General features: G+C 53.6%; 2 protein-coding genes and 1 long non-coding RNA gene across 6 annotated transcripts in view; 1 reads left to right on the top strand and 2 right to left on the bottom strand.

The window, feature by feature from the left end:
• The first annotated feature begins 23526 nt into the window (after window positions 1-23526).
• On the top strand, window positions 23527-37837 carry FAM98A (family with sequence similarity 98 member A). The gene is made up of 8 exons (XM_055122420.1): window positions 23527-23690; window positions 25832-25980; window positions 27599-27733; window positions 30470-30654; window positions 32044-32124; window positions 33211-33327; window positions 35824-35991; window positions 36072-37837. Exons 1-8 carry the CDS (start codon window positions 23638-23640, stop codon window positions 36741-36743), a joined length of 1560 nt encoding a protein of 519 aa, XP_054978395.1. The 5' UTR covers window positions 23527-23637; the 3' UTR covers window positions 36744-37837.
• Window positions 37838-45773: 7936 nt separating this feature from the next.
• On the bottom strand, window positions 45774-127390 carry RASGRP3 (RAS guanyl releasing protein 3). Of its 3 annotated transcripts, none has more exons than XM_055121705.1 (17): window positions 127250-127390; window positions 77265-77456; window positions 75825-75927; window positions 73216-73278; window positions 72316-72447; window positions 70660-70807; window positions 68847-69020; window positions 67814-67930; window positions 65294-65569; window positions 58505-58582; window positions 55693-55806; window positions 52094-52209; window positions 50824-50971; window positions 49998-50034; window positions 48556-48681; window positions 47914-48278; window positions 45775-47299 (listed from the first exon to the last, which is right to left on the bottom strand). In XM_055121705.1, exons 2-17 carry the CDS (start codon window positions 77332-77334, stop codon window positions 47291-47293), a joined length of 2076 nt encoding a protein of 691 aa, XP_054977680.1. In that variant the 5' UTR covers window positions 77335-77456; window positions 127250-127390; the 3' UTR covers window positions 45775-47290. The 3 variants fall into 3 exon arrangements, with proteins under 3 accessions (XP_054977682.1, XP_054977680.1, XP_054977681.1); XM_055121706.1 differs by lacking the exon at window positions 127250-127390 and adding an exon at window positions 103599-103780; XM_055121707.1 differs by lacking the exon at window positions 72316-72447 and having other exon boundaries at window positions 45774-47299.
• Window positions 127391-135331: 7941 nt separating this feature from the next.
• Window positions 135332-141281, bottom strand: part of LOC129400136 (uncharacterized) — a 6374-nt gene continuing 424 nt past the window's right edge. The window contains exons 1-3 of one of the 2 annotated variants that reach the window (XR_008627456.1): window positions 141061-141189; window positions 136700-137041; window positions 135332-135727 (exon numbers count right to left, since the gene is read on the bottom strand). This is a non-coding gene — a long non-coding RNA (uncharacterized LOC129400136). Of the gene's footprint in view, window positions 135728-136699; window positions 137042-141060; window positions 141190-141281 lie in introns of those variants that run through there. The other variant, XR_008627457.1, reaches the window with a different exon arrangement.

The raw sequence follows: 141281 nt of genomic DNA, 5'->3' as shown, positions 1-141281 counted from the left end.
GGTCACACCCGGCGATGCACAGGGGTTACTCCTGGCTCTGCACTCAGGAATTACCCCTGGCGGTGCTCAGGGGACCATATGGGATGCTGGAAATCGAACCCGGGTCAGCCACGTGCAAGGCAAACGCCCTACCCGCTGTGCTATTGCTCCAGCCCCAGGGCCTGTCTTTTTTTAATGTAGTATTAGGACCTAGGAACTAGCATGAGGGTGATGCCAGGCTCTGCCATGCGGGCTAGATACTCTTGGTAGCTTGTTGGGCTCTCCGACAGGGACAGAGGAATCCAAACAGGGTCAGCCGCATGCAAGGCAAATGCCCTACCCACTGTGCTATCACTCCAGCAATATAACATAAAATAATATAAATAACATAAAATTATAAAAATAATTATAAAAATTTAAAATAGAATAAAATTTAAATGACCAAGATAAAAAATTGTTTATTTTGCAAGGAGACTACCATAAATCTTTTTTTTAAAATTGGATCACCATGAGATACAGTTACAAAGCTTTCATGTTTGAGTGTCAGCCATACAACGATGGAACACCCATCCCTCCACCAGCGCACATTCCCCACCACCAAAGTCCCCAGTATCCCCCATCCCATCCCACCCCTCCCCTTACCTCTATGGCAGACAACTTCTCCCATACTCTCTCTCTATTTTGCCTGCCCTAAATCTTCGCCTGTATCACCTGTATCACCTGTCATCCCGTTGATCTCCGATTTGCTCGTGCGGGCACCAATAACATCTCCATTCGTCCCTGTCGCGTGCTAGTGTAGCCCGATGATATGTGCTCGATCCAGGAAAACAAAGAGCCTCAAACCCGTCCATTCAGGGTTTCGATGAAGAAGAAGTCTGACCATCTCATAGGTGGGCGGCCACGCGGTCTTTTGATGTCCCGTGGAATCCAGTCAGTAATGGCTCGAGTCCAGCGGTCATCTCCAAATTGCATTACATTTCCAGCCCATCTGATTTTTGATGCCTTGGCAAACGAGACAGCGTCCCTGATTCTTGACCGTCAACGGAGGTCCGGATTCCTTCTCTCACTTGAGCGAAACGTGATACTCTGATTCCTCTTTGGGAGACCCGAATAGCATTCTCATCCTGTTTGCATAGGGCCCAGGTCTCTGAGGTATATGTTAGTGCAGGAAGAACGGTGGAGTCCAAAAGATGTGCCTGGAGCCGGAGGTTCTTTGTCCTCTTAACCACTTCCTCGACACTCTCGAAGGCGCTCCACGCTGCTCTCTCCCTCCTGCGCGGTTCTGGAGCCAAGTCGTTGCTCATGTTGGGTTCTCGACCCAGCTGCTGCGTTCGGAGATGTTCGTTCCGTTGAGAGCAAATGGTAGGCAGGTGCGTGTTTGTCAGCGTGCCACAAATCTTAATGGTGACAATTTGCTTCCTCAATCTTGCCCAAGTTACATTACTCATCAAACTGGCTTCGTTTGAGCAGAAAAAGAAAATATTTCAGGGAGCTGTTACTGCAGAAGAGAATGTCAACCAGTCCTTGTAAGAATGATTCTTTGTGTAATAGCGCCACCTACTGGCCCCTTGCCCATCACACAGAAAACTGATAATTCTATGTTCTTTTGATTCCGGGAAAATAAGTTTCTTTCTGGAAAAAGACTGATATAAGGCCCAAGAGTCAACTCAATGGAACAAAGGCCTGAGTTCAACCCCCAACATCACCTGATCCCCTGAATACTGCAGGGAGAAAAATCCCAGACAAAGTCAGGAGTTAGCCCCTGAGCATTGCCATATGTGACTCATAATTTTTTTTTATTTTAAAAATAAAAGTTAGTTGAGGGCCAGAGAGATAATACACCAGACTAAGGTTAAGGCACTCATACATAGCTAACTATTGATCCCTGTAACAACCTATAATCTTTCAAGCACAGCCGGAAGTGATCCCTGAGTTAAAAGCCAGAAATAAGTCCAGAGTACTGCTGTATGCGACCCCAAAGCAAACCAACAAACCATCACATATAATACAGTACTTACGGTGACTAAGCACTGTATTCAGTTAGGTTTAACCTGCACTTGCACAAATAAATAGGAAATTTGGAGGAATGGGCTTGCCTTAACATAGTCCTAGAAGGGATTGTATATGTAGGAACCAATTTGAGAAACTTGAGCTGTGAATTTGAGCTATGAATCTATAACTCTGTGGTCCACAAAGTAACCTCTGAGCTAAAGCCGGTCCAATGGAGACGTTACCGGTGCCCGCTTGAGCAAATTGATGAGCAACGGGATGACAGTGACTGTGATACAGTGATGAATCTATAGACAAAATGCGTGAAATTCACAATGGAAAAATAGGAAGTAAAACTTCTGCTTTACAATATAAAGACATGGAAAACTCTAAAGATATTACTAAAATAATGATTAGAAATAATGAGTTCTGGGGCTGGAGCGATAGTACAATGGGGAAGGCGTTTACCTTGCACATGGCTGACCCGGGTTTGATCCCCAACATCCCATATGGTCCCCCGAGCACCACCAGGAATAATTCCTGAGTGCAAAGCCAGGAGTAAGCCCTGAGCATCGCCAGGTGTGACCCAAAAATTAAAAAAAGGAAAGAATGAGTTCTGTAAAGTGGAAGGATACAAAATCAATAGATGTAAGTCTTCACATTTCTCTAGTCAAAGAATGAGTTGGAGGAAATGAAGAGCTAAAATAATACCTTACAAGCAACCACCAACAGAAAAGAGAAAATGCCCAGGAGCAAACAACACGGCGGGAGAAAGACGTATACTGAAAACTGTAAGACACTGTTAAGGGAAACAGAAGACGTAAGAAGGAAGAGACACAAACACACCCCATATCTGTGTTGGAAAAGTGAATATCCTGAACACAGCCCCGAGACCAGTCTACTGATGCAGCTCCCACCGGTCACCCCCACCCAGTGAGACCAACTCATGCGGGCGACATGTTAATGAAACATATAAACATCAGCCCTTGTGGAAATGGTTCGTTTGTTTATAAGAGTGTTGAAACTTATGGTCTTAAAGTCACCCCAGCCCCAATGCAACCCAAAATGTCCACAACCTCTACCACTGTTCCTACATCACTTCTAGCCTGAAACAATCTGAGGACTTGGAGGATTTGTTTGTTTGTTTGTTTGTTTGTTTGGGGGTCACCCCCAGGAGGGCTCCACTGCCAGTGAGGTTTCTGGGGTCACTCCCTGCACACCCCATTGGGAGACGTGCTGCTGGGGGTGGAAACAGGGTCTCCTGGAGGCCACGCACAGGTGCTCAACCCACTGAACTCTCTTTCTGGCCCTTGTTTTCAAAGCCCTTATGTTACCTGCCAGTCCCACCAAGGAGACACTATCTCTACATGGGCCCAAGACTAAAAATGTCTATGGGAAAAAAAAATATCAAAACATGTTTTCTGCAGTTCCGTGATTTGCTACTAATTTCTCGATCGCTGTATTTAACATTCAAATGTAGATTTTTGCTTCAAAATTGTAAAGCCTCATTAAAAACATGAACAACAAAATATAAAAATGCACATCATTCAGAAAGTAGTCTTTCTGTATACAGTCATTAGCTGAAAGTAGCTGCTTACAGTGAAATCACTTTTTCTGCAGAACCAAGCATACTCAGACCTTGATTTAACAACAACAAATGTGAAACAAATGGACCCGGGGCTAAGATCTCCAAGCCTGCTTGGATCAGGACTGGGCCTCTTCCGCCCAGATACCCCATTTTTCAGTAGCGAGGCAGTCACACCCACAAACTGGCCCCAGTGCCGTGTAATCCCATCAACGGCCAAGATCCAGAGACTATAAAACCAAGCTCTCGGAAGCTTAGTTCTAATAGCCTAGTTCTCCCTCTCGGAGAACCTGGCAAGCTACCGAGAGCTTCCTGCCCTCACAGGAGGGCCTGGCAAGCTCCCTGTGGCGTATTCATATGCCAAAACCAGTAACAATGATGGGTCTCATTCTCTTGACCCTGAAAGAGCCTCTAATGCAGCACAGTTGGGAAGGACAAGTAAAGAGAGGCTTCTAAAATCTCAGGGCTAGGACGAATGGAGACGTTACTGGGTCCACTCGAGCAAATCAACAATCAATGGGATGATAGTGATAGTGAAATGTGAAACAGAAGCCAGAGAGATAACCCAGCAGGTAGGGTGTTTGCCTTGCATATATCTAACCCTGGTTTGATCACCAATATTATATATAATCCCCTGGACGCCACAAGGAGTGATCCCTGAACACAGAACCAGGAGGAATGCCTGAGCACTGCCAGGTGTAGCCCAAACACACACACACACACACACACACACACACACACACACACACACACACACACACACGGGGAGGGGGAGAAAAAGAATGCCCGCTGTGACTCCTGGGGCAGGAGGGATGAACAGCAGCCGGGTCCCGCTGGGGGAGCCAGGAGGTTCTTCCCAAGCAGACAGCCAGCATATGTGGGCATCTTGGAAGCCTCTCTGCTGGGTTCGAGGGGAATGTGCTGGATGGCTTTAGACTCCAAGCATGGGGGGCAAGATCAGGACCCCAGGCACTGGGGAGGGAAGCAAACTAGCGACTCCAATCCATCTGTTTAGGGGCCGGGGAGCAGCGGGCGGGGGGCGCGGAGAGGCAATGGGGAGACAGAGAAAGGTGGGCTGCAGAGAGACTCCCCAGGGCTCTCCAGAGACACTCCACCACTGATGGTGCAGTGACATCTGGGGTTTCACACAGCCTAACGCGTCTGCTCTGGCAAGAAGCCGTCAAGACATGAGCCTTGATTAGCCAGTGACCACATGCTCGGCCTCAGGAAAGCTGGTGGGAAATGAATGACCCAGCAGATGTCCCTACAACCAATCATCATCAGACCCATGGCATCGTGTCCCCAGGGATCCCTGCCCCTCTGTCCTTCCTGGCGCTCTCTGGGGAGGGAGTGGGGAGCAGGGACAAATGAAGGGGCTGGAGAGACAGGACAGTGGGCGGGGCGCTTGCCTTGTGAGCCGACAATCCCGTTCCATCTCCTACATTCCCAGAGCCCCACTTAGGTGACCCCTGAGCACAGAGCCAGGAGGAAGCCCTGAGCACCGCCAGATGTGGCCCCGAGACAGAAGAAACAGAAAATTCCCAGAGAGTGGGTCCCGCCACTCCCACAGGGTCTCAGCCCACGACTGGCTCGGAACAGGCAAGCTTTGTTATGGAACCGAACAGAAGCATGTGTGGGCTGCTCTGTGGAGCAGAGCTGGACCGGCCTTGGCCCCAGCAGAGAGCGCAGCCACCGGCCAGGCCAGGGCTGGGTCCATAGAGAGGACGCGGACAGGAGGGGGCGTGCGCCTCGTGTGACTTGGACTCAGCTTTGATCCCCGCACCCCACATGGCCCTCCCCGCTCCACCTGCATCGCTGGAAAGGTCTCTCCTCCCTCACTCACTCTTCCCCTCTCCTTCTCCTACTATTTATTCGCACGTCTGTCATACACTTTACCCAGGTGTAAACACGTATTTGAAGACATGTTTATATATCGTGTGTGACCACGAAAAGCAAACAGAATGCACAAGCATCCCAGAGATCAGAGTTAAGGACAAACAGAGATGCTGCAAACAACGGAACTTGGGAAGGTGCGTGATGACACTTCACGGAGGGGCAAACCACAGGTGGGAAGCAGGGAAACCCGCTCCCACGGGACAGTGGCTGAACACACACCGCGCAGAGAACTGAAAAACTAAGACATTCCTGTTACGTTCCAATCTGGGGGCGGGGGGGGGCAGGGGGCAGGACTTAGCTCAGCAGCCAAGTACTTGCAGGTCCTGGCAATCCCCAGTACCTGGAGGGGTGGGGGAATAAAAAGGCTGGTCTGGTTTGTGCTTCCAGGGGTGAAGCCCACCCATGCAAGACAAGGGCTCCAGCACAAAGCCAAAGGCTGGCCTGGGGTCGCTCTCTTTGTTTTGTTTTGTTTCTCTTTGGGGACCACCCCAGTGGTGCTCAGGGGTTACTCCTGGCTCTGGGCTCAGGGGTCACTGGCAGCACATATGGAGTGCTGGAGATTGAACCCGGATTGGCTGTGTGCGACGCTATGTTACTTGCTGCACCATTCTGGCCCACTCTGGGGTCTCCTTCGAGGGCACCAATCCCACACCCAAGGGCCTTAGCCTTAGGACCTCACTGTGTCCCAAGGGCCCTATGTCTCCTACCACAACTGGGGCTAGAATTTCAACACCTGAGTGTTGAATGTACACGTTCCGCTCCTAGCTGTCCATGTAAGACAGGGATTCAGCTACAAATAGTCCTCTCTTAAGTCCAGCCATGCCCTTGCCAACTGCTCTCAGCTCAGAGATGAATTTGGGATGATTCACTCACGCAGTTTATATCATCTTTTCTCCTCTGATTTCTCCAGTGCAGTGAAGTGACTTCATAAGAAGCTGTGAATGTCCACTTCAGAGATAAAATCCCCAGGGCCAGAGAGCCAGAGTGATAGTACAGCAGAGAGGGCATTTGCCTTGCACGTGGCTGATTTGTTCAATCCCCGGCATCCCATTTGGTTCCCCAAGCACCTCCAGGAGTAATTCCCGAGTGCAGAGCCAAGAGTAACTCCTGAACATCGCCAGGTGTGACCCAAACAGAAAAAATATTTTTTTTTATTTTACTATCTCCAGGGCCAGAGAGATAGTACAACAGGTAGGGTGCTTGCCTTGCACATAGCGGACCCATATTCTATCCTCGGCAAACCATATGGTCTCATGAACACTGCCTGGAGTAATTAATTCCTGAGCATCCTGGGTGTGGCCACAAATCACTATCACTGTCACTATCATCCCGTTGATCCTCAATTTGCTGGAGCGGGCCCAGTAACATCTCCATGTGTGCTAGCCCCGAGGCTTTTAGCAGGATCTTTACTCGTCCTTCCCAACAGTGCTACATTAGAGGCTCTTTCAAGGTCAGGAGAATGAGACCCACCATTGCTACTGTATTTGGCATATGAATATGCCATGGGGAGCTTGCCAGGCTCTCCCATGCGGGCAGGAAAAGTACCAGTAGCTTGCCGTGTCCTCCGAGAGGGAGAACAAGGCTATAAGATATCCGGGAGCTTGGTTTTATAATCTTTAGATGTACAGTGGCCACAAAACTGAAAAACAATTACATTTTTTACAACGCAGTTAGCCAAGTGCTGGGGAGGACGACTTCAGCGGGCCCTGGGCCTCCTCTGTCTCGGGGCGGGCCATCTGGGCGCCTGAGCTGTCGGTCACTGGAGTGTGGCCCCAGGCAGGAATGACGGAAGCACCCTCTGGGACTGGATAATGCCCTTCACCAAGACCCCTTTCGGGGCAGCGCCCAGGAGAGGCTGCTTGGCGGCAGCAGGGCCCTGGAGGAGAGAAGCTCCCAAAGGTGCAGAGAGCTCAGGAAAGGACAATGGCCAGCGCAGGGGAAGGACGCCAGGGGCCTCCTAGTGGAACAGGAAGCCAGGCTGGCACTTAAGGCTCAACTGAACAGCAAAGAGTGGGCCAGGGACCTTGGCACTGACCCAGAGAACCTTGAGTGTTCTGGGTGCCCTCAACACCACAGCAGAGGAGACAGCTGAGTCCGTGGGCATCCACTAGGAGCCCCAGAGCCCCCTCTAGCCTCGGCCTCTGCAGGAGGGTCCCACGGCAGGGACAGGCCAGTGTCAGAGCCCAGTGCCCACACTGCCAGCCTGTATACGCTGGATGAAACCTCAGTCCCACAGCTCCCAGACAGCCGGGGAAAGTGGGAAAACCTCGTGGGAAAAGCCTCCCTTCCTAACTTCCAGTGCTCATGAGGACAAAGACCACCCAGAGAAGCTCCCCCACCCCCAAGTCAGCGAAACTTCCCAGAGCATGGAGCCTCGGTTTTTAATAACGGTCACGGCCGCTCCCTGCAGTGAAACTGCTGCTGATTTTCAAATGCTGGGAACCAGCCATCCCGCCCGACCTCCAGCTGCTGCAGGCAGGGAGGCAGATAGCAAGGGGCCCTGTGGCAGTGCGATTACTGGAAAATAATAAAACCCATGGCCCCGGAGCTGTAAAAACTCGCCTGTGAGCACAGGAACTAAGGCCTGGTAGAACCTTTACCTGGAGCCAGAGAAGGCCGGACCCCCTCCCCGAGAGAAGCTCCGGCAGGAACGAAGGCAGGAAAGAGATTTCAAAGAGGACCATCATCACTCCCAACCTTACCCCTTGGCAGCTACCTAGCAAGGGACTTTTACCTGGGTAGAAGCCCCCCCTGGGGCAGGTCCGGAAAGACCTATAAAAGCCGCCTTGAACAGAAGAAGCGTGCTCATATGCTGCCTGAGCCCACAGCTGCTTGAGGCAAAAAAGAAGGCCATCAGAAGGACGTTTCTCTCTGGGGGTTCTTATCAGAGCACCAAACAGTATTTTTTGTTTGAGTTGGAAGCCACATCTGGAAGGGCTCAGGGCTTACTCCAGCTCTGTGCTCAAGAATCACTCCGGGCAGAGCTCAGGGGACCCTGTGCAGTGCTGGGGAGCAAACCAGGCTCGGCTGCATGTAAGGCGAGCGTCTCAACTCCGGGAGTCCCTCTCCAGCCCCGGAACATTACTTTTAGGGTGTTTAGGATCTTACACGGTTGTCTTGTTTTAACTTTGCTTTGAAGGGGAGATTTATAGTGCTAAGACACACATTTTCTTTTTCTTTTTTAATTTATTATTTTATTGAATCACCATGTGGAAAGTTACAAAGCTTTCAGGTTTAAGTCTCAGTTATACAATGCTCGAACACCCATCCCTTCACCAGTGCACATATTCCACCGCCAAGAATCACAGTATACCTCCCCCCTACCCCCCCCGCCTCCCCAGCCCCCCACCCCGCCTGTGTAACTGGTAAATTTCACTTTACTTTCCCTTTACTTTGATTACATTCAATATATCAACAAAATGACACACATTTTCAACAGCCATGAATATTCACAGGAATCCGGGGTTGCACAGAACAGCAGGACGGGGTGTCTGAAGAATGTTTCCAGCACTTCATCAAAATAGAGTCTTGGGCCACCTTACTCCCTGCCTCAGAAGCACAGGGCAGGAAGAACCTCGCCCCTTCCTGCCTCCTTTCCACAGAAAGGCCTGCATTCACCACCGCGGTCAGCAAAAGGCGAGCTGGAGCCATCATCCAGCTGGTGGCAGAACCGTGGACGGCGCCAGGCAGGACAGAGGTGACTGTGTGAGATAAAGAGAGCCGTATCCGTCCCGCGTCACCTGAGGCTGGGAGTTCGGGGGCTGTATTGAGAGGTCGAGAAGCAAAGGTGGCGCCATGACAGGCTCATAAAGGAGCCAGAAGAAGCTGGGCTTACATTTCAGTTCCAGAATTCCTGGAATTGAGCACAGATACCTGGAATTGAGTCATGATTTCCCCAAAGTGAGATAGCCAGGGTGAGGTGAACTAAGGGTGACCAATCAGATGCAGGTAGGGAAGCCCCCCTTATATAGCCCTTATGCCACCCTTATGTAACTCCAACTTATAACCAATCGGCTAAGAAAAGTAGTGTAAAGCCCCTCAGACTGTGGTCAAAAGGGTGGTCCTTGGAAAGTCCCTCTTACACAATGTTATGGTATCAAAGCCCCTCGCTTTTGAGACTCGGTGCTGCTCATTCCGAGAAGGCTGCCACTGGGTCGGTGAGCCAGATGAGGGCCCTAGTGCGAGCTGGACAATAAAGACCCTTTGCTTATTGCATCGCCACTTGTCTTCGTGTGGTTCCTCCGGGGAGATCTGGCCCGGTTTAACAGTGCTGCTTTCCTGGCGGCCTGCGGGGTGCACGCCTGGTCTTGGCAGCCACATTGGGCAGTGCTGGTGCTCCATCTGGACACTGGGACTGAGCCCAGCTTGCTTTGAGCATACTCAGCCCCTGAGCACTCTCCCCAGAGGTTTGGTTTTTGAGCCACACTGGGTGGGATCACTCCCAGCAGTGCTCTGGGGCCTCATGCGGTGCTGGGATCAACTTGGGCTCCGAAGCACACAACCTTGCCCGGTGCTGTCTTGCCCGTCCACCTCACCAGCCTGGGAATTTAAGGTAACTTGAGAAGACATAATGTTAATAACTCAAAAATCTATGTACGGGTCCTTAAAATATCTTAAGAGAGGGAACGGAGTGATAGTACAGTGGGTAGGGCATTTGCCTTGCACACAGCCGACCCAGGTTCGATCCCCAGCATCCCATATGATCCCCCGAGCACTGCCAGGAGTGATTCCTGAGTGCAAAGCCAGGAGCAACCCCTGAGCATCACCGGGTGTGACCCAAAAAGCAAAAAAACAAAGTAAAATAAAAAATATCTTAAGGGGGCTGGGAGAGCACACAGTGTGTGGGCACCCTGGGTTCTTTTGGGAGTCACTGGGTGGGCAGTGAGGCCGGCAGTGGCCCTTGGTTAGTCCCGCACATTGGGTGCTTGTAGGCTCCCGCTCCTGGTAGGTGGCCTCCCCGTCACTGTCCCTCACTGCTGTTCCCGAGGCCACTCGACTAGGCCCGGGGCAGACGCAGGGAGATCTTTCCTCGGCATCCCGGGGCCTCGCACACAGCCACGGGCAATGTGGGGGAGGGGGCATGGGGGTCCTTTAGGGGCTATTTGGTGCCCGCAGAGCCAACTTCGCTGGATGGCAGGTGAGGAGTATGGGGTGACCATAAAATCACCTTCTGTGTACACGGGAGCCCCGAGCTTGGCACCACATGTAAAGATGCAGGTGACACCACCTTCGAGGCCACTCTTTGCAACAGCAACGTGAAGGCCAAAATCACACAAAACCCAAAGTGCAGAAGGCAAATGCAAGGCGATTCCAGCACATTTTGAAAATGCTGGTCACTCCAAACATGATGACCTCTTAGTACCTGTACTGCAAACCGTAACACCCCAGAGGAGAGAGAGAGTAAAGGGGAATGTGTCTGCCACAGAGGCAGGGGGCAGGGGGATGGGGTGGGGGTGAGGGGAGGGATACTGGAACACTGGTGATGGAGAACGGGCACTGGTGGACGATGGGTACTCGATTGTATGAAACGTAATCGCGGAAGTTTGTAAGTCTGTAGCTGTATCTCACGGTGATTCAGTAATGAAAAAATAAGAAAATATTGGTCACTTCAAAAAGAGATGGCTTCAAAGCTGGTAGCTAACATGATCATGGGACAAAGAGCCCCCAAGGGATTTATTGGGATTTTTTTCCTTTATTTATTTTTAATTAGTGAATCACCGTGAGGGTACAGTTACAGATTTACTCATCTTTGTGCTCTTGTTTCCCTCATACAAAGTTCGAGAACCCATCCCTTCACCAGTGCCCATTCTCCACCACCAGTAAACCCAACATCCCTCCTACCCTCCCCAATCCCATCTCCCCACACCCCGCCCCGCCACTGTGGCAAGGTATTCCCTTTTGTTCTCTCTCTCTAATTAGGTGTTGTGGTTCGCAATAAAGGTGTTGAATGGCCACTGTGTTCAGTCTCTAGCCCACATTCAGCCCGCATGGCCTCCAACCGCATTATACTTGGTGATCCCTTCTCTGAGTTGCCCTCTCCCCAGAATCTGAGACCAGCCTCCAAGCCATGGAGTCAGCCTCCTGGTACTTATTTCTACTATTCTTGCGTGTTAGTCTCCTACTCTGTTATTCTATATTCCACAGATGAGTGCAATCTTTCTATGTCTGTCTCTCTCTTTCTGACTCATTTCACTTAGCATGATACTTTCCATGCCTATCCACTTATATGCAAAATTCATGACCTCCTTTTTTCTAACAGCTGCATAGTATTCCATTGTATAGCTGTACCAAAGTTTCTTCAACCAGTCATCTGTTCTAGGGCACTCAGGTTTTTTCCAGATTCTGGCTATTGTAAACAGTGCTGCGATGAACATATAAGTGCAGATGTCATTTCAACTATACTTTTTTGCTTCTCTGGGATATATTTCCAGCAGTGGTATTGCTGGGTCAAATGGGAGCTCAATTTCTAAGCCTCTTTAACAAATGGTGCTGGCACAACTGGACAACCACATGCAAAAGAATGGGCTTAGACCTTGACCTGACACCATGCACAAAAGTCAGATCAAAATGGATTAAAGACCTCAACATCAGACCACAAACCATAAGGTACATTGAAGACAAGGTCGGCAAAACCCTTCATGATATTGAAGATAAAAGTATCTTCAAAGATGACATGCAACTGACCAACCAAGTGGAAACAGAGATCAACAAATGGGACTACATTAAACTAAAAAGCTTCTGCACCGCAAAAGATACAGTGACCAGAATACAAAGACTATCTACAGAATGGGAAAGGATATTTACACAATACCCATCAGATAAGGGATTAATATCAATGGTATATAAAGCACTGGTTGAACTCTATAAGAAGAAAACATCCAACCCCATCAGAAAATGGGGTGAGGAAATGAACAGAAACTTTCCCAAGGAAGAGATACGAATGGCCAAAAGGCACATGAAAAAGTGCTCTACATCACTAATCATCAGGAAGATGCAGATCAAAACAACCATGAGATACCACCTCACACCACAGAGACTAGCACACATCCAAAAGAACAAAAGCAACCACTGTTGGAGAAGATGTGGGAGAAAGGGACCCTTCTACACTGCTGGTGGGAATGCCGACTGGTTCAGCCCTTTTGGGAAACAATATGGACTCTTCTCAAAAAATATTGGGATTTTTTTTAACTCTCATGCACCAAACACTCCCCAAAGATATTGACTGATATTGACCGTAAATAAACCAAACCTTCTAATGCCCCGTGACCCAGAAATATCCCTCTAAACTCTCTCACCCCGATGCAAAATTTAAAAAAAGGACCCACAAGATTCACATACGAGGGACTGGAGCGATAGTACAGTGGGTAGGGCGTTTGCCTGCACGCATTTGACCCAGGTTTGATTCCCAGCATCTCATATGGTCGTCCAAGCACCACCAGGAGTAATTCCTGAGTGCATGAGCCAGGAGGGACCCCTGTGTATCACCGGGTGTGACCCAAAAAGAAAAAAAAATTCAGATATGAATATTTAGAGCCCAGCATCATGCCTGAATCGTAAACACAGAGAGGTAACTCATAAGGCAGCAATGCAAACAACACTGAAAGCGAGAGAGAGAACCAGCGTCCTGGAAGACGGCAAACACTCTTGGAAGTCGTGTTTTTCATTCCCAGCCCCAGCCGCCACCTCTTTACCTTCAGAGACAGATGACTGACAGGGGGCGAGAGAGGTGGACCAGCAGGGGACACGTGTCTCGCCTGCGTGAGGCTCCGGGTTCAAGCCCAGCACTGCACATCTCCACCCCAGCCTCGCTGCTAGTGGCCCACAACAAATTTGGGGAGGGAGAGGAACGGGCTTCTTGAGTGAGAGCTGGGGAGTCTCTCTGGCGATTCTCGGCCACCCAGGCCGATGGGCAACGCAGGGGCCTGAGGACGAGATGCTGCTCAGGTCCCTGAGGTTAGGGGCCCCTGGGCAGCCACGGCAGTTCGGGGGGCCTCCAGGGACACGCCCAGAGATGCTCCAGGGACTATGTGGTCCTAGGGGTGCCAGGCACAATCCTAAACACTGCACTATCTCCCAATACCACTGTAGCACTGTAGCACTGTCATCCTGTTGTTCATCGATTTGTTTGAGCGGGACCAGTAACGTCTCCATCGTGAGACTTGTTGCTACTGTCTTTGGCATATTGGATACACCATAGGTAGCTTGCCAGGCTCTGCCATGCGGGCAGGATACTCTTGGTAGCTTGCTGGGCTCTCTGAGAGGGACGGAGGAATCGAACCCGGGTCTGCCGTGTGCAAGGCAAATGCCCTACCCGCTGTGCTATCGCTCCAGTCCTCCGCAACACCACTACGACAGAAGAAAATAACCTTTTTGTTTTTTGGGTCACACGCAGAGGTATTCAGAGGTCACTCCAGGCTCTGCACTCAGGAATTACTCCTGCCGGGGCTGGCGGGGGGAGGGGTGCCTGGGACATGTGGGATGCCAGGTTTTGAGCCCAGGTTGGCCATGTGCAAGGTAAATGCCCTTTATGCTGTACTATCATTCTGGACCCTGAGGGAAAAAAAATTAAGCAAAAAAATGTGAAAATCAAAGATAATGGATTCGTTTTGCCTTTTTTAATTTTCCATAACTGGACTCATGCTGTGTGTCTTTTGTGCCTTGATTGTGTTACTCAGCTTTACCTAGGGAGACCCAGAGAAGCCCCACATCCTAGATGCATGAAAGGAGTAAATGCAAATTTTGTTCTATTTTAATGTGAAAAGGAAATTCCTGAGCATGTCATGTGGGTTTTGCTTTCCCCCAACTGCAGTGAGTGATTGATTGCTGTTATTGTCGTTATTGAGGGTTGGGTCACACCTGCGATGCTCAGGGCTTAGCCTGGCTCTGTGCTCAGGCATCATTCCTGGGGTGGGGGAGGGGCTCCCAGGCCATCTGTGGTCACCGTGTGCCAGACAGGTGCTCAGCCCCTGCCCCATCTCTCCGGCCCAAGAATCAGTTACTGTGTTGATTGTACCGCTTCTAAGAAGCATCTCTGCACCTGGCCGAGTCTGCAGGACGACGAGGCAAGCACTGCACGGGGTCCCCATCACTGCAACCTCCTGGCCGCACACAGGAGAGAGGCAACTCCCAGACGCTGGCCCCGCGGGCCTGGGGAAACCCAGAGGCGGCAGCATCCAGGGCTCTGGGTTCCCGGAACCAGGGCTGGCCCAGGCCCTAGGAAGGTCACACGGCGAGCCCAAGCCCCGTCCCAGAAGCCAGAACTCACCCGGACTCCGTGGCAACACCATCCTCGCACTGGGCTCCCCCGGGGCCACCTGACTCCCTCGGAGGCCTGGCCACCGTCCTCCAGCCCCTGGAGGCAGGCCCAGGGCCACGGGCCAGTCCACCTGGGAGGGCCGAAGTGCATCTACCAACTGGTCGGGGGAACAGGCAGGGACGCCAGGCAGCCAGGCCCACTGATAAAGACTGAGAGATGAAAGAAGGGCGCATTTGCCGTCTGTGTTTTGGGCTATCAAGGTCAGATCATTCAAATCAGGACTCTGCTTCCTAAATAAACCCACCGGCCAGGGGCAAGCTGTCCTGCCGGACAAGGTCACAGACATGGTTTCTCCAGTCCACACAGTCCCGGGTAACGATCTGCTGGGATCTGGGGCCCGAGCTGTCCCCACGCTGACCGTTTTCCCATCCGAAGCCACGATAATGAGGCGGGCAGAGAAAAATCTCCTCCAGTCTTCATGCCACTGCAAAGGCCTCTTGCTTCTCCGGAGGTCAGACACACCCCTACAAATGATTTTACCCTTAAAAGCTTTCCTGACAGTGCTCCTGGTCTCTTCCTGCACTGGGAACTGGACTCGGTTTCCTTTCAGCCGAGATAGAAGCCCTCTGCAGTACGGTTCCTCTACCGTCAGCTCTGACCGTTCCTTCCGCAGGCCACGTGGCTCTGACCGCGGCTGAACGCACGATACTCCTCATGCACCCCAGCAAGTTCCTGGATTCGGTTCTCCACGACTTGTCCTCAGCTGCAGGTGTTTGCCCTTTGGGTCTCAGACATTTGCCCGTGAGTGGCCTCCGTGTCTGAGTCCTGGCTGGCCGGCCACTCTTCCTAGCCACGTGCTTGGAGCCCTGTGTACTTAGCAATTAAATGAGGAGACCTGGGCCCTAAGGTCAAGTTCTGAAGCCAAAAGAGACAAGAGACTTCCTGGCTCACAACCGACTTTAACCTGGATTGCAAATGAGTGGCTCCCAACTGGCATTTTTAAATAATAAATAAAACAGGATAGGGGGCCACCAGAGAGGAGGAGAGAGAGAGTGAGAGAGAGAGAGAGAGAGAGAGAGAGAGAGAGAGAGAGAGAGAGAGAGAGAGAGAGAGAGAGAGAATACGCCACGGGGAGCTTGCCAGGCTCTGCCGTGCGGGCAAGATACTCCTGGTAGCTTGCCGAGCTCTCCAGAGAGGCACGGAGGAATCGAACCCGGGTCGGCCATGTGCAAGGTGAATGCCCTACCCGATGCATTATCAGCCCAGCCCCCCAACTTCCATACCCCCAAATAAATAGGTTTTTTTTTTAAGTTCAGGTAAATCTAAAACACACAATTTTGAAAACCACTGCACGGTAATTCAACTCAGTAAATTCAGCCTTTGTCAATCACAGGAGAAGTTCTGCTCTAAAGAAAATTATTTCATTTAGGTTTTTCTCACTTCTCTCCCATATGTCACACAGAGAGCTGGCGTGGCTTCTGAGTCGCGCAGAGGGAGAGATTCCAGACCGTGAATGACGAGAGTCTTCGACTTGATTCTCTCCTACAAGTGGTTGAGAAAGTCTCATCTACAAGGATTGCCCTTTGAACTCAAATTTTTGTGTTTTGTTTTACCCAAGTGCTCCAAATCATAACGATACTCCACACAGGATTTTAATCAAACTGTTTCTGCTTCAGACATATTTTCTTTCTTATCTCTTCTGTGTCAACAAACAATGATTCTATTGTGATGCCAAAGAAATAATGTCTGTAACTGCTACTGGGAGTTGGGGATGGAGATTTGCAGAAGGTACTCCAGGTCAGGCTCAAGTACACTTAGCTCATCTGCGTGGTCACGGTCACAAGCTCTCCCCGGAAGGTGACAGATGGCCTCTCCTCTGTGTCAACCCTGGCCTGTTCGCAGCGCGGGCACAACGGCTGTGTTCTTATCGGGACTTGTGATGGGCAGAGAGCTGCTGAGGGCTGGAGAACTGGACGTCAAGGATTCTAGAACCTGGCCCTCCCCCACGCGTAGGGGGTCACACAGGCAGATAAATGACAACGTTGCTAAGAACAATCTGAGCTCAGAACAGATCCGCCCTCCTGAATAGCCAGTTTGAAACAGGCTTTGATGGAGCCCCGGGATGATCCACGAGCTCAGCCCAATGCCTCGTTGCGGACTTATTTATTCCCTGAGACAAATCACTCTATTCTTTCAGAAGAAAGCAACATTTGGTCCTGAGAAAGGGGAAATTTTCTTGTCAATCAAGGAACAATATTTCTATACCTATTGTGCTCATCAGTACTAAGCAAATGAGTGGGCTGTGCCCAGTTTTATAACCACGGAATGGAAAAGACTGGGATGCATGAAGGAAGCCACATAAAAATGCAGCTTGCTGAAACCTTAAATGATGAAGGACTATGGAACTGTCTGAGGCGCTTTTAAGATAGATGGATTCCAATGCGATGCAGTGCTTGGGCTTTGCTTTTTTATATTTTTATTGAATCACAGTGATATGCACAAGTAAAAGGTTGTTCGTTATTGGATTTCAGTCATATAGTGTTTCAACACCCGTCCCGTCACCAGTGTACATTTCCCACCACCAATGTTCCCAGTTTCCCTCCTCTCTCTCTCTGTCTCTCTCTCTGTCTCTCTCTCTCTGTGTCTCTGTATCTCTCTGTCTCTCTCTCTGTCTCTGTCTCTGTCTCTCTCTCTCTCTCTCTCTCTCTCTCTCTCTCTCTCTCTCTCTCTCTCTCTCTCTCTCTCTCTCTCTCTCTCTCTCTCTCTCTCTCCCCTTTTGGCCCTTATGGCTTGCAATACAGATACCGAAAGTTTATCATGTATATCCCTCTACCTAAGTTTCAACCCTCAGTTCCTGTCCAAAATGATCATTTCCAACTATTATTGCCATGTTGGTCCCTTCTCTATCCTAACTTCCCTTTGCCCCCCACAAACCTTGTGGCAGGGGATTTGCATCGAACTCTTCCAGATAACTGTGTCAGCTGAGTTAGATACCACAATTTAAGAAGTCCAGAAGAGGCAAATTAATCTTTTTTTTTTTAATTTTTGTGTCCTACCCAGAGATACTCAGGGGTTACACTGGCTCTGTACTCAGGAATCACTCTTGACAGTGATTGGGGGACAATATGGGATGCTGGGGTTCGAACCTGGGTTGGGTGCATGCAAGGCAAACACCCTACCTGCTGTACTATCGCTTCAGCCTGGAAAATTCATCTTACTACGTGCATTTAGAGAACACTTTTGTGGGGTCGTGTATCTGAGTTAAGCCTTGAGGACGGGCTAGATTAGAAGCACATTGGGGGGTGGGGGTGGGGGCTCTGGGCTCTGGGCTCTGGTCTGGACCAAGAACGCTGTGTGGGACAGTGTCCAACTTGGGGCGGGACAAAGCTGCCACCGTGCCTGCAGCCACACTGCCCCACTAAATAACCTGTTATCTCCAAACTCTCCGACACGGACATCCCAGTCGCAACGCGCCAGATTGGATGGGGTGTAACACAGAAGCCGAGCAATCTCAACCCACACACCCAAGCAGCCAGAAGGCTTCACTCGTGACAGCAGCTTAGTGACCCCTCAGACAAGGCCTTCATGTCCCCAGGGTGAGATATGACAATTTTCACAAATTTCCTTCTACGGAAATATTTTGTGGTCATTCCATGAGCCATTTAGTGGCAGCAAGCAATATAAAATAAATGATTGGGGCTGGAGCAATAGTACAGCGGGGAGGGCGTTTGCCTTGCACGCGGCTGGCCCAGGTTCGATTCCCAGCATCCCGTATGGTCCCCCGAGCACCACCAGGAGTTGATTCCTGAGTGCATGAATTATCGTGGGTCTGCTACGGAGGCAGGCCTGAGGGGTGGCGGGGAAAATGGAGACAAGGGTGGAGGGATGGTGTCATGGTGGTGGGGTTGGTGCCTGTATCAAATCATCAGTAACAACTCTGTAAACCCTGTTTAAATAAAGTGGGGAGGGGCCAGAGTGGTAACCCAGCAGGGAGGACACAGGCCGTGTGCTCAGCTGATCCTGTTTGATCCCATGTGGGGCCCCGAGCATTGCCAGGGGTAATTCCTGAGCGCAGAGCTAGGAGTAACCACTGAGCATCGCTGGCAAAAAGCCTAAATAAATGAATAAATCAGGTGGGGGTGGGAAATTTTCAGAATGATAAAACAAGAATACAATTTAAAAAATTGTATTTCTTAAAACAGTGTCTGTCAGGAAGTCAGATAATTGAGGCTTTGAGAGAGCAGAAGGAATCAGTCAGACACAGAATGGGGGCAGAAGACCAGCAGAGGAGTTATACAGGGTGACTCTGCTCGGACCCGTGCTCACAGCCCTTGTTCGAGTCTTTGCAATGTTCTCTTTTCCTCAGATAGACACTTGGACCCAGCAGGGTGTTTTTCTCCTTTATCTTCGTAAGTGAAAGCTTTCTTTAACTATTAAAAGACCGGAGCCAGAGACAACTTACACAGAGAATAAGGATATAAGCATGCCTGTGTTTCATCCCTGGGACCAAGTCTGGAGTACTGGAGTACTGCCATCCCGTTGCTCATCAACTTGCTCGAGCGGGCACCAGTAACATCTCCATTGTGAGACTTGTTACTGTTTTTGGCATATCAAATACACTATGGGGAGCTTGCCAGGCTCTGCCATAAGGGCGGGATACTCTCGGTGCTTGCTGGGCTCTCCGAGAGGGATAGAGGAATAGAACCCAGGTCGGCCACGTGCAAGGCAAACACCCTACCCGCTGTGCTATTGCTCCATTCCAAGTATATAATTATGTGAGTATATAAGTATAACTTACACGGGGCATAGGGTGGAGGGTGGCTGAGGTGACTCAGCGAAAGTCTAGTGGCACCAAGAAGCTGGCACTGAAATGGGAGCTCACTAACACCTCCCCATCAAGCATCTGTGCTCTTCCACTCACCTCCTCTCCTCCTCACCTTCTCACAAGCTACCCCCAGACCTCAAGCCCAATCTTCCTTCTGCCTTTCGTCCTATCACTTCTCTGTTCAATCACTTAAATCTTTGTTAAGACGGTGCAAAAACTCAAGTCAAGAGCCTGAGTCATAACACAGTGGGTAGGACTTTTGTCTTGCATGCGACCACCTCTGATTCTACACCTGCCATTCCATATGGTCCCCTGACCTCACCAGGACTGACCCTGAGTGTAGAACCAGGAGGAACCCCTGAGCACGGCCGGGTCTGGACCAACAACCAAAACCAAAGCAAAGCAAAACAGAAAACCACTGGGGTCAACATCTCCTCTAGGGTCTTATTTTTCCCTGTAGACCTTCTCCATGAACACTAAACAAGAAGTCAATCCAAACATGTAGGCCTCTTCAAAAGCCGGATAGTCTGTTTGCATCCGTTTAATTCACAGGTTCCACACAGAGACCTAGGCGGAAAGAACAGGCAGAAAAGAAAAGCGGAAACATCGCTGAGGTAGGGGAGACACGCTCTGTGTTATTAGAAGTTAGAAAATAGGGGCTAGCGGGGCCCAAGAGACAGCACAGCAGTTAAGGCACTTGCCTTGCATGCTGCTGACCCAGGTTCGATCCCCGAGACCCCATATGGTCCCTGATCCCTAAGCACAGAGTCAGATGTAAACCCTGAGCATAACCAGGAGTGGCCCAAAAATCAAAGGGAAAAAACAGACAAACAGAAAAACCTCAAAACCCAAACAATAGAGACTGGAGAGCTAGTGCGGGAGGTGAGGTACTTGCCTTGCATGCAGCCACTCCGGCCTGGTTCAACCCTAATCCTGGTTTGATCCACAGCATATGGTCCCCCGAGCACTGTCACGTGGAGCCCTGACACCTAAAACAACCAGAAAAGTTATGCCATATTTATAAGTGACAACATTCAAAAACTATAGACAGCCGGCAGACTCATGCTCCACCTAGAACCTTTTCAACCCAAGCTAATTATTGTCTTAATTACATGCAAGTCTAGAAGGGTTGCCCAATTTTTAGAATTTGTTTTCTAAAAGAATCAGAAAGCCACATTTTAAGATGACATTTCCAAGATTTTCCATGTGGATTAAAAAATTTGTTGAAAGTAGTGGGCCAAACAACATCTGCCCCTGGCTTGATAAGGAGAGTTGTTTGTCATTTCTGCATCTCTACAGAATAAACTCTTCAAGCATCCAATTTAGAACAGCATCTCTCTAGTTCACCACATGCCTGGTTCATGTACTGAACAAGTGCTTACAATGAGGCTGAAGAATTCAGAGAGACAACAAGACAAATCTGGAAATTTTATTCTGGAGAAGTCTAGGATATGTATGTTTCTGTATCTATATACCTATAATCATCTATACCTATGTCTACATCTTCCTCAATATAAACATGAGCAATATCGTCTTCTCAAACTTGTTAACATTCCTTAAACCTGGCAAGGGCTCAGCAAATACATGCATATAGCCAGAATTGTGGTTTGGAATAAAGCCTTCTTTGGTAATATAAGAAAATTTGAGACCCTATATGATTATTTCCACATGCTACTATTTAGAAAAGAAGAAAGGACTGTTTCACTCTCTAAGGCAAAGAGCATTTTTTTAGTACCATATACCAACCCATGTCATAAGCAGCATGCATTCTGTGGTCCTGTTTTTTCCTAGCTGGAGGGAGTTCAAGAGCAAATTTACTGAAACTAGGAAATGTTCCTTCTCATTTGACAAATAAAATATACTTATCAGTTAAATCACCTGTGAGAAACCATTTAATGACAACAAAATTTATGTTCAAGTTTATAGTTGCTTCAGTAAAATTATAAAAATTACCCTCATATGGAGGCTAGAAGTGACTGAAATAATTTCAGTTGCACAAATTTCCAAATACTATAGAATTCAAAAGATTCTATGTAATCATCTTTGGCATAAAAAGACAATCCTCTGAAAATTGACTTCAGTTTCCAGTTTTCAACTACACATTTTCTCCCAAATAAAAACAAAAACAAGAAACTTTTTTCACTCTTTTCAATAAAATCTAAAAAGGTTAGCCTTTAAGATATGGTCCAAGATCAAGTCTTCCACTCTATAGGAAAGGTGGAATAATAGATGCCCCGCTTTCCACTGGGAAAGGCATTTTACAGGTGTGGTTAAGGATCTATCCTTAACGATCTGGGTCAGCCCAGTGTAATCCCAAGGAAACTCCTAAATGAAAGAAGTCGAAGAACAGGATGGAGAACATCTTACGACAAAGGAGACGTGACACAAGGCAACAGAGCTGGTTGGGGCTTTGAAGAAGAAGCCAAAAGCCAGAGGTGAAGGCAGCCTCAAGATGCTGAGTGAGAAAAGAAAAGAATCCAGATTCTTCCTTAGAAATTACAGGAGAGGGGCCTGAGCAACAGTACAGCTGACAGGAAGCTTTCCTTGCATGCAGCCCTCCTGGGTTCGACCCCCAGCACCACACATAGTCCCCTGAGTCCTCCAGGTGTGGTCCCTGATCGAGGAGCCAGGAGTTGAGCCCTAAGCACCACTGGGTGTAAGCCAAAAGCGAACAAATTAGAGAAGAGCTAACTCCATCAACAAAGTTGTAACATACTCCAGTCCTTTCGGCCCTCTCCTATTAGTAAAATGAAAAAGAGCTATGAATTCAGATATACATGTTTCAAATTCTAGCTTTTCTTTTTTTTTTTCATAGCTGACATACAACAAATGTTAACTCTTTATCTACTGCAGAGAACAGGGAACATTTTGCCATTAGACCGGCTAAACAATAAAATGAACTGGCACCAATCTGTAAATTCAACAAATGCCGCCACAACTTAGGGTTAAATCTAGCTTTTAAGAGCGTGGTCAATTTAAAAAACTATTTTCAATTTCCCTGTTTTCTCATTTCAGTAATTTCTAAGCACAGGTGCGAGCAAGGACTGCCCAGATATACACTGCAACCCATCAAGAACTAAACGTCACACCTAACCAAATAATGCCACTATCAAGGGCATTACTGTCTGTGAAATTTTAAATTTTTTAATGTTATTTGAAAAAATTTTCAGAGGGGGAAAAGTGCGGTCTAAATTGGATGTACATATGGTCCACGGCATTGGATAAGGAAAATCACCCTCCACCCCTACACTTTAAAATAAGATTGCTCTCATGAGGGGGAGAGGAGTGTCGTGGAAGGTGTGGTGTTGACAGTATTGGGATTGCCAGCCCTGTAAATCAAGGCGTCTGAAATAAATAAATAATATTCACAGTATCTAAGACGAGTTTCAGCAGCCCAAGCAAAGGGGACGCGTTTTGGCTGGGCTGGTGTTAACAGCCGCGACCCCCATACAAAGGCACGTGGCCTCTTCTCCAAGACAAATGACTGCAAACGAAGCTGCCAGGAGGTCCGGCGGCGCCGGCCCGGGGCGGGCGAGGGACACAGGAAGAACTTTTCCTTCCAGCTGGACGGACACTTGAGGCCAGCGAGACAGCGCACGCGGCGCCTGCACGCGGGGAACCGGCCACGCCGCGCCGCAGAGCCGCTGTCCAGCAAGTCTGCAGTCGCTCCTCCCCGACTCCTCCCCCTCCCCGCCCTCCTCGACCCCCAGCGCGCCCGGGCGTGCATCCAGCTAACAGGGTGAGGGGAGAGGTGGAGGACGAGGAGGAGGAGGGGGAGGGGGAGGGGGAGGGGGAGGAGCGTCCCCTCCCCCCATCCCGGGCCCCGCACCCCGTCTCCACGCCCAGCTGCCACGCAGCCGGGCTCCCTGCCCTTCTCCGGGCGCGCGGCTTCAGGCGGCAGGCATGCGCACGCGCGCGCGCGCGCCGGCGCCGAGGGGCGGGGCGGTGGGCGGGCCCGCGCGCGTGCGCAGGCTCGGAGCGTGCGCAGTGCGCGCGCCGGGGCGCCAGCTGTCCGTGTGCGAGTTCCGGGACGGCGGCGCCTGCGCGGGGGAGCGCGCTGCCGGCGGACACGGAGCTGACGCCTCGGAAATTTGAATAGCGCACGGCATGGAGTGTGACCTCATGGAGACTGACATCTTGGAGTCGCTGGAGGACCTGGGGTGAGCCCGCCGGGCCGCGGGACCCCGCCGCCGGGCCCCCGGGGACGCCTCCCGCGCCCGCCGCCCCGGCACCTGCCGCCCGGCGCCGCCCGCCGGGGCCGCGGGACCCCCGGGCCGCGCCCCCCGGCCCGGTTCCGGCCGGCCGCCCCGCGCGGCCCCTCAGGGCCTCCCCGCAGCCCCCCGCCGACCCCCGGGGCCTCGCCGCAGCCCCCCGCGGCCTCCTCACAGCCCCCCGCGGCCTCCTCACAGCCCCCCGCCGTCCCTCAGGACCTCCCGCAGCCCCCCGCGGACCCCCACGGCGTCCCCGCAGCCCCCCGCGGGTCCGCCCGCCGCGCGTGTCATTGTCTGGGCGCTAGGTCCCCTCGCGGCCGGCGCCCGCCGCACTCGCGCGTGTCCCCCCGCGCCCCTCGGCCCCGAGGCCAGCCCTGCCCGGGCTCCTGGGCCCGAGCCTCCCCGCGGCCGCCCCCCACGCCCCAGGCCCCGAGCCGCGGGGACCCCCCCCCGGGAGCGCCCCCCCACCCCACCCCGGGCCGGACCGAGCCCCTCATCTTTGTTCAGAGCTTCCAGGCGTTTCTGCGGGGGGTGGGGGGGGGTGGGTGGGGTGCAGGGGCAGCCCCCGGGGCCTCCTCGGGTGCGACCCGTGTGGGTGTGGGGGCAGCCCCTGTGCCCTTGCCTGCAGGGTCGCGCCCGGGTGGGGTGCGGGCGCCGTGCAGTGCTCGCCGAGCAGCCCCGGGCCGGCCGTGACGCGGGGCGGACGCCGAGCCCGGGGCCCGGTGACTCACCCTCACCGGCCCGCGGTGCCGCCGGCCTGGGGGTCAGAGCCTGCCCGTGAGTCGGATCTGGGTCTTGGTACTTGGGGGGGGTTGCGGGTTGGGCCCCACCCGGCGGGGCCGGGGATCGAACCTGGGTCGGCGGGTGCAAGGCAGGCGCGTCCCCGCTGTACCACCGCTCTGGGCGACAGATGTGGGGGGTTGGCTCCGGGGGTCACCCCCGGCAGTGCCCAGGAATTGCTCCGGGCCGTGCCCCAGGGACCATATGGGATGTCCAGGACCGACGCAGTAGCTCGAACCCGGGTTGGCCGCGTGGAAGGCGAGCGCCCTCCCCGCCGCACCCCTACTGCAGGGGTTTCAAAAGGACCGAGTACCCGGGCGTCAGGCCTGTGTGCCTAACCATTGAACCGCCTTAGTGTAGTCCATGGATCATTTTTAATCAGAAGGAAGCTAAAATAACCTGTTAAAGAAAGAAGATTATTTCTTGGGGAAATCACTTAATTTCTTATTACGTGGGGAGAATGGAATTGGACGTTAGTGGTGAGTTTAATGTGGTACTTACGCTGGTGTTCACCTGAAGTCCGTATAATGTTATAGTACTGTTATAATGTTATACAGCTCATTCCAATAAAATGTTTTTAAAGACATTTAAAGTTACTTGGAGAATGACACCTTCTCTAATTCAAGCTGTATTCTAGATCACGGTATGTTATTACTGTTGTTCTCCATGAATGTCAAGACAATAATTTTCCTAATTACATGAATCACAGAGGATTAGGATTCAGTTGTACTGACATCAACTAGCAATGATTAATCTTGATTTTTCTCTCTATAACCTGGTATGTGTTACCGGCCTTCACTGTCATCAAATATAGAAAAAAATGATTAATTGGGAGACGAAATATTAAAAGGGAAAATTATTAAATGATTAATTTTGCTTTGGAAGAAAGTCGCTAAAAACTCAAATATAGTTGCTTTCTGGAAAACTTTTAGGGAAAAAGAAATCATCTATTGAAAACAGTAAGGAATAGTACAGTTAGCAATCACTTGTTAATCTGGCTTTAGTTCTCTATTCATTTAAACCAGAACATAAACGTCAGCTTTCTGTAAATGCACGGAAGTTAACATAGGTTAGCATACAAGTGACATACACGTAGATTTTCTAAAGGTTGAAATGCAGTTGCCATTTCGCTTAGTTTTCCGTTCTCGTGGTTTAGTATGGTTCTAAATCCTATGTTGTACTTCCAAGTTTAGGAATTGGCCTGACTACTTTATTAAACTGTAATCACGCACGATCCAGTGTAGATCTGCGTTATCTGTAGAGCCCGTCAAGTGATTTCATCTTCTGTGTGTGCGGTTTCTTGCTCGCAGTTACAAGGGGCCATTGTTGGACGATGCAGCTCTGTCCCAGGCCGTCTCCGCCGGGGCCACTTCCCCCGAGTTTACAAAACTTTGTGCTTGGCTGGTGTCTGAGTTAAGAGGACTTTGTAAACTAGAGGAAAATGTGCAAGCAACTAACAGTAAGTAACTCTTCTGTCTGAGAAGCAAAATATAAAAATCAGGGTATTGTCAGGGAACAGTGTGGGTTTCGAGTTCATTATAAGTACATGTGAAGTGTAAAGAAACCAGATATTTCTTTTCCTGCATTATTGTTAAAAAGAAAAGATAAGGTGGCTCTGAAGTTGGAAGACAGAGACTGTAGCCTTGCAACAATGAAAAATCTGTAGAAGTTGAAAGACCCTAATGACGATGGTTACAGCGTGAGCCACCTCGATTGGTGGCAGAACTAGAAGTTGGGGTGGTTTTCTGTTGGGACCACCAGGTCCTGGGAGCCCCCGAGCTGTGCAGAGCAAAGAGGGCCAGGGCCGCTTGGTCTAGAAGCGTCCAGACCGCCCACTCTATCTCGGCATTATTTCGGTCAGGCCCGGCACTCCCGGGTGCGCGGGGGGCGTTGGTTTCTGCCAGGGCTTTCCGCACTAGTGTGTGGATTCTGCACGAGAGACAGAAGCTTGGAACCTGACACTCTGCCCCCGGCCTGCTGCGCAGGTGAGCCTCTGCCGGGAGGCAGGCAGATGCCCCCCAGTGCCCACCCTTACGGAAAACTGGACACAGCCACAGAATTCCGTTTTTGTGTGTTGGGTGGCGCTGGCTGCGCTGCCACGCTTACTCCCGCCTCTGTGCCCGAGCTTGAACCCGGGGCGGCCTCTTGGGAGGGAGCAGCCGCTTTCCCGCCGCACCACCTCTCGGGCCCCTCACCAGACTCCGTTTTTGTGGTTGGGTCCTCACCCCTGGCCCTGCCTTGGGGATCACTCCTGCTGGGGCCGGACCCGTGTCTCCCGCCCCAGGCTCGTCTTGAAGAGCGCCCGGAGCCGGTTCCCTGGGTCCTGAGAGACGGGCCCGGCCACTGCAGGGCCTGCCTGGGCCGCTGGACTCACTCCCGGCCAAACCAGCCCCGTGCGGTTTCTTTACTAATCTAAATTTCAGGGCTTCCCCAGAGAGGCAGGTTTTGTTGCTCTTTTACATAGCAAGTGAGGCAGCTTGAACATCTCACCCGAGGCCATGCAGGCGCTGGGCTTCAGCCCCTCGGGGCCCTCCGACCTCTGCACTTGCGGCAGGTGGCCTCAGTCTTTGGAAGCCTCCCCTCAATCTAGTTGTTCCCAAGTCTCTTTGTTCGAAGGGAGGCCTCAACTAGAACCGGAAAAGCAAGGCCCATCCCGGCAGAGTTGAGGGACAGTGGGTTCCGGGGGGGTTCCCGGGTGCAGAGAACGTTGAGACACTGTTTCCAGATGAGCGCAGGGACTCCGGTCCAGTGCCCAGCGTGCTGGTGGGGGAGGAGCCTCAGACGGAGGACAGAGCGCTCTAGCCCCAGCGTCCTTGCCCTCCGCGGAGTCCGCCGACAGGACTGCCCGCGCGCAGCTTAGAGTGGTGGGGAACCCAAGTGCTCTGCTCAGATGTGAGCTGGGGGTGCTGAGGTGGGGACACCGCGGGGTGGCGCCTGGGCCAGCCCGAGGGCGCAGAGGCACTGCCTGCCCCAGCTGATGACCACGTGGGAATCGCCGCAGGCTGCAGGGGTGGGGGGTAGTTTGCTGGGTGTAAAGCTCCATTCTTACTAAATAAGATGAATTTCATTCTCCCAAGGCCCGGGGGAGGCCGAAGGATTCCAGCTTGAGGTGAGCGGGCTCCTGGGGGAGATGAACTGTCCCTACGTCGCCCTGACATCCGGGGACGTGACCAAGCGCCTTCTCGTCCAGAAGAACTGCCTCCTCTTGCTCAGTAAGTGCCTGCTCCTCAAGTAGCAAGTCCCGCTCTCTCCCGAGACGATAACCAGCTGATGCCACTGTGTTTGACCATGGACTCTGCGGAACATCCCTTAGTTTCAGGCGAGCTTCAGCTTCCGGTGTAGAAACCAGTGTTCTGTCATCAGTCAGGCCGTGGGCTGAGCGTGAGAGAGGAGAAGGTCATTTTAACAGACTGGGAGGACAGTGTGAGAATCATGAAGGGGGTTCCTGGGGTTCTTGAGCCACACCCAGCAGTGCTCAGGGATCACGACAGGCTTGGGGATCATATGTGGTGCCGGGGGTCGGTCCCAGGTCAGCCGTGTGCAAGGTGAGTGCCCCCGCCCCTGGGAGGTTTTCCTCTCCTCCTATGCTGCGGGTTCTGGGAATGACGCGGCTCCAGTGTTGAAAGTTCAGTTTTCCAGAGTGTTTCCGTGGCCGTGACAGCTGGGCAGTGGCTCGCTTCCTCTGGCGGGTGCTTGCTGCTGGGACACCGTGTGCCTCGTGGAGTGCCCTGGCGGAGGCTCCTGCTCTGAGCCTTCACTGTCCATCACGTACCCTTCCGGCACCTCGTGGGCACTGGCGGTGTGTTACTTACAGCGGTGGGAGCTTAGACATGACCCTGGGTGCCCAATGCTTCCTCACTCAGGGTGTGGCCTTTTTATTGCCAGTATTGGGGGTGGGGGGATATGATTACAAATTCACACCGTCAAGTCTCTTCTTGATTTGGGGGGTGTCGAACTCAGGGACTCACACATATCACGCAGGTGCCCTGGTGCTGAGTCATACTCTTGGCCGATGTCTTTCCCCTTTTTTAGGATATTCGGGGTCATAAGTACAAGCTTCATTTTATTTTTTATTATTAGGGGTTTTTTGGGGGGTGAAGGGTCACACCTGGCTCTGCACTCAGGAATCAGTCCTGGTGGTGCTCGGGGGATCATCTGGGGTGCCGGGGGTGAAACCTGGTCGGGCACATGCCGGGCTCACACCTTAGCCCCCCTACAAGCTTTATTTTCAGTGTGCTATTGCTTCCCGAGCTTGTGCGGAATTACAAAATGACTAAATCAGAAGCTGTGTATTCTTCATGCACATGCACATGCTCCTCACTCCCTCCCTCTGCCCTGCTCCTGCCGCGTGTCTGACGCTCTCCTGGCTTCGATCCTGCCCTTTGCGCAGTTCACATGTTTGCAGTGTCCTGCACTGCACCAGTGTCTCATCTTTCCCGGTATCAGTTGACATCGTGTTGCTGTTGTTTTGCCTACTTCTTTCGGCTCTCTTAGCTTTCTACTTGGAATCCCTTAATTGTGTTCTGAGGGAGTAGAAACAGTAAGCCACCGCCATCTCCGAGTGATTAGTGACATAGAACGGTCTTTGAAAGTCTTGGCTGTGACGCCTAACTGGGAGGCCGTTGCGTGTCAGAGCCATTTGGGCTCCTCACTGGTCTCCGTGGTTCCCTGGGCAGTGTCAGAGTGGGGCATCTCTCGTGCCCCCTTTACCCTGCAGGGAGAACCCGGGTGTCCTATCTCCCGCCTTCCCAGAAACTAGCAGCGCTTACTTGTCAATGGGTGTTGATGCTAATTGTATTGTTGAACTAATTCTGTGAATATCTGAACTGCTTTGTCCCACTGTGAGAACCCATTTATTAAGTCCTGTAACGTGTCATTTTCTAGAACAAGAGTTGGCAACCTTCTAGGGGCAGATAGTAAATATTCTTGGCTTCGTGGGCTTGAGATCTCTGTCACAATTACCTCTGCTGTTAAGGCATAAAAGCAGCCTCAGACTACGACTATAGCATTGTTAGACTAACGATTTGCAAAATAAAAGCACTGATTATTTTCCGTGATGGTGGGCTTTACTGTCTGTTTGGACTGTGTCAACAGTATTGTCCAGCACATTTACAAAGCCCTTCCTGGGCACTTGGCTGAGCCCAGTGCCCTGGCCCCGGTTAGCTGAAATTGTGGGCCCTCTACTTGCAGCATTACGCCAGGCGGTTGTAGGGAATCATTCTTTTGACTTCTAAACAGGATTGAAGAAGCTAGGGAAGGCCTTTTCCGAAACTCCCCAGATGGGTCGTGCTTTGTCACATACCTGAAACCCTGCAACTCAGTGATTATTATTCATCTCTTTCAAAGTTGCAGTATCCTTGGGGAGTGTAGTAATAGACTAGATCAGGCCTCACCTGGCTGAACTCTGCGTGCGTGGATGGTACTGGCTGAAGAAATCTGCTGAGAAGCAATGCGTTAGGGAGCTCGTGTCTCTTCCTTTTGAAGAGGGCTAGGGAATTTTGAGAATCTAGGTTTTCTCTGCATTAGGATTTCACAGACCCTAGAAAAGGAATTCAAGGGTGCTGGTGCCCTTCCTACTAAGTAAACTCGGCCCAGCTGCCTAAAGGTGCAGTTTCATGCCAGTTCCCAGTGACCTGCCCAGTATTGGGAGGCAAGAGGGGGAGGCCACGCCCTCCTGGTGGGGGTTCAAATCCCAAGTTTCCTATGTGATCTTCCTTGTTTGCTTTCAAGAAAGTATTTCTTTTTAGGTAAACCATTAGCCATGTGTTGGATTAAATAACTGAGCCAGTTTAAATGCCGGATTACTTGCAGGTAGAAATGGTTTTCCTTTCTCGTTCATATCTATTCCTACAGCTTAAAAATGCGTCTCCCATGGAGGTGCCCGAGCGCTGTGACTCGGGTCCTCTGTTCGTCGCTGTATCTCATTGAGATCCTCTCGTTCTCTCCAGCGTACCTCATCTCAGAACTGGAAGCTGCCAGGATGCTGTGTGTGAATGCGCCTCCAAAGAAAGCTCAGGAAGGAGGTGGGAGTGAGGTCTTCCAGGAGTTGAAAGGCATATGCATTGCTCTCGGAATGTCCAAGCCTCCAGCCAACATAACTATGTTCCAGTTCTTCAGCGGAATTGAAAAAAAAGTAAGACCTTCCATTCCTACGAAATTGTAGTCATGTACCTAAGACCTCGTTCTCGGTTTCTCTAAAATGAAGTGAGTTGATGCAGGTTAGCCTAATGTGCATATTGTTAACTTACTGAATGAATTTGGGGTTTTAAATCTTAGGTACATTCCAGAAAAACTCATGTTTCATTGTGTAGGACATATTATCATACTTTTCAAATAAAAATCAGTTTCATTTTGAAGTTGGAATAAGCTGGGAGTAACGCATAAAGGATTAAGATTTAATTCATTTTAGAAGTTCTGAGATTTGGTGCAGTTGATCTGTAACATGGGGGGGCCCACCCAGAAGTGCTCGGGGCTGCTCCTGGCGTTTCGCTCGGGAGTTGCTTCTGGTGGCGCTCAGGGGGTCTTACATGTGCCAGGCACGCAATCTGGGTTGGTCACATGCAAGGCAAACACCCTACCCTCTGCATCTCTCTCCGGCCCCTCGTCTTTAATTTCTTAAAGATTTAAGGACTTTTATCATCAGATGTCGCCACCACCCCCCTCCATTGTCTGTCGAAGGATGCAGTATATACCTGTTTGGGTGGTTTCCTTTTGTGAGGGGCCTATCCCAGTTCTGCTAAGGGTCCCTCGGGGGCCTGGGGAGGATGTCCTCCTGGGTGGTGCCCAGTATTTCTGGTTTAAGTCCAGTCACTCTGAGCCTCAGCTGTGTCTGTTGGCAAACTAGATGTGTTAGTTGCTGATATGATCTAGCATGCACAGACAATTTGGAATCATTTTTGTACCACACATGCCCAGTAGTTGGAGGGGTGTTTCTGTATGATTGAGCAGGCCTGTGCAGCACTGATCAGGAGCAAGAGTGATGAGTGTCACAGCAGCACTGCCCTCTGCCCGCGTTCCCACTGTCCTCGTGAAAAGGCCTGCGATTGTGTTAACGCGGGAGATGGCACCTTGACGCTCAAATTTAACTGCCCTGCATTTCGGCTTGTCCAGAGTTTGTGTGTTTATCTGCTCCACAGCTCTGCTAGTGCCTGCCGCTCTCGGGCACCATGTGGCCACAGGGAGGCATCCCGCACCCACACACCCCTCGCCCGAGTCTGGGGCCTGCAGGGATGCATCCCACACCCACACACCCCTCACCCAAGTCTGGGGCCTGCAGGGATGCATCCCACACCCACACACCCCTCGCCCAAGTCTGGGGCCTGCAGGGATGCATCCCGTACCCACACACCCCTCGCCCAAGTCTGGCGCCTGCAGGTGTCTGTTGCCATGTGGTTCTTGTATGTGCCGCAACTGCTTCCTCCCTTGCTCTCCGCAGTCCTTGGCGGCCAGAGGGACGGGAATTGGGGAGAGAAGAGTCCATTTTGTATGTGTGTGTGTTCACTTGTTTATGTTTTTGTGCCAGTTAAAGGAAACGTTAGCGAAAGTGCCGCCTAATCACGTGGGAAAGCCTTTATTGAAGAAGCCGATGGGCCCCGCCCACTGGGTGAGTAGTGGTCAGCTGACACTCCCAGTAAGGAGCCTGTGGGATTCGAGGTTTTTATGCTGCCGGGGGGCGGGGGTTAGAGTCACAACGGGGTCCTCGGAGAGCCATACATGGTGCTGGGGATCAGACGGGGCTTGCCAGGTGCTTTGCCCTCTGTGCCATCTCGCCCCAGCTTTGTACATTTTACTTAAATTTCTTTTCCGTTTTTGGGCCACTCTTGGTGTTCAGAGGACCCTCGGGGTGCGGGGGGATAGAGCGCGGCTCTGTCGAGTGCCAGGCAAACGCCCTAGTCACTGTGCTGTCGCTCCAGCCTCCTAAATCTTCTGTTTTCTTGGTGGACATCGTTAGACACATTTTAGAAATCTTAAGGTTTATGCAGAGTGATTTTTATTTGCTCATGATTAGGAACACTTTTCTTAAAATTGCAAATAGTTCACACCGCAGATGAATATAAATTGCTATTCACTATGCTGCTGTTTGTAATGGCCAACCAGGTCATGTTCACACCAGAACTTGCTTTGGTCTGTGAAACTGAAATAAGGAGTAAGGAGTTTCTTCTCTACATACTATTGTTTCAAAATACATCAATAGATTTATTTGGTTTGGGGCCACACCCAGCAGTGCTTTCTCCGGGCTCCTGGCAGGCCCTGGCCTGTAGGGTTGCCGGGGACTGAACCCAGACCCGCCATGTGCAAGGCAGACGCTTGACCTGATGTGCTCTCCTCCGGTCCCTGTTTATCTTTAGGGAAGCAAGCTAGTTTTCATGGACCAGAACTTGTTTGAAATGGGAGGGGAGAGAAAAAGAGGAAATTCGGTTTTCTTGGGTGGAAAAGGCAAGCAAGCAGTGATGCATGGAAGCAGGCACTGTGCTTACAGGGGCGCAGAGAACCTCGGGTGGCTCTTGAGACAATATGATTTGGCCTGTCATTTCATTAACTTAATGTCCTTTGACATTTACTACTAGATAATTTGCTTTGTAGTAAGTGGATGAAACATGCAGTTTCTTTCCTTAGGGTGAATGAAACACGCAGTTTCTTTCTTGGGAATAATTTTCCGTTCTAACTGGTCTTTCTAACTTCATTTCAGGAAAAGATAGAAGCAATTAACCAAGCCATAGCCAATGAGTATGAAGTTCGGAGGAAGCTGCTGATAAAACGTTTGGATGTCACCGTCCAGTCCTTTGGCTGGTCTGACAGAGCTAAGGTACACATTCAGTGATTTCAGAGCCGAGTATTATAGGCCCGACCCTTTAGACATTCCTTGTTTAGATAACAGTGGAGACAGAGAGGTACCAGGAGGCCCGTTGGAATTTCTCTTGGCTGAGTTGTGGAGGAACTTTCAGCTCTTCAGCAGAAAACATTGATTTTTCAAACCTTGAGATCTCTCAACAAAGATCTCACACTACTAGAAGTGTCTCACACTACTAGAAGTTCTTATTTTATGAGAGAACTGGAGAGTGTGTCTGAAAATTACATAATAAATTGATTATTCATTTACTATCCTTGTAAAATTTTAATGTGCTAATTAAAACTAGAAATGCTAGAACTATTCAGACTAAATAGTATAATCTATAGTAGAGAGTCCGAACACCTGATGAGACAAATGTTTCCTTTCTGCTGAGTAAAAGGATCCGGGCCGTGTCTGGACACCGCTGGGCTTTCAGCTGGACCCTGAGAGAGGCCTCAGCTCCCGTTCCTCGCTCACTTTTACAGTTTTTAAAATGCCCTCTCACTCTCCGTGGTACCTAGTTCTTTGTAACTGTAATAGAACGTGATAGGTAAATATATTGATGATATGGAGAGACTATACAAACTGCTTAACTGCTGTTTTGTTTTGTCTTGTTTAGTGAAATTCTCGCTGTGTTATCACACTTAAGGATTTCATTTTAAATCACTGCAAGTGCTTTGATCTGCACAAAGTGAACTTCCATTTTACATAATGACATTTATGCTTAGTTTAGATTGTAAAATTTTAAATTGCTTTTGAAATATGAAACCATTTCATCAGAGGTGTGTGATTTCTGGTAATAAATAAGCACCAGTTGAGGCTGTAAGAGAACATACTTGGGAGCCGCTGGTATGACAACCTCTAAGTGGGTTCTGCTCTTGATATATTTGGGGGGAGGTTTGTCTTGAGGGATTTTAAGCTTGGTTTTTGTTTGTGATGGTCTCCCCAGCAGTGCTCAGGAGGCCCCAGGACTCCTCCAGTGATGCTTGGTCAGCTGGGCCTGCCGTTCAGTGCAAGGTCCCAGGACATAGTGCCACTCAGTCTCGGGGTCACTCGGGGCTACGCAGGCCACGTGCTGCCTGAGCCAGTGGAGCCAAGAATGGGGGCAGGGCCTGCCAGACATGCGCCCGGACCCTTGCATTGTCTCCTGCCCCCGGGTATTTGCTTGGGCCTGGGGCCTCACCCAGCAGTGGGGAGGCCTGTGGTGTTGAGGGTCCGGACCAGCCCCCAGAGCACAGGGGGAGTTGCGTTCTCCCCGGCCGGGACACAGAGTGGAGACAGAGAGGCGCTGGTGACGCTGCCGTCCTGAGCACGGGTCTGTTTCCATCGTGACTAGTCTCCTTTACGTGTGTAAGCACCGGCTGTACATGTCATCCTAATAGGCGTGTGTTTGCATCCTGGCTTCCCCCCACCAATATTTGAGTACCTGTTCCAAAATTTTGTAAATAAGGTCATTGTTGTTGTTAACTCAGTTTTTTGTGTTTTTATGTATTAAATTTACACTCTCATGTAAAAGAGCATCCTCTTTATCCTTTGTTTGGGGCCACCCCCAGCAGTGCTTCGGACTGGCTCTGCATTCAGGAGTCACTCCTGGTGGATTTAGGGACCATATCACGTGCAGGGGATCAAACCCTGGTCGGCCACGTACAAGCAAGGCCCCTACTTTCTGTAGGTCACCCCAGCCCTCACCTGCCTTTTACAGTCTGCACTTCAAGTGCAATTAAAGGACTTGCCCTGCATTTCTAATTTCCCAGTGATTGTGTCTCTTGATTCTGCACACTTGAATCAAAATTAAACATCTACTGCGTGGTTAAAAGCAGGCCCTTTTTATGTATTAAGTTCTTTATTTAATGTACTAGTACATTAAATAAAATTTAATACATTAAGTAAAATTAAATAAAATTTTATGTATTACATTTTTTATTTAATTTAATACTTGCCCTGCATTCCTAATTTCCCGGTGATTGTGTCTCTTGATTCTGCACACTTGTCATAATTAAACATCTTAAACATCGACTGAGTGGTTAAAAGTAGGCCCTTTTATTTACTAGCAGATTTAATAGAGGAAAATATTAATTGGGGACACTGCTTTACAAATAATGTGTCATGCTAACTACATAATTTGTACAAAATAAATTGCAACTATCTTTTTAAATCTAGTGAGCAAATGCAGGAAAATTAAAATGTTGTAAACATATAAAAAGATGAATGTGTTTGATCTGAGACCCATTGCAAGGAATCATTTTTTCAATACACCTTTCAAATCCACGGTCCTGAGGAAGCCCCTTGGCCCACGGCCTCCTCTTCCAAGCAGACACAGCCGGGGCTGCGGGAGGCAGGAGCCGGGAGGAGTAGGCGGCTTTGGGGCTTTTCCTTCTGGAGCCTGGGAACCCGATGGGTGCTTGGGAACTGAGTTACCTGGTGCCGTTTCTGGTCACCCTGGAGCCTGACCTCACTCTGTTGCTCCCACAGAGCCAGACGGAGAAGCTGGCCAAGGTCTACCAGCCCAAGCGCTCCGTCTTGTCGCCTAAAAGTACCGTTTCCGTCGCGCACCTGCTGGCGGCCAGACAGGACCTGTCCAAGATTCTCAGGACGAGCAGCGGCTCCATCCGGGAGAAGACGGCCTGCGCCATCAACAAGGTGACCGCGTGGCGCGCCGGGCTGGGGTCCCCCGCCGCCCCGCGGGCCGCGCTCACGCTCCCCGTGTGTGTCCCCCGCAGGTGCTGATGGGCAGGGTGCCCGACCGCGGGGGCCGGCCCAACGAGATCGAGCCGCCGCCCCCCGAGATGCCGCCCTGGCAGAAGCGGCAGGACGGGCCCCAGCAGCCGTCGGGCGGCCGCGGCGGCGGCAGAGGCGGCTACGAACATTCCTCGTACGGCGGCGGCGGCGGCGGCCGGGGCCACGAGTCAGGTGGCGGCCGGGGTGGACGCGGGGGCTACGACCACGGAGGCCGAGGGGGCGGCCGCGGGAACAAGCACCCTGGCGGCTGGACAGACGGCGGGAGCGGCGGCTACCAGGACGGCGGCTACCGGGACGCGGCCTTCCCGCCCGGCGGCGGCTACCACGGCGGCCATGGCGGCGGCTACCAAGGCGGGGGCTACCAAGGCGGCTACCAGCCCGCCACCTACTCGGGCAGCGGCTACCAGGGCGGCTACCAGCAGGACAGCAGATACCAGGAGGGCGGCCACCACGGCGAGCGCGGCGGCAGCGGCGGTCGCGGGGGGCGCGGGGGCAGAGGCGGCCGCGGGGGGCGCGGAGGCCAGGGCGGGGGCTGGGGCGGCCGGGGCGGCCAGAGCTACCACCAAGGGGGACAGTTCGAGCAGCACTTCCAGCAGGGCGGCTACCAGTACAACCACTCTGGATTCGGACAGGGGAGACACTACACTAGTTGAGGCTACGGAACGCCGCGTTCTGCTCGAGCTCACGTAATAGAAACTTAGCATCAGGGTTTGGAACTGAGCGGCGGGGTTGGCTCGTGGGAGACGGGGGCAGGCAGGGCCGCTGGCGCCAGCGCCCGCAGGGCTTCCTGGGAATCGGCTGGTTTCCCGAGACGCGCCTGCTGCGCCCCTGTAGGAAGTCCTTTACACAGGTGATGCCTTTAACCGACCCTAGACTTACTTCAGTCAGAACACGCGACCTTATGTACCTTATTTTGGGCTTGGGGGAGGGATGTGACTTGATGTTTTCATGTTTTCAGTGTGCGGTTTGGGATGAGGAATCGCCTTGATTTTTTTTCCAGGTTGACCACTAGGGAACCCTTCTTGTAGTCGGTCGTTTTATATGTGTTCTCCTTCGAGTATTTGAGACCTGTTTTCCCAGCACAATTCTGCCCCGATGGACTTTTTTTTATTCCAAGAGGTCACGCCACACTTGCTTCGTGATAGAACTTCTCCGTCTGTTCCTATTAAATGAGCTCGTCTGCAGCTAGCACATTCAGTAGCCTTATCCTCTGGACGGAAAACTGTACCCCACACGCAACTCTGAGAACCCCGAACACAGCCAAAATCCCTAAAGATCTTACAAGCCAACTTCAGTTGTGAACCTATAGAACACGTAGGCGTTTAGTTAAGTATAGCAACTCAAACTGACCGGACTCAAAACAAGTTCCTCTTTCAACACTTCTTTTTACTTGAAATATGCTAGAAGAAACGGCAAACTGAGATTTGTTTTATGCACGAGTTAATACCACTGGCTCAGCGAATACAAGTTAGTTTGCTTTGGGCAGGAGACCTTTTTTTGCCATGGAAGAAATGCACTACAAGGTAACAGAACCGGGACATGTGTTTGCTTAGTGCAGGAGGCCCTTTTTATTGCTGCAGAAAACGAAAGCCTGGCCGCGTTGGTGGTTCACGTTCTCCTTAACAAAATCTACAGGAAGCTTCTTGCTGGGTTTTTGTATACATAAACATTGTCAAGCTGTGAAAGAAAGTGGCTGGAGGTATGCTCTGTGTGAAAGGTGAGCAATAAAGTCTATGTTTGTTCTTGCTTTCGTCGGAGTTTTATTGCAGCCGACTTTCAGAAGGGAATTATTCCGGACGCTTGTTTGAAGCTTGAGAGCTCTGGCTTTTGTTCGCCCCCTGATGTTTGTGTTTGCCTGAAACAGTCTGTAGTGGAAGGGGACACCTGAGAGGCTGGGCTGAAGGGAAAATGGGTATTTGCAGATTGATCTGCTGTGGTACTGCTCAAAATGTCGCTGCTCAGCTCTGGCCACTGGGTGTAGCTGTTGCCACACAGGAGGAATGACTGACCCTGTCTTTAGGGGATTTTCATTTTTTTCCTCTGTTGTTCCTGAAAGATGTGGGACAAGTTACTGAAAAAAAAAAGTCAACGAAAATCAAATGTACAAAGACAATATTCCTTTCCTACCTAAATTCTTTAGACCAGAGAATTGTAGAATCAGCTCGTGCCTTACCATTAAAAATGTTCTATTTGTGGAGATAAATGTACTATCTCTAAAGAGAGATAGTACAGGTGTTCAGGCACTTGCCTTGCACGCAGCTGGCCATGTTTTTATCCCTGATTTCCATACAGGTTCCCGTAAACAGCCAGGAGTAAGCAAACCCTGACCACTGCCAGGTGTGACGAACCACTATCACTGTTCTCCTGCTGTTCATTGATTTACTCGAGCGGGCGCCAGTAACGTCTCCATTCGTCCCAGCCCTGAGATTTTAGCAGCCTCTCCGTACCTGTCTTTCCCAACGATTGGGGACTCTTTCAGGCTCAGGGGAATGAGACCTGTTATTGTTACTGTTTTTGGCATATCGCATACGCCACGGGAGCTTGCCAGGTGTGACTGAAAAAATATTTGCTATTGAGATCCCAACATGCCAGTCAACCAAAAGCTTACATTCGATTGACTGGGAACACCTGTAGAGGCGGTTAGAGGCCGCCCTAAATGCCTCCCTTCCTCTCAAAGATCCCAGCAAGCTATCGAGAGTATCCCACCCGCTCGGCGGAGCCTGGCAAGCTACCCGTGACGTATTCGATATCCCGAAAACAGTAACATCGACGGTCCTCATTCCCCTAATCCTGAAAGAGCCCCCAATACGCCATCCGGCTACACTAGTACCCTACAGGGACGAATGAAATGTTACTGGTGCCGGCTCGAACCAATTGATGAACGGGATTTCAGTGATACAGTGATTGAGATCACATCGTTTTGTTACAACCAGTTTTATTTTACGTGCTTATTTTTCATCTAGCACTTAGCATTCTAAAATGTTCAAATTTGAAATAACTTCATTGAAGATTTTTAAAGTATTTCTTGACAACTACATTGCTCTTCATACTGTTCAATATTTGGTATGTGTAGGAGTTTCTTATGCTGGAGCGATAGCACAGCGGGTAAGGCGTTTGCCTTGCACGGCTGACCCGGGTTCTATTCCTCTGTCCCTCGAAGAGAGCCCAGCAAGCTACCGAGAGTATCCCGCCCACGTGGCAGTGTCTGGCAAGCTCCCCGTGGTGTATTCGATATGCCAGAAACAGTCACAAGTCTCACAATGGAGACGTTCCTGGTGCCCGCTCGACAAATTGACGAACAACAGGGTGACAGTGACAGGAGTTTCTTACTGGAAATGAAACTGTCAAGAATTCACATCTTAAAAATCTTCCATTTGCCTAGCATTTGTTTTTATCGGTTTTATAAGCTCTTAACCCCACAATCTAGTGATAGGTTTCATTGTTTTGACAGCTACATTATTTTTGTGGTTACTAGAATGCTTTTCAAATAAGGAAATGATTCCTTTCTTCATGATGCTTGTCTTAAATTTTTCATTTTCAGCGTGTGCTCCAAACTAGACTTCCCACGTTTTGAAACCATAAAGTCTCATTAGTGTAGATTAAAATTTCCGAATAGGATATCAGTCTTATTATTCAAATAAAGTTACTGAATTTTTATAGACTGTGTCTTTTGATCTAAGGATTTTATTTTGTTTTTTAGGGGCAACATTCCACAGTGCTTTGGGGTAACTCCTGGGGGTGCTCTGGGGACCATATGGGATGCCAAGAGTCAGCCACGTGCAAGGCAGATATCCTACCCACTCACTGTGTTATCCCTCCAGCCCCTTAAATACTTCCTGAGCCTCCACTTCTAGGAAGTAGTAATCCCTTGAACTAGGGATTGTAGAATTTCTTGAAGAAGCAAGTTTCAGGAGGACCCTTGGGCTGCGTGCGTGTTCCCGCCAGGAGTGATTCCTGAGTGCAGAACCAGCAGTAGCCCCTGAGCATTGCCAGGTGTGACCCAAAAAAAGCAACAAAATAAAATTGCGTGTGTTAGGCAAAGTGCCACGTAGCTGTTACAGTAGTTGTTACAGCCGTGTTTTCTCCCGGGACCAGGAACTAGAACAGGATGTCAACATTCTGTACAAAAAAGGACAAAGAAATGCCAATGTCGCTTCCACTTCTCGCCCTGCTCCTAGAGTGCCAGCTTACAGCTGTGCCAGGCCACACGGCAGCAAGTTTCTTGCTGGAGAAAACACTTAGAATCTTCTGTGTATTTTTCTCTTTTTTTGGAAGTAAAACAGATTTTCTTTGGAGGGAAGGAGGAAGAGAGAGTGGGAGAGTGGAGAGGAAGACAGGAACGCGCTCCAGAGAGAATGCAGCTTCTCCAAGGGCAGAGGGACCTTTACACACCCCAGCGTTAGGTAGGAAAGCATAAAATCTCGAGAGGGGAGATGCAGGCGACACACGTGCTCAGGCATCACATGTACTGGGCCACGTGGGCGTAAGCAGCACACAGGCTCAGGTAGCATATGCGCCTCTTCTGTGTATTTTTAACTTGCCTCACCTCACAAATCAGAGCTGTTTTTCAGTTGTGCTGTTTGCACCTTCCAGGATAGCTATTTGTCGTACTGTTTCCTTGTGAGTGAAGGCTGCCTCCTCACTGGGGTATCTCACCCGCCAGCTGTTCACCACCTTGGTTTTTTCCTAGCTTCTCACAGGCGTGTATGACCAACAGACATGCTATTTGTTGCCACGACTACAGCTCCCTGTTCACTAAGTTAATGTACCCAAGGTTCCGCGGAGAGATAGCACAGTGGGTAGGACGTTTGCCTTGCACAGGGCTGACCCAGGTTGATCCCCGGCATCTCATATGGTCCCCCAAGCACTCCCGGGAGTAATTCTGAGTGCAGAACCAGCAGTAGCCCCTGAGCATCCCTGGGTGTGGCCCAAAAAGCAGTAAGGGGTGTGTGTGTGTGTGTGTGTGTGTGTGTGTGTGTGTGTGTGTCTGGAACTCTCGGTCACCTACAGAGTTTGGAGAGTGGAGGTGAATCCCACGGCTCACTCAGTGCCATCAGGTGTGGGTGACGGGGCTGGGCTGGCAGTGGAAAGGGAGAAAAGCGCGTCTCCTCGGAGTGTAAGGGAGGATTGAGTCGGGTCTATCCCGCTCTCTGTCCGGGCTCGCGGACACGGGCCCGCGCCGGGGGCAGTGTCCGGAGGCAGAGCCAGAGTAACCCCGGCGCGTGGCGCGGCCCAGCCCGAGGGCGCCCGCGTGGGGGTCGCGGGGAGCTGGGGCGGCGGGGCGGGCGGGAGCAGGAGCGGGGGCTCCCGGGGGTGGGGCAAAGCGCGAGGACGGGGTCAGAGCCTGATCGGCTAGGGAGCACTGTCGCGCCCTGCTCATCGCTGGCTCCGGCGGGCACCGGGGCGTGTCCGCGGGGAGGCTCGCTGTGACCGTCTCTGCCGTCTCCAACACGCCGGGGAGCTCGGTGGGGGCGGAGGAGTCGGACCCGGGCCGCCCGCGGGGTAGGCAAAGGAACCCAACTTCTCGGCCCTGTTTAACTTGGACCCGAGCGCCCAACGGCTGTGCCCGGGTTCGAGAGGGGAGGGTGTGCCAGGCGCAGTGGCAGCAGCGGCGGGCGGCCTGGGGGTCGCCTTGGCGGCGCGGGGGACCCTCCTGGGCGAAGCCACTGCGGAGTCGGAGTCGGGGGCGCTGGGGGGAGGGGCCGCCAACCCGGGGGGTCTCCCCCCACCCCCCGCCTTGGGAAGGACGGCCCGCGCTCTGGGCGCTGTGCCTGCACACCCTCCCTGCCGGCCCCAGGCCCTTCGCCAGAGGCGTCTGCGGCCGTCGCCCTTCCCGGCCACACGGGGAGGAGCACGTGGCGCCGCGGGCCGCCCCACGCGCCCGCCCTGGTGACTTCGCTGAGCCGTCGCCAGGGCAACACGGGGGGGGGGCGGCCGCGCCATCTTGGTGGGGGCTGGGGGCGGCTGCATCGTCGTGATGGGGGCTGAGGGAAGGCCGCGCCATCTTGGTGGGGTCTGAGAGTGGCTGCGCCATCTTGGTGGGGGCTGAGGGGAGGCCGCGCCATCTTGGTGGGGGCTGAGAGTGGCCGCACCATCTTGGTGGGGGCTGAGGGGAGGCCGCGCCATCTTGGTGGGGGCTGAGGGGAGGCCGCGCCATCTTGGTGGGGGCTGAGAGTGGCTGCGCCATCTTGGTAGGGGCTGAGGGGAGGCCGCGCCATCTTGGTGGGGGCTGAGGGGAGGCCGCGCCATCTTGGTGGGGACTGAGGGCGGCCGCGCCATCGTGGCGGGGCTGGGGGGCGCCCCGCCGTCTAGGTCCGGGCCTCAGGGGGGACCCTGCCGTCCTGGCGGGGCTGAGGGGCGGCGGCGCCCGGGCAGGGAAAGGCGCTCGCGGTGGAACTCGGGCCGGCAGGATCTCTGGGAAGGGCAGTTCTAAGGCCGACCCCGAGTGGACGCAGAGACCGAGACCTGGCAAGACTCGGGCGGGCCCTGAGGAGACCGGACCCCTCCCCGGGAGAGAAATTCCTCGGATACCTCACACGCAGCCCTTCATCCCATGAGCGGTAGCGACTCGGCCCAGAGAAGCTTCCAGAAGGCTCCAGAAGGCTCCAGAGGAAGACCGCCTGCGCAGCGCTGAGAGCCCGCCCGAAGGCCCGCACGGCGCGCGCGCCCCGCACAGCCGCGGCATTAGCTGTGTCCGCCCGTCCGCGCCCGCGATCCCCTCCCGCCCGTGACGGGGACGGCGTTTGCCTTGCACGCAGCGACCCTGTTGGGCCCCCGGCACCCCGCGGGGTCCCCCGAGCAGCGCCGGGAGTAACCCCGAGCACCGCCGGGTGCGACCGGAAAGGAAAAGCAAAAACGGAACCAGTAATCCTGGGTCCGGGTCAGGAGCGAGTGGCCTCCCGCGTCACACACGTCACCAGTGGGGCCCTCCACGTCGCCTCTGGGCGACAGCGCTGTGGTGACTGAGAAGCGCCAGCGCCTTCAAGGCCCAGGTTCCCAGCGGGGCACGGGCTTGGCTGGGCGCTCTGCTCGTGGCTCAGTGCTCTGGCAGGAGCGGGCAGGCCTGACACCCGCACCGTCTCTCCCGGCGCCACGGCCTGACGGGAATAGACCAGGGCGACACCGGGCCCCCCCCCTTGTCCAGAGTCCTTTGGGGAGCCACTTCTCTAGGTCGCAGCTTGCTTAGACATCCGTGGGGGGAGGGGGTTAACCAGTGGCGATGGACTGTGTCTCTGTCCAGCAGACGGTCACCCACAGGCCACAGTGCGATGTGCTGGTTCTTGACTGTGTAACACAATACTCTCAGACCCAGTCGCTCAGTGGCTTCAATTCTTTGTGCAATTCTTGCAGCAGATAGTTTCTCTACACCCTGGCGTTGTTGATTGTTTTGGAGGGGTGGGTGGGGAGGGGAGTGAAGTCTCTAGGACTGTCCTTTTCGTCTAGAAAGCTCCTGGGTGTCCTATTGTTTTACATCTGTGTTAACATTCAGCCTTGCAGGGTGCAGGGGCTTCCCTGCCTGCGGCTGAGCACCAGGTGTGTCCCACCCCCACCAAACAAGCAAACAACTTTTCACTTTGCATCTGAAATGCCTGAGCTGCTCCAGGGGGTGTTTGTTGTTTTTTGGCCCCTAACCAGTGGTGTGTTTTGAGTCCCACAGCTGGTGGTGTTCAGGGGTTACTCCCCTGGCTCTGTGCGCAGGGATCACTCCTGACAGGGCTCAGGTGACCAGATGGGTGCCGGGGATAGAACTCAGGTCAGCCCCTTGTAAGGCACACGTGTCCTCTGCTGTCCTGGGGCTCCCCGTGGACTCTGACTTTGCATGGGAATCCATTTAGCCTCTGCCTGTCAGCAGAGACTGGCCACAGGTCTGGTTTGTCTCCGCAAATAATCACTGTGCGCTGCCTCTGCTGCTGCTCAGAAGGACCCCAGCTCCAGAAGGGGCTTGCCCCTGGCCGCCGTAAATTTATCCAGTGGCGCTTCTCTGCCACTGGTGCCCTCTCAACTGCAGACACTTCTCTCCGGGTTCTCCTCTGGCCCCTGATCCGTCATAGATCCTTCATGCTCGCGAGTTCTCTCCCAGTTTTTCCACCAGTGGAACTTGCCTCTTGTTAGAAGTTGCTGAGAGTGGGGTTTGGGGGGCAGCAGATGGTATTCCAGGCCGGAAGAGTGCACCCCAAGGGACTCTTACTTGCTGGGCATGTGCTCCCCATTTTGAGCCACACCCCTGACCAGCTCATCTTTTATTCTCATTGTTGCTTTTTTTTTGAGAGGAAGGGGTTCGGGACCATACCTGGGCTCTGGGGACCCTCTAGGGTAGCAGGGATTGAACCTGAGTACTACCCAGCCTCCCGTTTGACTTAACTTGGCCTATTTTCAAGCTGAGTCTGTCTCTTTCAAGTTTGCAAAGAGAAGCGCTGGGGTTAGAAAGCAGAAGGAATCCTACATGTGCACAGCATGAGGAATAGGAAGAATTCCTTTCGAATGTTTTTCACTTATACGTGTTTAAGTACTGCCATTTACATTGTGTGTAAACTAATTAAATGCTGGGTCTAGGGGCTCAAAAGTATGCAATCATGTGACACAGTGTGAGATCTTAGGGAAAAACCCTATTTAATTGCAAAATATTGACTTTAAAATCTTACAAAAAAACAAATAGAGTCTTTGATTTATCACCACTCAGGAGTCATTGAACAAGGTGGTGAAAACTCTTTTTGTCAGATGAGAAAACTCAGGCTCAAACAGATGCCCAGGATCCCAGGAATATAAGAACCAGAGGCGGTTGGGGCTGGAGCCATAGCACATGGGTAGGGCGTTTGCCTTGCATGTGGCCGACCCGGTTTCGATTCCCAGCGTCCCATATGGTTTCCCGAGCACCGCCAGGAGTAATTCCTGAGTGCAGAGCCAGGAGAAACCCCTGTGCATCACTGGGTGTGACCCAAAAAGCAAAAGGGAAAAAAAGAAAAAAAACCAGAGGCGGGCTGTATAGTTGGGGTTAGGAGTGTGTAATTTTTCTTTACAGCACAGTGAATCAAACCCATGTCTCCTACACACAGGGCTTGTATTTAACCACTGAACTACATCCCTGGCCCCAAGAGGGGTTGCATGTGGCTGTGAACTGCATGCTGCAGGCCTGGAGTGGTAATCTCATTTTCACTGAACATACCTCCCAGTTATTCTAGACTCTGGGACATTCACGGGAAGCCATTGTGTTTATTTTAGGAATACTTAAGCATCCTTCCATCAGTAACTGTTCTGTGCTCTGTGCCTTTGTTATTTGGCTGAACTTTGGAGAGACCCTGTTACCATGGGAACCCAAGGCGGCCGCTCACCATACTGGGCTCATCTAAGGACACCTTGTGGCGTAGACAGCTCTCGAAAGCACCAGGACACCCTTCAGTGAAGAGCTGTTAGTTGATCGAACCTCTCCTGACACTTAATAATACACCTGCCACAAGTTACTAATTTTGGCTCCTCACCCAAAAATGACTGTTTTCATCCCGTTTACAAAGGTGCAAAGGAACCAGCTGTCGTTATTTTCGCCTGCAGGGGTTTGTTTCGTTGGCTTCATTGGTGAAGGCAAATTGATAGACACATGCAGCCAACACTGGTTATGAGTAATTGATAAAACCGAAAATTGCAAAGTGACTCATTATGGATCCAGATTCCTCTTTCACAGAAAGACAATAGCAATAGGAACTACACATGTTAACACAAATTGTTACAAGCCATATATATATATACATGCATGTCTGTTTTCTTTTGGGCGGTCTTTGCCTCCATTTAATATAGTCACAGGAAAGTTGACAACATAAATCTCTTATAGGTGGAGACTGTAAGTAGTTTCCCCCACTAAGTAAAAGATGAAATAATTGCTTTGAGAAGAAAAAGCACAGCCTGGTATTTTTTAACAAGTTTCGTCCAAATTTTCTTAAATTCTGATGCTTTTAACAAGATCCTTCCCAATTTTTTTTTTAAATTCAAAAGTAAAAGCAAAAGCACAAGAGCCAGGTTGTGGGGCCCTGATGGTAGCACATGCCCCCTACATGAGTGAAGCCCTGGGTTCCATGCCGCCCTGCACCGACACACATGCAAACACACAAACATACATGTACACACACGTGCACACGAGAGTTTTCTTGTACTTCAACGTCTGTTTTCTGTTTTTAATGTTGCTAAGTTATTCCACAGCATTTACAAATATGAGTCTATAGTGGGCGTACATGGAACCACGGCCAGGGATGGTGTTGGCCTTTAGCGATGCCTGCCAACAGTAAGTTCTCCTGACATGTAACTAATCATGGCTCCCTTGGCCAATACTCTTTTTTTTTACTGGCACTGTCTCTGCAAGACCATTTCTCAACCCACGTGGCCCAGTGAAATCAGTCCATTTGGAAACCATATCAAAGGACCCATCTTGTCTCAGTGCCATGGGCGATAGACCCTGAGCGCACGTGCCAAAGCATGACTCATGACTCTGCCTCCAGCACAGGATCTGCCCAGGATCTGTCCTCGGTTCTCCAGTGGAAAAAAGAGAAGAAAGGCATTTCTTGAGGAGTAGCAGGAGGACGAGCAGGAGAACTGTCATGGCTGTGTCCTAGTTTCCGAGTTGCAAACTTGGGAAGACTCAAGGGAATGTGCATGTATGGGTCGTTCATCAAGTTTCCAAACACCACGGCCTGGCCAGAGCGATGTGAACAGCTTCCCCGCACAGCAGAGGGGCGTCACGCACAGTGCCGCATCCCCGTCGCCCCAGAACTGCTCTGCGCCGAGGAAAGGTGAAGTCAGGGTGCCATCTGAAGAACACACGAGACACCTCTAAGTTGACTCTTGGGAACATCCCTCACGGCCGATGTTTATGAAAAATATCACAATAACAGTCTCACAAAACAGCCAAATCTGAGTTTGGAGGACGGGCGTCTAGGACATACACAAATGCTTTTGTTTCACCCGTGTTGCCCATCAGTGGTTCTGCAGAAAGACAGAAACTACCCACTACATAACTACTCAGTCTTCACAGCTCCTTTCAGGAAATAAATACTTCACTGGGCACAGCCTCTGCCCCCGAGTCAGATCCGGGCAATCTCACGGCATCCCGAGGCAGTAAACACTGAGTAATTTCCTGAGGGTTGCAGTGTCTTTTGAGTCTCTCATCTGGCTCCTTCCTTGCGCCAACGTTATTGCCTCCAGCGTCAGCCCGAAGTCAGCCATCCTGCAACATGCACCAGAATCAAGCGAGAGTTGCAAGCAAGCAGTTTACCAAGTACAACGGGGGAAACATCAGCCCCCCCCAGCACGGAAAGGGCGTTTCTAGACCAGGCTGTCCGTCCAGCACACAAACTCTTAACGACTCCTGCTCCCGGATGTAATGAGTCTACTTTCTACTGTGCTCTCCGAAGGGTGCTACACAGAACACGGGTCGCTGAACTGCTCGGATACCACCCAAAATCAGAGGAGGGCATTGGGCATACAGAAAGGGAGGCGTTGGCATGGATATGTGGGCACGATCTGAGAGCTCTTAGGGGACCCTCTGCTCTCCAGCAGAAGCTGTTTTGCTGAGATTTCAGCGCAGCCGTATTGCTCACGAGCCTCTCTGAGGGCCGGGGAGATGGGACAGCGGGTGGCCGACACGGTCCCCCAAGCCCTGCCACAAGTGAGTCCTGCTGGGTAGAGCCCTCAAGCCCAAATTAAAACCTGAGCTTTCTCCCCAAAAAATAAGGTAGATCCCCACCATCCTTCCTTCCAAACTCTCCCCCCAGTTTCCATGCCCCCCCCCCAGGCCCCTTCTCCACCCGGCTTGGCTGTTCCCAGCCAGCCTGCACTGACCTCTGCCTCCTGCCTGGTCTCACCCGTGTCCTCTTCCTCGGGCTCAGGGTCAAAGCCAGTGGCGCGGTCCACCACGTCCACGCCGGCCTGCACCCTGGGCTTCTCATTCTCCCACTTGGCGAAGCCTTTGTCCTTTGCGGCTTTGTCGTGGAGCTTGGACTTCATTTTGGGGAAGGTGTGGGAGCCCGAGTCGCCCCAGCCAGCCTCCGACCACACGGGCTCTGTCTGCGTCGCCTGGCTGGTGGTGGCGCGCTGCAGCCTCACGGAGATCTTCCGAGAAGAGCCTGTCACCAGCGTGATGGCTCGGCCATACAGGTCTTGGTGTCCGGCCGCGACTGCTGGAAACTCAAACACCTCATCCTGTGCTGGAAGGGGGAAGGGGACACAGTGAGCCGACCCCCGCTTGCTCCAGCGAGTCACAGGCTAGCGACACACCACATGCAAAGAGCTAGGGCCCGAGACGAGGTTCGGGGAGAGGGGGCTGCAGACATGTGGCATGAGAGTGCGTGGGAGCAGCTGGGAGCCGGGGTGCAGCCGCCACTGATGGGGGCTGCAGTGCCCCCGGCTGCAGTGGATCTGACTCCCAGACCCGCCACGGGGGAGGAGCACTGTGAGAAGGAGGAGGAGAGGGCAGGACGTTACCTGGGGGTAAGGAAGGGCTGCCAGGCTGGGAGCCGGGGCTGCTGCCCACAGACGGTGCCCGGGCAAATCTCCTGCACGCCAGGACCAGCAGGTCTTTGCACTGCTTGTGACAGTTGGCTCCGCAGTCTGAAAAATCCCCAACGGAGCCCAGATGATCAGCGCGCGCTTTGGTGTCCGGGGCCTGCCCTCCGCCCCAGCCTACCTCCGTGTGGGTTCACTGTGCTCAGGAAGCACTTCTGGCCATGTTTGGGGGACCCTGTGGGTTGCTGGGTATCTAACCCAGGTCAGCCATGGTCAAAGCAAGCACCCTGCCTACTGTACTGTCACTCCTGCCCCTGACAGCTAGGGTTGTTGTTTTGGTTTTGGTTTGTTTGTTTTTGTTTTTGTTTTTGTTTTTTGCTTGAGGGCCACACCTGGTGATGCTCAGGAGTTACTCCTGGCTCTGCACTTAGGAATCACTCCTGCTAAGCTTGGGAGGACCATATGGATGGTGGGGATCGAACCCGGATCTGTCACATTTAAGGCAATTGCCCCACCCACTCTCCAGCTCCTGATAGTTGAGTTTCAGGCTCAATCCAGTGTTCTAGCACCAGTCCCACCACCAGTGTCAACGTCCTTTCTTTTTTTTTTTTTGCTTTTTGGGTCACATCCAGCGATGTTCAGGGGTTGCTCCTGGCTCTGCACTCAGGAATTACTCCTGGCGGTGCTCAGGGGGCCATATGGGATGCCGGGGATTGAACCCGGGTTGGCCGCGTGCAAGGCAAATGCCCTGCCCGCTGTGCTATCGCTTTGGCCCCTCAACTTCCTTTCAACACAGGAAATGTTTTCCTACTTTTTTCTTTCCTTCTCCATTTCCCCAAGCCTTTTCCCAGGCACATGGCGGGATCTGCTTCCCGTCTTTGTATGGAAGTGGACAGCAGGCCACCTAGGTCAGGGGAGCATCTGGACGGGGCTGGAGCTTCCACCCCATCTTTGCCCCGCACGTCAACTGCCTTGGAACCTGCATTTCCTCCCTGTGCCCAGGGCCTGCCTTTCCCTCGCGTCCCCGCAGAGACGATTTGGCAGAGCTCCTGCCCCTCTCACCACCCCAAAGCCCCTGTCTAGCTATTTCCAAACCCTTTTTCGCACAAGAGGTCTTGCTCCTGCTGGTCTTGCAGTGACATCACAGAGAGACCAGACTTAGCTGCTGTCTGGGACCCGGGAAAGGAGAAGAACCGAGGCACGGACCTGATGGTCCAACGTTCCAAGCACTCCAAGATGCCGAGAGTTTTGGAGGAATCTCGCCCAACAAAAGGGACCTCCCCCACCACTGCCCCAGAGGGCACAGTGGAAACTCTCAGCCCTCTTTCCTGTTGGTGTGGCTTGGCTTGGGGGTCACAGTCTTGCTCGGGGCTCACTCCTAGTGGGGCCCAAGGACCCTCTGCTGAGTCCTTTTGACTCACCTTTGCATTTATATCCTTGCTTGATGATGCCCCAGAGCTGTAACAGAAGACAGAGGGTGTCAGGGCAGGGGGAGAGGCGTGGAATGCAGACGGGCCTCCAGGAAGGAAGCTGGGGAAGTTGCTGGAACCCAAAGAGAATGTGTCTGGGGCTGGAGCTATAGCACAGCGAGTGGGGCGTTTGCCTTGCACGCGGCCGACCCAGGTTCAATTCCCAGCACCCCTTATGGTCCCCCAAGCACCGCCAGGAGTAATTCCTGAGTAATTTCTGGGCAATTCCTGAGGTACCCCAATGCACCCCCAGACACAGGGCCTTAGCGTAGGACTTTGTGAGACCTGGTGTGAGTTACTGTCCCCAAGGTACAGGGTCCCTGGGTCTCCAGATCTCAAGATAAGGAATCCGTAACACTCCAACCCTGAGATCTGAATTCAGGAGTGAAGAGATTTCAAGTAAGTGTCCCTTGGTCACCTTAGTCTTGCAGCTATGCACTGGGGCTCGGCCTGGTGCAAGGAACGCCTTGCCTGTGCTATCTCTCTGGTTCCTGATTTTTAATTTCGCTTACTATTTCTTTGTTTTGCCTTGGGGCCAGGGGTCTCTCCTGTTGGTGCTAGGGGACCCTGAGCAGCACCATGTTCAAACTGGAGTCGGCCTCATGCAAGGCCAATGCCTGACCCCTGGGCCCTCTCGCTGGCACGAAGTCACTGTTTGGTCAGGGAGCAATCCCTCTGGCTCCGGATGGCCGGCAGACAGCGGACTGTGAAGATCGCGTCCCGCCTCGTGGGAACGCCACCCAAATCCTCCCCGCGAGAAGGCAGCGGGCGCACTTACGAATCCTGCGCAGTGCTCGCAGAAGGTGGGCTTGAGATAGGTCATCTCCTGGAAGTTGTGGACAAACCCGGGCCCCATCTTGCAGTGCAGCTGGGACTTGGCTCTGAGGAAGTACGCCATCATCTCGTCCTTGCTGATGCGGCCGTCCCTGGGGGCGGGCAGAGCAGACACAGCGTGAGGCCTCTGACGGCCACCGCCAGCCGCAGGGCGAGGCCAGAGGAGACGGGTCACTCTGCTGGGACTCTCTGAGACCCCAGAGGGGGCCTTCGGTTCCCAGGACTGCCGGAGGAAGCAGGAGTGTGTCTGTCTGTGTATGTGCATGTGTACATGTCTGTGCATGACTTTGTATGTGTGCATGACTGTGTCTCTTTGAATATCTGTATTTGTGTGTATGTATGTGTAGGTCTGTGTATGTGTGTATGTATATGGCTGTGTATATGTTTATGTGTATATCTGTGTGCCTGTGTATGTGTGTCTGTATATGTCTGTGTATGTGCATATGTGTATGCCTGTGCATGACTTTGGGTGTCTGAATATATATGTCTGTATGCAAACATATATGTGTAGATGTGTAGATGTGTGTATGTATTTGTGTGTGGTATGTACATAGATGTGTGTACATGTGTATGTAAATGTATGTCTGTGTGTAAATGTGTGCATATGTGCAGATATATGTAATGTGTGTATACCTGTGTAGGTGTGTATGTAAATCTGTGTATGTGTGTATATAAATATATATATGTATGTATATATCTGTCTATGCATGTGTGTATGTCTGTGTGCCTGCATATGTAAATATATGTCTGTGCACATGTGTGTCTGTTCAATGAACGTGTGTATGTATGTCTGTGTGTATACATGTATGTCTGTGTAGAAGGGCTTCAGAAATGTCGTTTCTCCTTTGTTTACTAAGACAAGCGCCACACTAGTCAAGAGACGCAGACCCCTGTGAGGGCAGAGCCGCTCTTCCCGCAGTCGGGGAGGTGTCAGTGCCGGGTGGGGGCACGCCGGCTCGAACCCTGGTTCTTTCTACTGTTTCGCTGCGGGTGCTGAGCTCGCCGGGCTGGGAGGCCGTGCGGGCAGCTGAGAACAGGGCCGACTTGCAGATGGTCTTTGCACTCATCCCTGAGCATGGGGTCTGCCCACAGTGCCCCGCTAAGCCACCGTGGACCCCTCGGTAAGCACCAGTGACACATGCGAGCCCTCGTGAGCGTGGGCGTGACAGGTCCGCGCCAGGTGCTCTGGTGAAACGACGGCAACCAACACCTACTGGTCTTTGTCCAGCACGCAGAAGGAATCCAAGAAGGGGAAGTTGGCTGCGATGCTCTCGAAGTCCTCCTGGGAGATGTACCCGTCGTGGTCGTGGTCGTAGTTCCTGAACACGGACTGCAGAGCAAAGACAGCGCTGACAGGCCGCCGGGCAGCCTCCCACCCCGTGGGAAAGCAGAGGGGGGCGGTCAGCTCTCTGCTCTCAGAGTTTGAGCTTTGAAACCCTTGGCAGAGAACTAAACCGGCCTTTGAGAATGGAACAAGAGAAAGGCGAAGAGCAGCAGAGAAGGGGCAGGGCGTGGGGCCCCGGGGGAGGGGAGGCTGGAAAGGGATTTACAGGGGCTAAGGCACTTGCTAGGCACACGCAGGATAAGCCCCCGCCCCACATGGTCCCCTGAGCACAGAGCCAGGAGTAGCCCTTGAGCACCCCAGTGTCTGACCCAACCACCCCCACACACACACACACTCCCTCATACACACACACACACACACACACACACACACACACACACACACGACAAGAGGAGGGTGCCGGGGCGCTGGGTCTAAACAGAGACTTCGGGTCAGAGAGGCCTGAGACTTGCTGGGTTCCCCGGCGCCGATGTCTGCAGTAGAAGAGTCACCCTCCAAAGTGAGAGGGCCCCAAGCACTGAGGTTTATTAAGCAATGCCAGGGTCCAAGTGGGAATCCATTTAAGTTCCCAAACTGATTTGGCCAATTGCCCCCTTTGCAGGAAAATAAATAAATTCTCGCCGCCCCCCACCCCTGCAATCTGCCTTCTTTAAGTGGGTGTATGGGAAGCATCTCTCGGGTGTACCCGAGGTCACCACTTGGGGCAGCACCAGTTCTCAACAGGCTGATTCTAAAGCGGAACTAGACTCAAGCCTGACACATGCTCAGACTGGCAGTGTTTTAGCTGAGGAGAAAAGGGGAGACTGTCTAGACAGACTGTCGGCCAACAGTCTAGGAAACAGCAGCATTCAAAACCACGGAGTCTTGTTAGTCTCTGCAGAGTCCAGAAAAATGGGCCTTTACTAAAGGAACTGAAGTTAAATACTTTTTGCATCCACTGATTAGTCAGTCTGTGACTCTGAAAAACCAGCCAAATTCCAGAAGCATGAAATATCTGAGTATAAGAATATAGAGGGGGAGAGAGTACTGCAGGTCGGGCGCTTGCCTTTCACGGCTGACTTGTCTTCCATCCCTGGTACCAACATACGGCGGCCCCCGGGGACCGCCCGAAGTGATTCCTGGGCACCGAGTGAGAAGCCCTGAGCGCTGAGAGGAGTGCGGCGCCCCAACCAACCAAAGGTGAACAGGAACAAGCGTTTCCATGTTTGAAACCACACTCGGTTGCCCTCCCTCAGCACCTCCAGCCCGGGACCCCCGTCTCAGGACCCCTGCCCACAGGGGAGCCCCAAGACAGGAGGGTGCCCTTGCTTCTTGAGACTTTGCTCTGGGCCGGAGTGATAGCACAGCAGGGAGAGCCTTGCACAGGGCCGGCCCAGTTTGAGTTCCAGCATCCCATATGGATAGCACAGAGCACTGCCAGGAGTAATTCCTGAGTGCAGGGCCAGGAGTAACCCCTGTTTGCTCTAGGACACTTGGCTTTTCAGAAAGACTTGAGAGGCCGCACAGGGGCGGGACATGCAGGATGTTCACCCGAGGTGCCGAGGGCAGGCAGGTCGGGTCCTGGCCGGCACCCTGGCCGCGAGGAAGGCGGCAGTGCACGGGGGCGGTGCATTTTCTTGGGCCCATGGAGGGCACAGAGGACAGGGGAGAATCTGCTGTGGACGTCTGCAAAGGTGCCGGTGACCTGCCCTGGGGGAGGCTGGAGAGGCCCCACGCGGAGAAGACAAGGCATCCGTGGGCACCGGCGCTTCCTGAACTAGAACTGAGCACTAAGAAGGGAGCCCCCAGGAGGGCAAGAGCCCAGGGCAGACATGGGGCAGCTGTGCAGGCTAGGACATGAGCGCGCACACAGGCGTGTGTGTGTGTGTGTGTATACCTCTGCATGTGCGTATATGTGTGTGTTTGTGTGTGCACATGTGTGCATGTGTGTATATGCATGTGCGTAGGAATGTGTGTGCGAGTGCCTGCATGCAGATTACAGGCGCTCGTGTGCACATGCCTATCCGTGCACATGTATGCGTGCTCTGGCATGTGCCTGCCTGCCAGGATTCCGACGAGGCAGAAACACGGCAGCTAAGCGCCAGGAATGTCCTGTCCTGGCCTTCCCTGGCAGTCTCCACTGACCCGGACTTGCACCCAGAGCTGCCGAGGTGGGGGTGCTGGCCCCGAGTTCGGGCTGTGAGGAGAGCTTCCGCGCTCCCCCTGCCCCTGGCCCGGGACGGCCCAGCGCCCCGCAGCTGCGCCCGGCCCCTCTGCACCCCTCGGCCCTGGGGAGTGAAGCCTTTACGCAGAGCTCTCCCCAGCCTCCCACCCGCCTGCTTCCACTCGCCGTGGTCAGAGCTGGCAGAGGGAGTTGGTGGGTTTTGCTGTGTGAATGATGGGGACAGCTCCGGGGACGCTAATGTGTCCTTGTCAATGAACAGGAACTGCCTGCGACTTGCTTCGAGACCATTTGGGTTTGGTTTCCCAAGGGCTCGAGCTTGGGGGAGCAGAGGAAACTTGGCGGTGTGTGAGGTGAGTGTGTGTGTGTGTGTGTGTGTGTGTGTGTGTGTGTGTGTGTGTGTAGGATAAAATCAGACAAGACACTTGTACAAATCATTTGTGGTTTTCTGGAGAGATTAGAACTCATGTGGCCAGAAAGTAAAACTTGTGATTTCCTATGGTTTGTGTAACGTTTCCACATTAACCACGATTCTGACTTTATACTCCGAGAAAGATGCAATGCCTTTTTTTGCTTGGGTTTTGGATTTTTCAAGGTTTGCGAATTCTCCCTGCAAGCAGGGGTGCAGAAAGAGAGTTGACTGGCAGTGGGGCAGTACATCTTTCTCGCTGTTCAAAGCTTGGGGAGGGGGAGGTGCTGGGCCACACCTGGCTCTGCTCAGGGCTACTCCCTGGTTCTGTGCTCACTGAGGGCTCACTCCTGGAGGTGCTCAGGGGACTCTATGCCTTGTTGATTTTAGCCCAGGTCATTGGCACGCCAGGCAAGCATGGTACTTTCTAAACTGTCTCTTCAGCCCCAACTGTTTTTGGCAAGCCGCCCTCTGCACAATCTTTCCATCACAAAACCCTGACGTGTGGAACATGAGGAATGGCTACAGCTGTGTCAGGAGAATGGGTCCTACTGGTAGGCTCCTTACCCATCTTTCCTGGCTACACCCGATCAGCTGGCACGGGGGCCTTTAATAAGTAGAATGCTGACGCCCTGTGACTTTGGGTGCGGGATAAGGAGGCATCAGACACCCGGGAAGAGCCCGTAGGAGCTGCTATGCGTGTGGGTCAGTGAGGGCACACTGACAGAAAGGGGAAGGGTCTTTCGAGAAGATTCCTCCCCTGCGGCCAGGGCCAGGCAGGGCTCAGTGTCTGCTCAGCCTCTCCTGCTCGCAAGAGGCCGAGCAACATCGCATTCCGACACGACCACAGAATACTCTGGAAAGAGAAAGGGCTCTCTCCATCTTCTCCACCACTTACCTCCACTAACTTCCTGATATGCTTGTTGATGACCGTGGGGTCTGGCTTCGGCATCACTCCTGACGCCCAATCCAGGGGCACCACGGGCTTGGTGGGCGTTGTCGGGGAGGTAGGCTGTGGGCACAAAACAGAGTTCACGCTTGCCTGCGGCCTCCAGCAAGGGGGACGGGCACGGTGGGCTCATTGGCAGTTAAGGCAGTCGTCTGCGCTCTCGCGATCCTACACCGGGTGCCTTTTGCCAACGCAACCTAGCTGGTGATGAAACGCATCTTCGGTGACTGCATGGTTGAACAGAGAGCCGGGCGGCTTATTTTATGTTTAGAAGGTTCGGGAGCCTTGGGCCACCCCTGCTGGAGCTGGGGGCTGCCCCTGACGGTGCTCAGGGGCCGTGGCAGGCAGTTCTCAGGGAACCGTGTAAGAGGCAAGGCCGACAATGGTATTGTTTAACTGGCGAATAAGGACGACTGCTCCTCCCGTTCTGCCAGGAAATCTTGTCCCAGTGCCCTCGCCACGAGGGAGGCCCAGAGAACAAACCACAGACGGGTTGGCATATGCTCGGCAGCTCCCTGGTTCCTCCGTCTGTGGCGTTAGGGGTGCGTCAGGCAGCGTGGACTTGAACCGCTTCTCCCTGTGGCTGGGTATTACGCCTCTGCGGCCTTTCGTGAATTCCCTTTCTCCGCGGGTTGGCCATGAATTGTGCAGGGGGGTGGGGAGACGTATACCATGTGGTCACCGCTCAGGTGGGAAACAGTTCCTGGGGGAGCGGCCAGGAGGCCTGGGCATGCCGGCAGTGGCAGGAGTTTTGCTGGCACCAGGGTTGGGTAATGAACCAGGGTGTGTGCATGTGGCAAGAGGCGCTGAGGGGCCACTGAGGAGTCAGCCCCGGCCAGTGTTGTGTGGAGGGTATTGCTGGTGTCCCGTGAGCAAGGGGCACGAGCCAGCGTTCCCTGCTGTCAGCAGATGCTCACACTCAACCCACATCACACACAGCCCCCCCCCCCGCACACCCACGCCGCAGCCCCAATACCCACACGCACAGACACAATATACGCACATCCAGTTGCTCACAGACTACTCAGCAGACAACCCCCACCCGCCGACAGTCAACCCCCCAGGATCCCCCCCACACACACACACGTGCACACTCACACTCACATTCAGGGCACACCCATAGCCTTTGCACACTCTCCTCAGAGCAGAAGCTACCAGGTCAAATGGCACATGCAAGCTCGAGTTTCCCTGGCGCCAGAGTGGCCCCCCTGCCCTGCCCTTCCCTGAACCGTGGGCTCCCAGACGCCCACCCTGGGGGCTGCGGGATCGTCGGTGGGCCGCGTTCAGCTGCTAAGGGGGAGGGGGTGGTATGCTTTTAGAAGATGTGCAGAAGTAAAGGACGCTGGGATCAGAGTCGCACGAACAGCGTTTGCCCCTCCTGCAAATCTCAGTCTCACGGCCAATTTCAAATTCATCATTCGCTATATTTTTGCTTCTCACCAGTGCAAAACCTTTCTGGCTCCGGTCCCCTTGCTAAAGCTAACGAGCTGTGCAGCTGGAACGCAGCGAGAGGTCAGTTCTCTCTGTTTCCGACTCAGACCCAGTCCCCGGTGCTGTGTGAGACTGAAATATGGGAAGTCCCCTCGGTACGGAGATGTGGGAATGATGCTCGGGCATCTGGAAATAGCTGGGCTAGTTTTCTGCCTAATGCAGGGGTTTACTTTGGGTTTGGGGTCACACCCACCAGTGTCCAGGGCTTACTCCCGGCAGGACTCTGGGACGCCCTGGCCTGCTGGGGCTCAAACCCAAGTCAACTGCATGCAAGGGAAGCGCCCAACCTGCTGTCCCATTGCTCCGGCCCTCAGTGGAGAGGCTTAAAGCCTGGAAAAAGGGTCTAATTATTTTTGATGAGTTATTCTTCCTTTAAAAAAAATTGGGGGGCAGAGTGATAGCACAGTGGATAAGGTTCCTGCCTGGCCCGTAGCCGACCCGGGTTGGATCCCCACATGGTTCTCTGAGCACCGGCAGGAGTGATTCTGGGGTGCAGAGCCAGGAGTAACCCCTGAGTGTCACCAGGTGTGGTCCCCAAAACAAACAAAAATTATTTTTGGTCCTAAATGTAGGTCCGGGCGCACTCCATCAACCTCAAGGAGATCAACCTGAGGTCATAGATGTCCCAGGTGCTGCCCAGAGACGCAGGCAGGTGCGTGTTTGTCAGTGTGCAGATCGTGACAACATGCCAGTCGACCAAAAGCTTACATTCGGTAGACTGGGAACACCTGTAAAGGTGATTAGAGGCTGCCCTCAAAGCCTCCATCCCTCTCGGAGAGCCCGGCAAGCTACTGATAGTATCCCGCCCGCACGGCAGAGCCTAGCAAGCTACCCGTGGCGTACTAGATATGCCAAAAACAGCAACAACGATGCTTCTCATTCCCCTCACCCTGAAAGAGCCCCCAGTATGCCATCGGGCTACACTAGTATGCGATAGGGATGAGTGGAGATGTTACTGGTGCCCACTTGAGCAAATCGATGAACAACGGGATGACAGTGATATAGTGATATGTGGGTGACTTCTCAGCATCTTAGAGGGGAAAAAGCATATGGGAGACAAAAAAAAAATAGGAATTTCAGAAAATGAGCTTTAGTAGCCTGTGAGGGAGGAAACTAATTCTCAGGGCTAAACTCTTTCCCTGGTAAAACAGAAATACCAGAGTGTGGAAGAACTTCTCCGTCTTGAGATCACAAACCACCTCTTCAATGGACAGTGAGTCTGGGTGACAAATATTGGTGTTGGCCACGAGTCTGAGAGAGCAGGACTTACCGATTTGGAATTCCTTGGTTCCAGCACCAGTGACAGCTTGTAGATATCATCTTCCGTGTGGTAGAGGTCCAGCGAGAGCTATTCCAGAACAGAGGGAGGGAGGATTACTGGATTGTTTCATCCTTTTACTCAACAACATGGCTAAAATGTTTTCCAAACTCTTCAACGTTTGTCTCATAATTTGAGCAAAGGTAGCATGATAGGAGGTAGGCAGAAGTGGAAAATGAAATTTAAAGAAGAAAAGCCTGCCCCAGCCCATTGGGATGGCCATCAGAATCCATAAGAACCATGGGGAGGGCATTTGCCTTGCAAGCGGCCGACCTGGGTTCAATCCCCAGCATCCCATACAGTCCCCCGAGCACCGCCAGGAGTAATTCCTGAGGGCAGAGCCAGGAGTAGCCCCTGAGTATTGCCAGGTGTGACCCAAAAAGCCAAAAACAAGCAAAATAAATAAATAAAAGAATTTAAAATAATAATATGTAAAGTTAATCCACAAGAACCCTGGAGTTTGCAGGCTTTATTGCGTGGCTTTATGTTCTGGACTCAGCCGAGCGAAGGGACCTGGAGGGTTACAGCACAAAGTAGATGCCTAAAATGAGGCTGACACCCAGCAGGCCTGAGTTTCATTTTCCCCTGTCAGAAAGTCCCGACTTCTCAGAGAACAATATCGCCCTGGGCAGACAGACAGACCCTGGGCCTACAGAATAGGGGCCAGGGGCAGGGGCAGGCGAGGCAGCCAGGACTGGGCCCAAGAATTGGAAACATACTGTCAGTCCCTGGAGTCACTGGCCAGGACTGGGACCAAAACCGGAAACATACTGTCACTTCCTGGGGAAATGCTGTTATGGAACCAAACCCTATATGAGCTGCTCAGGATTCGGAGTCAGGGTCCTCGGCAAGACTCCGCTGCGTTAGCGAGACTCGGGCCCTGGCGCGAGCTAGCAATAGAGAGCCTTGCGTTTGCGTCCTCGCGTCTGGTCTGGTCAGCAAGCGAGCGAGACTCCCTTCCCGGGACATGGCAGTATCAGCATCAGACCCACAGGCCAAGTGGGGTGGGGGGCAGCTTCCTTGTCCCAAGAGCCCGAGGGATTATCCAGGGGGCAGGTGGGCAGGTGGGATTGACCATGGGGTGCCCCGGCCTCCACGGACTCAGCGCTGTGACCTCAGGGCCACGCTGTTCTCTCCTGGGGAGGCTGCCAGGCCTCACACGGGCCAGCCGTGTCCTCCACCTCGCCGAGTCCTGTGCTAACCAAACGCTTTAGGGTTCCCTGGGGACACGTCAAACCGCTCTGCTGAGGGTGGCGGCTGCCGCTGTTCTGTGGCCCCCGCCCTGCGTGCAGGCCACAGGCCACTTTCTACCTGGCCCGGCCTAATGCCGGTGCTTCCTGGGCTCACCTGGCCTCGGGGGACGAGGCACAGTGGTGGCTGGGGCTGGCCTCACGGGCAGAGCAATGGCAGTGACCAGACCTCCACCGGAAATCCAAGTCCACCTCCGTCCTACAAAGTGTGGACACAGCCCTCCCCAGAAGCAGCTCCCGTGACGCGCACTGAAACCATGCCACCAGACCCCGCACCAGGCTGTCTCACTCAGGGCACCCCAGAGGGGGGCAGGTGAGACCCTCCCCACCCCAAGACACCCAGCGCCGGCAGCCGAAAACTTCCACAATTCAGCCACTGTCATGCTCACGGCTGCTCTCCACACGCTTGGGCCGAGCCTCACCCACAAGTGCATCTATTCCTGGACTGCGCAACCACATTTGCGGCCACGCAATACTTCAAACCACATACTCTACCCATATTCCAGGATTACTGCACCACATTTGACAGGGTCCAAAATAGAAGGCAACCAATCTTAGAGGGAAATACACATTTTTTTACGGCAGAGCCTGGCAAGCTACCTGTGGCGTATTTGATACGCCAAAAACAGTAACAATAACGGAGTTCATTCCCCTGACCCTGAAAGAGCCTCCACTACGGCAGCGTTGGGAAAGATGAGTAAGGAGAGACTGCCAAAATCTCAGGACTGGGACGAATGGAGACCTTACTGGTGCCTGCTTGAGTAAATTGATGAACAACTGGATGACAGTGATACGGTGATGTATATTAAAAACACGCAAGGCTCAACCTTTAACAACATGTTAGTGATCTCTTATAGCAAGGTCTAATAGCCCCTGGTGAAATACAACAGTCCTCACACTCTTTCCTCTCAGGAGACTTTTTTGTAGCATTCTCAACATGTTTTCATAACAAACAACGTAGCACTATCGTCTGGTTGTTCATCAATTTGCTAGAGTGGGCATCAATAACGTCTCCATTGTGAGACTTGTTGATACTGTTTTTGGCATATCTAGTATGCCATGGGGAGCTTGCCAGGCTCTGCCACGTAGGCGGGACACTCTCGGTAGCTTGCCCGGCTCTCCGAGAGGAATGAAGGAATCGAAGCCTGGTCGGCCACGTGCAAAGGCAAACGCCCTACCCGCTGTGCTGTCACTCCAGTCCCTAACAAACAACACAAAACACATTATTTCGGTTCTGCTTTGGGGCAGAGATTGGGGTTCGGGATGGAAACATCCGAAATATGGTGGTGGGAAGGTGCCATGGTGGTGGGGTTGGTGTTGGAACATTGGATGGAACCAAATATTGTGAACTACTTTATAAAATAAAAAAATTAAAAAAAAAAAAAAAAAAAGCAGCTCCGGGGGAGCGTGGGTGCCGGCCGGCCGGGCAGCTCTCGCACACATGCTCCGGCGCTTTCCAGGCGACCCTCTCCCCAGCTTCCCTGGGCCCGTCCCCAGCCAGGGCCGACGGGAGCCGTCGGGCGAGCAGGCCAGGCCGCGGTGCTCATCCCGAAGGCCCGGACCCTCTGTCCAGCTCCCGGCTTCCCCGCCAGCCTGCGCCGCGAGTCCCACCTAGGGGGAAGCCGGTCGCTCCTAAAAAGCTGGAGTGCGGCCCTTCCAGTGGGTGCCCGGCCGCGCCCCTGTCAGGGCGCCTGGGATCGTCCCTGTGGCTGAGGGGCCAGCGGCCGCACCTGGCCCTGGCGCCCCTCCAGGCCCCCTTCGCAACGTCTTTGCTTCTCTGAGGAGGCTGTGACCGGCCAGGGGCTTTCCAGCTATTTGCATAGGCGGGCAGGGTAAAAGTAACAGGGTGGGGTTAAAAATACCCGGGCAGAGCCCGACTCGCTCACATCGGCGTCTGCTTTCAGGCCCCGTGAGACCCGACTCCAACCCGCTCACAGGGCCTGAAAACAGAAACCGGGCTCCGAAAGCTCCCCCAGTCAGGGGGCCCCCAGCCCCGCCCGGGAAGGGGATCCCCCAGGCCCCGCCCGCCTGTGGGCGGCCTTCGTCCCTCCCGGCTCCGTGCTGTTCTAGGGCTCCGGGTGCCTGGGTGACGACGGCCCACCAGGGCCGAGAGGGCGCAGGCACAGCGAGGTCAGCACTGCCGCCCTCAAGGTCACACAGCACCACCGGAGCCACCCAGGCGGTTCCAAGCAGCACCTCGTCCTCAGGCCTCTGCATGTGCATTTACCAACCGCCTGGTTGGATCCGTCACGGGGAGGGTCCCCGGGGTCTCCTGAGCACTGCGTGGGAGCACTCCCACCCCTCCAATGGCACGTCCTAGAGTTCCTGACTCACAGCCTTTGTTCTGTAGCTGACCCTTCCTCTCTGCATCATTGGGGAGGGGGGGAGAGGGAGAGAGAGGGTAGAGAGGGGGAGAGAGAGGGAGAGGGAGAGGGAGAGGGAGAGGGAGGAGAGTGCTAGTACTCTGAGACGCATCAGGAGTATCTGCAGGGCTCACTGAGCCCAGCCCCGGGGGCCTGCAGGAGGGGGGTCTGCGCAGGGCGTGCGCGTGTGTCCTTTGCTGTTCCCTTATGAACTCTGTGCCCTAGTCTCTTACGGGCTGGGTGTTTTCCTGAGGGCCGGTTGTTTGTTTGGGTCATACCCGGCGGTGGTGCTCAGGGCTTACTCCTGGCTCTGTGCTCGGGGACACTCGGGGTGCTGAGGGCTGAACCAGAGTTAGCTAAACTCGAGCGGCCCTGGTGCCTGGTGCCTGCAGTGAGGGGCAGGGCGGTCTGGTGTGCCCCCCCAACCCCCGACCACCACCAGGCCTGACTCCGGGGCACCCGTGAGCACCTGCTGAGGACGGGAACGGGCCCATCAGGGCCGACCAGGGCCTTGCTCAGAGCGGGCTCGCGGCGTCTGGGCCTGGGTTTGAGTCCTGTCCCGGGACTGTGCCCGCGGACACTCCTGGAAGGCCTCACCAGCGTCTGCGGCGAGTCTAGCAGGCCTGCTTTGGAGAACGCCCCCGGGTGCCCCGTGGGTCCTCCCTGGCCCCCGAGGGAGCGGCGGCCCCCACCGATACCCAGGGCGAGGGCTGCCCTGCCTGCGGGAGAGAGCGGGGCCGAGGCTATCTGGGGCCCAGGCTGCCCTGTGCTGGGGCCCCGGGGCCCCCTTCTCCAAGGCTCAGCCCGGAGCCCATCAGAGTCGTACAAGGGAGGCTGGAAGGGGCCCTTTCTGGGGACACGCGGGGCCGAGTGTCAAGGGGAGGAGAGAGCCGGGGTGGGGGGCTGGGCGGGGGTCTGAGCTGGGAAGAAAACGCCCCCGCCCCGAGCACTCTGGCCCGTGCACACCAAGGCACCAAGGTCCTTTAACAGCAGGCGGGGCACCCCAGGGTGACTGGCCTGTTCCCTTTCTTCAGTTTGGGGGTGTGACCCTGGGGTGCTGGGGCGGCTCTTCGGGGGTGCGGGGGCCCTGGTTGGTGCTGGGGTGGGGTGGGCCAGTGTGAGGCGCACGCAGGGCAAGCACGAGGCCGCTGCTCTCGCTCCCCTCCTTCCTCTCCTCTGTCTCTCTGCCGAGCTCTCCCTCTCTCCCTCTCTCACTCCCGTCACTCCCTCTCTCTCCCTCTCCCTGTCTCCTGTCTCTCCTCTCATTCTCTCTTCTCTCTCCCTCTCTCCCTCTGTCTCTCTCTCTTCTCTCTCCTCTCCTTCTCGCTCCCTGCCCCACTCACTCTCCCTGTCTCCTCTCTCTCATCTTTCTCTCTCCCTCTCTCCTCTCCTTTCTTTCTCTCTATCCTCTCTCCCTCTCCTCTCTTCCTCTCTCTCCTCTCTCTCCTCTCTCTCATCTTTCTCTCTCTCCTCTCTCTCCCTTTCTCTCTTCTCTCTTCCTCTCTCTCCTCTCTCTCTCCTCTCCTCCCCCTCCTCTGGCCCAGCCTTTTCCTCTTTTATCTCTTTCCCAGCACCAGAAGGAGCCAGCCTTGCATCTCCCCACTGTCTCCCCAAACCCTTTCATATTTCCCTAGGCGCCGGCTGGCTGCTCTCTCCCTCACCGCCACTTCCCTGCCTGGCTGGAGACGGCTGGACGGGCCCCGAGGCCAAGCAGCCCCCGAGTCGGGTGGCAGACGTCACCTGTGGCTGTGGTTTGCAGCCCGTTTGGGGGTACGACTCTGTTACTTATTTGTGGAAACCGATTTACATGACAGATGATGAAGCCTCGCAGGTGTCTGGACCGGGTGCCCCCAGCCCCTGGCGGGCATGTCTGCGTGTTTACTATTTGCTACACAAACTCAGGCCCCAAGGGACGGGCTCTGGGGGCGGGGTGGGGGGACTTCTGCTTCCTGCCGAGAGCACACTGCCCTGGGCTCTGCTCTCTGGTAAACAACCCCGGGTTCTAGGAACGCGGGAGAAGGTCCGGGAACCACACGTGGGCTCCGTGGGGCCGTTGCAGGGGGTGGGCCGCTCTGCACTCTGGGGGCTGCAGACGGCTCTCGGGGCTCCTGGACCACAAAGGAAGCTCATCCAGCCAGTGCGGCCACCAGGTTTCCGAGGTGGCAGGGCAGATGCCCCGGGGGGGGGCGAGCTGACCCTCTGCGGTTAGCGAGGGCCAGAGGGGCTGCCCAAGCTGCGCCCTGCCAGATGCAGCCCCTGGGGATGGTCCCTGACCCGCGCGCTCTGAGGGCAAGCACCCGCCACCACACACCGCCACGTGGGATCGGGGGGAGTCAGTCCCGTGCGAGCCCCACGGCCCCTGGTGGTCACTCCCGGGCCCTCTGCCGAGCTCGTCCAGGTGGCCGGCAGCCTGGGCAGTGCCAGGAGATGCGGCACTATAAGGCATGGTTGGGGGAGGAGGGGGCGGTTCAAGGCCAAACACACCCCCCTACACACACACACACACACACACACACACACACACACACACACACACACACACACACACACACACACACACACACACTCTACTGGAAGTAGAAAGCACGAGACGAGACGGTGCTCTGGACAGAGAGGCCCTGGAGTGTGACCCGGGAGTGGGCCGAGAAGCGAGTTTCCAAGCCAGCACGGGGACCGGGAGGCAGCAGGGAGCAGCTGCAGGGTGGGCCGCGCAGACGCAGGGGCTGAGCCAGGGTGGGGTGCCTGCAGCAACAGTCTGGAGGGGACCCCCAGGCCAGGCTGGGGCCCCCTGGAGGGCTCAGGGAGGGGACGTGGGTGCTGAGAGAGGGCAGGCAGGTCTGATCTGTGCAAGGCGGCGGGGAGACAGAGAGGCAGGGAGGTGCAGGGGTGCGGGGGTGCGGGGCGCCAGGCCCAGGGCTGCGGGCGCCGTCTGGCTCCTCTGCTTTCTCCCAAGACTGCTGCTTGCGGGCCTGGGGCTTCCCTCCCCGTGGACTTCTCCCTAGCCGCAAGGACCGAATTAACCTCAGCGTAGCTGCAAGGCGCCATCTGCGTGGGTGGCAGGGGTGAGGCCAGCTCTGAGCATGGCCGTGGGGTGTGTGTGGGGGGGTTGGGCGTACCCCAGGACTGACCGTGAGCAGGTTGATGAGGTCCATGTTGGGCTCGAGGTGGTGAGAGGCATTCTGCATGGACACCAGCTCACTCAAGGTGACGGAGAGCTGGTGCATTTTCACCACGTTCACCTTGTTCTCCTCCGTCCAGTCGGGGAAGATGACGTGGACGGCGATCAGGTCCTTCAGGTGGACGCCGAGGATGGGGATCTTGAAGCCGTCGCAGTCTGCGAAGGCCTTGCGGTAGTTGCAGTAGTTGCCGTTGGAAGAGACCAGCTCTGTCATCTCGTTCCAGCTCTGGGAACAGACGGGAAAGGGGCGTTTTGGGGGCACATTCCCGCCTGTCCACCCCCCGGGCGTGTGGTTAGGAAATTCCTTGGCTGTGGAGAGCAGCTGCGGAGCCCGTGGTCACAGCGGGCGGACACGAAACAGGGACAAGGAGGGAAGGTTGCTGTGTCCCAGCCCGGGCCGGAAACACACTCCGCTTAGCTCTCGGGGATGCTGGGATATTAAACAACATCACGGATGGGTAAATATTTAGTGACTCATGGGACTGTTGCCATCGACAAACACACGCACATGTGGCCCGATGTTCAAGAATGTGGTGTTTGAAATGCTCCGACGTGTTCCAAGAAGTGGCAAAAGAGAAATTCCCTGTCAGTGACTTGGGAACAACAAGGGGTGAGAGAAGTCACGCGAAGTGGTAGCAGAGCCGTGAGGCCTCGGGCCCCGCCAGTGACTAAACAGTCACTGCACCTGCGGGTCTCAGCTTCTTTCCTGGAAAAAGAGTTTGGAAGAGTCTAGTTGGCAGCCTGCCTCGTGAGCAGGGGTGGAGAAGGGGTCACTAAGACAGTGATGGTTGGAGGGATCGGTCGGGATGGGAGATGTGTGACTAAAGCAGATAATGGACCAACCATGATGGCCTCTCAGTGTCTGTGTTGCAAACCATGATGCCCCAAAGTAGAGAGAGTATGGGGGAGATTGTCTGCCAGGGAGGCAGGGGGAGGGTGGAAAGGGTGGGGGGGTATACTGGGGATGTTGGTAGTGGGGAATGAGCACTGGTGGAGGGATGGGTGTTTGAGCATTGTGAGATTGAAACTCAAACATGAAAGCTTGTAACTCTCTCACGGTGATCCAGTAAAATAAAATTAAAATTAAAAAGTATTTGGAGAAGTCATTTCTGAAGGCACACGAGGAGTTCTAAGCCTTTAGGAGTCTCGGCTGGATTCTTTATTCTTCACAACATTTGTTTTGCGCTTTGGTACAAGGCTGAGAGGCGACGAGACTTGGGGAAGCTGAACCCCCCCTCCTTGGAATGGGTGCAGCGTTGGAGCGCAGGGTGGAGGGTCTGCGGCTTGCTTGCTCCGCCTTACAGGGGTAAGTTACACTACGGCTGGGGTCCCGCCACAACAGGACTGTGCTGATGGTGCTGATCCCCGCCTCCCCCAAAGCGTTCTCTCACTCAGAGGGAGCAGTTTCCACCCCCAGGCCCGGGCTGGGCCCAGATGGGCCGTTGAGCAGCCCCCTCCCTGGGGTTTGTGAGGAGCCAGGCACTGCCTGCAACCGTCCGGCAGCTGCTCTGGGTTCAGGGGAAGGCGCGGGACCGGCGATGCCAGCCAGAGCCGTGGGGCTCTTTAATTCCAGGGCAGCAGGGCCAAAGAGGGAGACTTTCCCGATACCTGACTCTCATGAACAGGGAAACTCCATTTCCCTGGTACCGAGGAAGGCAGAAGAACCGAGCCAGCGCCTGGGTCAGACCGTGCCTGGAGCTGGGCCGGCCGGGTCTGTGAGATGATCCCTTTCCTCACTGCGCAGTCAGCCCCAGGGCTCATTCCCCCGCCTCCTCGACAGTGTCCGCACCCACCCAGCAAACGTGCAGAGCCACGCGCCGGGCAGACACTTCCCATCAGGGTGAAATGCTGCTTTTTGCTGGAAATAACTATGGCGGGACAGTTCAGTTTGGGAAATGACAGAGTATCGGCTGCACTGGGAGTCCTTGCCATACACTGTCCCTCTACGCTGTGTCTCCTGCGGGTCCATCACAGTGCCCTGGAGGCAGCCACTGGCCCCGGCTTCGTTTATTCACCTGGACCCCTGAGATATCACATCACCACGCCTAGCACACTGTAGGCACCAGAGGTGAGATCCTGCGACATTACTGGCGTGGCAAAGCTTTCCAGGTTTGTTTGGCGCCCGCCTGGTGATGTCCAGGGCTTCCTCCTGGCTCTGTGATGGCTCAGGAAATCTTCTGTGGTACCAGGGAGCAAACCTAGGTCAACTGCGTGCAAGGCAGGCGCCTTACCCGCTGAACTATCTCCCTGGTCCTCCCAAGGCTTGTTGGTGGGCGTCTAACACCGCCCCCCCCCCAGCCTAACTGTTCCAGTGGGCACAGCTCTCTCTGTTCTCAAGCTGCCGTACCCCAAGAACCTCCGCACGGCCCACAGGGAAGCATCTCCCCGCTGCGTGGCATCTGTTAGCAGGCAGCCCCTCAACCACTGACCCGTGGACATGCTGCTTGGGATGAGGCCCCACGCCACTGACCTTTGTCACCTCTGAGGAAAGGTGGGAATGCGTCTCCTTGAGGCGAGAGATGGAGCTGTGGCTCAGGCCTCCCACCACGGCCATGAGGGTGTTAAAGTTCTTGAGCTGAAGGAGCTTCTGCAACAAGAAATGTCAGGACCCTGTCAGGATTTGCGAATCATTCTGACCCTGCTGGATTATTGACAAAGACATGTACAGTTTAAAAAAACAAAAAAAAAAAAGCGTAAGTCTGGAAAATTTTAATGGAATACAGGGGAAAAAATCAAATTAAAATGAAGTATTAGTGGAAATCATTGAAAACATGCCAACAGAGTTATAGAACAATCTCAATGTTGGGGCCAGAGTGATAATCTAGCAGGGAGGGCACTTGCCCATTCTCTCTTTCATGCCCTCCCCCTCCACACCTCCAGAAACCCTCCAAAAAAATTGATTTATTTCACTGCTTGCCTACTCCTGAAATTCCTTTCTGCGAGGCGAGACAAGAACCCAGTAACTAGGGCCGGAGCGGAGGCATTTGCCTTGCACGCGGCCGACCCAGGTTCAATCCCCGGTATCCCATATGATCCCCCAAGCACCACCAGGAGTAATTCCCAAGTGCAGAATCAGGAAGAACCCCTGAACATCGCCAGATGTGACCCAAAAAGCAAAAATAAAATAAATAAAATAATTTTTTAAAAGAAAAATCTCAATATTGAGTGCTTATCTAAGTATTGCTGTTCAAGCTCAGGCTCTTTGCACGAAAGCATCATGATTTCTTCATTGTGATCTCTGAGACAGCTATAAAGAGGTCACCGTAAAGAGGTAAACTTTGTGAAATAAATAATTGTTGAGTAATTATTTTTACTATTATTATTAATATTTATTATTAAATAAACTTTCAATTAGATCATAAAAGCTATAAAGAGGTATAGTGTTGTCTGATACCGCAACACTATAAACCCCAGACTTCTTCATGGACTTTCCCCAATAGAGTTGAATTAAGCACCCAGTTGAACCAGTCCTTTGAGAAGCCCAGTTCAGTACCCAGGCATACCTTGGCAACGTTGATGAACTTGGTGATGACTTCTGCCCTTTGCTGGGGGGTGGGTTTGCTGAGCACCATCAGCTGCACCCACTTGGAGATCCCATTAAACAAAGCGATGGACCGCTCTAAGGTCGGGTTGTTGTCCAGGCAGCCGTGGATGACGTAGCTTTGGTAATCCGTGAACTGGCCGAGGAAGACGCAGAGACTGAGTCATAATGGAGTCTTTGCAAAATCAGAAGTCTGAAAGTCGCATGCAGGAAGGGAAGTGTTGCTTCTCGACAACCTAACGAGTTCTTGCATTTCCTGGTTATAGTGGCGCCCCGCTAATTTGGACCAACTGGCACCTTCCACATGGTTCTTTGCTGCGTGTCCCTGCCCTCACCTACACTGGACACAAGGGTCTGCATCACCAGCACATGTAGACTGTATGAGGGACGAGGAGGCATCCAGACCACATTCCAGTTATCCAGTGATCCACTTGGGTCAGTTGCTAAACTACCGGTTTCTGGAAATACCCCCAGATCTCAGGAAACCAGAGTAAAAGCAGAGGGGGTGGGCATGGGGGTGGGGAATGAGACATTCCTGCGCTAAATCCATTCATGCTATTTCTAGTCACTTGGCAAGTTCGAGGTAGAATGTCATACAGTTAGCACTGTAGCACTGTCACATTGTCGTCCCATTGCTCATCGATTTGCTTGAGCAGGCACCAGTCACGTCTCCATTGTGAGACTTGTTGTTACTGTTTTTGGCATATCGAATACACAATGGGTAGCTTGCCAGGCTCTGCTATGTGGGTGGGATACTCTCGGTAGCTTGCCAGGCTCTCCGAGAGGGACAGAGGAATTGAACCTGGGTTGGCTGCATGCAAGGCAAATGCCCTACCCTCTGTGCTATCACTCCAGTCCGTCATATGCTTAAGAAGAAGAAATAAACATTCAAGTGTAATGATTGTAACTCAGAATCAAAAGTTTTCCAAGGGACGGGGAAAGGGTAAGAAGATACCATTGAGTGGCCTAAGGCAGCTCTTTCACAACACACAAGTCGGGGTACAGGTTATCGAGAACACACAGGTCAGCTCTTTCCCGGTGCAGAAGCTTCCTTCTTAATGCCTTGTCTAGGAGACCAGGAAGGTCCCTGCCAGTTGGGATTACTCAGCAACATCCCCAATTCCAATGGATGTTCTTGGCCAGCAAAAAATGTGCTTGGAAAAGAAGGCAGAAGAGTGAATCCCAGGGCCTGGTGAGACCAAGACCCAGGCCGGCTGTGAACCTCGGGGGGAAACAGTCTCTGGGCAAGTGGAGAGTGAGAAGGTGGGCACAGAGACCACCGTCAAAAGGAAGAGGGGGGGATGCAGAGAAGAAATGTATCAAGAGCAATCAGGGGAAATTGCCTTGGATCTCCGTTTCTGGAAAAGAAACCACCAGACTGATGTCGGATTCTCTTTCAAGTACAGAATTCGCTCGTGACACCCATATACACAATTAGGCAGTTACCCAAATCCCAAGCTAGACAGAATTTCCTCCCAAATGTTCACCTGGGAGAAGTTAGTGGGACTAAATAGTCCTTAAATCTGTTCTGAACGTTCAGAAAAATCATGCTGTAATCCGATAAAAGGGGGCATTGAAAATAGCCACAAAAATATAACTCCTGAGCCATAAAATTGAGACAAGGTAATATTTCTCCCTGGTTAAAGGGGATCATTCCTTTGAATGAAGGGCTCTCTTCCAATGGTGCACGCCAGCCCCGCTGAGTATGGAAACCAAACTCAGGAGAAGTCGGGCCTGGTTTGTTGTCCTTGGACGAATCTCCTCCAGCCTCTTACCGAGATCCTTCGGAAAGATTTATGTTCCAGGAAAGTGAGGTGTTCGGCCAACTCAATGGGCTCCAGATGGTCAAACAGCAGACAGGCCTTCCCCTTCTTGGACACTTTCTTCCTCTGTGTGACTCGCCTCATCCAGTCGTAGGAAGGACTGCAAAGACAAGGGCCATCTGTGAGCAAGCTGGGAGTCCCTAGCTTTGTCAGCAGCCGCTGACTCGAGCTCTGGCCCTGCTTGCGGGAGCTGGTGCCAAGAGCACAGCCTTCCCATCTAAAGAAAATCCACTCGCCTGGGCCAGGGAACATGAACTTTGGATAGGGTGTGTTTGCTCTGACTGGACGCTCCTGCTTCCCTGGCGCTTGGGCCTGACAAGGCTTGGATCACAAAGGTCAGGGTTGGGGACATACAGGGGGCAGCTGATCAACATATATATGGTGGCATTCAGGCACATGGAAACCACCAGAGTCTAATAGTCACTCTTCACAGCAAGAAACATATGTATATTTTAAAGTTTGTTATAAAGGCAGAAGTCTAGGGTTCACTTTTAAAGAAGCTAATTTATTAGGAATAATAAATATTCATATTTATTATTACGAGTAATAATAAATATAATAAATATCATTGTTCCTGATAATAATCTATTTTTATTAGAAATAATATGGATTTATGTATTAATCTGTATGATCTGTGTTTTTGTAGGTGCTCAGAAGTGGCTCCTGGCAGTGCCTGGGGGACTATGTGCTGTCAGGGATTGAACCCAGGCCACCTGCATGCCCCCATCCATTGAGTTATCTTCTCGGACCCTGATAATCTGTATTTTTAACAGCCTCCTTGACTACACACAGTTGACTCCTGAAAAATGTGTTTTGTTTTTTGTTTTTTCTTTTTTTTTTTTTTTTGCTTTTTGGGTCACACCCAGCGATGCTCAGGGGTTACTCCTGGCTTTGCACTCAGGAATTACTCCTGGCGGTGCTTGGGGGACCATATGGGATGCCGGGGATAGAACCCGGGTCGGCCGCGTGCAAGGCAAACGCCCTACCCGCTGTGCTATCGCTCCGGTCCCTGAAAAATGTGTTTTAAGGAAGGGTCCAGCAGGGATGCCTGGGTCGGTGGAGCATGACCAAGATGGATGCCCGGACTTCGGGCATTCGGCTGTTCTCTGCGGGCAGCGTTAGCTTGCCCCCGAGGGAGCTCCTGGCAGGCCCGTGTCCGGGCTCTGCTCTCAGGGGAGCTCGGGAGCAGTGTGGCCAGGGCTTCTCCGGCTGCACGAGGGCAGGTCACCCGCCTCACCTGCTTGGAGGCGGGCATGGCTTGCTCCCCACGCGATGCCACAGTCCTCCCAGGCCGGTGGAGAGCAAGGACACAGGCTTCCGTGAGCAGACACAGTGCGTCCGAGGGTTCTCGCGGGCTCCCTTTGGTGCTGACTGATGCTCTCAGGAAGCCCCAGGGAAGCAACCCTCCAACTTTTGCAAATGCAGGAACTGAGGCTGCCTGGAGACAGCCTGGCGGTGCCCGGGGCTCCCTGCAGGGAGACGCTGAGGTGCAGCTAAGAGCTGCACCACCCTGGTTCTGCCACTCAAGACACGGTTGCAGGGGGTCTGCAAGCGCCCCTCCCCCAAACCTGGCTCGCCAGGGCTGCAAGGGGCTTGCCCCGCTCTTACATGCTGGAGATGTCGATGAGACTGATGTGTTTGTCGTATCCCAGCTGACTAGCCACTTCCCGAAATTCCTCCGTCATACGGATCAAACCCAGATCCAAGTTAAACTCGGCAGGAAACGTCAGAATCCAGTACCTGAAAGACGGTGAAGAGGTTTGAGCCAAAGGAGGTGGTGCAAGACCTTTGTTGTGCTCAACAGAGAACCCAGGTCCACCCCCAGTTCGGGTCAGGGGCAGCAACCTCCTAGCCCTGGCAGCCTCTCTTGCCCTTTCTCCTGCCTGCCACCCCCTGGCATCCTTCTGCTGACTCAGAAGCTGAGCTGGGGATGAACCCCATCCCAAGGCTGTTCCGAAAGGGAGGAGTATGTGAGTGAGCAGAAAGTGGGGTCACCCTGCGACTGGAGGAACACTGCAGCGGGGAGGGTCACCCACATGCCTGACCCAGGTTCGGTCCCAGGCATCCCCTGGGGTTCCCAAGTACCACCAGGAGTTAACCCTGAGCATTGCCAAGTGTGGCCCAAAAGCAAGGGGAAAAAAGGTGATGTTCGCCCCTTCTGAGCACTGGTGGGTCAACTGCCGGCATCCCAGCAGACAATGCGAGGTCTCTAGCCCAGAAGGAGGATCTGTTCTACCCCCCCAGGAGGAGGGAGAGCATGGTACTCAGGGCTTAACCCGGCTCCAGGAGCCGTATAGGGTTCCAGGGACCGAACTGGGGTTGTCCACCTTCAAGGCAAGTACCTCGCCCGCTGTTCTCTCTGGCTCAGGCGGGTCGCTCTTAACCAAACCCATGAAAGCAGGGCCTGATTCTATCCTGCGGTCCAGTTAGATTTGCTGCTCAGGGAAAAGGAAGTTGATTGTTGGCATGCCCAAGAGCGGAAGTGATAGAGCTTTGCGAGTGTCTCACCTCATAAAGTAGCAGATCTTGAGTCGGAATTCGTCGCCGTTCTCATTGCGGGCATTTCGATACGTGCTTAGTTAAAGAAAACGTCCTCCTGTTGGCTTATGTGGGAGCCACACCTGGCTCTCTGTTCAGGGGTCCCTTCTGGTGGGGCTTGGGGGTCCATGCAGGTTCCCGGCATCAGGCCAGGGTTGGCTGCAAGCAAGCCTTACGCCCTGTGTGATCTCTCCAGACCCCAAACCCCTCGTTGTGTTCAGCTGTCTCCACTGCTGCTGCTGTGGGTTCCACGGCACTGAGCAATTGAAGTGGAGTCTCTATTTTTTATGGCTCTTGGACAGACTGTGATTTGGAAAAAGAGCCACTTACAAGACTAGTTTTACTTCCCGGGGCCAGTTTTATGGACAGTCCCTACAGACACATTGCCAACTCTCCGTGCTTTTGACCTGCCAGTCCCTGGAAACACCCATGCTTCGTATCTAGGATGATTGCCACATTCCAGTGCTCTGATTTCTTCAGTATTGGAAAATGTCTTTTTTTTTTTTTTAGGTAGATTATCAGCACAGGTGGTTCTCAAGTCTATTTGTTCTTTCTCTCATAAATAAGTATTTACTTAGCTTTGGGGGCTGGAGTGATAGTACGGTGGGTAGGGAGCATGCCTTGCATGCAGCTGACCCAGGCTCGATCCTTGGCATCCCATAGGCTCCCCCAAGCCCTCCAGGAGTGATCCGTGGGTGCAGAGCCAGGAGTAAGCTCTGAGCACTGCCAGGTGTGGCCTCCAAACCAAAAATTAAATAAAGGGGCTGGAGCGGTAGTACAGCGGGGAGGGCATTTGCCTTGCACGCAGTCGGCCTGGGTTCTATTCCCAGCATCCCATATGGTCCCCTGAGCACCGCCAGGGGTAATTCCTGAGTGCAGAGCCAGGAGTAACCTCTGTGCATCGCCAGGTGTGACCCAAAAAGCAAAAACAAACAAAAAAATTAAATAAAATAAATATTGAGAGCACTTCTGTGTGCCAGGGACTGCACACAGTGGCTCTGCGGCCACCAGAGCCCGAGGCAGGTAGTGGTCAGGATGTGGTGCAGGCTAGCACGCAGGCTCAGTCCCCAGCACCCACCTAGAAGTGCTGCCTCCACATCCCTTCTCACTGATCCCAGGAGGGATGTGGCTGTCCCCAGCCCCCACCTGCCCGCACAGCCTCCAGCCACCGGGCCCAGGGAAACCCTGACTCCTGGGCACTGTGCTTCCCTCAGAGCCAGGGAGCCCACCCCCCAGTCCTCACCCCCAGGATGTGGGCAGAGGGCAGGGAAGCGGCGGCGTGGGAGGGCGAAGCTAAAGCGGGCGGGCGGAAGGATGCTCAGTCCCGGGCTCTGCAGGCGGCCCCGCAGCAGCCGGCCCCAGCTGCGTCCGGTACAGACGGGCATGGACAGCCTTAGCCCAGCAGGGCTGGGAAGGGGGGGGGGTCTGGGCAGCCCGGGGGCACGGCTTGTGTGGTTTGGGGTTTCCTGTCACAAGGACACTTCCAGGTAAGAACACATCACAACCGACCTGCTGAAGGGCCTGGTGTGGGGCCTGCAAAGGAAGAGGAGCCAGTGGCACCTCTGCGCTGACACACCACCCCAGGGGCAGGGGCAGGGGGCGGGGCTGGGGCTGGGCTGGGGTGGGGCGGGTGGGACTGGGTCTGGGGCGGGACTAGGACTGGAGGCGGGCTGGGGCTGGGGGTGGGGCGGTATTGGGACTGGGGGTGGGGCTTGGGCAGGGTTAGGGCAGGGCTAGGACTGGGGGTGGGGGCGGAGCTGGGGTCAGAGCTGAGATGGGGAAGGGCAGGGTTGGGATGGGGGGGGCAGGGATAGTGACATGGCTAAGGCGGGGCTAGAACTGGGGGCGGGGCTAGGACTGGGGGCGGAGCTGGGTCGGGGGCAGGACTGCATCTGGGATGGGGCTATTACTGGGGCGGGGCTAGGAATGGGGGTGGGCGGGGCCAGGGTTGGGGGCGGGTCTAGGACTGGGGGCGAAGCTGGGTCTGGGGCGGGGCTGGGACTGGGGGCAGGACTGCATCTGGGATGGGGCTATTACTGGGGCGGGGCTAGGAATGGGGGTGGGCGGGGCCAGGGTTGGGGGCGGGTCTAGGACTGGGGGCAGGACTGCATCTGGGATGGGGCTAGTACTGGGGCGGGGCTAGTACTGGGGCGGGGCTAGCGTTGGGGGCGGGGCTAGTACTGGGGCGGGGTTAAGACTGGGGGCGGGGTTAGGACTGGTCTGTGACTGTCTGCCACCCAGAAGGGGCCCCCCCGCCCCCCGAGAGCCCTGGAGTCCCCATGAAGGGCTCATTCCTTGAGACTGGGGGCAGCCTGCAGCCTCCACCCCGGCCCTCTGCTCCCCGTTTCCTTTGAGATCTGGGCTAGATTTTCAAGGCGCACCAAAACACCCAGAGGGAGGCCGGCCTGTGTCTGGTCCAGCGGCTGCTTGGCCCGCAGGTCTCTGGACAGCCACAAAACAGCTGGACACGCGCCTGAAGACTATTTACTCCTCCTAATTTACCGCCGCGGGGCAGACTCTCCATCCACAGAGAGAAGCTGATTTACGACGGCCAGATTACACAGTAGTTGAAAGGATATATGCAGAGAAGCTTCCCTGCCAACTCGGTGGAAGACAAATACCACCGATGCATCAGGAGAACGATTCTTGGCAGGTAGCTGTTGTGGAGCTCTCCGTGGTCATCTGTTAAAATATGAAATCAAACCGGGCGTGAGAAGACAGCAGGCACACCCTTCCCTTTTCCTGAGGCCAGCTGAGAACCGCTACTGTCTAAAGCGTCTTCTAGGGGCCGGAGAGACAGTACAGCGAGGAGGGCACTTGCCTCGCATGCAGCTGGCCCAGGTACGACCCCTAGGACCCAAAAACGCCCCCCAAACACTGCCAGGAGCAATTCCTGAGGGCAGAGCCAGGAGTAATCCCTGAGCACTGTCAGGTGTGGCCCCAAACCAAACCCCCCACAAGAAAGGAAGCGTCTTCTATAGCCACTCTCGCCATCCTCCTGTGCACGCTGGTGTTTCTCTCTGAGTTACAAGGGGAGCCTCACTCCGCGGTGTATGGCCGCCAGATTTAGCAAACAGAAATATAGAACGCTTCATTAACTCTGCGTTAAGGTAAATCAATTTTTTAGTGCGCTTTCCGCATGACTTGAGATACGTTCATGTTGAAAATGTATCTGAAATTCAGCTTTCACAGATTTTTGGGTGTTTTATCGGGCCACCCCGTCTGGCGCCTTTCTTCCCTGAGTCAGGAGGCAGTGCCGGTCAGGGCACGTGTTCAGCATGCACCTGACAACCCAAATTTGAACCCAAAGCCCCGTGGTCCCCTGAGCATGCGCATCACTGCGGGGATCTCCCCAGTGTCCACAGTGCCCCGGGGCTGGAGCAGCACCAGATCCTTGGACCTTGGCATTGAACCCAAAGCCTGGTTGGCAGAGACCCCTGGGGTACCTGGGCCTGCCCCTGAGAAAGCGGAGGAAGGTGTCAGTAGTCCTGACAGGGCACAGTATTAGGAGCAGAGTAGGACCAGCCTGGAGCTGAGGCTGGAGACAGAATCTCAGTGAAAGGAACGTGATGAGCGCATGGAGGTAGCAAGACCCAGGGAATGTTCCAGAAACCTGAAGTGGCTGGTGTGTCGCAGGGGTGGGCAATAGGAGCTCGTGGCTCGCCCTGGTGCATGTCAGGACAGACACACAGGCTGCCCACAGCCCGCCAGCCAGGCTTCTGGGTGATGTTATCAGCAGAAACCAGGCTTCCCACAGGCACGGGTGTTAGCTGTGCTCATGACGTGGAGGAACGCGGGGTAGACTAGCAGCCAGAGGGCCTTCCTGAACACAGAGCCAGGGGCAGCCCTGAGCACCACTGGGGGTGGCCCCCAAACCCCAACCCCAACCCACCCGAACGACCTCAGTGCCAAAGCATGGAGTCTGAATCCGGTTCCCGGGCACCCAGGTGTCGGGCAGGGAAGGGCCGGGTCGGGACAGCCCCCGGGAGAGGAGGGGGGGTGGCGGGGAGGGCTCGTACCGAACATCTCGATGCAGGCGCTCAGCAGCTCGTCCAGGGTGGCTGCCTTCCCGAGGCTGCTCGACCCCATGGTTCCACAGCCGCTGTCAGAAGACGAGAGACGTTTCCGGCGCCGCACAGACCATCTCCGCAGTCACGCGAGCGGCTGGCAGCCGTGCCTCCGGTGGCGTCTGTCCTTCGCCGCACTCCAGGCTGCAGACACGAGAAGAAAGTCATCAGGGTGGCGCTCAGGCCTTTCCTCTATGGTCCAGGTGGACCTCTGGACGGCGCTGTGAGGTAGGCAGGGCCCGACGCAGTGGGAGTCACAGAGCGAAGGCAACCATCTCTGTGCAGGCCACAACTGCTGCCTGCTGGCCTTGCCCTTCCCTGGTGATGTTGGGGCTAGCCTCCTGAGCACTGCTTGGGAGCACCCCAGCTCGCCAATATACACCTTTTCTCTCAGGCCTGGAAAGGGCACGTGATTCTTGCAGGGGCTCGATCGTTGCTAAGAGGGAGCTCTCCACAGTGAAATGACATCTGCACTGTCTGGTCACTGCAGCACTGTGCACAATAGCCAGGATCTGGAAACAACCCGAGTGCCCGAGAACAGACGGCTGGTTAAAGAAACTTTGGTACATCTATACAATGGAATACTATGCAGCTGTTAGAAGAGATGAAGTCATGACATTTGCTTATAAACTAATGGTCAATGAGTATCATGCTGAGTGAAATGAGTCAGAAAGAGAGGGACAGACAAGAATTACTGCACTCATTTGTGGAATATAAAATAACATAATATGAGATTGACACTCAATAACAGTAGCTATATGGGCCAGGAATATTGCCCCATAGTTGGAAGCCTGTCTCATGAGCTGGGGGAGAAGGCAGCTGGAATAGAGAAGGGATCACTAAGTCAATGATGGTTGGAGGAATCATTCGGGATGGGAGATGTGTGCTGAAAGTAGATAAAGGACCAAACATGATGACCTCTCAGTATCTGTATTGCAAACCATAATGCCCAAAAGTAGAGAGAGAGTATGGGGGAAACTGTCTGCCATAGAGGCAGGGGGAGGGGTGGGACGGGGGGGGGGGGTACTGGGGACATTGGTGGTGGAAAATGTGCACTGGTGGAGGGATGGGTGTTCGATCATCATATGACTAAAACTCAAACATCAAAGTTTTGTAACTGTACCTCACGGTGATTCAATTAAAAAAAAATAAAAAGAGGGAGCTCCCTGCAGGGGCGCCGGGTGGAATCGGGTGTGGCTCTCGGGCCACAGGTGTCCACGAGGCAGCCAGACTCGGCTTAACATGGTGCAATTCGAGCTGGAGAAAGTGGCAGAGGAGGCGGCAAAGCAGTAAGAAATTCGCATCCAGTTTTAGAACCAGCTAATGGCCAGCTCTGAGCAGCTGCGCGCCGACTGAGAAATGCGCAGCCCCCGGATTTGGACTCAGAAGCAATAGTTTTAAAAAGTGTCAGTTCAGTATTTCACTTTCTCTTGGGGCAAGTTTCACCGAGCCTTGAGTGGGACGTCTCTGGTGTTCTCAGCCGTCTGTGTGTGGAGATCAGAGAGGATCAGGGACCCTCAGTGGGGGCTGGCTCTGTGCCCAACAGCGTTTGGAGAAGCTTTGCCCCGTGCTGGCCGAACGTCCTCGTACTCTCTGATGCTAAGGACTTTTTGGTCAAGGACCCAAGTTGAAGCAGCAGAGCAACTAGTATGAGCAATGGGAGGAGAGATGTTCGGGTAAAGAAGGAAAGGAAAGAGAAAGGAAACACTCTTGCCACTCCGAGCATCGGGTAGCAAGGCAACTGGCCTTATCGACAAAGGATTTCACTTTGGAACATTCTCCAGCCAAAGTCCAGTAAACCTGTTAGAGACATCTGAATCCCAGATGGTGCCTAGGAAACCTGCTAAAATGCCACTGAGAGGCTGGAGCAATAGCATAGAGGGGAGGGCATTTGCCTTGCACGTGGCTGACCCAAGTTCGATTCCCAGCATCCCATATGGTCCCCTGAGCACTGCCAGGAGTAATTCCTGAGTGCAGAGCCAGGAGTAATCCCTGAGCATTTCTGGGGGCTTCCTTTTGGCAACCAACATATCTAGAGCTCTCTAGCATGAGTTAAATGAGAAATGAGAGTCTCAAAGAAACTCGAGTAAGTACCATAGGATTCTGACCTCCAACATAGGAGGTATTTGCATACCATTGGGCTGGAGTTGAATGTGGACAAGAACTGATAGATGTTTATACCTAATAGCCATTGGCAGTCAGAGAGATCCCAGATGGACACATTCAACCACATGGAAGGGTTATGACCACTGATGTCAATTCCAGTGCTCAGATTATGAATAACATACCATAAGTGACAGAACTGGGAAATATGTAACTCAGAAGTCAACATTTTAAAGTTTGAGAAGAATGTTTATTTTGTTTGGGGTCACACCACCAATGCTCAGGGTTACTCTTGGTTCTACACCTAGAAATTACTCCCTGTGGTGCTCCTGGACCACATGGGATGCCGGGATCAAACCCAAGTCAGCCATACGCAAGGCCCTCCTTGCTTTACTATCTCTCCAGGCCCTGTGGGGGGGGGGGAATTTTTTGGAAGTGTTTTCTTTTCCAGCAGTGCTCAATATTCAAAATAATGCGGTATATAACTGGAAGAATCTGGTGTTGAGTGCTCTGAAGTCAAGTCATATTTTTTCTTTGATTGTACGTTACATCAGGGTAGGTCTGATCTAATGCTGATCATCTCATCATTGTGGAGGAGGTGATACTGATGATGGTGCTGATGGGATACTGGTGGTGATGCTCCTGCTCAGGAGCCGGTGATGGTGGTGGTGGTGTTGATAAGGATAGTGATGTAGGCAATGATGATGGCTATGGTGATAATGAGGACAATGGCGGAAAAAGAACTTAAACTCATCTCTTTTTTTTGGTTTGTTCTTGGGCCACACCCAGTGAAGTTCAGGGGTTACTCCTGGCTCTGCACTCAGTTATCACTCATGGAGGTGTCCCAGGGACCATGTGGGATGCTGAGGATTGAACCGAGCCCATTGGGTTGGCTGTGTGCAGTGCAAATGCCCACCCTGCTGAATGATCACTCCAGCTGCTCACACTCATCTGTTTGAGTTCTCGTTGGTTATTTTTATCTGTTTGTTTTGTTCTGTTTTGTTGCTTTTTGGGTCACACCCAGCAATGCACAGGGTAAGTTACTCCTGGCTCATGCACTCAGGAATTACTCCTGGCAGTGCTCAGGGGACTAAATGGGATGCTGGGAATCAAACCTGGGTCAGCCGCATGCAAGGCAAACACCCTCCCCGCTGTGCTGTCACTCCAGCCCCTGTTTGAGTTCTCTTTGTACCAGGCACTGCACAGAACATCTGACTCACTCAACTCTGAGAGATTAGTCTCCTTTCCAGAAATCCAGGAGTAAGTAAAATGCAGCTAAACCTTGTCGTTTAATCATTACCCCAAAATATGCTTAATTGTTACCAAAAAAAAGTTACAAGAAGGGCTTGTACAGGAGCTGTGCGCTGGTTGTGGACTTCAGTTTAGTGCTAATGCACCAGCATGCTCCCACCTTTTGTGCCCACGATGAGCAAAGAAGACGTTAGCAGTGACTGAAGAAACCCCACGAGGCCAGTGCAGCGATAGGACAGACTCTACACACAGGAGACCCCAAGGGAATGAAGCGGCCACACAGGATGCCTCGAAGAAGTCAGAGAACAAGGACAGAAGGCACAACCCCCCCCTCAAGCCTGGCCCTGCTCTCTCCAGAGGCAGGAAGCTGTCTGTCTGCACACACCAGGAAGAGATGAAACCAGGATTCTGCAGCGCTCAGAACCGAGCTCCCCTGGGGCTGCGGGCGGTGGGCGGTGGACAGGAGGAGTCCCTGGACGTGGGCGGGGGGAAGGGGGATGGTGGAGCTGTGGGCATGGGGAGGGTGGACACGTGGAATCGTGATCACGGGGTTGTAAATCCGGCGCTGCACCAACTAGAGGAGGAAACTCCAGCCCTGAATTCAGGCCGCCCCTCCGGGACAGTGACCGCAAGAGTGACTTCGAGCTATCTCTGTGCTCGCAGGCCAGTTCCGCAGCAAACAACGACAACGAACAAAAGCATCTGTTTCGTGTTCAGCGCTGTGCTCTGGCCTGGCGACATCAAGAACCCTTTTCCAGGGACCCACCTCTCCCTGAAGGACATAGATCATGACCCGGTTATTATGAAACAATTGCCCGTGTGGTCCACTGTCAGAGACGCAGCTGGCATTAGGGTTTCCTGCTTCCGTACTGAAGAGATCCAGGAAGACTAAGGAGATCTGGGAAGGCCTCCTGGAAGAGGAGTCACCTAAGTGAATTGCATTCTGTGGGTCAGGCGCTAAAACAGAAAGTACCGGCTACGGACAATAACGTCACATGGCAAAGTGCCTGGAAAAACCTGAGTGTGGTTCCAGAATTGGTCATGGGATGGATGTCACCAATTCCAGCCAGAAAACTTACCATCCCGTGAAAAATACATAAGAACAGACATTTAAAACAAAATCTGGCACTAAAACCAAAGGAAGAAAAACACAGTTGGGGCCAGGTAAGGGTGTACTGAGTTATGGACTTTCTTTGGATTTAAAGGAAGGCAGAAATAAATGAATGTGGAAATAAATGAAATCATAGGGCCTCTAGAATGCTTTATTCTTATTTATTAATTTTCTGGTTTTGCTAAGCAAAACAATAAACTTTAAAAACTCAGTCTTACCCCGAGTTGCCGCCCACGGATGGTTCTTACGCTCCTGAATGGCCACGAACCAATTTCGGAACCCAGTGGCTTCTGGCTGAAATTTCTCTGGACTTAATTACTAAAATACCAGAAATCCAAAATCATATGCTCTTCATTATCAGCAATAGAAACAGATTATCAAATAATGCCTTTTCGGCAGGTCTGATTGTTGGGGGAAAATTCCGAATTATAATAGTGAGTTTTCTGTTGAAACATTGAATGTACTCAAAGTAAAGAGAAAGAAAAGTGAAAATCACCAGCCACACAGGCAGGGTCGGGGGTAGGGTGGGGGGTATACTGGGGTTCTTGGTGGTGGAACATGTGCACTGGTGAAGGGATGGGGGTTTGATCATTGTATCACTGAGACATAAACCTGAAAGCTTTGTAACTGTTCTCACAGTGATTCAATAATTAAAAATAAATTTTAAAAAATAATAAAAAATAAAAACTCAGTCTGATGCTAGATTTAAAAAATAACATCACTCCCAGACCAGAGAGACAGGACTTTACCTTCCATGCAGCTGACCCTTGATTGATCTTTGGTACTACACATGGTCCCCTGAGCACTGTCAGAAGTGACTCCCTGAGCACAGAGCCAGGAGTGAGTCCTGAACACCATCACATGTGGCCCAAACCTCTGTGCTCCTAGTTCCCCCCTCCCCTCCCCACTCCTGCTCCACAAAGCAAAACAAAAATATATTTGTACATACAAAGGCTACCTTAAGAGTCATAACATAACCCTAACCCTAGCTCTAACCCTAACCCACTAACATACGCCTCAGAGACCTGGGACCTACGGAAACAGGATGAGAACACTATTCGGGTATCCCAAAGAGGAATCGAAAGAGCTATGCTTGGAGTATCACGTTTCACTCAAGTGAGAGAAGGAATCCAGAATTCCGACCTCTGTCGACGATCAAGAACCAGGGACGCTGTCTCGTTTGCCAAGCCATGGAAAATCAGATGGGCTGGACATGTAATGCGATTTAGAGAGGACCACTGGACTAGAGCTGTTACCAGCTGGATTCCATGGACATAGAAAGATCACATGGTCATCCACCTATGAGATGGTCAGACTTCTTCGTCAAAACCCTGAATGAACGGTTTGAGGCTCTTTGTGTTCTTGGAGTGAGCAGATGCCATTGGGCTACACTAGCATGCGACAGAGACGAATGGAGACATTACTGGGGCCCGCTTGAGCAAATCGATGAACAACGGGATGGCAAGTGATACAAGTGATACGTACAGAACCCCTTTAACATGCACTATTAATTTCTATAAAACTGCAATTCATCAGCATCTAGTGAAGACACTGTGATCCTCTTTAGAACTGGTATCTTTATTTGTAGTCTTTTTTTGTTTTATAGAGTGGGAGAGTCTTGGTTTAAAACTACTGTATGTCAGGGATTTGGGTTTAAACTTTTTATTGGAACTAATTGACACTGAAGCATGGGGAATGAAGTAGAGGAACTCAAACACATGTTTTTTTCATTTTCTTTCTCTACTTTCAATTAGATGGGTACAACTTAATACCCATAATTTAAATTCTCTTAAATTCTCTTAAGCTTAATGACTTGTTAACATTTACAGATGTTTCTCTACAATTAGCATTTCTTTCTTTCTCTAAGAGGAAAAGCAAATCTCAAGATTAGGGTATTTCTTTTCCTCCATTCCAAGACACTGACTAATTTCTCTTTATGCCTGAAAATAAACCACAACACCTTCTCCAGAAGGAGAAAATATGGTTCACTAGAAAATGTCGATGGTTTCTTAGATTCCACTGAAGTTCTCTAATGCTCACTTTTATCATCTCTAACATAGAAAAAATCATTTTGCTTCCCCAGGGGAACAAAGAAAGATAATTTATTAAGAGGGTAACCAAAAATGCGATTATTTAGTATTTGTCTTTCTCCTGATATGTCTCCTTCCAGTTCTACTCAAGTTGGAACAAATTGCCAGATTTCATTTTTTTCTTATAGCTGAATAGTATTCTATTGTGTGTTATGCCGAAGTTTCTTACTCACTTATCTTTGGGGCACTTTGGTTTTCAAATATTGGTTAGTGTAAATAGTGTGACAATAAAATACTGGGTAATCTCACTCGTGTGGAGTATAAAGGGAAAAAGAAAGGGAGTAGACGATGTCCACTGAGAAGAAACTCAGAGATACGAAGCCACAGAACTGAGGGTAGCAGCAGGGCACAGGGTCAGACCAGCAGGATTCAAGGGATACCAGTAGAAGGATGTGGGCACTCAGCTAAGGGTGAGTAACATGCCAAATACCTGAAATATTAGTATTAATATCTTATAACTAATGATACTTCAACAGATTAAAAATGATAGTGCCAACTATAGGCATGAAATGACTACATTTTTTCTTCATGATTGTATCTTCACCTACCAATTTTTCTCTCCTAAAAATAATTTCTATGCCATATTCCGAGCTGACTAAAATGACAGTCTGACTTGGTATATATGCAAGTTTAATGTGAGCTAAGAGGTCCGTATTTCTATGACTCCACTTTGTCAAATCCATATTCCTAGTGAAAATAAATAAAAATCATTCAGAGATGGAAAAAAAATACGTACCAGGAAATCTGAGTATTATGAAATGTTGTCACTTTGCAAAGCAATTATTCAGAATTCAGAGTTATTTCCCCACGGGGACAATATTAGAAGTGGATTAATAACAGATTCACATCGTCAGACAAGGAGGTCAGTGCGCCACTTTAATAAGTGCCAAAAGACGCTTCGGAATGTAATTGGAATTCTCAGTTAGTTCAGCTTCCTTGTTTGCCAAACTGCGTGATTCCCGGGCACCTGCATGCAAGGAGGCCGTCTCTGCTCACTCTTGGATTTGGGGAGACAGAGGAGGAGGTGGGGAGCGTGGATGGCCACTAATCATGCATTCATTACTCAGAGCAGGAAAGAATGAATGAAGGCTCAACTGTGAGCACGTTCAGGAAGCGCTGGCTCATGCTCGCCCCGTCAAGGCTGTCTTCCATGCCCCGTGAGCCCACTCAGACCTAGCTCTGTCCACCCTCGCGCCAGTGTCCATCCCGCACGTCACACAATGCTTGCAGAAATCACACACACTGAGCAGAAACTGTGTGAAAAACTGGCCACTCCATCGTCTCTTCCTGCCTCTTGGTTGATTTTTTAAATTTTGTTTTGCTTGGGGACCACACCCGGCGGTGCTCAGGGCTTGGCTCTGGACTCAGGAGTCACTCCTGGTGGGTTCAGGGGACTACTGGGGTGCTGGGGATCAAGCCTGGGTCAACCTGAGCAAGGCAAGCGCCCTCCCCACCACACTATCGCTCCAGCCCCCTCCCCCTGCCTCTGGACCACGTTCCCTGGAAGATTCCCCCCAAACATCCCTCCCCTGGTTTGCCTCCAGGACCCGGGTACCGCTTCAGCTCCGTGTGCCAATTCTCCTACGGCTGCTGGCTGGCAGCTGTTCGACCCTGGCCCTTCCCTCTCACTTCCAACTCCTGAGGACCAACTCACCCATCACCACCGCCATGCAGCGGGCTCCACACCAGCCGACCCGGTGGGCTATCAGAGGGCAGAGAAGGGCTGGGGTACCTACACTGGGTTTGCAGCTAGTGTGGCTTTAGGGGGAGTTTTGCTTTCCCTTCATTTGAACTTTCTATCTTACCCTCATAGGCTTCTGATGAGAATGAAAAAGGATCCAGTTCCTTTGAAATATACCAGGGCAGGGGCTGGAGCGATAGCACAGTGGGTAGGGCATTTGCCTTGCATGCGGCCGACCCGGGTTCGAGTCCCAGCATCCCATATGGTCCCCCGAGCACCACCAGGAGTAATTTCTGAGTGCAGAGCCAGGAGTAACCCCTGTGCATTGCCGGGTGTGACCCAAAAGGCAAAATAAATAAATAAATAAAAGAAATATACCAGGGCAGTTCCTCGAACATACACTTTTTTTTTTTTTTTTTTTGCTTTTTGGGTCACACCCAGCGATGCTCAGGGGTTACTCCTGGCTTTGCACTCAGGAATTACTCCTGGCGGTGCTCAGGGGACCATAGGGGATGCCGGGGATCGAACCCGGGTCGGCTGCGTGCAAGGCAAACGCCCTACCCGCTGTGCTATCGCTCCGGCCCCACACTTTTTTTTTTATTATTGAATCACCATGAGAACAATTACAAAGCTTTTCAGGTTTAAGTCTCAGTCATACAATGATCCAACACCCATCCCTTCACCAGTGCACATGTTCCACCACCAAGAACCCCAGTATACCTCCCATCCCACCCCCCACCCTGCCTGTGAGGCAGATGATTTTCACTTTACTCTCTCTTTGATTACATTCAATATTTCGACAGAAACTGTCACTATCATCCTGTTGCTCATCGATTTGTTCGAGGGGGCACCAGTAATGTCTCTCATTGAGAGACTTATTGTTACTGTTTTTGGCATATCCAATATGCCATGGGTAGCTTGCCAGGCTTTTCGAGAGGGGCGGAGGAATTGAACACAGGTCAGCGGTGTGAAAGGCAAACGCCCTACTGCTGTGCTATCGCTATTATTATTTGTAATTTCCCCCCAACAATCAGACCTGCCGAAAAGGCATCATTTGATCGTTTGTTTTCCATTTCTGAGAATTAAGAGCATATGTGGCCGCAACAGCAGCCACGCGATTTTGGAATTTCTGGTATTTTAGTAATTAAGTCCAGAGAAATTTCTTCCAGAAGTCGCATCACTGCAAGCTCATACCTTAGTGAGCTTAGTGGGCTCTAAAAGATGGTGAAAACACGTTCACACAAAAACGTGTACACAGATGTACTCATGGGAGTCAGAAAGTGGAAGCAACTGGGATAGCCATGAACCGGCGCATGCGTCAAGCCAAGGAAGTGTTTCTAGTCACTGGAGTTTGACTTGGGCTTGAGAAATAGTTCAACGCTGATTCACGCTACAGCAAGGTTACGCCCTGCAGACGTTAAGGTCAGTGGAAGACCCTGACCCAGAGGCCTCATGCTTGGCCCTTCTCTTCTGTGAAATGTCCAGCCTAGGAAGGTCCGTGGAGGCAGAGGTGAGGAGTGTTAGCCAAGGACTGAAGCAGGGAAGGGGGGAGCAGGACTGATGCAGGGTGTCTGGGCTTCCTTGGGGAACCACAGAAGTGTTCTGGAATTTGGCGTTGGTAACATCCAAGATTGCGGACACACTGACAGGTGAGTGGATTGTTCACTGAGCTGGCACAGCAGGTGCGGTGTTGACTGTGCTCTCAGCTGGCCCAGGTTTGATGCCTGGCACCACATACGGGCCCCTGGGCCCCACCAGGAGTGACCCTTGGATGCTGCTGGATGTGGTCCCAAAAGAAAACTAACGGAAAAGAATACTTTTTAACGGTCTATTCTATGCTAGGAGGCTTGCCACAAAGGGAGAGGAGGTGGTAGGGGGCAGGGGAGTGCAGTTAGGACAGAGAAGGGGCCACTATGACAACGGCCATTGGAACTGCACTGTACTGAGCTGTACTAAAAGGAGGCACAGTGATATGCAGGGAGACCCTCCGCAACAGCATTGCAAATCACAGTGCCTGAAAGGAAGAAAGAGGAAATAAAAAGAGAGAAGAAAGTGTCAGCCATAGAGTCAGGCCAGGCGTGGATAGGGGTGGGGTGGGGGGGACCAGGGCGTTGGTGGCAGGAAGTGGACACTGGGAACAAGCCCTGAGCACAGCCAAGAGTGGCCCCCCAACCCCAAAACAGACGAAGCAAACATTTAACAAGCAAAGTCCTGGAGAGGATCCAAAGACCTGGGCCAGTCCCCAAAGAGGTCAGAGGCAAGAGGCTCCAGGGACAAGTTCTAGAAATGCCACCAGCACCACCTGTGTCCCAGTGGTCATGGATGGGACCCAACTGTGGACGGGGTTATCTCCCATCTGCAGAAGGGAAACAGGCGTGTGGGTCACTGACATCTCTGGAAGAGGCCTGAAAGGACAGGACAGTGGAAAGAAAGTCTCCTGATTTCCTGCTAGCTTCCAGTTCAGACTGGTTTGGGGAGGGGTTTCCTGCCCCCCACCAGCGCCCAAGCCTTCTCGTGTCCCACAGTCCACCCTCAAAGGTCCATCATGGGACTCCCCCGGACACTGGGACTGTCTCTAGGCACTGATGTGGGTTTTGTTTGTTTTTTGTTGACTTCTTCTGTGTGTGTGTGTGTGTGTGTGTGTGTGTTTGCTTATTTTCGGGGGTACATGCACAGAGGTGCCCAGGGCTTACTCCTGGCTCAGGGCCTACTCCTAGTGGTGCTCAGGAGACCATATGGGGTGATGCTTGGGACCTACAAGATTTCCAAGCAACAAGGCAAGAGGATTCTACCTCACGATGAAATACAGCGCAACTAGTTTTTGCATTTCAGAGCAAAACCTCACATGAAGATGTCAAGTCCTCCCATGACTGAAATACTGCATGATAATTGGTTTGTGGGAAGACTCAGTCTGGGGAGATTGTCAAGCGGGGGGTCCTCAGAGAGGCAGGTCCAGCACAGGTTTGGCTGAGGCCTCTCCCAGCCACCCTCAGATAATGAAGAGCCAGAAGAGCCAGAGAAACCGAGGCAGGTTCCCAGGCTTGGGTGGTCCTCACACGGCCACGAGCATCCACCTGTGCTCCCTCGATCTCATTTCCAGTAGCGTAATTTCAACACTGGCTTCTGATGTCTAGACCACACCGTGGTCTAGACCACATAACGGGCACGCATATGCTCCTTATCTCAGCTCCCTTTCGCCATCAAACCACGGACAGCCGACAAGCACTCCCCAAGCATCGAGGGGTACCACCTCACTACGAAATACAGCACAATGATCTTCTGCATTTTAAACAAAAACCCACACAAAGATGTCTAGATGCTAGACGCTCCCCTCCCCCGTCAATGGATTCCTAAATAGCAGTACTTGGTTTGGGGCTGAGCGGTAGTAAGCAGGGAGGGCGTTTGCCTTGCATGTGGCCGACCCGGGTTCAATTCCCCAGCATCCCATATGGGCTCCCAAGCACTGCCAGGAGTGATTCCTGAGTGCTGAGCTAGGAATCACCAAGCATCGCCAAGTGTGATCCAAAAATCCAAACAAACAAACAAACAAAACCCACTTTGGTTTGTGGGAAAACTCGATCTGGTGGAGAAAAGCAAAAAGTATCACCATAAAAACATCAGTGACGGGGCTGGAGTAATAGCACAGCGGGTAGGGCGTTTGCCTGGCATGCGGCTGACCCAGGTTTGATTCCTGACATCCCATAGGGTCCCCTGAACACCACCAGGAGTAATTCCTGAGTGCAGAGTCAGGAGTAACCCCTGAGCATCGCTGAGTGTTACCCTCCCCGCCAAATAAAAAGCAAAAATAAATAAATAAATAAAAGACCATTTATTAAAAAAAAAAAATCAGTGACGGGGCCAGGTAGATACTACAGTGGCAAAGTACTTGCTTTGCATGTGGCTAATCCAGATTTGACACCCCCCCCCCCGTACCCCATATGATCCCCTGAGCACCACCAGGAGTAGTCCCTGAGCCAGACGTAAGCCCTCAGCACTTCTGGGTGTGATTTCCCAAAAGCAACAAACAAACAAATCCACAAAAACCAGACAAGCATAAACCACTTCGATGATTGGGGAAAATCCTGGAAGACCTGCAGCTATAGTTGCAGGAACGGGTGTGGGCATGTTCGTGACCCCCGTGTCTTAATTTCTTGCACTATGAAGGGGCATAGACTTGTAAAAGTGTTTTTGCTTTCCAGGTATTATAGTTTCCTTTCAAGGTCTAACTTTGCTTGTTTTATGTTGGGGGTGGAAGATCTACCCCAAGGATAAACTTTTTTGTTGTTTTCGCATTTGGGCCAGCCACAAGCTGGCTCTTGCGGAAATTTCAAACATTTTGAATATGTTGGAAAAAAGGGACGGAATGTGAATTCTTCACGTTGAAAGACGCATTTTAGGAAACGCTTCAGATCTCCTGGTCTGATTCCGCCCCACCACCACCGGCACGAGGCTCCACGCGAGCCACCGGCACGAGGCTCCACGCGAGCACTGGGGTCGTGACGCTGCTGGCGGGGTTTGCCGTGGCGGGATCTCGACAGAGCCAGCTGGCAGAGGCTCCGGTTCAACGGGCAGTTTGAAACGCAAGACAAGCGCCGCCTCTTGCCCGAGCAAGGAGGCGAGCGTGGGGATGGCTCCCAGATGGGCTGAGCGCGGGTCTGCCACCGAACGAGTATTTCTTCCCTTCCTGACCAGGTGAGAAAGCCCAGCGTTCCGCCCCAGTTTTCAGCTTTCTCAACGGTCTCGGGTTCCGTTTGAGGAAGAGCCCTTCATCAGCGCCAGGCAGATGCTGGTGACTCCCAGCGCCTTAGCTTCGTGAGTCTAGGGGTAGCTGGAATAGGACACAGCGTTCTAGTCCATTAGAAACAAAACAGATGGGCTGGAGTGATAGCACAGCGGGTGGGCGTCTCCTTGCACGCGGCTGACCCGGGTTCGAATCCCAGCATCCCATATGGTCCCCTGAGCACCGCCAGGGGTAATTCCTGAGTGCATGAGCCAGGAATGACCCCTGTGCATTGCCGGGTGTGACCCAAAAAAGCAAAAAAAAAAAAAAAAAAAAAAAAAAACCAGAACAAAACACTGTCTCTCCCCAGGCCCCGGGGCCACAGACTCCAGGACCCAGTGTCACTCTTTCCAGGCTTTGGGTTTGCTGGTGAGCGCCTGGAGCAGGCAGCTTCTCCACCCCCGACTCCGCCCACCCAGGTCAGCAGGGATGGCCGGGGGCCACTTCCTGAGGGCCCTTTCAGCACTTAGGTCACGAGTCACGGGTTGAGCTGTGACTCCCCGCGCTGGCTGGGCCCCTCCTTGGTGGTTGTTTACGTCTCTGAAAGAGAACCCTGAAATCAGGGATGGGGTGCTCCTGCCTCAGGCAGCTGCGGGCAAGCTGGCCACACCTGGTTTCAGGGGCCCCATCGAGGCCCCCGAAGGGGTTGTTTTGCTGAAACTCGGTAGCTGTAAATGGTCTAATCTTAGCCATACTGGAGAAAGAGAAATTTTCCACGTGTTTGGTTTTGGGTTTTTTTTTTGGGGGGGCGCAAGGGTGCTCAGAGACCGTCCCTGTCCCCTGACCTGTGACGCCAGAGACCAAGTCAGGTTGGCTGCAGGCAAGGCAAGCAGCTAAGTAACTGGTGGGAAAATCAGGAGCAGAAGTGGGAGTCTCCGGGCAGGGCCTCTGAGTGGCCCATTTTGGGAGCGGGGCGGAGATGAAGCGGTCACTAAGCCATGACCAGGACGGAGCAGGAGAGCAAGTCTGCTAACTTGAGTGGGAACGGAACAGGGTCATAGAAGCATTCGTGACTGTTTATATTTAACTGAAAACAGAAATCTATCAGGGCTGGACCGGTAGTCCAGCAGGGAGGGCATTTACCTTGCACGGGGCCGATCCGGGTTTGATGACCTAGGATCAATCCCCAGCATCCTGTTTGGTCCCCTGAGCGCTGCCAGGAGTAACCCCTGAGCATCACCAGGTGGGACCCAAAAAGCAAAAAAAAAAAAAAAAAACAGAAGTAAATAAATCATGACTGTCTTAATCATGATGCACATACGTTAGATGAAATAGAACCACTACGTACACTCATGGAAATCATTCGTGCCGCACTGGTATCCCCTGTATGTAACCTACGTGAGCGCTGCAGGAAGTGTGTTCCGGGCTCCATGCACGGCCGTGGCAGCCAGGTCGAGTCCACGTGCAGTAAATGAAGCTGTTTTCCCTGCAGTCGCTCCGTTTCTGCCTCTTCTTGCTTAGACTTCCACCCCATGAGCTCCTCCACTCATTTCTCCAGCCCTAAACTTCCCCGCTTCTTAGGGGGATCTTTGCTTGACTAAATGAGCACCTTCGTTTGACGAAGGGAAGACCCCACGATCAAAATAGATGTCAGAATTCCCCCAAGTTTCAGCAGTAAGTTAGTGACAAGAAGGCGTTGGCATAGGATCCAAGTACTAAGTCTCAGCGACACTTAGTACTCTCGGCCTTCCAAGGGCCACGGGCACGTGCTGGGCACTGGGGGACGCCAGGGGCAGCCTTGGCCTCGGACACTAGATCCCGCTAACCTCTGGCCTCTGACCACCTTCCCCCCACAGCGGCCAACTGAATTGTCCGCAGGCGATGCTGCATGCGCCCTGCAGGGCAGAATCACCCCCTAAAACTCCCTGCAGGGTGTCAGGGGCGTGAAACTGGGGTTAGGGCGCTCGCTGTCCACGTGGCAGGCCCTGGCTGGGTCCCTGGCACCACATATTGTCCCCTGAGAACCGTCAGGAGTGACCCCCAAGCATAGGGACAGGCGTGAGCCCTGAGCACGGCACGTGTGGCCCAGACCCGCCACACTTGTGCTCCTGAGCACTGTCAGGGCCACCTCGGAGGGCGCCTGTGCGACTGGGGTGGTCCTGGAGGCCCAGCACTGCAGAACCAGGGCAGCACCTCGGGGCCCAGCAAGCACCGTGCCTGAGTCTTCCTGGGAGCAGCCCCCGGGGGCCACGAGCACCGTGGCGGCGAGTCTGCCTCCCTGAAGAATACCCCGCCGCCAGAGATGGGCGTCCTCACATCAGAACAGAGACCGAGAAAGCCGCCAGACTCGGAGATCTGAATTCCCAGCAGGAGGATGGCTGCGTGCGTGGGGAAGGCCAGCGCCCGGCTAGCTGACCGCGGACGCCAGCCCGCCCAGCGACGGGCGCTGCAGCGCAGGCTGCTCCTGGCCGCCTCAGTTCGGCTTCCCACTCAGGACTGAGTGTGTCAGCGTTGGACTTAATTTAGAACGTTCCAGAGCTTCTGACGCCGGGGCTCTTTCCGCCCTCCGTGAGCCAGCGTGCGTCGGCCCTGGTTGCTGCCCTTTCGCTGTGTGTCATGTCAGCTCCACTCGGCTTTCCTGTTTATCTGAGATGGTCTCCCCCTCTCCGGAGGAAACGGAGGAGGGCTACTCAGGAACACGACCTCCAGCCCCCGCCACGGATCAGGGGACCCCGTGGGGTGCCGGGGACTGAACCCGGGCCGGCAGCTGCGTGCAAGACACGCGTCCTACCCTCTGTACGATCTTCCTGGCCCCAGAAATCTCCTTTTTGTGTGTGAGCCCATTTTATCTCCTGTCGAGGGATCTCAGGCGGAGTCTGTCAGAACCTGCTGCGTGACGCGTCTCCATGCTCTCCGCTCCTACCCTGCAGGGTGAGGGGTCGGCAGTGGGCCTGGGCGAGGAGAGAAGGGGATGGTTCTCACACCTGCTGTGCTGGGGGTCGGCTTCTTCATGCTTGAGTTTCAGGAGCCCGAACTAAGAGGTGTGGTAGATCCACCGGGCCCAGGTAGACAGGTCCAAAGGTGTTTCAGCGTCAGGTAGAGCAGCCCCGGGTGGCTCCTGAGTTGACAATCAAGTTCCCGGTGCCTCGTGTCCCTAACCCAGCCATGAATTGTTTTAGTCCTTCTAACTAGAATCAGGGTCTTTTGTTTTGGCAACATAAACGTAACGACTCAACCTTTCCTGGGGAATGAACCAATTCTGGATAAATAAGGATTGAACTTGGGCATACTATAAGATGAACGTTCCAGAATGTGGAATATTCCCACCAGAACTTATTTTGAGACAACAAAAAAACAGCAACCGATGAGTGGGTGGAGGGCTGAGTGATCTGGCTCGTGTGGAAACAAGCATTTTTAGTGAATTGCCAGTCAGATTGAGTAAACTGGGCTGTCTGGGGAGGGTTATACATTCCAGCTTTCTCAACACTCTATCTATTGAAGTTGGGTTTGAGGGTTCCACAAAGGGACTTTGGCGTTGCTTCTCATAGTCTCCCCCTAGGAGGCCAGAACGACAGCACAGCGGGGAGGGCGTTTGCCTTGCTCTCGGCCAACCCGGGTTCGATCCCTGGCATCCCATAGGGTCCCTCAAGCACTGCCAGGAGTAATTCGTGAGTGCAGAGCCAGGGGTAACCTCTGAGCATCTCTGGGTGTGACCCAAAAAGCAAAAAAATAAATAAAAATAAAAAGTCTCCCTGTAATGAAGAACTGGGCTAAGCTGGTCTAAGAGACCCCACCTCCCCATCCGGTCTGGGGGCCATCCGGCTCTCCCGAAGCTTCCTGGTGCCGCCAAGCACCGACTGGCATACCTGCTTCTGCTGACTCACTGGTGACCTAAGATGAACTCCTGATGTCTCCCCCAGGCCCTCCTCTCCTTCACCCCCATGTCCTACCTATCTCGAGAACTGTCTTTACTCTCCACATGTTCTGAAAATTCTTGCATCCACTCCCCACCCTAGACTAAGTCTGAACCTATCTCTGGAGCCTCCCTCCCACTTTTGATATGTGGTAGTTTCCCTTTTCTGTTCTCTCCTTGGCCTCCCGGGGTCTCCCCAGAATGCAGAGCCACTCCGATCCCTCCCCTCCTTGACAAGCATCAGTAATCACTCAGGGTCTCCGCCATGCTAGGTGTACTGACGGCACGATGGGTTTTTAGAAGGTGAACTTAGGAAAACAATTCACGCCTCGGCTCTGCCTCGAAACTACTATGGAAAGGAGGAAACATGCTCTGGTATAACCAAGGCAAGACTGACGGCCGCGGGCGCGGAGGGACAGCACAGCGGGGAGGGCGTTTGCCTTGCATGCGGCCGACCTGGGCTCGATTCCCCGCATCCCACGGGGTCCCCCAGCACCGCCAGGAGTAATTGCTGTGTATCGCCGGGTGTGACCCAAAAATCTTTTAAAAAATAAAAAGACTGGAAGTGACCGGGGCTGGGAGATGGGGAACAGCGGGTGCTTCCCTTGGAAGCAGGAGGCCGTGGGTTCAATCCCGTCCCTGCCACATGCCATTGTGGTCACATGACACTGTGGTGTGGGGTCCCTTGCATTGCCGTGACAGATGTGATTTCCGGTGCATCACCAACAGAGGGATGCAGAGACCACAGCTGAGGGGTACTGAGCTCATGAGCACCGCAGCCAGAGAGTCTACCCGCTTCACAAGGGTGCTGCCCGGACATCAGCCACCACGTGACAGAAGGGAAGGCGTGGGTGGGAGGAGAGAAGAGGGTTCAGTAGAGCAGGCTCGTGCCTGGCATGTGCCAACCCGGCTCCATCCCCAGCACCACCAGAGGTGACCCCCGAGCACAGGGTCAGGAGTGAGCTCTTCACACAGCCACAGGTGCCCCCAACAAAACAAAACCAAACCAGAATTTCTCCCCGTCCATGATGAGTCCAGCAGAGCACGTGATGGGTTTGTGTGTGTTCGTGTGGTGGAAGGAAGCTTGGGGAGGTGAGTTCTGACCTTTCAGTGATTCTCGAAGTAGAGATTTTGCCCCTTCAGTGGTTTGGGAAGGGAGATGATTGTGTTCTGAGGCGCAAACATCACCTTGGACCCGGCAGCTGTCTTCTGAGCCCTCTGGTCTCCTGAGAGTCGCGTAAACACACCCCGCGCGGCCTTTCCACTGCGGCCTGCTCGGCCGTTTGATCTACCTAGAGCCGGAGCCCCAAGGAACAGCCCCTCTTGGGTGCAAAGATCGTGCTACGTGCGGTTTCGGGGTCACCCCCGGCTTGGTGTGCTGGCGGACAGACTCTCTTATAGGTGCTCAGGGCACCACACGGTGCTGGGGATCAAACCTGGGCCCCCCATATGCAAAGCCACTTTCCAGCCTCAGGATTCTGGCACTTCCTTTTTTGGGGGGGCGGAGGTACACCTGGAGGTGCTCAGGGCTGACTCCTGATTCTGTGCTCAGGGCTGGCCCCTGGCAGGCCCGAGGGGCCATCTGGGATGCCAGGGAGTGAACCGGGTTGGCGGTGTGCCAGGCAAACACTGTCCAGGTCTCCAGTTCCAAGAGTCGCTTCCGTAAGGACCAAGCGCAGGCGCGAGCGAGCGGTCAGAGCAGAGCGCCACCCGGGACAGGGTGGAGCTGTGTGAGCACTGCCGGACGGAGCCCTGAAGAGCAAAGATGAAGCCTTCGTCCAGAGAAACGGTACCCGGGCGGCACTGGGGACACAGCCACAGGCTCCCACGCTCCTGCCAGGTGCTCCCTTTGCACCCTGCACGGCTGATGCCAGGCGAGACGGTGTCAGGAGGTCAACAGGTCAGTGGGGCCGGATAACACACCCCCACTCACACACACACACACACACACACACACACACACTCTCTGACACACACAGCCCCCAACATGCACACACCCCGACACACAGACACACACACACCAACACACATCAATGCACACATGCCCCGACATACCCCCAACACACACACGGACACATACCCCAGCACCCCCCCACACACCAACACACACACTGATACACACCCCAACACACACACTGCAACACACATACATACCAACACACAACGATACACACCCCAACACACACACCCAACACACACACACCGCAACACAAGCACACTGACACCTACCCTGACACACACTGATACACACGCCGACACACACACTCACACCAACACAACCTCGACACACATACTGACACACACACCCTGACACATACCCCGACACACACACCGACACACAGTGACACACACCCAACACACACACATGACACATATTCAACACACACACACACACACACACACCGACATACATACTGATACACACACCCCAATTCACGCCAACACACACAGCGACACACCCCAGGACGGCGCCCCTTTCCAACAAGCGAGCCCCGGCTTTCAGCACGGCCCGTGAGCAGCTGCGGGCTGGCGGGGGAGGCCGTGCCCCCCGGAGACGGTCACCTTGCGACCCCGACGCGCCCTGGCTTGTGGCTGCGGACGCAGACCCTGGCGGTGAGCTCTTTTGAGACGTCTGCCCGGGTCCCCTCCCTGCTCTCCGTCACAGTGCTCATCAGAGCCGGGACAGGGAGAGAGAAAGGAGCCAAGGGGCCGCCGGCTGCCCGTCGCTTGGGGGAGTCGGGTGTGGAAACGCCCGTGGGCCCGGCCCGAGAGCGGCAGCCCCGCACAGAGGGGACGCGCTCGGCTTCGCACTTCAGCACCGAGGGCGGAGCGACTCCAAGGTCCAGTCGAGTTGAACCCGTGGTGAAGAGTTTTCCAGAACCAAGTGTGGACGTCGAACTCAGCTCTTTGATCTACTTAGAGCCGGAGCCTTTAAATTCCTGGGTCCCAGAGTTAACCAGGAGTGACCCCTGAGTGCAGGGCCCAGAGTGAGCCTTGAGCATCCCCAGGGGTGTCTCTCCCCAACACACACACACACACACACACACACACACACACACACACACACACACACACACGACTCCGTTGATGTCCTAGAATTCACTAGGAACACAACTGTGTCTCCTAGTACCCCCCCCCCCCGCCCCCGTTACTGGCTTCCCCTGGCAGATCACACGACACACGACGGCTCCGAGCCTGCTTCTCACACAGAGCAGCGGGTGGGCCGCACGACGGGTCAGGGACAGGCTGCAACGGCGGAACCCGACCTGGAGTGAAGCGTGAGCCTGGGACAGCCCTCGGCGACTCGAGGGGCCACGGGACACTGGAAGCAGCAGGTCTGACCACAGAGAAACCTCAGGGTCGGTGCCAGCCGACACGCCCCTGACACGGGCCTCGCCGTGTCCCTGCCGGTGCCACAGACTGTCATTCGGGAAGGAGACTGCACCCGTCAGCTCAGCGCCCTTATTGCAGAAAGGTTTCCTCCCGCCCCATCCCTCACCCGCCTGGAGGGAACGGAAGGTTCTGGTCCCTATGCTGAGAAAAGCACCTGGATTAGTACAGGAATTTTTTTTTTTTTGCTTTTTGGCCATACCTGGCATTGCACAGGGTTTACTCCTGGCTCTGCACTCAGGAATCACTCCTGGCGGTGCTCAGGGACCATATGGGATGCTGGGAATCGAACCTGGGTCGGCCGCGTGCAAGGCGAACGCCCTACCCGCTGTGCTATCGCTCCAGCCCCAATACAGGACTCTCTCTTGCACACGCACACATCGCGTGCTCTCTCTCTGTCTTTCTCTCTCTCTCCCTCCCCTCTTCTCTTCCTCTCGCCCCCTCTCTCTCATATGTATTATACACCTACATTATATTTTACACATAATACATATGATTACATAATACATGAAATAATTCCAACATATACATTTATTACATATGCCGTGTATACCTGTGATGTGCGCTGACATATTCTTAGGTTCATGTCTGTGGTCTGGGTCCCCTTTTCCAGTCGTGTTGGGTCTGGTGGCTTGGACATCGACAGGCCCTTCCCCTCGACACTCCCTCTGACCCCGCCCCTGCCCCGGTGTTCCCTCTGAACCCCTCTTCTTCCTCCTCCCTCCATCTCAGCCCTTCCTCCCTGGCGTTTTCATTTTTGTAATCCAGGGCCATCAATTTGCCTGCCTTGTTGTCAGGCCTTCCGTTCCTGTCATGTCATTCCAAATGCCAGGGACCAGCGAGAATATTCGGGATCTGTCCTTGTCCTTCCGACGTCCCCTACCCTGGGTTCACCCGCATCGCTGTGGCCATGAGACACAGTGCAGCCCACGGGATGGAAAATCCTGTGAGTCGCCACAACTTGGACAAAATCAGAAGATCTCAGGGTCTCTCTTCATTCCAAGAAGGCCCCGATACCTCTGAGTCTCATCTAGGGCACCATGGAGGGGCGCGGGTGAGCCCTCCCACCCACCCAAACAGAGCCCCGGCGGCTAAAAACCTCCAGAACCCAATCGCCACCAAGCTCACAGCTGGACTCCACAGGCCTGGAACGAGCCTCATCCAGGAATGAATCTGTTGGAAAACTCAGGTATGCAGGTTTTGTGACCCAAATCTCCAGGCCCTTAAGGAGTCACGGATGGGCGACCTCCCCCATCTCTCTTCTGGGAGCCTGGCAGGCACGCCCATGAACCGCCTCTGGCACCATCTAAGCTCATTAACCAGCCATGATCCAGAGACTCAAATAAATCTTGGAAGAGACCAACAAGCAACAAGCTGCAGAGATGCCTCCAGACCCCAAAGTCAGCTTCCAGTTAAAAATTTAACTCCAGCTGTATCGCCCCACTCAAAATTTTAAAGTTCCTGGAGCCACATCTCAAACTCTACATGGCTGGTACACCAGTGAGTAATCCTTACACCATGGCTTCACGGCTCCAGGCTGAGGGACAGCGATCTTCACAAAAGAAATCCTCCTTTCTTCTAAGGAAATCTTTTTTTTTTTTTTTTTGCTTTTTGGGTCACACCCGGCAATGCTCAGGGGTTACTCTCTGGCTCATGCACTCAGGAATCACCCCTGGCGGTGCTCAGGGGACCATATGGGATGCTGGGATTCGAACCCAGGTCGGTCTCGTGCAAGGCAAACGCCCTCCCCGCTGTGCTATCACTCCAGCTCCCAAGGAAATCTTTTTTGATCATTTTCAGTGAATTACTCATAATAAGCAATATAAGATAATTGATTTAGGACAGACCTGGGCGGTGATAGAGAAGATGGGAAGTAACGGAGGTTGGCGGGTGTCATGGGGGCGGGCCTGGTGTTGGAATACTGACTAATAAAGCATCGTGAACAGCTTTATAAACATAAAATTTAAAAAAAAATAAAGGAAATAAACTCAGGCCCCTGCTCCCAGGCACAGTGCCCCGGGGCTGTAGCAGGAAGGCAGCCAGTGGCGCCTGGGGTCGTCACTGTCTCGCCCTGGCCCCGCCCCCACCCCCACCCCCGCCCCGCGCCTGCAGGGCAGACCCCTAGCCACGTGCCCTGGGTGGCCTTAGGAGGTCAGGAGGTGGCATAGACAGGGGCCTGGGGGACCCTCCGAGAGAATGAGCTAAGTGTGAGGTCTCCCCACGGACACGTGGACACGGCCTTGGTGTTCACTAAATCCCACTCAGGAGCGAGTCACCGGTGGCACGCGGCGTGGGCGCGTTGACCTGAGAAGCGGGTCCCGCTGGCAGGTCAAGCCCCAGAGAGCACCTTCTTAGTGTCCCGTGGGAAGGAGCCCGCTGTGACCGCGAGACCCGCTATGACACTCTGACCCTTGCTGGTCTGCCGTGCTGCAGGGTCTGTACTGGACAAGGGCCAACAAGGGTTTGGGCCCCCCTAAGCTCCGTGGCACCCCAAGCTCCGCCCGGCCTGGCTCCAGCCAACCTCGGGGCGGACTTGGTGACCGGAGGTGATGGGTCGTCCCTCTGAGAGCAGCTGTCGGGCGGCACTTCCTCCACCGAGCCGCTGGGGGCCCACGGTCAGTCCCACAGCGGGTGAGCTGTCGGTTCTCTAAGGACCCCATGACCCAGGAGAGACACAGGCTCCAGCCTCCGGGCATATGGCAGACAGGGCAGGACGGAGCAACTGGACCCGAGGAAACTCCGCTCTCCTCCGTCCCCCCCAAACCCAGCCCAGCATCTGCGCCCCTTCCTCGCTGCAGGGGCGAAGGAGGGAGGGTCTCCTTGGCCTGTTCAGGAATCAGCCTAGGAGGAAACAGGAAACGTCTGCTCCTAGTTTCACTGATGGCTGTTGTTGTTGTTTGCTCTGTTTGGGGTCACACCCAGCGGTGCCCAGGGCTCCCTTTTGGCCCTGCCCTCGCTCAGGGATCCCTCCGGCAGGGCTGGGGCGGGGTGGGGCTATGCAGTGCCCGGATGGATGGGATTTGGGGCTGAGCGTGTGCAAGAGCCTCCCCCCTGCTCTGTCATCTTAGTTTAGAATCAGAAAAGCAGTTTTGGGCGGGCGTGGGTCCCCCAGCATCCCCCCCACCAGGAAGGGCGTGGCCAGGAAAAGGAGGGAAAGGCCAGAGAGGCCGGAGAGCCTGTGTTCCGCCCCCACCCACCCCTGCCTGGAGGGACAGAAGGGGCTGATGTCACCTGCAGTTACTGTTTCCCCAGGAATAGCAGGCAGTGGGGACAGTGTGTGTGTGTGTGTGTGTGTGTGTGTGTGCGCGCGCGTGTGTTGGGTGGGGGGACAGGGGACCGCGCCCTTCCCTCCCGCAGAGCCGGGAAAAGCCAGAGACACCTGGTACCCATGGGGCCGGAAAAGGGTGGCCATGAGCCTCAGTGGTGCTGGGGGCTCTGGGAATAGTCACGGGGAAGGTGGGGGGTGACTCTCTCGGGCCCCCCACCAGTTAGACCCTCAGCCTGACCCCTCTGCTACCATTTCCCTCTCTTGGAAAGAAAGGCCCGAGCTGGAACCTTCTGGAATTTCTCTGCGGGCAGGGCGGGGGGACGTCTCTGACGCTCTGGGCATTCCACCTGGTCAAACAGCGGCCCCCGGTTAGCCTGTGGTCCAGATTTTGGGGTCACCGAGGTGGGTGCTCCCCCTTCTCCAGATACCGGGTGACTTTTCCAAGACGTCAGCACTTGACTCACTCAAAGGCTCGCTGAGCACCGCTTCACCCCACGCTCCGCTCCTAACAGCTCGTCCGCAGGGGTGCGGGGGCTGGGGGACAGGGGCTTGTGGGGGAGGGGGGACTCCTTTATTTTGGAGACAGGGAAAGTATTTTCACAGCCCTTGGGCCATCACACGCAAAACAGCAACTCTGGGTGGCCCGCGGGCAGGAAACCACCCGGCCTGGGACTGGGCAGGAAGCCCTCCGCAGGGGAAGGGCGAGAGGGGGCTCCGGGCCGCCCCCTCCTCCAGAGAGGAGAGGGCGCTGGCGGAGGACTTTCTGAGCAGTAATAAACCCAACAACACCGAGACCTCGCTGGTAAGATCTCCCTGGCCCCAGTGAGGACCCGGGGAGCCCAGAGACAAAAGAGGCTGCAGCCAGGGGCCTGAAGGAGGCTTATGACTCTTGAACAAACCCCAGCCCTGCCGGAGAGACTCCTGACCAAGGCAGCCCCCGCCCCCGCAGCAGCACCCTGGCGACGAACTCCTACCTAGCTAGAAAGCCCCACGTGGGCAGGTTGGAGAAGCCTATAAAAGCCAGCTTGAACAAAGGAAGGGCGAGCCCAGGCGCTGCTTGCGCCCGTTGGCCAAGCACGTGTGTCACCGAACACGTGTTCCCCGCATCTCCCCCTGTGAGATGGCTGATGCTCTCTCCACCTTCGGAGAAGCCCACCTCCTCCCTTGAATGCGTTACTCTCCCACCTTCTCTCCCTCCTTCCCCCTCCCAAGACCCTCCAAACCCAACCTGCCTTGCTCCACGGCTCACCTACTCCTGAGACTCCCCTCTGCAAGGAAGACGAGCGCCCACGAGCCCCGGGCCAGCCGTACCTGGGCCGACTCTCCTCTCCTGCACGGAGCAAAGCCTCCCTCCTGCCTGGGTCCTGGGCTTCCCAGCTGGCCCTGGGGCAGACAGAGACCGTCTGTCTCTCCTCTCCACCTCACACAGGCCCCCCGTGGGGGGTAAGGGGGAGTTGCACCGACTTCATCTGACATCCTAAGCTGCCAAGGGAAGGCGGAGCCAGTTTTGCAGACGGGACACACACAGGCAGATCCTGGGTGCTTGCAGCAAGACGGGGAACCCCAGGGCAGACCAGAGGAGAGGCTGGGCTACGCAGGGCACCCCGGGGTCAGCTTGGGGGGGCCCTGCCCGGCAGACAGGGCCCAGGATTGCTTTCCTCCTGAAAGCAGCCCGCCACAGGGTGGCCTGTGCCCGGGACAGGGAGGAGGGGGTGGGGGGAGGTTTCCAATCCCAACTGCCACCCCCCCAGCACAGCCCTCCCCGAGTCCGGGCCGGCCAGAAAGAGGAAGTGGACAGGGCCGGCCCGGCAGTGCTCAGATTCAAAGGCGCTCGCTGTGGAGGTTTGGGCATCACTTCCCCCGGCTCTCTTCCTGTCCTTTGTCCCGCAGCCCCTGTCTGTGGTCACACGGGAAGGGGCGGGGGGGGGGGGGTGGGCAGTGCCCGGCTCGCTGCCCCTCGCTGCTCCCTCTGCAGACGGAACTTTGTGCTTCCAGTTCTCCCTCGGGGCTGTGGGGGGCGGGGTGCCGGCCAGAGCCGTGAGTCTGCCCCCCGACCCGACCCGACACCGCCTTCAGAAACCAGGTCCCGAAGGTGCAGAACGTGGCCGGTCCCCGGCTCCCGACGTTCTAACACTCCGGGATTCGACACAGAGAAGATGGGGGCCAACGGGACCTTTGAGTGTTCAAGTCACAGCCGTGAACCATCAGATGGGGACAAGGGCCGCAAAGGCGTTTCCAGCTCCCGCGAGAGAATCCTGCCCGACTTCAGTCCCTGCCCCTAGAGCTGGCGAATAATCCCCCCTCTCTCCCGCAGTCCGGAGGGACGGTCACCTCACAGGGCCAGGACAGCGCCATTCCCCGATCCGCTTTTATCATGGATTCACCTAACAGAATCCGTCAAGCCTTCATGATAAAAGCGGATCGAAATCAAGCCCAACCCACTCGCTCCCATAAACTCATCATCTGAGTTTTAAGGCTGAGCCTCCGTGCCCTGGTGGAGCCTCAGTGTGAAAATCCTGGACAACAGGAAATAAACTTAGTTTCCTAGACGGGACCGAGCCTTTCGCCTCACTCCTGCTCAGGGTCAGTAAAGCAGTGTGACGGGCTGGAATAACAAAGGGGGAAAGAGAACAAGAGTCCAGGCTTCAGCCGGGCTCTGGACAAAGGCACCCGTAGAACGCGTCCTTAGTGACCGAGAAGGGCTGGAATTAGTAAGCGTTTTGGCAGGATCCGGGCGCGGGAGCTCTGGGGCTACTTACGGGGCTGGTCCTGACTCCCGCCGGCATCCGCCCGCCCGCCGGGCACTGCCAGGGCTGGAGGACCCTTCGCAGCTGTTTCCTCGGGCGGAGCCGTGCGCGTCTCAGCGGGTCACATGCACCTCCTGGTGCGTCCGAGTCCGTGCCAGGAGGTCAGGAACTGAGGCGCATTCTCCCGGACCCCAGGGCCCTGGGAACCCGGGGCTGGCGGGCCCCTTCCTGAGTGCACCGACTGACCATGTGTGGGACCCCCCTTGGGTCCCAGCCCCCCCGGCGCAGGTCAGTCCCTCTGCCCACCAGGTCCCTGCAAGTGGACGCGCCTGTGTGGGTCCCGGGCCAGGCTGCAGGAGGTCCCAGCAGGCGGGGCACCCGGGCTGCTTTGCATCAGGGGTGCCACCCCACCCATCTCCATCAGCCTGTTTCTCCTCTCCCTCTCTCCCGCTCTAGCTCGCTCTCCCGCCCTCTCTCCCGTCTCTCTCTCTAGCCTCTCTCTCTAGTTTCTCTCTTCTCTCTCTGTCCTGCTCTTCTTTCTCCCTCTCTCTCTCCTTCCCTCCTTCCCTCCCTCTGTCTCTCTCTGTCTCTGTCTCTGTCTGTCTCTCTGTCTCTGTCTCTGTCTCTGTCTCTGTCTCTCTCTCTCTCTCTCTCTCTCTCCATTCCAAGGCTTGTTTGTTGTTTGTTGGAAAAGCCGCGAGACAGAGGGGCTGCCTGGAGGAGGCAGATGAACGCCCCGGGACATGAGGGCGGCTTCATTTCTAACACCGGCTTCTGTGCCAAGGGATGCCAGAGGGCTGGTGGTGGGGTGGAGGGCAGGGGTGCGAGGTCCATCTCTGAGAGTGGGCCGCTCCCCCAGGACCCCTGGGGAAAAGGCGGCTGGGATGGAGAGAGGAGCTCCAGTCCCCTCTCTGGTCTCAGCCCGCAGCCCCCGGCCCGCAAGCCCGAACACCCTCTTGCCCTAGAACCGGCTCCGAGAACTCTTGGCGCCTCTGGGGCTGGCGGGGACGCTGGCCCGGTCTCCGTCCCACAAGGCTGACCAGAGCCGTCTCCTTCCTCCGTGTCGAGGCTGCCCCTGACCCGGCCGAGCAGGCAGGGGCCCGGGGGCGTCGGTGAGGTTGTCCCCCTGCCTCCTTCCCCCGTCCCCGCGTGGGCTTTGCCCCCAGCCGGCTGCCGTGTGAAAGTCCCTCTGCCCTTCCTGTCCTCAACGCCCCCCTGGTCTCCGCTTCATGCCCAGCCACCGTCGTGGTTTTCTAATTAGTCATCTGGCCCCCACACTGGTCTCTGTCCTCAGTTTATCTTTTTATTTATTTATTTATTTATTTTTCTTTTTTGGGTCACACCCGGCGATGCACAGGGGTTACTCCTGGCTCTGCACTCAGGAATTACTCCTGGCGGTGCTCAGAGGACCACATGGGATGCTGGGAATCGAACCTGGGTTGACTGCGTGCAAGGCAAACGCCCTACCCGCTGGGCTATCGCTCCAGCCCCTTTATTTATTTATTTTTGTGAGCAACACTTGGGACCGAGCGGCCGGGAGGTGGGGCTGGGCTGTCCCCAGGTGCCTGCGTGCCCTCAGACTCGGAGGCAGGGCCGGGCCCTCCTGGTAAGGGTCGCTGCTGCTGCTGCGTTTCCTGCTGTGCTGTGCCTGCCTCTCTGAACGGTCTTCTGTGCTGTCTAAACGTTAACAGGGTCGGAAAGGCACCTGTTGGGCCCCTTTCCTGTCCCAGCGGTGCCTGAAGCGGGGAGAGTGCTAAAGTGACTCCGGGCAAGTGGACGCATCCTGGAGAGAGAAGCTGCTTCTGCCTGTTGAGATAGCGGCCGGGTAGCGGGGAAGGCGCTGGCCTTGCACACAGCCGCACTGGGCTCGGTCCCAGCACCCCATCTGGTCCCTTGGGCATCCCCAGGAGAAATGCCTGAGTGCAGAGCCAGGAGCAAGCCCTGAGCACAGCCTGTGTGACCCTCCCCCCAAAGAGTAATATGTCTAATAGTTGGAGGTGGAGGGATGTGACCCTTGGGTGACGAGTCAGTTCTTAAGAGGAACCAAGAGCACCCCTGGAAGGTGCCTGCGGGGTGAAGATTGACCCAGGTTCAACCCTCGGCACCCCGCATGGTTGCCCAAGGAGGAGCACCCCCAGGAGAGACCCCTGCGTACAGACCCAGGACTGAGCCCTGAGCACCACAAAGCAAAAAAAAAAAAAAATTGAAAAAGAGAAGAGCGCTAAGAAAAGTTTGCAGAAATTTATTTTTAGATCAAACCATCAAGACGGCTCCACTTTGCCCAAGTGAAATGACGCGTGGCCAGAGCTCAGACCCGCGTGGGTGACACGGTGTGAGCTTCAGAAGGACCCAGCCCTTGTGGAAAAAATAGGTTTATTTTAAGTGAATCACAGTGAGATGCACGGTTACAAGGCTGTTCATGATTGGGTATCAGTTATCTTGGAAAGACTGTAGAGTTCTCTTTCTGAAAAATGATCGTGGACGAGAGCAGAAATGAAGAAGCCAGTTTCAGGGTGCCACAGGGCTGTGACCTGCAGAACAGGGCACTCAGCGCAGCCAGCTGGAGGCAAACCCACCGCAAGGAACTTGGAAAGCAGCAGTTCAATTGCCGTTGGAAATGCAGGTTTTACTAAAAATGTTTCCACGCATGTGCTCAGTATTTGGGAGCCCTGATTTCGGCCCCTCTCTCCTCCTGGTCCGCTGAGCACTGCTAGAGAATAGTCCCTGAGTGACACGGGACATGGGCCAAAAAAGGAAAATGAAACTTCCAAGAAAAGTTTTGAATTGTGATCACTTACACAATCAAGTTCTCTCTTTGAACTTTCAGCTACAGAGACTTACTGGCTGTTTGAAGAGTTCAAGTAGACCAGAAGCAACAGAAAGCTACTGTATACGCACACACACACACACACACACACACACACACCACACACACATACACACCACACACATGCACACACATACACATACAACACACACATACACACAGCACACACATGTACACACATGCATATACACATGCACACACAACACACACTACACACACAACACACATAACACAGCACACACATGTACACACATGTATGCATGCACACACAACACACATATACAACACACACATACACACAGCGCGCGCACACACACACACACACACACCACCTTCAGGCAAACTTACCAAGGAACTCAGACAAACCTCTTCACTCATGGCAGAAACAAACTAGCTTCATAATAAGGAATTTGTTTTTTCTCTTTGTGGTTGCAAGAACCTTGCGTAAGGAATTTTGTTTATAATCAAAGCTTTTGAATGAGTACAGTGAGGGATCTTCAAGTCTTTCGATAAAATCCAATAACAGTGTTTCAAACAATCAAACCAAATTACAAGCACTTTTCTCAGCAGAGTAATGAGGATCTGCCCCAGCCCAACGCAGGCACCATGCGAAAGGCACAGTTACAGGGGTCATGTCAAATTCAAAAGCAAGGAAAAACGGAGACTGTCCATCCTCTCGCTGAGCCCAGCCCTGGGCCTCAGGACCACTGGCCACAGGACAGGGAAGGGGCAGGAGAGGAACTGAAAGAGACAAGGAGAGAAAATGGCCCAATTTGCACATGTTGTCACCGTTATCATTAGACACTTCACGAGATGAATTTTTGTGTGAGAGCCAAAACCCGCCAGGAAAACCTCGTGACAAACAACTCGTTCGGGAGAGTAGCAACGATCAGACAGAAGTAGGACGGGTCCCACGCGAGTGGAACCTACGTCCCACCCAGGTCTGGTGTGAAGAAGGAAAAATAGAGAAAGAAAAGTCACAATAATTTTTGGGTATTTTCAAAGTAAATAACATGTAAAGACACTTATGGAAGGCTACTGAGAAAATGAGAAATACTTCAATTAATGGAGGCTCCGGCCAGAGGGATGGTCCAGTCAGGAAGGTGTTTGCTTTGCGTGCAGCTGACCGGGATTCAATCCCCGGCATCCCGTACGGTCCTCTGAGCACTGCCAGGAGTGACTCCTGAGCATTGTTGGGTGTGATCCCCCGCCAACCCTCTCCCTGCCCCTCAAAAAGTGGAGGTTCAAAAAAAATTTTCAGAACTGAAGGGCTGGAGCGATAGCACAGTGTGTAGGGCATTTGCCTTGCACGCTGGCTGACCTGGGTTCAATTCCTCTGCCCTTCTCGGAGAGCCCGGCAAGCTACCGGGAGTATCCCGCCCACATGGCAGAGCCTGGCAAACTCCCCGTGGCGTATTCAATATACCAAAAACAGTAACAATAATCTCACAATGGAGACGTTACTGGTGCTCACTCGAGCACAATTTGATGAGCAACGGGATGACAGTGACAGTGACAGAAAGGCTCAATATTATAAAGATGCAGATTCTCCCCTGTTTTATTTAGAAATATGACTAAATTATGGTTAAAAATTCAAATTTGGGACTGGAGCGGTCGGACAGGAGGGAAAGTGCCTGCTTCCCCCCCAGGACCTCCAGGACTGAGCAGTGAGCACAGAGCCAAGAGGAAGTCCGCAGGGCCGTGGTGTGTGGCCCGAAAACCAAAACAACGAGAGAAGTTCCGGAGGTTTGCTTTTGTTCGAGGACTGCACCCAGCAGTGCTCATGGCCTACTCCCGGCTCTGTGCTCACCGGTCATTTTCAACAGTCCTTAGGCCATCTGAGCTGGGGCTTGGCCTCCCACACCTGGCAGGCATGTGGTCAGCCCGCTGCCCTCCTTCCTGCCCCTCCAAAGATGTGTTAAGCCTAAAATTCATTTGAAAGAATTTTAGAAAAAAGCAAAACACAAAACAAGAATGCTTTAGAAAGCAGCAAATAAAGACACAAATGGTAGGAAAAACCCCGAATAGGTACGAGGTATTAGATCAATTTAAAATGTCAAGAGGGGTGAGCAACGCGGCCCGGAAAATGCTCCGGACCCGAATTGGGGCCAGCAACACCAGGGAGCCGGACGTGGCCGTGCGACCTTTTCTAAAACCTGAAAACATACAATCTTTTTTTTTTTTTTTTTTTTTTTAAAACTATGGCACTAGTAGGATTTTAATACAGGGTCTGTTTTATTGAAAATCCACTACTGGTTAAGAGCACAACTTTTATTTTTTTTTTTATTTTTATTTATTTTTTTTGCTTTTTGGGTCACACCCAGCGATGATCAGGGGTTACTCCTGGCTTTGCACTCAGGAATTACTCCTGGCGGTGCTTGGGGGACCATATGGGATGCCGGGGATCGAACCCGGGTCGGTCGCGTGCAAGGCAAACGCCCTACCCGCTGTGCTATCGCTCCGGCCCCGAAAACATACAATCTTTTAATGGAAAACTAATTATCAAATGATTCCTTGGTAGGGCTATCATGTTTGGGGGTATAACTCCCACAACAATAGTGAGTTTTGTGTTGAAATATGGAACGTAATCAAGGTAAAGAGAAAATGAAGTGAAATTCAACAGTTATACAGTTGGGGTGGGGGGCGGGGGCGGGGGGTATACTGGGGATTTTGGTGGTGGAATATGGGCACTGGTGAAGGGATGGTGTTTGAATATGGTATAACTGAGACATAAACCTGAGAACTTTGTAACTTTCCACACGGTGATAAAATAAATAAATAAATAAATAAATAAAAATTTTAAAAAAATAAATAAAAAAAAATAAAATGTCAAGAGGTAAGAGAGTTAGGTACCGGTGCCAAGAGAGAGGAGGAGACCGAGAAATATGACACAGTATTGTCCCAAAATGTTTATTATTTAAGATGGGATCTTTAAACCGGTAGGACAAAATGAATGCAAAAAGGCTTGGATACAGAACCTGAAACCACAAATTCTTAGTAGAAAGCAAAACTTATCTGAACCCTGACCATACTGGGGAACTAGGGTGCCACGCCAGGAAGACAAAAGCAAAACTAAACCAGTGGGACTCCATGGGACCAAAGAACTACGCTCCGAAGAACCGAAGAGCCATTGAACCACCCCACAGAAGAAAGCACCAGGGAAGCACAGACGGTGACCTGCCCGGTGGGCGAGAAGAGACCGTCCGCCCAGCGTCCAGCGAGGGCTCCGTCTCCCAAGGAGGTGAGGAGCTTAGACAACCCAAGGGCAAAAACCAACCTTACCCAAAAAAGACAGAGGCGCTAAATCGACGCTTCTCTAAGGAGACACACAGAGGCCCAGAGGCACATGGAAATAATAACATCGCTATTCTGAAGAAATGCAAGTCCAAAACACCATGAGATCGAGTCAAACCACGCCCAGAAGATTGGCCAGTGTTGAAAGACTGGACAAACGTCTTGGCCTGTGTGGATAGAGGAGCCTGGGGTGTCTTCCCTGCTGCTCAGAAGGGAAGACAATGTACACGAGAGGGAAATTCCACTCCTCAAAGGAAGAGTCTAAACTGAGCAATGATTGGCTACCATTCACTAAGACGAAAATGGTTAGGCCGGAGCGATAGTGCAGCAGGTAGGGCACTTGCCTCGCATGCGGCTGACCCGGGTTCAAGCCCCAGCACTGCGTAGGTCCTCCTGAACGCCAGGAGTGATCCTTGACGCAGAGCCAGGAGTTTGCCCTGAGCACCACCAGATGTGGCCCCCGAACAAACCAAAATAAAAAGAATGAAAATGGAAAATTCCAGGATGTCCAGAAATGACCACCTCTGCTGGCAACGGGATGGCCTGTCTCACACCAGAGGAAGGGGATTTTCCAGTTTGTAGAATAAGCTTTACACACACACCGATGCATTTTTTCATTCAGCAGTTCCTATTCTTGAAATGCACCAATGGATTTTGAGATAGGGGAAAATATGCTTTCCACAGCGTTATATTCTTGAAGAATTAGAAACAATCTACCAAACATCCGAAGTATCACTGTCACTGTCATCCCGTTGCTCATTGATTTGCTCCAGTGAGCACCAGTAACAACTCCATTGTGAGACTTGTTGTCACTGTTTTTGGCATATAGAATACACCACGGGGAGCTTGCTGGGCTCTACCGTGCAGGCGGGATACTCTCAGTAGCTTGCCGGGCTCTCCGAGAAGGATGGAGGAATTGAACCCAGGTCGGCCATGTGCAAGGCAAATGCCCTACCCGCTGTGCTATCTTTCTAGCCCAAATATCCAAAGTAGTTCAGTTAAACACCTTCGTGAGCATAGTTCTACCCAGGTACCAATTAGGGGCGCAGTCTTAGCTTAGAAAACTATCAAGCACGCTAAGTGGAAAGCATACATTTCTTCAGTGTGATCTCATTTATCTGAGAACTTCTACAAGCTCTATACGCCAAATTGTTAAAAAATTATCTTTGGAGGCTGGAGAGATAGCACAGTGGGTAGGGTGCTTGCCTTGAGCAATGCCAGCTGACCCAGGTTTGATCTGGTACCACGTGTGGCTTCCCCGAGCTAGGAGTGATTCCTGAGTGCAGAACCAAGAGTAAGCCCTGGGCACAGTTGGCTGTGGCCTAGAAAAGCAAAACAAAACAAAACAAAACAAACCACGAGATAGTTTTTTTCTATCTTCTCCCCCCAAACCATGTGGAAGCCAAAATAAATACACTTCACTATAGTCAGCGAACATCAGCATGCTAGCTACATGCCAGTCACTGTCACTGTCGCTGTCATCCCGTTGCTCATCGATTTGTTTGAGCGGGCACCAATAACGTCTTTCATTGAGAGACTTATTGTTACTCAGACAGAAGCAAAAATCAATACAGAGTCCTTACTGATTTCAGCCAATGTCACAGTTGGCTGGGTTTTTTTGTTTTTGTTTTTGTTTTTTGCTTTTTGGGCCACACCTGGCGATGCACAGGGGTTACTCCTGGCTCTGCACTCAGGAATCACTCCTGGCGGTGCTCAGGGGACCATGTGGGATGCTAGGAATCGAACCCGGGTCGGCCACGTGCAAGGCAAACGCCCTACCCGCTGTGCTATCGCTCCAGCCCCCACAGTTGGCTGTTTTCTTTTTTTTTTTCTTTTTGGGTCACACCTGGCTATGCACAGGGGTTACTTCTGGCTCTACACTCAGGAATCACCCTTGGCAGTGCTCAGGGGACCATATGGGATGCTGGGAATCGAACCCGGGTCGGCCTCGTGCAAGGCAAACGCCCTACCCACTGTGCTATCGCTCCAGCCCCCACAGTTGGCTGTTTTCTGATCCATAGTCTTACATAGTTTTTAACTTCCTGGGAGAACAAAAAGACAGGCACAGAGTGGATACCCCTCCCCCAGCCGTGAGGGTGCAATTTCATCGCAATGGGACTTTATTATTTGCAGACCGTGGAAGCCATGCAAGGTGGCTCTTTCAGAAGCACATAAATAAGTGGAAGGGAAAGTTTCTGTTTTCCTGAGGCGTTTGATGAAACGAGAGGTGAGGGGACGGCTGGCGGGACCCGGCCGGGACTGCTATCATGATCCACCTTACTACATATTTTTAAAGGTATCGCAGCCACAGGGATGAACGCCAAGGTCAGCTATAAGGACTTAACCACAAGCACCTCTGGGGTTGGTGCAGTAGGACAAGGGTCAGGACGCTGCTTGCCTTGCTCGAGGCCGGCCCTCACTCAATGCCTGGCATCACAGAATGCCCCTTAAGCTCGGCCGGGAGTCGCCCCCGAGCCCCTGAGCACGACCTGACGCTTATGAAGAGCCACAGGACTGATGTGGGACGACGAAGGTTGCACAGACCCGACTCTGCACGCCGGGACGCAGGACCAGGCGAGCGGGCGCATCCCTCCCCGGGGCTTGTTTTCCGTCCCGTGTCCTTCCCATCTGAAGACCTAGCTCGGCAGAGGTAGGCGTAGGTCTGAGTTCAAGCAAGGGCTCTCTCGACATCACCCACCGCCCCCCCACCCGCTGCCGACGAGGGGGCTCTCCCAGGCCTCCCCTTCTCTGTCACACAGTCCCTCGGGCACTGGGGATTCGAGGGAAAAGTTGCACAATTTTTGTCTCAATTTTTTTCTCTTTTTTCTTTTGAATCACTGTGAGATACAGTTACAAAGCTTTCATGTTTGAGTTTCGGCCATGAAATGATCAAACACCCCTACATTTTCCACCACCAAATCCCCCGTATTCCTCCCGCCACCCCCACCCGACCCCACCCACTGCCCCCATGGCAGACAATTTCCTCCACACTCTCTCTCTCCTTTTGGAATTATGGTTTGCAACACAGATACTGAGAGGCCATCACGTTTGGTCCTTTATCTACTGTCAGCACACATCTCCCATCCCGAACGATCCCGCCAACCGTTACTGACACAGTGACCCCTTCTCCATCCCAGCTGCCTTCTCCCCCAGCTCATGAGGCGGGCTTCCAACTATGGGGCAATATTCCTGGCCCTTGTGTCTACTGTCCTTGGGTGTTAGTCTTTTGTCTGTATTTTTAGTAGCATTTGGACCCAGGTTACTGCCACCTAACAGGTTGTGCAGTCGGATACTGAAGACACAAACAGCTGAGCTTCGGGCTCCCTCTCTGAAGAAAGGGAAAAGGAGCTTCTAGCCAATGGAAGCGAAGAGACATTGGTTCCACGGCCACAACACTCTTTGTCAAAGAAAGCCGAGAGGATGCTCACCTTGCACGCGGCTGACCTGGGGTTCGAGCCCGAACACCACCACACAGGGTCCCTCCAGCCCTGCCAGGAGTGATCCCGGAGCACAGAGCCAAGAGTGAGCCCTAAGCACCGTGGGTGTAGCCCCCGAACAGAAGCAAAAACAAAACCATTCGTGCAAGATTACAAGAAGCGACACACCCCCTCGCGCATAAGGAAAATGGCATCCGCGTGAGTGCCGGAGGCCAACCCAGGGTCCATCCCTGACACCCCATATGGTCCCCTTAGCCCCGCCAGGAGTGACCCCTGAGTGCAGAGTCAGGAGTAGCCCCTGATAATTGCCGGATGTGTCCCCCAAACAAATGAAAAGGCATCCAAGTAACCAGCACTCAGCTCAGATTATCCCAAAAGACATTTAGAGAGCAGAAGGAACAGGAGTCCCCTTTGCACCCCAACTTACTGGTGCAGATGGTCCGAGTCCTCCCCTTCGGGACAGAACTGGGCAAGCAGTTCCTTGCTGCTGGGACAAGACGGTTGCACAACCTCCCGGCTGCCGGCAGGCTGCCTGCTATAAATAGCCTCAGGCTCCACCCATGTCCACAGCTGGAGGGCCAGGTGACAACTGGCCCTAAGTGTGTTCCCCGCACGCACGTCCCTTGAGACCACTCAGCAATGGAAAACCTCAGCAGTTCCCTGAACGATTTCCACCACTAACATCCACCGTGAATTTCGCCATGAGGATCCTTTACTCTCGCCCCTTGAAACAGCTTCCAAACTGCAGGAGGGGACGGTGAGGTGCTGGATTGGATCCCGGGGACATCAGGATTCCTGTTCCCCAGTCGGCTGTCCCCTAGCGTCCGGAGAAAACGCTGCAGTGTTAAGAGGGACGTGGCTCTGTCCACTGTGAGAGGGCTCTGTGGGCGGGACAGCGGGCCTCGGGAATTCCTGGGGCGTCTGACATCCCAGACTCTCTACAAGTGCTTAACGGCTCCTTCAGCAAACTTCACACACTTTCCTCCAAAATTGTTTTTAGCGGATTATTCATAATAAGCCCCTCCTCGCCAGCAGCCAAAGACCTCTAGAACCTAGCCACAGCCATGCTCAAGGCCCCTCTCCACACGTTCGGATGAGCCTCACGCATGAAGGAACTGACAGAGGAACCCAGGTGTGCGGGACCTGGGGCTGAGATCTCTAAGCCTGCTCAGATCGGGACTGGGCCTCCTCCACCCAGGTCCCCCATTTTCCAGTAGTTAGGCAGACTGCCCCCCCGCACCGTGTAATCTCATCAACAGCCAAGATCCAGAGACTATAAAACAAAGCTCCCAGAACCACGTGGCTGAGAATGCGGCCTCTTATAGCCTACTTCTCCCTCTCAGAGGACCTGGCAAGGTACCAAGAGCATCCTGCCCACCCAGCAGAGTCTGGTAAGCTCTCCGTGGCATATTCAACATGCCAAACACAGTAACAATGATGGGTCTCATTCTCCTTACCCTGAAAGAGCCTCCAATGCGGCACCTCTGTGAAGAATGAATAAAGAGAGGCTGCTAAAATCACAGGGCTAGGACAAGACGAATGGAGACATTACTGGCGCCCGCTCGAGCAAATCCATGATCAACAGGATGACAGGGATACAGTGATACAGTGATTCATAATAAGCAATACAAAATGAATTTTTTAGGTCCAACTTTGGGGCCAGACTTTGGGGATCAGGGTGCAGTAATTCGAAATATGGTGGTGGGGAGGTGTGACGGTGGGAGGATCGGTGTTGGAACGTTGAATGTTATCGAGAATTGTGAAAACACTTTAGCAAATAAAGTTTAAGAAAAACTAAAACTAGAAGAGGGGATGCAGTGAGTGGCAAGGTGCCGGATTGGGGGCTGGAGCCATCAGAATTTCTGTTCCCCGGTTGGCTGTTCCCTTGGCATGCACAGAAAACACCGCAGTGTTAGGACGGACACGCCCCTGCGGGCTGTGAGGGGGTCTATGGGCTGGACAGAGGCCTCGCCCCGGGGGGCTTTAGTCTCTGAAAAGACGGATGGGGGTGGGGGGAGTCTGGCTCAGAGGCTGAAGGGGGGGGCTTCCGCATGCACCAAGCACAGATGGCCCCAGAGGCTCTGCTCCCTGGGAGCCCTGGGGCAGAGGCAAGTGACCCCTAGCCAGCAGGACAGGAGAGACCCAAGCATCCAGCCAGGAGCACCAGCCCTGCTGAGAAACTGTGAGCTCCACAGCGCCCCCTGGCGAGCATGTGGTCAGATGGGATGCAGCCAACGGCCTGTGGTCCCAGGGAAGGGAATGGGAGACAGTTTCTAAGATGCCAAGGGCACGGACAGGGTTCATGGGACATTCAGGACAGCGGGAACAAGAGGGCAAGCCCCAGAGCACAGCCACCTGCAGGGACTGAGGGCGCAGGCCGGGGCCCAGGGAAGGGGCCCGCTGCTGCAGCCAAGACGGAAAAGGGGGACAGAAGAAAGAGAAATCCGGCGAGCTCGGGGGCCCAGAGCGGTGGATAGCCTGGCGGGGAGGGGGCTTGATCCTGCAGGTCTGCCAGGAGTGATCCCTGAGCACAGCCATGTGCACCCCCCCCAAAACACACACACACACACACACACACACACACACACACACAGACACTCAGTGCACTTACTCCCACACTCCTTCCTTGCCATCACACGGAGATACTGGCTGTAAGAGTGAGCGAGGAGCTCGTGGCTGCGAGGAAGGAGAAGGAAGCCCCCCCCCGACCCCCAGTGCCTAGAACAGTGTGATTGATGACATCAAACTGTGATTGATGATGATCACAATCACAGTTTCTTGCAGCAGGGTGCTCCAAAGCAAGTGCTCAGGGGACCCAGGAGTCCCACGGGCTACTCTCCACCAACTGAAGCTCTCAGTCTCATCTGAAGCCCAAACATTTGGTCTTGGAAGAACCCATGGGTGGGTGGGTTTCTTTGGCGGACCACACCCAGCAGTGCTCAGGGGTTATTTCTGACTCTGTGCTCCAGGAGTACTCCTGGTGGTGCTTGTGGGACACTAGGGTATGGCGGGGACTGAGCTGAGGTTGGTCACATGCAAGGAAACCGCCCTACCCACTGTGCTCTCTCTTTGGCCCTCAATCTGCTTTTCCTTTTTTTCTTTCTTTCTTATTTTTTTTGGCATTTGAGACACACCCAGCGATGCTCAGGGCTTACTCCTGGCTCTGCACTCAGGAATTACTCCTGGCAGTGCTCCAAGAACCATATGAAATGCCGGACATTGAACCCAGGTCGACCTTGTGCAAGACAAAAGCCCTCCTTGCTGTACTATCTATCGCTCTAGCCCCTCAATCTGCTTTTTAAGAAGATTTTAAACAGTGTTCTTCATTTAAGTCTCTACACTCAGAGTCCGTGGCACTGTCCGTGGTACCTGGTACCCTTCATTTCCAAGTTTTTGAAAGTTTCTCTGGGGAAAATGAATTAATTTTGTCCATTTATATTGTTGTTTAGTGCCAAGTATGAATTGCAAACTGTCCATTTTTGTTAATCCTCTTAGCCACCACAGTTTCCTTCTTTCTTACTTACTTTTTTTTTTTTTTTTTGCTTTTTGGGTCACACCTGGCGATGCTCAGGGGTTACTCCTGGCTCTGCACTCAGGAATCACTCCTGACGGTGCTCAGGGGGCCCTATGGGATGCTGGGAATCTAACTCAGGTCGGCTGCGTGTAAGGCAGACGCCCTCCCCGCTGTGCTATCACTCTGGCCCAGCCACAGCCTCGCCAAGCAGAAGATTGATAGATTGGAGGGTGTGACCTCCCAGGTCCTCCAGGAGAGGTAAATATAAAGTATTAGGATGGAAGATAAGCCCGAAATCACCCCTGGCCCACACCTGGCCTGTCCGGGCAGCTGTGCTAGGACCAACCAGAGAAGCATCACATCACACTTACAAACCAGAGTGTATTTAGCATAACCGGGCTCTCTCTCACTTGTATTGGTGTCCTAAGGCGCTCACTGTAGCAGGGACTGGAAGGATTACTTAAGCATCAGGCTGTTAGGGCGCAATTGGCTCCAGAGGGAATTTTTTTTTTTAAATAAAAGATTTTATTTGGAGGGTTTTTTGAAGGTGTTGAGGGGGAGAGAGTAAGAGAGAGAGCAACGCGCTCAAGAGAGAACTCGGGCTTCTCCAGGGCGGAGGGAGCCCCTACACACACCCCAGCATTAGGCACGAAAGCAGGGAAGTCCACATCTCAAGAGGGGAGATGCAGGCGACACACGTGTTCGGGCATCACGTGTGCTTGGCCATGTGGGCACAAGCAGCACGTGGCTCGGGCAGCATGTGCGTCGCAGAGAGACTTTAACTCGTATTGGTGAAGGGGTTGACTGACTGGCTTGAGAACCACACCTGGCGGCCTCAGAGCTTACTCCTGGCTCTGTGCTCAGGGGTCCCTGCCGGCTGTGGTCAGGGACCAAACAAGGCAGGCGTCCCATCCGCTATACTGTCTCACCAGCCCCTCGCAAGGCTTTACAGAAGCCAATTTAAATGAGACATAATTTAATTTCCACACTCTATGACTCAGCAGGATTTGATCTCTTTTGTAAATCACAGTAACAAACATTTAATGGGAGATTCTGTTTGGACCCTTTTCACATCTACAGGCCAGTGGCCTTCATTGCGTTTGCCAGGTGGAGAAACAAACAGCACGATTTCCAAACCTGTTTCTGTGTTTGTTTGTTTTTTTTTGGGGGTCACACCCGGTGATGCACAGGGGTTACTCCTGGCTCTGCACTCAGGAACCACCCCTGGCGGTGCTCAGGGAACCATATGGGATGCTGGGAATCGAACCCGGGTCGGCCGCGTGCAAGGCAAACGCCCTACCCGCTGTGCTATCGCTCCAGCCCTCCAAACCTGTTTCTGATCACCCCCAAACCCAAGCCCCGTAAAGCACTCCCCTCTGCCCCACCCCCCACCCCACTTCTGGTCATACACATCCGCATGTGACTAGAACAATCCCCTTCTCCCCGAATGTGGGGGTCATTTCATTCAGGGAAGCTTTTCAGTCTGTTTCCCTGTTGTAGTTCATGCCAAACCCTCATCGCTTTTGGTGCTACGAGGTGTCCCCTCTGTGAAGCGCCCACCTGCGTTCCGGCATATCTATTGCTGGCTAATTCTTGGGTTGTTTCAGTGGCTGCCGCGCTTGGGGCCCTGATGGCCTCAGACAGATCGTTTGGTTTCTGTTCGGGGACACCACACCTGGGGGTGCTCAGGACTTACTTCCTGCTCTGTGGCCAGAGATCACTCCTGGCAGGAATTGGGGGGGGGCATATGTCCCAGGTGTTGGGGTTTGAACCTGGGTCGACTACGTGCAAGGCAAGTGACCTACCCACTGAACTATCTTTCTGGCCCGGCAGATGGATTGATTTTCACAAAGTACAAAACTGTGGCTCATTCCTTAGGGAACTCAGAATTAGGTTTCTGAGGGAGGAAACTTCTGGAAAATCAAGCACAGAAGCAAGTAATGACAGAATCAATAAAAGGATGATCTCCAGATGCCATGAGGTGTGACCCGCATGCAGCCTGGGTATTGTTTCTTGGGGTTCAAACGTGAGCGCAGGAGGCCTCAGAGCCACTCGAGAAGGGGGGGCTGGCGCCAGCTGCCCCATCAGCCTATATTATTATAATTCATCATCATATCTTTAAGTTCATATAAAGGGCAAATATAAATATACTTCATACCAGGGGTGCCCCAGAGGGGGGCGGGTGAGAGCCCTCCCCCCCAAGGGACCCAACCCCAGTAGCCGACCTCCACTACCGCTCCAGGATGCTTTCCACACACTCGGGCAGAGCCTCATGCATGAGTGATCATATTCCTGGACACATCATCATAGAGGGATATATATATATACATATTACAAAACGTCATATATATATATATATATATATATATATATATATATATATATATGCCTCTAGCCCGGCAAACTACCGAGAGTATCCCGCCAGCATAGCAGAGCCGGGCAAGCTCCCCATGGTGTATTCGATATGCCAAATGCAGTAACAATAACAGTCTCATTCCCCTGACCCTGAAAAGAACCTCCAACCGTTGGGGAAAAACGAGTAAGGAGAGGCTGCTAAAATCTCAGGGCTGGGACGAATGGAGACGTTACTGGCGCCCACTCGAGTAAATCGATGAACAACGGGATGACGGTGATACAGTGATACAGTGAAGTTATATTTCTTGGTTAATATAAAAAAAACCACATCACAATAAATAACAGTCACTCTAATAATGATAGTCATGAAGGGTAATCGTTTCAAGCAACACAGCGTGAGCATATTACAAAACGTCACAGCAATTTTCCCATAAGTACATGATAGTCATTTCCCCCCAAGTACATGGTATTTTAGGGGCGCGTGTCCAGTCTTTAATTTTAACTTTGCCCGGCAGGACAGCGGAGAGTGAATGCAGGGCGCCAAGGACAGTCTTCCGTAACCAGCTCCTGGAGCCCTGCCACTTGGCAAATCACAGGGATGACCGTCATTTATTTGCATTTTAAACGTCTTTCACTCTAAAAAACGTGAGTCTGGAATTTTCGAACTGCTTGAAGTCTCGTTACCACCCTCGGATGCAACAAGAAGGGAACCCCACAGATAGATCATTGTTCTATTGTTGCAACCCACGGCAGAGGGGGGGCGGGGCTTCCCCTGAGCCCTGGGCTCCCGCCCGAGCTGGTGACAGGACCCTGGGGCTTGCACCAGGTCTATTTCTGTGCCTCGGCGCCTCCCCGGCTATCTTTATCTCTCCCGCTGACGGCCCTGGGGTCACACAGGCCCTTGGATACTGACATCCTCCCCGTCACAGAAAACAATGCAGGGTGCAAAAAAAAAGCACACAATGGCAAAGGCTGTGCGTGATGCTAAAGATTTCTTTGGACTACTAGGTGTCACGCGTTATGAAGGGCACGACGGTTATGCTGTTCCACCAGCTGTGTGATGGGACTGCTTCCTCGGGATTTCTTCTTTACTTCACCTGAAAACATTAAGGTGAATTAAGTGTCTCCTCACCACAGAATTCAGAGTCCAAAACCTTGCAGTTACAAAAAAAAGAAAGAAGGGGACTGGAGCGATAGCACAGCAGGTAGGGCGTTTGCCTTGCACGCGGCCGACCCAGGTTCGATTCCCAGCATCCCATATGGTCCCCTGAGCACCGCCAGGAGTAATTCCTGAGTGAAGAGCCAGGAGTAAGCCCTGTGCATCGCCAGGTGTGACCCAAAAAGCAGAAAAAAGAAAGAAAGAAAGAAAGAAAGAAAGAAAGAAAGAAAGAAAGAAAGAAAGAAAGAAAGAAAGAAAGAAAGAAAGAAAGAAAGAAAGAAAGAAAGAAAGAAAGAAAGAAAGAAAGAAAGAAAGAAAGAAAGAAAGAAAGAAAGAAAGAAAGAAAGAAAGAAAGAAAGAAAGAAAGAAAGAAAAACCAAGCTTGGGGCTAGAGCCATAGAATAGTGGGGTCTGTCCCTGGCACCCCAGAGGGCGCCCTGAGCACCAGCAGGAGTGATTCCTGAGTGCGGAGCCAGGAGGAACCCCTGGGCACCGCTGGGGGTGGGCCCCTGATGACACAGACTCATCTCCAGGGCCCAGGAGACCGAATCGTGAATTTGCTCCTGTTACTTCCTCTCGTATGGTTCCCACCCTGGTGTTGCTCCTTTAGGTGCAGGCTGAGTCCGCCCACAGGTGAGAGACACAGGGTCTGGCCTTTGGGACGGAAACTGAGACGTTCCCGTTCTCTGAAAGGGCAGCGTGTCGGCAGCCAGGACTGATGGTACCAGGCAGGGCCCGGAGTCGCCCACCTACAAATCCGCTATCCAGCACCGAGTCCTCACGTGGGGTGACCAGATTTCTGGATTCTAGAAGCCGTTCAGGCGCTCTAGCGACCAGGCGAGCGCCGTGTCAACTACTGGTGGCGAACAGTAACTGTGATTTCAGGCGTGACTGAGCACCGAACCATGGGACCTTTGTGCCATTCTGAAGTCGGCCTGAATCAAAGGGGCGCTGGCCGGCCCGGCTGCTGCTCCCGGCCCGGCAAATTTGCTGACCCGTCTCGTCTGCCCATAATTGTTTTCTGCCGTTCATTTCCTCCCATTGTCGATTATTACTAAAAACAATCATGGAAAGAAAAAAAAAAAAGCGTGTGTCCTTGTTTCCTGGGGCTCTGAATGCAGCCAGAGCTGGGGGGGGGGGGGGGGCTCGCCGTTTCCATTACGGCCAGAGACCCAGAGACGCAATCACAAACAGGAAACGGCTCCCAGGGCAGAGCGGTGCGAGCTGGGGTCAGCCCCCGCGAGAACCCGGCACCCAGAGTCTCTCTTAGGGAAAACAGACCCGGGGCTGGGCGGAGGGCTGGGGCCGGAGTGCCGGGAGGTGCTTGCCTGGCATGCAGCTGACCTGGGTCCGCCCCCAGCCCCCACACTGGTCTCGGGGTCCTGCCAGGGGAGAGGCGCTCCAGCACAGAGCCCGGAGTTTTAAACCCTGAGCACTGTAGAATGTGGCGCCAACCTGGTTTTTCTTCCTGGGACTGAGATTTTGCTTCTGGGCTTACCTGCTCATCTGAAGACAAAACGAAGACTCAAACCCACCAGTGTCCTGCCAGCCAGAGATGCCTACGGTCGACTTTGGAGTCTGTGAATGTCCAGGTCTCAACTCCTTGCTCACATGTAGTCTTTAAGAGGATGGGATCACACAATGCCTGCGATTTTATGAAGGACTCGACTGTGCTTGCCTGACTATCTACATTTCCATGATTCCATCCAATAACTCGGAACATCGTCCTTCCCTTACTTTTTAGAGGCTAGGTCCGCTGTTAGATAAACATGCTCACCACTCGTGTTTGTTTCAATTGATTAGTAATTCTTTTTTTTTTTTTTGCTTTTTGGGTCACACCCGGTGATGCTCAGGGGTCACTCCTGGCTCTGCACTCAGGAATTACCCCTGGCCGTGCTAGGGGGACCATATGGGATGCTGGGACTCGAACCTGGGTCGGCTGCGTGCAAGGCAAACGCTATACCCGCTGTGCTATTGCTCCAGCCCCCGATTAGTAATTCTTGAAGATAAATTTCTAGAAGAGTGACAACCTTTCACTAGCAAATGCATTGTGTATTTTCAAATGACTATTCAGAATAAAGGGTCTGGGAAGTTTTCACTACAGTGGAGGCATATCTGTGCATTAAAGCTTAGCAACCAAACTTGCTATGCCTGGATACAGCTGCCTAGCTGGATACACAAGGAAATTACTTGTTTTTTCTTAAAGCAAATTTTACTGGGCACTTTAAAATATGTTCGATGTAGAAAAGTCACAGAAAAAAAAAACTAATTTTTAAAATCATCGATGCATCAGGAATTTATTTTGCCTGACTAAAACTATGCGTGTTTTCTTAAATGCCTACCTCTAAACCTTCAAGAGTTTATTTATTTATTTATTTATTTATTTATTTATTTATTTTGCTTTTTGGGTCACACCTGGCGATGCACAGGGGTCACTCCTGGCTCATGCACTCAGGAATCACCCCTGGCGGTGCTCAGGGGACCATATGGGATGCTGGGATTCGAACCCGGGTTGGCCGCGTGCAAGGCAAACGCCCTACCTGCTGTGCTATCGCTCCAGCCCCAAAACCTTCAAGAGTTTAGAAGTAGAAATTTAAGAAACCTTTTCGGAAGAAGATTCCAGATGGATCTACAACTGCTCCACTCAAAGTCTCCTTGGGGGCATTCAGAGGGTGCGTGTGACCCCGGAAGACCTCTGCTGGCCCCAATAGCACCCAATGGTTCCTGCAACTCTGTGGCCTGCCTCAGTTTCCTTAAGCAGCTTCCCTCTTCCCTCCCGGGGGCGCCTGGGTTCCCATGCGCTGTGGGCCGTTTCTGCCACTAGAGGGCAGACTGGGACAAGGCGCGCGGGAGCAACCCCCCACCACCACCCACACACACACCCTGATCCCCCACGTCCTGTTTGTCAGAGAATCCGGGGGAACCCGAAAGGAAGCCTCCGAGGAGAAAAGCAGCTTCGGGAATCAGTAAGCAGAATAGAAAATGGTGTAGAAATGATCTTTCTACGCCAAGGGGCAGAGTTCTAGGTCCAGCGGGGGGATGGAGTTAATACTGGCTGATGGCAGGCACCCCAGGGTTGGGGGGCGGGGGCACCCCCGTCTTCCTCCGCAGTCGGCCTCTCTGAGAATGCATCACACGGGTGATGGCCGCGTCCCGGTGCCTGGGATGCGTCTCATTAGGGACACGCCCCGAGCATCTGTCCCTGTAGGCTTGGTCCGAGGGGCTTCTGCATCCCCGCTGGCGACCCCACTTCTGTCCCCTCCCCCCACGCCCAGCAGCCTGGTCACTGCCTCCACCTCCAGCCCATCATCACCTCCAAGGCAACGAGGTCTGCAACCTGAGCCCACCCCCCTCTCTCCCTGACCCCCCTCCCTCCCTGACCCCCCTCCCTCCCTGACCCCCCTCCCTCCCTGACCCCCCTCCCTCCCTGGCCCTGCGTCTCTGACCAGAGACTGTGACACCCAGTAGTGTCCGCTGTGCTTTGTTCCCGAAGTGTCCCCAGCTGGGCTTGTCCTCACCATGCCCGGGGCTGTGGGCGCGGTGTGCCCCTCTCCCTGGCCCCGCCAGCGCCCGGCCCCGGGGCCAACTCTGCAGCTGCCGGTTCCCTCCGGCCATCACTGGCCGCGCCCGTCAGTTCCGTTCTAGATCTGTCCTGATCGGCCCCGCACACCCCCATCGGACTGCATCTCCCTCCACCCTCTTCTCCCTTCTCCTCGGTCCCCCTCACTCGAGGTGACCCCCGGCTCCCTGGAGGTGGCGGCGGAACTGCATGCCAGACACGTGCAGTTCCAAGGGGCCTGGAGCCAACCTGGGCTGGGTGATTCGCGTGCCGCCAGCCTCGTGGTCACATGGACAATGGGGCGGAAATGGTGTGTACTGTGGGTCCCACGTCCAGCTGGGGTGCTGCAGGGCACCCGGGCACCCAGGGGCACCCAGGGGCACCCCCTCGGCCCAGCACGCAACGCCCAGCTCGGGGCTCCTCTGGTAAACATCACCGGCTCTGACCTGGGAGGACCCACCCGCCACCGCCGACCTGGGCCCTTTGGGTCCCACGTCCGAGGGCTCGGGTGCCATCCGGTTCCTGTTCTTTAAGGCTGTACTGAGCTCACCGAAGACACGCAGTGAAAGGAAAGCTGAGCCCACCTGCTTTGGGGGGCTCGTGGGGGGAGGGAGTAGCCGAGCTGCTTCCTGGACTAGAGGGTGGAAGAGAAGAAGGGAAGGTGCAGAGATGAACCTGTGTTTCACGCATGCATACACACATGCACACATGCACACACGTGCACACATACACACATACATGCACACACAGGCACATGTGCATGTGTATGTGCACATGTATGCATGCACACACACATGCACACACATATGCACACATGTGCGCACACACATCACCTTGTCATGCCCCCCAGCAGGCCTAGGCTGTCTGTCATATCTAGCAACATCTCTGTCCACTTCCCCCTCATGCCATACCCTCCCCACGGATCTGATTTCACCCACACTGAAATGTAAAGGTCAGGGCCGTTTGTACACAACCTACACAACACAGAGACGGCACAGCGTGAGCTGGGGACCCGTTGGCTATGTCTCCGGGACAGGAAAGCGCAACACTGGGGCCAGAGCGAGAGCACAGTGAGGAGGGCACTCGCTTTGCACGCGGACACGGCGGTTCAGTCCCCGGCATCCCTTCTGCTCCCTGGGCACGAAGCCAGGAGTAACCCCTGAGTAACCCAGTGTATGGCCCCATAACAAACAAAAGCAAGTAGAAAAGCTCAAAGTAAAGTGCCTTTTCCGCCCCCAATGTTAGGTTACTCCAGTGGCCTCTGAGAAGCCTGTGGAACTGCAAAGTAATTCCCAGGCTCTCCGTTTCCAGTGGCCGGCATTTGTGGCTATGTTTGAGGCACCCAGAGACGCATGACATGACTAGCACAAGACTTCTGAGAGTGACAGTCCTTAGTGCAGGTAGGGGTCTCATCACGGGAGGAGCTGCTCAGGCCTTTGGTCGTGGCTAGAGCATTTGGGGGCTGCTAGGGCTGGAGAGAGAGCCCAGTGGGTAAAGTGCTCGTCTCGAACATGGCTGGCCAGGGTTTGATCACGTGACGATATACGGGATACGGTATACGGGCCCCTGAGCACCACCAGATGTGTCCAAGTCTCCCCCCAAAAAAGAAAGGAAATTTTCATATTTCTAAAAATAGTCCCGAAGCCCAGAGCTGGGAGTCAGCCCTGAGCACCCCCAAACGGAAGCGCGACACAGGTCTGGGCTCCCCGCGCCAAGTGCAGACGCAGCCACGTGCGTGTCGCTGCACAGCAATACGGGAGTGCTCGCGTGGAGAGAGCCAGGAGGGCCCAGAGCCGCACGGGGGCCTTAGCCAGATTCCTTCAGGTTCTCTTGGAGGAAACAAAAACACGGTCCTGAGAGGCGCCGGGGCCCGGACTGCTCTGGAAGCAAGTGCTAAGAACCCGCCTTGCTGCCTCAGACCATCTCAGTCAGAGGAACGGCCCCATCTCATCTCCCCACCCCCAAAAGCCCAAAAACGTTTTTGGGTGTTGACGTTCCACTCAGGAATCGGCTGCTTCTGCTCAGGAGCACTGGACTTGGCGACAGTTTCCGTGGCGTCAACCACAGTCGGAAAAACACGGAAAGAATCACCTCTCCCTTCTCCCCAGAAGGACGACCCGCCACACCTCACAGGGCCCGGGGCAGCTTCTCTGGGTGACAGACGCGGCCCTCAGCCCCTCTCTCTCCCTCGCCTCCTCCAGGCAGTCCGCCCCAGAAGCGGGTTCCTTCTTTGTGCCGCTGGCGCCTCAGCGGGACAGGCCCCGGCGCTGGCGGAAGGCGAGTTACCACAGGCCCTTCCCGGGGCACCGTGACTGGCCCTGGCTCCAATCCAGTCCCTTCGGCCTCTCTCTCCCCTTCAAACCCAGCACCTTCTGTGGCCCCCGAAACAGGCGCTGAACCAATGTTTCGGAATAAAAACTGAAATGTGAACAACCAGTGTGCCCAGGACCACTGGGAGCTAGTCAATGCTTCTAGAAGGTTCTTAGTCCGAAAAGAGATGTCCAAGGGAACAAGATCTGTATTTCCGTTTTGAAACTTTATCTTTGGGCCCTTGGCCCCACAACCAAGTGTGAAGCCCCCCCCCCCCCCAAGCACTGCACCCAGTGTGCACAGCCTCTAAGTTTGATCCCCAGCACAACAACAACAATTTTCATTTGCCTCAAAAGTCAGGCCTCCAAATGTACGCACATAGGTTTCCATTCCCACCATCAATGTTTGTGGGTTCTGTGTGTCCTCAGACAGAAATTTCTTTTTTTTTTTTTTTAAATTTTAATCTACAGGGCACAGCGGGGAGGGCATTTGCCTTGCACGCAGTCAACCCAGGTTCAATTCCCAGCATCCCATATGGTCCCCCGAGCACCGCCAGGAGTAATTCCTGAGTGCAGAGCCAGGAGTAATCCCTGTGCATTGCTGGGTGTGACCCAAAAAGGAAAAAAAAAAATTTGATCTATATCGATTTCCTTTTTTCCCCCCTTGATTTTGGGGGACCACACCCATCATGCTCAGGGTAACCATGGTGGGGAAGGGGCAGACAAAAATAAATATGTAAATAAATAATTAAAAATAAAAATTCATCTTTACTTAATTAAAAAAATAATTGCTCTTTATTTAACAGTTTATATTTCAGTAAAAAAAAAACAAAACAAAACCTTTTCTACAATTCTGTTTTGCTCGAAGACATCTCTATTAACTATATCCTAGACTAGTATTGAGCAAAGAAATGGTACCAGCGATTAAGACATTATTTTTTCCAGATGATCTTCGATAACGTTTTTACATGATTCAATCCCCTCTGACGAGGAAGCTGAAGAAAACTTAGTCACTATAAATTGACTTTAAGGAAACAACCACTTACGTGAAAGCTGCCCTTTCTTGGGCAGAAACCCGCGTTTCCCCAGAGAGACAAGCAAAGCTCAGTGAAAGGGTGCAGGAGGGTCCCGGCCCCCAGCCCCCGGCGGCGTCTGGCCTGTCCCCTTGGTGTGCGACACAGGGACCAGACGCCAGCATGTCACACTCACCTCTACCCGCCATGGGGCCTCGGCCAGCTCATCCCTCTCGGGCTCGCTCAGTCCTCGGCTTCCCCACCAGCACGGTCCTCTCCCACCTGGAGAGCGAGCGGTCTCCCCCTCCTAAGACGCCGTGATCGCTTCCATTGTCCAAACCCAGTTCAAAAGTAGGTGAAAAAAAAAAATCAAAATTGCAGAGCAGCTGATGCCTGAGCCGCAGTGAAGTCGGGCTTTGAGCTCAATGAATTAAAGGTTGTTTGGCTCCGAGGCAGGCACATTTCCTCCTATTCTTTCTGAACTTAGTTTTCCTGCCTCCTGTGGGGCCTTTGCTTTTCCTGGGCTATAAATAGTCTGGCCAGCGGAGTTCTGAGGAAAGAAGAAGGCAGGAAACGAACTTGGTTTCCAAAAGCAGCCTCCATGCCTGTGTGCCGAAGATTCTCTCCCGCAAACCAAGGGACGTTCAGCTTGGGGGGGGGGGGGGTTCGGGAGCCAGGGTCCAGTGTTCTCTCTCCTTTGTTCTCCCTTTTCGTCCCTCTAAAACCTGTCAATTCCCAGAGGCAAAGTTTGGAGGTATTTTCTAGAGCATACCTGGGACCAACACAGATCTAATCCTTTCTTGCCCCGAGGAATTCCAAACACTTTGAATTCCTGTCAGGGAGGTGTGAGGGAGTGTGGGGAGAAGGATGGAGTCAAACATTTGTTCCTTTTCATGCACACGGCAAGAGATAAAGTGCTTCACTTGGGAGAAGCTCAGCAAGAGGGAGAATGCCTCAGGCAAACAAGGAAAGTGGATTGTTGTGCTTAAAAGAAATGGTGAGGGGGCCAGAAAGATGGTACAGTGGGTAGGGCCTGCACACAGCCAACCTGGGTTCCATACCCGGCATCTTGTAGGGTTTCCCGAGCACCACCAGGAGTAATTCCTGAGTGCAGAGCCAGGAGTAACCCCTGACCATCGCCTGGTGTGACCCAAAAAACAATAAATAATTAAATCAATAAAATAAATAAAAATCTAAAAAGAGTGAAATGAAAGAACCAGTGAAGTTATGGTCAACAAGTCCACCAGGTGCTCTGAGGCTCACTGGCCAGCACTGCGAACTGCCCTTCACACAGGTAAAGCTGAAAATGTGGTAGGATCTACATTCCGAACTAAAAAGTAGCAGTAGTGAAAATCAGGTAGAGTCACCCTTTCTTCTACGCCTGACTGCCCTCAGAGATCGCTCTGGCCAGAGCTGAGAGGACCGTTTGGGAGGTCGGGGTCCAACCCCACCGCTGCACGCGAAGCGACTATTCTGGCCTGAAACTCCTCACTTCTGACGAGCTACGAAGCCTGGTAGAGTCGGCCACGCCGAGGGCCGAGGCTGAGCTGGGGGCGGTGGGGTGGGCGGGACGGAGATCCCACGCTCTTCTGCTCCGTGGACGTGATATGCCTCCACACCCGTAGATGTTAAAGACGGGCCTGCTACCGTTTGCTGGCTCCCGGCCCCCGCTAGGGCCCTGGCGGCCGTCCAGGGTCTGGTGTCTCCCTTGTTGGTGGTCCCACACCTGCTGTCTACAGCTGCTCTTTGATTCCGGGGAACCTGCAGAGAAGAAACTGAGGGGCCGGGGAAGGTTCTGGAGGGAGCGGCCCCCAGAGGCAGCCGGAGCCCAGCAGCTCTTTGATCAGAAGCTGGGGCGGGCCCAGGGTGCTGTGTAGACAGCGCAGGTGGCTCGCACGCCTTTGAAGTCTGAGAAACGTTCCTGCTAGTTTGTTTACCACCTTCCAGAAGGATTTCAGGCAGTCGCCTTTTTTATTATTATTATGTTTTTAATGTAGGAGTAAGGAAAAATGTCTAAAACGTTTTAAATCCAGGTGCCTCCGACTTAGGCATCTTCTGAAACTGATCAAGGAGATAAGCTGACTTTTTGCAGTGTCCCAGGAAGCGAAGTTGCGTCAGGCAATGCCCCGGGAAGTTTCTGGCTGACTGCGTCAGCGGGAGACAAAGGACGCTCGGGGGCCTCGTGACACAAGTGGATCAATTCGAAACAACTGGAATGTGGCTCTGTGGACGCAGGCGCTGCTTTGAGTAAGGCGAAGCCCAGGAACTCGCCAAGGAGGGAGAGTCCCCGCGGGAACGTGCCTCACACCCTAGTCTCTGCTTCGTGATGGACAACTCGGCCCGGCCACACCGGCTCCTCTGCTTGCGGCCTCGCAAAACACAATGGGGAGAACAACGCCCCTAGCCAGACGGGAGGGGGAGGCAGCACACGCCCACCCCGCCCGGAGGGACGGCGAGAGACCCACGCGGGCTCCGAACCTGCAGGGGAGGAAGGAAGCCCCTGGGACCCGGCCCGCAGCCAGAGTCTGGAAGGGGGTCCGCGGCCACAGGCTGACACTGGCCAAAACATGACGGACAATGGCTGAAATATAACTCCTCCTCCTCCTCCTCCTCCCCCTCCTCCTCCTCCTCCTCCCCCTCCTCCTCCTCCTCCCTCCTCCTCCTCCTCTCCTTCCTTCTCTTCCTCTTTTTCTCCCTCTCCTCCTCCTCCTCCTCCTCTCCTTCCTTCTCTTCCTCTCTTTCTCCCTCTCCTCCTCCTCCTCCTCCTCTCCTTCCTTCTCTTCCTCTCTTTCTCCCTCTCCTCCTCCTCCTCCTCCTCTCCTTCCTTCTCTTCCTCTCTTTCTCCCTCTCCTCCTCCTCCTCCTCCCCCCTCCTCCTCCCCCTCCTCCTCCTCCTTCTCCTCCTCCTCCTCCTCCTTCTCTTTTTCCTCTTCCTTCTCCTCCTCACCTCTTTCTCCCCTCCTTCTCCTCCTTTATCTCCTTCTCCTCTTCCTCTTCCTTTTTGTTTTGTTTCTGGGCTGCACCCAGTAGGACCCATGGGTTACTCCGGGCTCTGCACTCAGGGATCACTCCTGGCAGTGCTCAGAGGACCATACTGGGTGCCAGGGGTCAAACCCAGGCTGGCTGCATGCAAGGCAAGAGCCCCACCCTCTGCGTTTCCGCTCAGGCCTCGAGGGTGAAATATTTCTGGTTACAGTGCTGCTCCCATTTGAGAATAAACTTTCTGTGTTTGTTTTTGCTTGGGGGCCACACCTGGCAATGCTCAGGGCTTCCTCCTGGCTCTGCACTCAGGAATTACTCCAGGTGGGCTCAGGCCCATATGAGGTGCTGGAGATTCAACCCAGGTCACCGTGTGCAAGGCAAATGCCCTCCCCACTGTGCTGTCGCTCCCGAGAATGAACTCTGTCACTCCCAGAGAATGAACTCTTTCACGGAGCTGCATCCTGGGGCGTTCATTGTTTGCTGGGAAGGTCCCTTCTCTCCCAAAGAGGAAATCATTTCCTTTGCAAAGAGGAATTGGGCGCCAGAGAGATAGAGCAGTGGGTAAGGCACTAGCCTGCATGCAGTCAACCCGGGCCTAATCCCCGGCACCCCCCATGGTACTCTGAGCACAGAGCTAGGAGTAAGCCCTGAGCACTGCTGAGTGTAGCCCCCAAGCCAAAAATTAAAAGAATAATAATATAAAGAACTTTCCAGTGCTCCCAGAGAGCTGGCCCCTCTCTAGAGATGAACCCTCTGAAAAGGGGGGCAACACAGAGGCTCTGCACTCTGAAATATCTGGTCATCATCATCATCATCATCCCGTGGATCATCGAATTTCTCGAGCGGTCTCAGTAACGTCTCCATTCGTCCTAGCCCTGAGATTTTAGCAGCCTCTCTTTACTCGTCCTTCCCAACGGTGCCGCATTGGAGGCTCTTTCAGGGTCAGGGGAATGAGACCCAGCATTGTTACTGGTCTTGGCATATGAATACACCACGAGGAGCTTGCCAGGCTCTCCCATGTGGGCAGGAAACTCTCAGTACCCTGCCAGGTTCTCCCAGAGGGATAACTAGGCAAAAAGATGTCGGATATCAAGATAAAATTATCCATAGACGTTCTCCAAAGGCATTTGGCCGGGGGGGGCGACTGGAGGAACGGCACAGGGGCTTAGAGCACCTGCCCTGCCACCCGACGGTCACGAGTTCAAATCCCCGGTGCCCCAGGTGGGGTCAGCACAGTCTCGCTAGTGCTAGAGTCTGAGCCTGGCATAGGGACTGCCAAAGGGGTCACACCCTGGAGGTGTGGGCACCGCAGGGCCAGCAATGTGGGGGCGACCCAGCCAGGCACGCGCACAGCCCCCATTCACACATCCGCGGCAGAAACAGAAGCAACGAGGGAGCAGCAAAGTGATTCCTTAAAACAAAAAAATAGGCATTCGGGGAATAGGTCCCAGGCCGAGGGGCTAAGGCAATGACAGCTTCAATCTGGGGGGGGTCTGCAAGTGGCGGGAACATATTTTAATTATATTTTGGGTGGGACATCAGGAAGTACTCACTCCTCAGTGCTCGGGAAGTTGTTCCTCTGTGGTGCTTGAAGGACCACGTGGTCAAGGATCTAACCCAGGGCTCCCACATGCGAAGTCTGTGTTGGCTCATTGAGCTGCTCTGAGAATAGCCTGAGAATGGGCTATTTTAAAGAGATTCAGTGTATTCACTATGACGGAAACACAAGCGAATACCAACAAGATGGGGAAAAATTTGCACAGTTTGGATTCTCCTAGAGGAAAGGCCTGTGTGATGCTGGGCCCACGTGCTCTGGAGGTGTCTTAAGTCATCACGGATACTCAGGGATACATCACAGATACTCAGGGATACATCATGGATACTCAGGATACACGGATACATCATGGATACTCAGGGATACATCACAGATACATCACAGATATTCACGGATACGTCATGGATACTCAGGATACATGGATACATCACAGATACTCAGGGATACATCACAGATACATCACAGATACTCATGGATACATCATGGATACTCAGGATACACGGATACATCATGGATACTCAGGATACATGGATACATCACGGATACTCAGGGATACATCATGGATACATCACGGATACCCAGGATACACGGATACATCATGGATACTCAGGATACACGGATACATCATGGATACTCACGAGACTCAGGGAACCAGAGACATTGGGAGGGGTTGGTTCGCTGGTGGCCGTGGGGGTCTCAGTCTGGGATGGTGCAGCTGTGCGGGCAGTTTCTCCCGCCTTACGTGAGGGCAAAACTGACGCCATGACAAGCAGCAGCTAACACTGAGTCTCAACAAGGCCTCAGTGTCTGTTTCCCCGAGGCGGGAGTTGCAGTTCCTGGTGAGCTCCCAATTGAGTGATTCACCTAGATAAGAAACTGGGCAGCTGGGTCTGGCCGGTCCCGAGGGGTGCCTGCGCCTTCTTGGAAAGAACCCCACACTGTTACTGGCACCTGCCGTCTGATTGCCGACCACTGCTGTGATAGGGCCGGTGCTGAAAATAGCCCTGGAGCACTGTCGTCCCGTTGTTCATCTATTTGCTCGAGCGGGCACCAGTAACGTCTCCACTGTGAGACTTGTTATTACTGTTTTTGGCATATGGAATACGCCACGGGGAGCTTGCCAGGCTCTGCCGTGTGGGCGGGATACTCTCAGTAGCTTGCCGGGCTCTCCGAGAGGGGTGGAGGAATCGAACCCAGGTCAGCTGCATGCAAGGCAAACACCCTACCCGCTGTGTTATTGCTCCGGTCCAAAATAGACCAGTATATAAACCATTCTTAACTTGAACCCTATATAACTGCTTGTGAATTGGAGTCAGGGTCCTTGTCAAGACTCCCCTGCGTTGGACGAGACTTGGACCCTAGCTCGAGCTAGCCAATAAAGACCCTTTGCTTATTGCATCGCAACTTGTCTTCCTGTGATTCCTTGGAGGAGATCTCGCCCTGGGCTCCAGGCGCCAGGGGGCCGGGCTGGGTGTGGCAGACACGCAGGGAATCGGTCACCTGCATGAGCATAGGTGGTCATCGCTGTCCGTGGGTGGGGCTGGCCACTGCTGATAACAAGGGTCACTCCTGGAGAGTTTGAGGCCACAGGTGGCCCTCGTGCCCGGCGAATTCAGCCCGCGTCTGCTCACGGTGCTTCCCCCTCACGAAGAGACACGGGGCCACTGTGGGGGCACAGGGAAGGCCAGGCTCAGGCTGGGGGCCGGGGGCCACACCTGGGTGTGCTCGGGGCTGACCCCCGTGAGACAAGCACCGTCCTCACTTGCTGGACTGTCCCTCTGGGCCCCGGATCTCTATGCTGTAACAGGGACCCTGAGAAGGGAGGGAAATCACCGAGGAGTCTGACAGTCAAACATGAAGGTTCACGGACAGAATTTGAGTCTAACTGTAATGAACGAACGATTCCCGGGGAAGTTCCCTTAAATGGAATGAACGCTTTCCCGGGAAGTTCCTTTAAATCAGGCCGAAACACGCTGGCATTGTTCTGGCATTTTGGTTTTTGTTGTTGTTATTTGGGAGGGGGGTGCAGGGGACCCCCCCCAAGCCGAGTCCAGGAGACCGGGGGATTCTCAGCCCACCAAGCCCGGGTGCTGTGCAAGGACACGAGGACGCCGTGCCGCTTGAGCCCCCGGTGATGCTCGGGGGTCTCCTGAGCCACAACCCTCGGGGCTGGGGGCCGGGGACCGGGGCTGGCCCCTCGCTGCGCCCAGTGACACTCAGGGGACCGCATGGGGCTGAGAATCTAACCAGGCTGTGCAGCAGACGCGAGCCCTCACCTCTCCACTCTCTCCTTGCCGCCCGGGCTCCGCTTCCCTGAAGCCCGAGTCTCTGCCACGGGAACGAGGTCACTTGTGAGCTGCCACCCACCCAGGCACAGAGGCCCTCGAGTTCCCAGAAGCTCAGTATCAGTACCTTTCCCTCGAGTTCCTAGAAGCTCAGTATCAGTACCTTTCCCAGAAAAGATACCCAGATTCTGGGGGCCGAAGCAACAGGCCGTGGGGAGGGCACTCGCCTTGCATGAGGCCGGCCAGGGTTCGATCCCCGCCACCCCACAGGGCCCCCTGAGCCCAGCAGTAATTCCTGAGTACAGAGCCAGGAGTAAGCCCTGAGCACCGTGGGTATACACCCCCCACACACACACAAAAGGAAGAAAGGAAAGGCCTGACTCCCTCTCTGGGCTGTGCTTCTGGCCTCGGATGGTTCCTGTCTCTGATCCTACACCACAGATGAAACAGCTTTTATTTCTACGGCATGAGGAGGGAAAAGAAAGAAATCGTTTTTGATTTTTTTTTTTTTTTTTTTTTTTTTTTTTTTTTTTGCTTTTTGGGTCACACCCGGCGATGCTCAGGGGTTACTCCTGGCTCTGCACTCAGGAATCACTCCTGGCGGTGCTCAGGGGACCATATGGGATGCCATAAGTCGAACCCGCGTCGACCGCATGCAAGGCAAATGCCATACCTGTTGTACTATTGCTCCAGCCCGATTTTTTTTTTTGTATAAATAAAAGAAGCAACAACCAAAGTAAAACCTTAGAAGCATTTTCAGTTTTATTGGGACTAAAATCTGATGCCATCCGAAAGAGACAAGTCCAAACCAGTGTCACAGTAAAACCCGATCAGCGGATGCTGAAACAGGGACGGATGGGGGTGGCAGGAGCTGCTGACGGTCTCTTGGGGGGACCCGGCCCCAGGGCCCCCGCGCAGAGGATGGTGGGAGGCTGGGAAAAGGCAGCTTGCAGGAAACACGTGTGACTGAAGGGCCAGGGAGGGCGGCAGGCGGAAGGCCGAAGGACATTCCAGGGGCCCGGAGCTCTGGGGACAGCGGGTACCCAACTTCTGGAAACACTTGCCAGGAAGGAGGGGAGGCAAGAAGGAAGTGAGCCTAGGAGTGAAGTGGATTTTCCCATCAGAGACCAAGTGTTCGACCTTGGCCGCCTCGCTGGGCGAACCACAGGGCTGGGGGCGGCTTGGTGGGGACCCAGAGCCGCTGTCTCTGGCGCTGGACCCAGCGGCCAGCCAGAAACCGGGTCCTCCCCGCTGCGGGAAGCCGACCCCCCGAGAGAAGCAGCTTCTCCCCGGCCAGTGCTCAGACGAGACCTAACACGCTTTCTCCAGCTGCCCGGAGCTGAGGCCTGGCCTTGGCCCGGCAGGCTGGCACCAGCGTGGTCCCCCCAGGATCGGGATCCTGCGCCCCCCCCCCACCCCAGACTCTCCCCCTAGGCGGTCCAAGGAACAGCTGAGGACTGTGGGGCTCGGGAGAGGACAGAGCTCGTCACTTGGTCGCTAGCACTGCAGACGGTCCCCGGAGCCCCACGCTGGCCTGGGGCACAGCGGGCTATGGCCCGAACCCTCCCTGCCCCCCGAGAGAGAAGGAGAATGGGGCTCCTCTAGGCGGAACGGAGCAAAGGGCATCTCTCTCCTCCTTTCCAGCACGGGAGAGTGGGGAGAAAGAGCGAGCACTGGCTCCCCGTCTCACTCGGCACGCCCGCTCGGGCTCCGGAGCCTGAGCCCAGGGTCTGGCCCGTCCTAAGGTTCTGTGGCTTCCATCTCCAGACGCTGGGGGATGTGTCACGGATCCTGGCGGCATTCACGCGAAGGTTTGGTGGCTGCTGCTTGGCAGAGCCGGGGACAGAGAACACCTGGAACAGTAAACCAATCCTTGAAACACACACACACACACACACACACACACACACACACACACACCAGCTTAAACAATTTTTTCGGGGCGGGGAGTCATACCCAGAAATGCTCAGGGGTTACTCCTGGTTCTGCACTCAGGAATTACTCTTGGCGGTGCTCAGAGAACCATATGGGATGCTGGGAATCAAACCCGAGTCGGCCGCGTGCAAGGCAAATGGCCTGCACACTGTACTATCCCTCCAGCCCCTTAGACAATTTTTTTTTTTTAATAAAACTAAAGACTGTCCAAGCTAGGGGCTGGAGTCACAGTACAGCAGGGAGGGCATTTGCCTTGCACACAGCCGACCCGGGTGCAATCTCCAGCAGCCCAGAGGGTGCCTTGCCACCCCCGGGAGTGATTCCTGAGTGCAGAGCCAGGAGTCAGCCCTGAGCATCGCCCAGTGTGACCCAAGCAAACCAGACCAACAAAATAAAGGACTGTCTGAGACAATCTCTACTCAGAACAAAAAAGCAAACAGAGTCAAGTAATTTTGGATGCATCAAGAGATGACTTCGACGGTAAGGTCACAGACCCGGGTTTCGATCGGGTCTTTACATGGAACCAGTGGGCAAGAAGAACTGCCTTGGAGAGCAAACGCTTTTATTCACTGTGAAGTTAAAAAGATTATCACCGTGACGCTGGAGAGACAGCACAGTGGGGAGGGCGTCGCCTCGCCCGTGGCTGACCTGGGTTCAATCCCCGGCACCCCATAGGGTCCCCTAAGCCCCGCCAGGAGGGATTCGTGTGCACAGAGCCAGGAGTCAGTGCTGAGCACCGCTGGGTGTGCCTCTCTGCCCTGCAACTGGGGGAAGATACCATACACCTCGTTATACATCCTTGAGGTGACTTGAAGGCAAAGGCCCGCTAACTGCAAGGTTAAGAAACTGAGAATTCGGTCCAGGTGAGGCGGCCCCTTCCCTTTGCTCACCTTCACTCACCCGAGAAGCACACGACTTTCTTTTCCTCAGGCAAAACCTTCAAGTTCCCATATGTGCTCAGACACACTCTTGGTTACTCGCACGCGGGCAGGCAGGGAGGGGCTCTTCCTTGCTTCGGGGACACCAGGAGAGGTCACGGGGCGTGGGCTGGGCAGAAGGCCCAGGGCTGGAGCCAGGCTCTCTCCTGTCACCCCCAGCTGTGACGGATCCCGGGGCCTGGAGTCAGGGGTCCCCCTGCAGCCATGTTGGGTGCAGCCCAGATGCTGAAAACTCAGATCAAATCCGAGGTCAGGCTGAAACTAGGTATTCCCCCTTTAGAAACAAAAGTGGGACTAAAAAAAAAAAAAAAAGAAAAAACAGTTTGAAGGAAATGAGTTTATGGTGCTCTCTGAGGTCAAAACGGCCAAGCTTCAGGGCTGGAGCGATAGCACAGCGGGAGGGCGTTTGCCTTGCACGCAGCCCATCCAGGTTCCATCCCCGGCATCCCATATGGTCCCCCGAGCACCGCCAGGAGTAATTCCTGAGTGCAGAGCTAGGAGTTACCTCTGAGCAACACTGGGTGTGACTTGAAAAGCAAATAAATAAATAAATAAATAAATAAATAAATAAATAAATAAATAAATAAATAAAAAGCAGCCAAGAGCCCAGACTACAATACGCCGAGCAGAAGCAGCTAGAACCTAAAGGGACATGGAAAATATCACGTTAAGTGAAATGAGTCAGAAAGAGAGGGACAGACATAGAATGACTGCACTCACTTGTGGAATATAAAGTGACAGAATGGGAGACTGACACCCAAGAACAGTAGAGATAAGGACCAGGAGGATTGCTCCACAGCTTAGAAGCCGGCCTCGCATGCTGGGGCAAGAGGCAGCTCAGATCAAGAAGGGACCACCAAGTAAAGGGTGCTAGGAGGGCCCATTTGGGAGGGGAGACGCACGCTGAAAGCAGACTATAGACCAAATGGTGGCCACTCAATCCCTCTATTGCAAGCCACAACACCCAAAAGGAGAGAGAGAGAGAGCAAAAGGGAATGCCCTGCCACAGGGGCGGGGTGGGGTGGGGGGATGGGGTGGGGGTGGCGGGAGGGATGCTGGGACCGTCGGTGGTGGAGAATGGGCACTGGTGGAGGGATGGGTACTCCATCATTTTATGACTGAAATGCAAGCACAAAAGTTTGTAAGTCTGTAACTCACGGCGATTCACTAATAAAAATTTTTTAAGAGAAAAAGGACATTCTGGGTGGTATCTCGGCGCTGTCACACGGCCGGCTCCATTGTCAGACACGAACGTGCCGCAACCAAGAAACAGCAAAAAGCAAAACGAACAACACAAGCCACAGGCCGCACCCTGGGCCTTCTCAGAAGTCGCCAAAAGGCTCCTTTTTGCAAACTGTGTTTCTTCCCACGACCGAGTATCTCTGAGCTGAGTCTCTGAGGCAGACAAACGGCCGTGACCCTCAGTCCCTGGTGCTGGTGGTGGCCGGGGAAAGTGGGAGCCCAGGACGCAGACTCGAGAAGGGCATCTCGGCTCTCTGCGCCCCCCACCTGGGAGGTGCCCGGCCTGGTCAGGTCAGGCTAACCTGGGCGCAGGCACTGTGGGTCTGTCGCCTTCCCCTCACAGAAGAGAATCCCAGGAGGAGACCAGACGGCAAAGCAGGGACATTTTTATTGAAACTTATTTAGAAAGGGGCTGGAGCGACAGCACTGCGGTAGGACATTCGCCTTGCATGCAGCCAACCCGGGTTCGATTCCTCTGCCCCTCTTGGAGAGCCTGGCAAGCTACCGAGAGTACCCCGCCCACACGGCAGAGCCTGGCAAGCTCCCCGTGGTGTATTTGATATGCCAAAAGCAGTAACAACAAGTCTCACCTGGAGACGTTACTGGTGCCCGCTCGAGCAAATCGATGAGCAACGGGATGACAGTGATACAGTGACAGGGATATTTAGAGAGAGGTGAGGGGAGAGGCACAGGGAAGTGTGTGTAGGAGGGCGGACACCGGCTTCTCCAGAAGAAGCTGAACAGAGAGACAAACGGACAGGCAGCGAGAAGCGACACTGGTTTGAGGAATGACTCGGAGAGTTTCTGTCGTTCTTCCAAACGGGCCTTCCTGGAATTTTGTCTACCACCTGGGCGTTGCCACAAAGCCTCGCTGTTGACAGCCTTAGAATCTCGATTCTCCTTTTCCCAAGGCGTCCGCGCTTCCCTGGACGGGGCTCTGGAGTTTTGCATCTGGAGGTGACTCAGTTTCCCCTCCCCAAAGGGCTCGGGATAAGGCGTGTGGTCTCGCGTCTTTGGGCTACTTCAGGGCGAGCAAATCTCTGAAGGCTGATTATTTTCCGAGAGTACACAGCCAGGCTCCCCCTCCTGCCCCCACAGCCCAGTGCCTAGCCGCACCCTCTCCAGGGAACCTCTCAAGCTTCGGCCTGAAGAGAGCTTTATCGAACGTGCACGATTCTGGACCTTTCTCACTGGCCTCTGGAACCGTGTGCTGACCTCTGAAAACCCGTGATCCAGGGACCAAAGCACACACTTCACATCGATGTCGGGGGGCCCCACGGGGGGCTCATGTGAAGCGGGGAGGAGAGAGACGGTCACTTTCTCCCGATTCGCCTCTGCCACCTGGGGCCCAAGGTTCCTGGGTTCTTGTCTCGCCTCGCAGAAAGGAATGTCAGTAGACGAGCCGTGAAAGTAGGAGAGAGAGAGAGAGAGAGAGAGAGAGAGAGAGAGAGAGAGAGAGAGAGAGAGAGAGAGAGAGAGAGAGAGTAACACGTTCAAGAGAGAACCCAGCTACCCCGAGGGCGAAGAGACCCCTGCACACACCCCAACATTAGACAGGAAAGCATGAAAGTCCCCGTCTCAAGAAGGGAGATGCGGGCGACACGTGTGCTCAGGCACCGCATGTGCTCGGCCACGTGGGCGCAAGCAGCACACGGGCTCAGGCAGCATTTGTGCGGTGCTCAGTGTACTGTACAGGATGCTGGGAATCGAACCCGGGTTGGCCGAGTGCAAGGCACACGCCCTCCCCGCTGTGCCACCACTCCAGCCCTGCAGGAGCCTCTGTTGGAGGGGGTTGGTCCAGCTTCCTCAGGGTCTGTTCCGGGCTGGCGCCAGTTCTCCGTGAGGTCAGGGCTATGCCTTCCCAGGGAAGTTACTGCCATTGCCCTGGCCTGGAGCGATAGCACAGCGGGTAGGGCGTTTGCCTTGCACATGGTCAACCCGGGTTCGATTCCTCCAACCCTCTCCGAGAGCCCAGCAAGCTACCGAGAGCATCCCGCCCGCACGGCAGAGCCTGGCAAGCTCCCCATGGTGTATTCGATATGCCAAAAACAGTAACAACAAGTCTCACAATGGAGACGTTACTGGTGCCCGCTCGAGCAAATCGATGAACAACGGACGACAGTGCTACAGTGCTACAGTGCCTTGGGAGGGAGCCTTCCCTGCCTGCCTGCCGGCCACATCAACATGACCCGGAGGAGTCACACTGTGTGAGTGAGTCCTGATGCCGGAGAAGCCAACGCCAAGTTGTGAGCTTCCTTAAAAGGCTGTTTGGGGCCAGAGTGCGAGAACGGCAGGTAGGGCACGCTGGCCTTGCACGCCGCTGACCCGGGTTCGATCCCTGGCACCACAGATGGTTCTCTGAGCATTGCCAGAAGTCGGCCCTGAGTGGAGATCCAGGAGTCAGCCCCAAGCCCGCCAGGAGTGGTCACCTCCCGCTCTGCCCCGCTTCGCTCAGCCTGGCTCTGCCTTGCAGCAGCAAGCTGCACGCCTCAGTCTCTTCCTAAAGCCGCGCACCGGTCCACGGTGTCTGTGCACCGGGCTTTCCTGACCCGGCCTGTTCTCGGAGACTGGGCTTGTTCTCAGGTCTGGGCTCCTGTGAGTCGTGCGGCGGTGATCTAAGGAGAGCAGACGGCTCTTCTGAGTGGGGTTTCGGGGGCCCTGGGGTAGGTGCGCAGAAGTGGAATGGGATGATAGAAAAGCTCAGTAGTTTTTCTTTCTTTAATTAAAGAATTGGAAAAAAATTAAAGAATTGTAATTTACGAAGTGATGGATAAGTGAGTTTTAGGCATATAATATTTCAACTCCAAGCCCACCACCAGTGTCAGCTTCCCCCAACCGGGTTCCCATGCCCCCTCCCCGCCCCCGCCCCAGCCCCCCCTCCTGTCAGCTTGACAGGCACAGTACTAAGTCCTAGTAGTTGCAGCTTCGCTTGTGGGTCTTCAGTGTTGTTGAGTCTGTGTTTGGGATACATGGGGACGCGCCTCACTCGTACCACCAGTACAACTGAAGCCCTGGTGCCCGTCCACCCGCTCCTTCCCGTTCTCTTCTCCCCCCCTGATTTCTTTCCTAACCTGTTCTCTTGAACACCGGGTTCGAAGGTGATCTAGGCATCTTCCTCTGACTGCAGTCCACTTCCTCATCCGGAGTTCTATGCACCACGGATGAGTGAGACCATCCTGTGCTTGTCTTTCTCTTTCCGGCGTACTTCACTCAACCTGGTCTCTCCCAGTTCCAACCCGGTGGCCGCAAGTGGCAATTTTTAATTTTTTGAGCATATTGTTTCCCAAGGGGC

The sequence above is a fragment of the Sorex araneus genome, chromosome X (assembly GCF_027595985.1).
Source record: "Sorex araneus isolate mSorAra2 chromosome X, mSorAra2.pri, whole genome shotgun sequence".
NCBI classification, from domain to species: Eukaryota; Metazoa; Chordata; class Mammalia; order Eulipotyphla; family Soricidae; genus Sorex; species Sorex araneus.
This window is presented reverse-complemented; position numbering and strand designations above follow the sequence as displayed.

What these genes read in the sequence shown, in the direction of transcription:
- FAM98A (XM_055122420.1), top strand. Translation starts at nt 23,638, where the DNA reads ATGGAGTGTGACCTCATGGAGACTGACATCTTGGAGTCGCTGGAGGAC. An exon ending in GAGTCGCTGGAGGACCTGGG is followed by an intron (nt 23,691 to 25,831) that starts GTGAGCCCGCCG and finishes TCTTGCTCGCAG; the next exon opens with TTACAAGGGGCCATTGTTGG. An exon ending in AAATGTGCAAGCAACTAACA is followed by an intron (nt 25,981 to 27,598) that starts GTAAGTAACTCT and finishes CATTCTCCCAAG; the next exon opens with GCCCGGGGGAGGCCGAAGGA.
- RASGRP3 (XM_055121705.1), bottom strand. Translation starts at nt 77,334, where the DNA reads ATGGGGTCGAGCAGCCTCGGGAAGGCAGCCACCCTGGACGAGCTGCTG. An exon ending in CGCCTGCATCGAGATGTTCG is followed by an intron (nt 75,928 to 77,264) that starts GTACGAGCCCTC and finishes ATATTTTAACAG; the next exon opens with ATGACCACGGAGAGCTCCAC. An exon ending in ACCTCATCAACCTGCTCACG is followed by an intron (nt 58,583 to 65,293) that starts GTCAGTCCTGGG and finishes GTTCTGGAATAG; the next exon opens with CTCTCGCTGGACCTCTACCA.